Source organism: Danio rerio, chromosome 2 (genome assembly GCF_052040795.2).
Source record: "Danio rerio strain M-AB ecotype USA chromosome 2, GRCz13ab, whole genome shotgun sequence".
Taxonomy (NCBI): Eukaryota; Metazoa; Chordata; class Actinopteri; order Cypriniformes; family Danionidae; genus Danio; species Danio rerio.
The window spans coordinates 30,147,989-30,271,594 of NC_141022.1; the positions used below are offsets into that span (position 1 = coordinate 30,147,989).

Sequence of the window (123,606 nt, forward strand, 5' to 3'; positions counted from 1 at the left end):
ATGTGGGCCACGTAAGTTTGGCCTATCTTGACCCACATTTAAAATTCATTTTTATTATTTTCGGATACAAAGGTAATTTTCAATCAAATCAATTTGAGAAAAATGCACAATGCTTTATAGTTTTATCGGTGCAGTTGTGATGCACCAAGATATCTGGCCCAGTTCAGGCCCAGTTAGGTTGTCAACTTGGCTGCGACTTGGCCCAAATATGGTCCATGTGTAATCTGACATCCAAACTTGGTCCAGTCATGTACCGGTAATTCACTGCAACATGTGGGCCATGCAAAAGCTGATTGTGTGGGCCAGAGAAATGTTGTTATGGGTATATTCTGTGATTGCTCTCTGAACTTAGATTTTTCTCATTGTAAATTTATCATTATTTTATTGTGGGTTTTTTTTGGCTAAATTTATCTATTCATTCATTCATTCATTTTCTTGTCGGCTTAGTCCCTTTATTAATCTGAGATCGCCACAGCGTAATGAACCGCCAACTTATCCAGCACATGTTTACACAGCGGAGGCACTTCCAGCCGCAACCCATCTCTGGGAAACACACACACTCATACACTACAAACAATTTAGCCTACCCAATTCACCTGTACCGCATGTCTTCAGACTGTGGGGGAAACCTGAGCACTCGGAGGAAACCCACGCGAACGTAGGGAGAACATGCAAACTCCACACAGAAACGCCAACTGAGCCGAGGATCTTACTGTGAGGTGACAGCACCTACTGTGCCACTGCGTCGTCCTTTTTCTGGCTAAATTTTAATGCATAAATGTCAATTTTAAAAGAGACGCCCTTACTATTTATTTTCAGAAAGGATTTTGATTTATATGTAAACTCTATAGAAGACTCTAATAATTATATTTGATGTAAAACTCTTACCTGGTGTAAAACATTTCAATTTTATTTATGTAACCCTTTTTGTATTGTTCATATCGTATCTTTGTAAATTTTCTTGCATAATAAAACAAAACTTCAACTTTGAATCACGGGAATACATTTTAAAACACAGTCACGTAGAATGATAAATGAATAAAATTTCATAATTTATAACATTTTTATGGTAACTTTGACTTTCTCCCATTTAATTATTATTTTCCCCCAGTTGTACAAATGACAGGACGTGTTATAGAGCAATAAATAAAACGTGTCATTTTAAATCCACATTGATTCAGGTTAAGAGAAAGTGTAACAGGCAGTCTATCCAGCAGGGAAAATTATAAACACACAATATCGATGACATATTAAATTGATTAAAAGACCGTAAACTTTTTACATGTTAAAATGCTGTTTTCGAACTTTCCATTCATCAAATAAAAATGAAGAGGAAAAAAGTTTTAACATCATTAACAAGTATTAACACTAGTAATAATATATCACAACAGAGCAGAAAGTCAACATATTAAGATGATTTCTGATTTTTAAGAACATTTTAAATGCTAAAATGTCATCTTTGAATCACAGGAATACATTTTTAAATACCGTCACATCGAAACAAATAGATTGGAATGATAAATAGGAATAAAAATGTACAATTTATACTGTTTTTATTGAGATTTTGACTTTCACCTATTTATTAATTCCTGTTTTCTCTCAGTTGTTTAATCATAAGTACAAACGACAAGACGCGCTCGCTTTTGAGCAATAAATAAAACGTGTAATCTTAAAATCCACATTCATTCAGCTTTAAGGGAAGTGTAACAGGCAGTCTATCCAGCAGGGGGAACGAGTAAAGTAAACACACATGGGCGGATCGCCCTTTAGACCGGTGGTGGAGACACGTAGCTGTCTTGACAGATGCCAGTATCCGCGAGAAAGCTCTGGCGGGAGTAACAAAGCTTTACTGTCTCTAAACCTTTGTTACGCTGCTCTTTTTCTATCACGTCGGATTCTAGTAAAAGCGGACAAACAGGGAAAGCGGATGAGTGAGTGTAATGCTCGCTGACGCTCAGTGTTGTTGACACATCCTCGGCTAGCTCTCCGGCTAGCGCTCCCAAAACTTGAGGAGGAGAAATGTCTCCGGACGACAACCCTCACACCCTCCTGGGCAGGATACGCTTCTTAAACAGGTGTATAGAGTGTTTCCGAAAGAGCGAACCTCTGCCGGAGTCCCTGTGTTATGTGGCGAAGGAGGTTTGCTATAAGATATGTAAGGACTCGTCTTCGGGCTCCGCTTCCGCGTCCTCCTCTACAGCGGGCAACTCGGGTGGCAAGAGTGTGGTGTCGGTGTGGGACAGCCCGCACCAAGCGCCACACAAGAAATCGTGCAGATGTAACATCGAGCCCAAAAAAGGGACGTGCATACGGACGACAGGGGAGGAGTACTGCAACAGCCACGGCCTGTGGGTCAAAATAAACAAGGTAGAAACTTTATGTATAGGAAATGCAGTCGAGGATTGCTGTTAGGAGCCGTTCTGATTGATCTGCTGTATCATTATTGCCATCAATGTGGAGTGGACTTCCTGGTTGGTGACGTCACCCATGTTATCAACTTTGCAATTATTCAGCTTTTCAGACCACCCTAACAGCTTTTACATCTCCTCTGTAAAAACCTTTGACTTTAATATTGTTTAATAATATAATTTTAAACATGACTTCATTCAATATTCAGATGTCTTTGTGTGCATATTCAGATATGTTTGCAAATTAGCACATATTTAATGAAAAAACTAATATTTTGCATATTTTTTTAGTAAACTTCTTCAACTATTGCAAAATAAATGTTTGCATTTATGTAGCAATAAACTGAGGATCTATTGTGATACTTATTTTTAAAATCTTTTTACATTATTCGCCAGCAGTATCTTACCTTAAATTAAATATGGAGAAATGAATAGGTGTTCACCACACAGGTGTTTGTGTGGCTCTGGAAATTCTACACTGCTCTGCTCAATGGACATTCAAATGAGAGTCAGCGTGTTTTGCTTGTGTGCCGGTCTGATTTGTTTGAGTGCTCTGTCTATCCCAGGAGCAGCTGGAGGAGTATCGGGCAGGTGTGGACATTGAGGAGGGCTGGATCCTGGTCTGCAAACACACTGAAGGAGGCGACAGACTCGTCCCGGTCGAGTCTGCTGACACTATCAGCCGGCAACAGCAACTCTTTGGATATGACCACAAGCCTTGTAATAGGTTTGTGGCTTCGTAAAGGCCCACCATTCTTTATTTCGATGAGTGTAAATAAAAATTGGGGATGAAATTATTATATTCATATATAATTGTTATAGTTAAACATGTATACAAACCCTATAATATCTATACTCCATTTGTTTTCTTGATGGATGGATGGATGGATAGATGGGATGAACTGTCAGTGAATTGATGGTTTATGTAAAATTCAAATGTTGTCCTAAAAAGTAATGTATCTATATCTTAATGGTTCAATAGATCTAAAGTGCCAATGTTGTTTCCAAATATCTTGTAGGTGGGAGCAAGTGGTGGATGTGGAGAACTCCTTACACATGGGTGCCAAACCCAAGGTGGCAGAGGCGGATGAGGCTGCTGTTCGAAAGTTGAGGCAAGTGAAAACTTTGACCGAAACATTTCAATCTGTAATAGAATGTTTAAAAATGTGTCCCCTATAATATAATTAGCTGTTTTATACATTTCTGCATGTCGTCTAGTACTAATAGGCAATACAGTGAAAATACATACAGCTTTGGAAACAAAAAATTAAGAGACCAACTGAAAATTCTCTGTCTGTAGGTTTACTGGACTTGTTACATATTGAGTAAAATGGTAATCTTTGCATTATTATGTAAAGATATGATAACAATTATTTCAGACTTCAAATAAAAATAACATTGGTAGTGTGTTGTCCTAGAAAAAATAATACAAACGTGCATAGCTGTATAAATATGTTTTTGCAAGAATATTCCAAAATAAGGCTATCCTTCTGTTTATTAGCCAATAAATACTCTTCATATTGATATCAGAATATTAAAGTGTTAGTACACCCAAAAATGATTTTTCCTTATCACTTACTCTCCCTCTTGTGGTTTTAAACCTGTTTAAATGTCTCTGTTCGTTAAACACAAAAGAAGATATTTTGAGGAATGCTGGTTGCTGTCACCCATCAAATTCCTTAGTAGGAAAAAAAAATAAAAATATTTATTTTGTGTTCAACAGTAGAAAAAAACTCAAATAGATTTTGAAGAAGGGAAGTAAGAGTAAATGATGACAGAATTTTCATTCTTTGGGTGAAAAAGAGTTGCATTGAAGTCTTTGTATTTATACCCTGAATTTATTTTATTTTTTATTTTTTTAATTAATGCATCCAGAAAATAACATGGGCTGTGCCCAAAATCGCCTACTACTCAGTAGGTACTGCAATTGCATTTAAACATACTACTAGGCCATTAGAAAAGTGTGTTCTATGTGTACAGTATGAATGTCAGAAGTATGAATGGACGTACTGCATCCGCCATTTTGTCATCATCACTTGACCTACCTACGCCATTTGTGTCGCTGCACTCCCATTCATGATTTTTCTTGCAGTGGATCATGGGATAGCGTAGCATTCATCCAATGCTCATTTTATTAGAAACTTTATAAATTTATTATAAACTCTAATATTATAAAAGTCTGTTGTGCATTCATTCAGTTTAAAGAGATTTTTTAAGTTATGTTGAAAAAAATCTGTATGTACTGTTTACGACTAGGGTCTGCATGCTTTGACATTATTATTATGTTACATATGACATGTTTTAATTACATGTTATTAAAAATATGTGGCTTATAAATAACTAGTAAGAATTAATTTTTTTGATGGGACAAGTAGTTGTTGTTTTTTTATGCTGGACCCTTAAAAAAAACCTTACCCTTTAACCTTATATACATCTGAAATTTCATTCTAAATAGTCTTACAAAAAAGTCCTACATTTTACTTTGTGAAACCTGCAGAAACCCTGAAATAAATAAATAAATGTCATATCACTGATGTGCATATTTGGTCCTCAAGGTATGTGCCTCCGACATGGACGTTTGAATGTGACGAGGACCTCGTGCACTACTTCTATGACCACATTGGAAAGGAGGATGAAAATCTTGGCAGTGTGAAACAATGTGTGACCAGTATTGACGTGTCTTCTAGTTCGGTATGTGAGGGCATAGTATCATTCTGCATTACACTGAATAGCAGAGAGCTGCAAACATATCAGATGTTTTCGACTAGTAAGGGAGTTGCTATGCTTGAAGGAGGACCCTAGTGGTGGAGCAAGCTGTCTGACAGATGGAGACACGGAGACGTACTGGGAGAGCGATGGCATGCAGGGACAGCACTGGATCCGTCTGCACATGAGGAGAGGCACTGTGGTCAAGTAAGGACGACTGGTCTGCTAGCGACTGTAATTAAAAAGGACTTTTTCCACACTGTACTTAAATCCAGTTGGTTCTAGATAATTTCACAAGTTATGAAATCAGGTCAGTCTGTTCAAACTTTTGTTTTAATGATTTACAAGCTGACATTATCAAGTATGACACTTTTTTGCCAAAAACAAACAAGTCAGAAAAACTTTCATAGCAAAATGAAGCCATTCAGGATTGAGTTAGAATGTTGACAATTGAACCTTTAATTGAAGTTATTTTTTATTTTTTTATTTAACAACATTTGTTCATTCATGACAAGTTTAAAACAGCCAGTGGACTAGCTCAAAAACAAACTCTTGAGTGTTCTTGAATATAATACTTTTTACCTTTTAAATATTACACACTAGTAGGTAATCAATAAGTGTGTATGAAAAATGTACAAAAATAAATATCTGATTAGATTTTTTTCACTGAACATATTAAAACTAGCCTATTAAATTAGCTTATTGTCTTTTTCCACAAATAAATTAAGTGAAATTTATTACTTTTTTTCAGGTTTCAAACCTTGTCTTTTTGTTCACATCAGATTTGTTGTTTGCTTGCTTGCGTGCATGCATGCGTGCGTGCGTGCGTGCGTGTGTTTGTGTGTGCGTGCGTGCGTGTGTTTGTGTGTGTGTGTGTGTGTGTGTGTGCGTGCGTGCGTGCGTGTGTGTGTATGTGCGCGCGCATACATCTGTGTATCCATTATCCATTTATGTTTCGTTCTAAAAATGAATACGATTCAGTTTGACAACATAAAGACGTAAATGTTTTCTTCATTTAGCAAACTGATATTAACAGTGGACTCAACAGATGACAACTACATGCCCAAAAGAGTTACCGTGTACGGTGGAGAGGGGGATAATCTCAAGAAATACAGTGATGTAACCATTGACGAGTAAGTAATTTCATTGAATGATTATTTAAAGCCATTTGGATGATATATATTCATTTATATTCTTGTCGGCTTAGTCCCTTTATTAATCCGGGGTCGCCACAGCGGAATGAACCGCCAACTTATCCAGCACGTTTTTACGCAGCGCATGCCCTTTTAGCCGCAACCCATCTCTGGGAAACATCCACACACACTCATTCACACACACACACACACTACACTATGGACAATTTAGCCTAACCAATTAACCTGTACCGCATGTCTTTGGACTGTGGGGGAAACCGGAGCACCCGGAGGAAACTCACACGAACGCAGGGAGAACATGCAAACTCCACACAGAAATGCCAACTGAGCTGAGGCTCGAACCAGCGACCTTCTTGCTGTGAGGCGACAGCACTACCTAATGCGCCACTGCATCGCCCCAATATATATATGCTTAATATATTTATTTGCAGTACATTTTTAAGTGGTTTTTAAAGTCCATTTACTTTTTCATGCAAGTTACTATTTAAAATGAATAAGCTGTAGCAATACCTCTTTTTTCAAGTTATAAATATGTAGAAGTTATGTAAAATGCTAAATTTTTCAACACTATGGCTTCATTTCTCGCTCTCTCTCAGCACCTTGATAGGAGAGGTGTGTGTTCTGGAGGACATGACATCACATTTACCAGTTATAGAGGTCAGGATTGAGGAATGCAGAGGTAAGATTCTTCACACATTTCCATTAGAAACTAGCATGCATTCAAATGCATTTATAGTGTTCATTTACTTCACATCATTAATCATGGACACATAGACATCACCTACCTAAAAAGTAAGAAAAAAAAGAATACAAAGGAGAACATTAACATTTTGAAAACTGAACTGAAACTATATTATTAAAAATAAACTTGCGAGACTTAATTTACATCCTGCGGCAAATTAATTTTTAATGTAAGTTTAGTGATTTGCTTGAGGTAGGGCAATTTTTATTAGGTAGGTAATTATTTTTATGCTTTTGATGAAGTAGCATTCAACTTAAGAGCTCTTTATGCTGCGTTGGCACCAGACACGGAAGAAGCTGAAAGCTTCTATCATCCAGGTTCAGTTTCTGGAGAAGTTTATGAACTCACAGAGCTGGGTACACTTCTGAAAGGATCTAGTGGACTCAGACACAGCTCCAAACAAATCATCACTGTTTTTCAGCCTTCAAAAAGCACATAAACACAACTCTTCTCTCAATAAAATCCATGTTAGCCATTTAGCAACAAAGCTCAAGTCACTGGGCAAACAGAAGCTCTGACTATGACGTGAATCCGCGTCTATTGTTTAGTGAATTTGATGCGCGAATGAAGAGACTAAATTTAAAACGTTCAAACGCGAATTATCCACGCGTACCACATCTGGTGTGAGCATTAGACCATGTACTGGACCATTTCTCTGTGTGTTGCTGGTAATATCTTTAAATAAATGTTTATTTAGGCATATTTATTTATTCCTTTATTATTTATGTACAATAATTGAGACATAAAATAAGATGGCAAAATATAATGAATAACGAAAATGTAAATGAAAACATGAACGAAAAGGCTTATTCATTGACTGCCTAAGTCCTATTATTTTATAATAACAAACACTGTACATCACTCTATATTTTATTTATATATATCAGTGTATATGTATTATTTATTTATTTAAGTAATTTATTTAGGCCTACTTATTTGTATGTAGGTTTGTACTTTTCATTTTAGTTGTCTTTTATTTCTTTAATTTTACTTTACAAAATGAATCCTCATTTCACTTTACAAGTTTACAATTATAATAAAGCTTGTTAAGTTTTTAATGATTACTGAAGGAATTATAATGCTTTGTTTCATGATTTCATCTTCATTTACAAGTAGCAGGGTATTTACCGTCTCTCTCTGCCACCTGACTGCATAGTCGCAAACTGCGGTTATACCTAAAAACGCGTTCTCAATCCTTCAGTGTGGCGGAGGTACAAGGCGAGACGGTAATGCTCATTTTAAAGTGTCACCCACTGTATATGCTATATAACTGCAGAATAACTATGTTTATCTATACAAACTTTAACTGTTGAAAGCGATTTGCTGTCAGTTAAAGTTATCAATAACTTATAAAGTTATGGTAACTAATAACCTCAACTTTCTGAATTTGATTGTAATGAAATAATGTGCACCTTTTGAATAGCTGCTTTGAAACATTACTTATTGTGAAAATAGCTATTGAAATAAACCTGAAGTGAAAACTTAAATATAACAGCAATACAGTCAAAGCATTTTGTGCTACTACAGCAAGTCGATGGGCTCAAAATGTTTTAGTTTACACATGTATTTAGCATCATCCACTTTTAATTATATTAAAACTCTTAACATCAGACGTAATTGAGGCATTTGCCGTCATCTGAAAGAGAAAGCATGATTAGTAATCTTTATTCATAATATATATTTTTGTTGTAGATGAGGGAATTGACGTACGGATCAGGGGTCTAAAGATCAAATCGTCCTGCGAACGTGACTTGGGCCTGAATGCAGATGTGTTCCAATCTCCCAATCTAGTGCGCTATCCGAGATTGGAGGGCACACCACCTGATGTCCTCTACCGACGTGCACTGGTGATTCAAAGGTAACAACCGGCAACATGTCAATTTCTAAGGGCTTTATTTGAGCTTTTAGTGGCACTCAGTGTTTTTTTTTTTATGTGTGTGCATGTCTGTAGGTTCATCACACTTCTGGACAGTCTATTGCCTCATATGGTGCCTGCATGGGACTACAGTCTGGGAACATTCAACCAGATCAAAGTTAGTACTCTTGTCTTGAGCAAATTTGTCCTATGGCATTCTTTATACTTTCAGTAAGTAGTTTGTGTTCACTGTTCATGTCTATATGTAATCCTCCATCATTCATGTCAGTTTCTTTAATTATTATTATTATTATTATTATCACTGGTGAACCTTCATTTAATTTCCTAATAGAATATAATCAGGGTAGCTGCTGGTCTTTAAAAGGTCTTAAAATGCCTTAAAAAGCCTCAAATTCAGATTTGATAGGTGTTACCTAAAAAAAAGTCTTCAGTCTGATGGAACCAATAATTATTTTACGATCATTGAACAGATATATGAAGTTTTTTCCTGTGGTAGTAATTGTGTTATTGGGAACTAAGGTAGCAGATCAAAGCACATTTAAATAAAAAATGTATTCACACAACTATATTTGGCTTGTTTTGACACATTGTTAACTGCCTGCTCTACCAAATGGTTAACCATATTTTGACTGTTTTACATAATGACTGTTAATAATGATCGTTTAAATAATGGTTTACACTACACAGCATTGTTGGTTTACAAAATAATCAAACAAACATAGTTCTGTTGCACTACTAAACTTGATTTTGGTTTTATTGTAACAACAAAAAACAAGAAAACACAATAAATGAGAATCTAAAATATTTTATGGCATACTTCAAAAAAAGATGATTTAGTATTAAAATTTTTTTTATATTTGATTATGCTTTTAAATAAATTAGTTTTACACTTCATTTTTTTTTTATTTTATAGTATTTGCATTGATTACAGTAATTTTACCATAAACTGAGATATCAACCATTTGATAGAGGTTGTTATCTTAGAAATTATGAAATGTGTTGGAAAAAATGCAAGTGTGTTAATTAGTGACAATTTTTTTTCTTGGTGGAGAAGTTAAAGGCTTAAAAAGATGTAGCTAAGCAATAAGTATTTTACTTTTTTGGTGGGGACAAAATATAAAAATACCAACCAAGCCAGTGAATGATGTTGATGCCATGTTTGCAACATTTTAGGGTAACACTTTATTTTGATGGTCCATTTGAGTATTAGTATAAACTTTGCAAGTACATGTCGACTTACATTAACCCTAACCCCAACCCAACAGTCTACTTAGAATCTAATGAGAATTAGTTGGCATGTATATGCAATATCAATTAAATTCAACAAACAGACCATCAAAATAAAGTGATACCCATTTCAATGATTATTTACAATCTAGTATTGCAACATGATACTGTACATGTCAGGAATTGAGATTAATGTTTGATTTTGTTTCTTTGATCTCTGTGCTGGTTAGAGCATAAAGCAGTTCCTGCTGTTGTCCAAGCGTCGCTCTGCTCTCATCACCCAGTGCCTGAAGGACTCCGAGACCAGTAAGCCTAACTTCATGCCCCGCCTTTACATCAACCGTCGCCTTGCCATGGAGCACCGGGACAATCCCACTCTAGATGTCACATGCAAAAATGCTGTTTTAACTCAGGTAGTCCACAAAATATGTACAGTAGATTTGTGTTTTTTTAATATTTCCCTAATGATGTTTAACAGAGCAAGGAAATTTTCACAGTGTGTCTGATAATATTTTTTCTTCTGGAGAAAGTTTTATTTGTTTTATTAAGGTTAGAATAAAAGCAGTTTTTATTTTTTTTAAACCCATTTTAAGATCAAAATTATTAGCCGCTTATTTAATTATCAGCTATATTTTTTCGATAGTGTACAGAATAAACCATCATTATACAGTAACTTGCCTGATTACCCCATCCTGCCTAGTTAACCTAATTAACCTAGTTAAGCCTTTAAATGTCACTTTAAGCTGTATAAAAGCGTTTTGAAAAATATCTAGCCAAATATTATTTACTGTCGTCATGGCAAAGATAAAATAAATCAATTATTAGAGATGAGTTATTAAACTATTATGTTTAGAAATGTGTTGAAAAAAATCTTCTCTCCGTTAAACAGAAATTGGAGAAAAATAAACAGGAGGGTTAATTCAGGGGGGCTAATAATTCTGAATTCAACTGTATATTCAGATAAATTCACAATAATGCTTGGACTAATGTCTGAGAATAAATTTTACAGGAATAAATTTAATTTTAAAACACATTAAAATACAAAACATATTTTAGAAATGGAAACCTGTAATATAGTTAGATTAATGTTTTGCAAGCAAAATGGGGTCTTGGTTAGCATAAAGAACTTCTTTCTAAAAACTGACAAAAAGGTAATCTAACAGCCCCCTTACATTTAATATTTACTGTGTTTATTTTTCTCTTGTCTAGGTTTATGAGGGTCTGAAACCATCTGACAAATATGAAAAGACTCTGGACTACAGGTAGTTTTTCTCTCTGGTGAAATCACAAGAATTGTACTAAACTTTATTTAACTTCAAATAGTCTAAATCAGGGGTGTCCAAACTCGGTCCTGTAGGGCCAGCGTCCTGCAGATTTTAGCTCCAACTTGCCTCAACACACCTGCAAAGATGTTTCCAGAAAGCCTAGTTAGAGCTTGATTAGCTAATCTAGATGTGTCTGATTGGGGTTGGAACTAAACTTTGCAGGACACAGGGCCGAGTTTGGACATGTCTGGTCTAAATGCTCCATAACATATTAGACATGGCTGAGAAAATTAAATGTACACGCATATATTTTTTACTTTTGTACAGGTGGTCAGCGCGATATGACCAGTGGTGGGAGTGTAAATTCATTGCAGAAGGCATAATCGATCAAGGTCATAAGCTTCTTACACACCCACATTAATTCGCAAATTTGCAATCAAATTAAACACGGTACCCTTATGTGCGATTTCCATCTTGTAGGCGGAGGGTTTCGAGACAGCCTGGCAGACATGTCTGAAGAGCTCTGTCCCAGTTCGTCAGAGTGTCCTTTGCCTCTACCATTCTTCACTCGCACATCTAACCAGGTAACAACTACGCTTTTATATCGACTTTTCAATCCAGGATCCTGGGATATCCGAATGTTTATTCTGCCAAGACACTTTGACCTAAAATATTCACGTAAAGTATCCCTTGAGATTTTAAGTTTACAGGTTAACAACTTGATAACATGTTCACGGATCTCAGATATAAGTTAATGGTCACATGAAATGCAGGTCAACAAATGAATGCATTGTTGATTTTGCATTTTCTGGAAAAATAAGTCACATCTGACTATAAGCCACACCAGGGGCCTCATGTATCAACGCTGCATACGCACAAAAACTTTGCGTACACCAGGTTTCACGCTCAGAATCGCTCACATTTGGATTTACTAACGATGAACTGAACGTCGGAATGTACACAGCTCCATGCCAGCTTCATGGCTGGCGTACGCACATTTTTTGTGCGTGTCTGTTTTATTTCCATTGGCGACTCCTAGAGGCAGTTGTGTTAAATTGCACTCTACAAAGTGTCTTTGAGCCTTGCAATGGCAGCTGTATGAGACGGGTTCATCTAGCAGGTATATAAGGTTTCCATACCATGCAGTTGACCAGCCAAACATTAAAGCGCAAATTGCAGCGGTCGCCTGTTTTCCCAATGTAATGGGAGCGATCTACTGCACGCACAATGGTATAAAGACACTATCTGAAGATGAATTTGCATGCGTGAATTAGAAACTTTCCATTCAATAAATGTGCAAATAAAATATGATGCACAAACTTATTAATGATTCCTAATTGTCTTTCTCGTGATAAATAGTTGGCAAAATCTGATATGTAGCGGGGGGGAAAAAAGAATGACTTTATCAGACCCTGTATTCAAACCGAGTTCATGCTCAAACGTGTCAAAACATGATGACATGCGTTTTTCGAGCTTTTTATTCACTCAGTGCGATGTTCAGACCCAACTGTGTTAACCGCATCAGCTAAACTCTCTCACTCTATTTTTTTCTTTTGTTGCTTATTCCAGAGGACAAATTTGCAAATAACATCGCTTTTCTCCGGTCTACCTCTGAAAGCAGCACCTCCAATTCACATTCTGTTCAAAGTTTCTCTTTTTGCTTGCTTTTGCCTTTGCTTTTTCGTTGGGTTTTGTAGAGTCAGTAGAGTCATTTGCATATTCATACGGGGGAGGAGGCAGGGAGGGGGTTTGTGCTCGTGCATGTTGCGCTCAGTTTCATGTTCATTCGGATGTACAAAAGAATATGCGTGAGATTCGGCGTACGCACATTTACAGCTTTGTGCGTACGCGATGTTTTAGTATGATTTCCACGCAAGTCTTAGTACATGAGGCCCCAGATGTCTTGTTACGATGAAAAATAATCAGTTCATAGTTTCATTCTTAAAAAGCTCTAAATAATACAGAATCTTTATAAGCATTATAATTTATTTTAGTTATCCTCACTTTTCAAAACTGAAACTTGTTGCTTGTTTTTGTTTTGTTTTTTTGATGATAATAAAATATACAACTTGTATTTTGTAAATTATTTTAGTTTTTTATTTTATTATGTATATTTTTATTTTCTTTATTTTTTTAAAAACCCTCTTGTAGCCCATTCAGCTGGGGTTCACTCTGTATGAACGTGGATATGGATGTTTTGAATATATTACTAAATAATTATTCCACTGTTTTGGGACAGGGAGCTGGAGAAGCCAGAGACTTCTATGTCCCAAATCCTTCATGCCGAGAATTCAACAAGTTTGAGTGGATTGGGCAGCTAATGGGTGCAGCTCTTCGTGGAAAAGACTTTCTGGTCAGTGCCAGAATTTCCAGTTGTACCTTATCATTCATTTATATTTAGCTTTAAGCTAGCTGTAAATGAGATTTCATAATATTTTTTCTTTAGGTTCTGGCTTTACCAGGGCTGGTGTGGAAGCAGCTGATTGGAGAAGCGGTCAGCTGGACTAAAGACTTCCCTGCTGTAGATTCAGTTTTAGTAAGAAGCCCAAATATCTCTTCTTCTGTCTTTTCTTTTATGCAACTTTAAGCAACTGCTGGACTCTAATGTGATTCCTTAGGTGAAGCTGCTGGAGGCAATGGAGCACATGGACAAAGAGACGTTTGACTTTAAGTTTGGCCAGGAGCTGGTGTACACCACACCTCTGAGCGACGGGCGGCTGGTAGAGCTCATTCCTGGAGGAAGCGGAGTGGTGGTTCGATATGAGGATCGCGTAGAGTTCATTCGCCTCGTACAGAAAGCAAGACTAGAAGAGAACCGAGAACAGGTAATATAACACCGAAAAAGGCTTAGGGTTAGTTCACCCAAAAATGAAAATACTGTCATTAATGACTCACCCTTCAGAACACAAATTAGGGTATTTTAGATGAAGTCTGAGCGCTTCCTCGTCCTCCATAGGCAGCTACTTTCTAGAAACCAAAAGTATTCCATGTGACTTCAGTGGTTCAACTGTAATCATACTGTAATCAAGATCCAAGAAAAAACACTCACCAGGCACTTTATTAGGTACACCTTACTAGTACCGGGTTGGACCCCCCTTTACTTTCAGAGCTGCCTTAATCCTTTGTGGCATAGATTTAACAAGGTACTGGAAATATTCCTCAAAGATTTTGGTCCAGATTGACATGATGGTGAGTGTATTTGTGTTTAAAAAAAAAAAAAAAAACTTTTTTGCCTTGTGTCAGATCAGGCTACACATTTATGCTGCGGTCACACTGCATTTTTCTCCCTATAGACTTTCATTAATACGCACGTAAATGTGTCCGACAAGCCCATCTGACAAGTTTCGCAGTTTGCTGCATTGGAAAGTTAAAGCTTGGTGAACTCTGACCTGCGAAATTGCATAACATGATTGCGTGAGACTAATCGAAGATGAAACATGACCTTTCTGGACAGAAATTTAAAACATGGACCAATAGCTTGCTTTAATTGTTTAATCATCTTGTTTAATCATCTTGTTTAATGTTTTCACAGCGCCATAAAACAGAATTTTGCACGAAAAAACTGTAGTGTGATCGCAGCATTACTCCTTTGAAAAAGGGTTACTTTGCCCCAAAAACTAAATTTTACATTGACGATTACATTCCACCAACAAGGAACATTAAAAGTAAAAGTCTTTGAAAGTGATGGTACCACAAAGCAATGTTCATTAACAGAATGCAAACTCCTGCTAGGCACATTAGCCTGAAATAATGGCTTCAGGTAAGGGGGTGCGAAGCCAGTGATTGTTTTAGCAGTGCCTTGAATTTGATGCGAGCAGCAATTAGCAGCCAGTGTAGATTGATGAATAAAGGTGGACGTGTGCTCCTTTCAGTTCAATTAAGACCACTCTCGCTGCCGCATTCTTAAAAGTGTTGGGAGACTAGCCAAATGAACACTGCAATTGTCCAGCCTGGATAGAACAAGAGCCTACACAAGCAGTTGTTTTTATAGGAAGAGTCTGATCTTCCTGATGATATATATATAGCTGAAATCTGCAAGATCAGACAGTTCTAGTAATCTCATTGGTAAAGTTCAGAAAGTTGTTCTAAACTTTCTTCATTCTGCTGAACACAAAAGAAGACCTATTGATGAATGTTGGTAGCCACTGACCTCTTTTTGTAGGGAGGAATTGTATGCAAGATAATGGCTAGAGGTGGAGGGTAAGTAAACAATGACAATTTAGATCTTTGGGTGAGCTAGCATTGCAACACTTGTATTTTTTTTTCAAACTTCTTTTAGAGGACATTGTATATTTCTCAGATCTGTCTACAAACCCTGTTCTTAATCCATGCTGTGTTCCCTGCACTACAGATATCTGCCATGCAGGCAGGATTGGTGAAAGTGGTGCCACAAGCTGTGCTTGATCTCCTGACATGGCAGGAAGTAGAGAAGAAAGTGTGTGGAGACCCAGAGATCACAGTGGAGGCCCTTAAACGCCTCAGTGAGTCATACAGCAGCCGGCATGAGCATTAAATAATTCACATTCTCTGCCTCAGCATGAATTCTCGAAGGCACTGAACCAAATAGTGGATGAAACTAGGAGCATTACAGCCCTGAACAGCAGTGCTTCTCGGCTGCTTCTGTTTCATGACAAATATGTTGGGTTAGATTTAAAGTATCACATGGACAGAATTGATTGTTTTGCTAAAATGATTGCTAATGTAATGCAAATTCTCAAATATATTACAGGGTTCCCATGCTTTTTGAAAGTACTTGAATTCATATGTCTAATATTCAAGCACTTTCAAGGCCTGGAAAGTAAAAACAATTGTAGGTTGTTAAAAGTGCTTGAATTTATAGTTTATGGTGTTGTTTCAGTCGTTGTACTGTTCTGCTTTCAAATACTAAATGAAAAAAAAAAGAATTTCTTCATTTACAATCTTAAATTTAAATCTTGTACAAGAACTATGACAAATAACCCCCATTTGAACATTTCACAAAAACCATTTGAATACTACCAATATTGAATTCAATGAATTGAAATGAATGGTGCTTAAAGTTCTTGAATTTGCTGTCCATGTAAGTGTGGGAACCCTGGTATTAATATTAATGATTTTTTTGTTTTCTATCAGCACGATATGAAGACTTGGAGCAAACAGATGTCAGAGTGCAGTACTTATGGGAAGCGCTGATGAACTTCACCAATGGTTAGTGAGGTTACTTGTTATACACAAAACAACCGTTTCTAGTCATTTGCGAAAGGAAGTGCTTCAGTTTCCAATGTTGTTATCTTTTTATTTCCATCAGAGGATCGTAGCAGGTTTTTGAGGTTTGTGACTGGCAGAAGTCGACTTCCTGCACCGATCTACATCTTCCCAGACAAACAAGGGTAAGATTTGCATAAAATAACAACACATTCATTTAGGTTGTTATGAGCAAATTATTGAGCAAAAGCTCTCTTTATTTTTAGGTCTGAAACTGAAGATGCACTTCCTCAATCTTCCACATGTTCCAGCACCCTTTATCTGCCCAAATACCCAAGGTATGTTTATTGCTGATGTTTAGTTCCTCATATTAAGTTAATAAATGTACCACCTTTTTTTTGGCTGCATGTTAAACGGTGTGCTTCCTCCACAGTGCTAAAGTTTGTGAAGAGAAGCTTCGCTATGCTGCATATAACTGTGTGGCCATTGACACAGACATGAGCCCATGGGAGGAGTGATTGCAACTGATTTTGCCATGTTTACCAATTTTACACACAGAATTTTGGCATAAATAGACTGTAGCCTTCAGCATCGTGCACATGACCATGTCTACACTATTGCCAATTACATCTGTACAGTATAAATAAATATGTTATACACAATACCTGGTTTGCTGTTTTTCCATGGATATTTAATCAGTATTTTTAATTTAGTAAGAATGTTTTGTTCAATTTAAGGTAACAAATTAACTGGAATATTTTAATTTTTTACACCTTTAATTGATAGGACAGTGTAGAGTATAGAAAGGTAATCAAGTGGAAAGGGGAAGGAATGGCATAGGACCTCAGGGCGGGTATTGAACTTGCGTGCCGTGATCACCAAAATGCGATTTGTCAACACACTAACCACTACACCATTAGTGCTGACAACTGGAATTATTTTTAGAAACTCAAGCAATATAAACTTGAAGGGATAGTTTACACAAAATCAAAAATTTACTGATCCTCCAGTGGTTTCAAATCTCTATGAGTTTCTTTATTCTGTTGAGAAAAAAGACAATTTTTTGAAGAAAGCTGAAACCTGTAAATGTTGAGTTTCATAATAGGAAAAACAAAGCTTTCTTCAAAATGTCTTTTTGTGTATTTAACAGATGAAAGAAAGACAAACATGTTTGGACCATGTAAAGGGTGTGGTTGAACTATCCCTTCAAGAAACTTGATTGGTGAAAGTACACATAATTCCACATTTTTAGACATAAGATTTATTAACTACGGGCTTAATTTAGATAAAAGTCAGAATCAGAAATAATAAACATAAAAGTCCACAGTGTTTAGCAATGATTGTTCTCATGAGAATGTTTTTTTCTTTCTTATTTGACAGACTTATTTTGTGCAGTTGGTTTCTTTTTTTTTGCTTGTGTTAAAATGGCCAATAATAACATGACTTAAATGTCCTTCTTTTGAGAATGTTTTAGACTAGAGAATGAAATATAGATTTTGTGTATTTCATAGTTAGTTCTAATACAAAATCCTTTAGATGATGAAAAGTTGCATAATAGGAAAATATGAGTGAGAAGAAAATCCACAGCTTTTTAAATTCGGTTTCAATGCATTTCATTTTACTATCATCAGTTCAACATACACATTTTTGCCATTCTGTACAAATTGTACAATAAGTATATATATATATATATATATATATATATATATATATATATATATATATATATATATATATATATATATATATATATATATACATACACTTTTTCAATTTTTATTTATTCCTGTCATTTACTTCTGTTAGCTTGCTTAATTGTCAGCATTGTCCATTAACAATCAGCTTGCATTTTGACAAAATAAACTATACTTTTTTGATTCATATTTTTGTAGAAACCATTATACATTTTACTTTTCAGAAATCTGTGATCAGTAAAGTGTTTTACTGTGTGCATTTATTTTAAGCCAATTTTGTAACATTATATTATGTTATTCATTCATTTTCTTTTCGGCTAAGTCCCTTATATTACATTTTATTATATTATATTATATTTGTACAACTGTTTTTGAAATTGTTAATATTCAGAAAGGTTTCTTGAGCAGCAAATTAGCTTTTGAATGACAGGATCTTAACAATAAAGACTGTAATGATTCTGGAAACATAAAATATTGTTAACGAAATAATATTTAGTAATATGAGGCCAAGCCTGTAGCCAGCCTGGTGTGAGGGGTGTTTTTTTTTTTCAAAAATTTGACCTATTTGCAGTTATACGCCTCAGTTTCTATTTTAATTTTTAATTTTTTTTAAATATATATATATTTTTGCTGGATTAGCTAGTCAGATGTCATCATATTCACACTTTTTGATGTACTAAAACATTTCCTAAATAACTGCAATAAAAACAATTTAAACAAGACTAATTTTTAAAATACAAATGTATTACATCATATATCATTAGTAAAAAATTGGAATCTGGTAAAGTTTTAAAGTAAAAAAACTAGCTCACTATCATTTATTAGGCAGACAACAAACTGGCCAGCACATTCAAATGTCCTCAGTCACAATTAGGCAATTTCAATATATATATTATAAATTGAAACATAATAATAATAATAATAATAATAAAATCTTCAGAATTATTCTGGTAAAAAAAGTACATTTGAAAATTCCTGGATTTCAACAATAGCCAAAGTATATTCAAATTAATGTAATGGTTCGCTTCTGGTGCTTCTCACCTTTTTATTGCTCATTTTGCGGCTACGGGCATAGACCACTTTGAGGGATGTAAACTAAAACATTGGTCCCTCTGTCCTGTTGTATATGTGTAATTTTTTTTATAGTTTCTAAATGATTCCAAGCTGTTTTAACATTAAGTTATGATTGATTTGCTTCTTGCTACAGTTATGAAATAGTTTGATAACAATTTGTCAAACCTCAATTTTTAACTGAATACAAGAAAAATAACTTCACTGCATTGAAGAAAAAATACAATAACACCAAAGAAAGAAGACAGAGAGAAAAAAAAATAAAAAATACACAGCCTCAAACATTAACAAAAAAAGATTGTCATGAGCTTTAAGAAACTTATTATTCTTATTATTATTAATAAGCTTAAGAGATTCAATGTTGAAATGTCAACAAGGAAAGTATTAAAAATAGGTATTGTTTTTAGAAACTTATTTTTGTGTATAAAAAATTTACAGTGTAACACAAAAAAAATTACAATAAGATCAAGAGCATGATCATCATCCGAGAAATACAGAAATATATCTTTTATAGACAAATTTAAATCATGTTTAAATAGGGATGATAAATAAAAAATAATGTAATTCCAAAGATGTTTAATGTGAGAGCAACTATAGAATAAGTGAAATAAAGTCTCTTCATGTATATTGCAGAAAGTACACAAATTAGATATATCAAAATAATTAGCAATTTGGGAATTTGTAGGATAAACATTATGCAAGATCCTAAAATGTATTTCTCTTATTTTGTTGGATATGCTGAATTTTTCAGGTAATAACCACGCTCTCTTCCATTGAATGCAGTCAGAGAAGTTGGTCCAAAAAAATTTACATCCTGGGGTGGTATATACAGAGTAATGTAACAATCGTCTGACATGTCTGTTGTTACATTTTTTATCAAAAAAAGACACTCCATCCAAAAAAGTTTAGGCATAATTGTTTCCCTCTCATTAAAGTAAAGAAAAGTCTTAAATAAATGCACATAACTTTGTGACAAACTCTTTATAACACAGTTGAAGGATTTAGCTGGCAAAGGGAAGTTATACAATGTCATAAATTCTTCATATTTCAAAATATTGCCATCATTTTTAAATAAGTCCAAAACAAAAACTATTCCTCTTTCAAACCACTTATCAATAAAAAGAGATTTCCCACGAGTTAAGACAATAGTTTGATAACAAGCAGGAAATGTTCATGGGCCAATGACATCACCACATTGAAGTGGTTTACTGTTTTATATATATATTTACATATATATATATATATATATATATATATATATATATATATATATATATATATATATATATATATATATATATATATATATATATATATATATACACACACACACACACACACACACACACACTATAGTAACTATAAATGAATGACTGTTTCTGCAAAACACTGGAAGGGCTCGTTGTGGCAGTCCCATGTACTCCCACTGACTGAACTGCTCTCGCGAGTCGCGACTTCAGCAGGTATTCTCGCGATATGTGTTTGCTTGAAACCCGCCCATGAGCCTCTGCGAGCCCTCTTTCTAGCCGGCGCCTGAGAATGGGTATGTGTCTTCCGATTCTGATCGCTGGAACAATCCGTCTTCATCTTCTCTATCCGACGAGGTTTATAGTTAATCTGACTTTATTTTGTATTACAGAAGTAATATTTAAAAGATTTAGGTGAAAATTGCATGATTCAGTGTATTTTAAAACAGTTTGCGTAAATAAACTGTAAAGTGGCTGGATACGTTGCTCAAGATGGCTGCGCGCATGCGAGAGTACACTTTCACAGCGTGTAGAGAACAGACGAAGCTGTAGTTACAGGGACGAGTACAAGGCAAGCTGTAAATATAAAAGTACTGTGTATGTAAGTAACATTGCTGTAACAAAATATTGTGTTTTAGAGGTGTAGTGTATGGGAAGTAGTTAGCACAGCTAACTAAGCTAAACGAGTGAGATGCATGTGTCAACTTACGACGCTGCATGGCCAGCTAACGTGACCCGAGAACTGGATTTATGTAGTTTGTAAACGTTAAATTAACATTCACTTTATATTTCTTGTCATAAATGCGATTGCAACACTATCTTCGCTATTGGTGGAAGCGTGTAATGGCAAGAGCTCACGTCGTGTTAGCTTGTTGCTAACGTTAAATGAATCAGTTTGCTGATTTGTAAGTCTTTGCTTTTAAAGTAACGATTCGTCCAAACTCAATCTTAAGTTTAAAATGCATTTTTTTGTCTCTATGAAGTTCGAAAATAGTATTTTTTTTTAATGGTTTTTTCTTTTAGAGTCATCGGCTTGACACGATGAGTGGAGTTATTTTTGTGGGTTGATAATAAAGCTTGAGTGTACATGATGAATCCAAATTGCGGAATCCGATTTTCCATGCGGATAAACACCTTGGAGAACTGAACGCTCAAGCATTTATTGAGTTTACGTTCTACTCGCATTCATATTTGTTTACTAAGTCTAACGCATTTCAATCTCTACACCACAGGTATCTCAAGGGATAACTGGCACAAACGCCGCAGGACCGGTGGCAAACGCAAGCCCGTCCACAAGAAAAGGAAGTATGAGCTCGGGCGTCCTGCAGCAAACACCAAGGTGAAACACTCTTCAGTGTACTTTTCCATCAGTATGGGAAATGATAATGTGGGTGATGTAAACATGTCCTTAGGTTGGTCTTATTTGGCCGTTTTGGTCAAAGTCTTTGACCTTCCAATGTTAGGATTCGTCATAGTTACACTGACACATGGCTGAACTCGCATGGTCTCTTCATATGTCTTTGTTGTATTGTCTAAAGGTATGTTTTGGCTCCTCTCTTTAGATTGGACCTCGCCGCATCCACACAATAAGAGTCCGTGGTGGAAACAAGAAATACCGTGCCTTGAGGCTCGATGTGGGAAACTTCTCATGGGGGTCAGAATGTAAGTTTGTATTTTTTAGTGCTGGCCATTTAGGTGTACTGGGTTTCTGCAGGTTTTAACCATTACTCAACTCAAAGTTAAGTTAGGATTTTTTTACATTTGCATTTTTTACATTACTTTGGATTCATACTTTAAGTATTTGGTCTTTGAAAGTGACATTTATAGAAACTGTAAAAGCATCAGAGAGCACACTTAAATTGAGGAAATGTGTGTAAATTCAACATTAGGTTGTATTTACTAGATGTCTGATTTATTTATTTAGACAAATGTTTGTAAAACATTTTCAGTAAGTCGTAAATTAAGTTACTCATACTTAAGTTACCAATACTATATAGAATTATGTATTTGGACATTTTGGAAAAGTTTTTTCCCAGATATTAATACAAAATATCATGAATATGTAGTGTTTACTTTGTGTTTAAAAAAAAACAGGCTAATGGTTTAAGGTAATATTGGGACTATGCAGATGTTCTACAATCTGTGTTAAATCTAAATGTAAAAATCCTTTACAATTGTGCAAAAAGTGTTTAGCAATATATATTTTTAATCAAATTAAGTTTTGTCATTTACAAATAAACCTTTAAGTTGTCTTAATCCTTAATATTCTTTTGGTATAAAATAAATCAATTTTGACTTATGCAATCTGATAAATGATACACCAGTGACAATTGGTTTGGTTTCCTTCTAATAATTTTTTTCTGTACTTTTATAAAGTCTAAAATGTGCTTTCAAAAACCTGCAGAAGCCTTGTCTGTAGTTCTTTCGGTGAAGATAATCTGACCAGTTCTGCTACTGAATGTTCATGATGGATATCTATGTTCCAACTCTGAGAAAGAATTTTAAAAATTGACATTTTTCTAACTTTGATTACCTTCAGGGTGTTTTAAATATATTGTTACACTTTCAGGCTGTACCCGCAAGACCAGGATCATTGATGTGGTCTACAATGCTTCAAACAACGAGCTGGTGAGAACCAAGACCCTGGTGAAGAACTGTGTTGTTCTGGTGGACAGCACTCCTTACAGACAGTGGTATGAGTCTCACTATGCCCTCCCACTTGGCAGGAAGAAGGGAGCTAAACTGGTGAGTGCAAACGAGTGTATTGGTTTGTTTTATAGTCTTTCTGTGACGATAACTTTGTCCAGTTCTGCTACTGAAATATAAGTGATGCAGTTTAAGACTCTGAGGAAGGCTTGTAAATCATGTTAGTCCTAAAATATACACTGTCAGTTTCTAATTGTTGCATTTTAATTTGTCAATCCAGACCCCTGAGGAAGAGGAAATCCTGAACAAGAAGAGGTCCAAAAAGGTCCAAAAGAAGTTTACTTTGCGCAGAAAAACAGCCAAGATCAGTCCTCTGCTGGAGGAGCAGTTCCTGCAGGGCAAGCTTCTGGGTAAGGCTAGTTATGAGGTCTGAACGTGGCTTTTTAATGTGTTCATGATGAAACCTTTAACCAGTTCTGCTACTGATAATATGGTGCTGAGCTTTTAACCTTTCTGACATGCACTGAAAAGCTGCCTGCAGTCTTGCTTGGCTTCAGTGCAAATTTTAAAAGTCTGTGTTTGTTTTTTCCCCCAGCCTGCATTTCATCCAGACCAGGACAGTGCGGCAGGGCTGATGGCTACGTCCTTGAGGGCAAAGAACTGGAGTTCTACCTGAGGAAGATTAAAGCCAAGAAAGGCAAATAGATGTACAGCGCTCTTTGATACGACCATTAAAGAAAACACCCCAACTCATGTCATTGTCTTCATTTTATACAGTGGAAAGTTTATTTTATTAGAAAGTTGGTTTGGCCAAGAGAAAGCTGTGTTTTACACTATGTAAAACAACTAGTTAAGCTACATTGTTATAAAAGGAGGATTGAGAAAGTTAGGCAGCTGTTTTAGTACTGCATTAACTGGTTATAACCTCCTAGAAAAAAACACAAGTGCTCAAAGTGCTCTTTCATTCTGTGTAAAAGTAGTCGAGTTCTTGTGGACATGTTCTGAAAATGGTAAGAGATTCATAATTGTATCAGGGCTTGGAAAAGAATTTTAATTCAAATATATTTTCTAGCTCTTTTACTTAGTTTTATGAATTTACGTAAACTGCAATTGAGTCAAATATTTCACAGAATTTTTCTTTGCATTGCAAGTCTTAAATGTCAATGAACTAAGTGCTGTTCATTGTTGGATGAATAAGTGGATAAAGTCAATCAAGTACACTTCTAGTGACAGCAAAGGTGTTCCCAGAAGCCTTTACTCCATTGTGAAGTAAATTTACAAATTTTATTTCTCATCAATGAACGTTCTGTTTGATAATATTTTATACATGTAACATTTTTAATTTATCGTTATTGATAATTGGAAAGTTACTGTAAAAACTGAAATCCTTCATTTAAAATGTTTTTACTGATCCCAAACATTTAAAATCTTGTTTCTGGAGATCTTTCTGCTTGTGTAGTTAAGCTGCATCCTTGATTAAACTCTTCTGTCCTTAATTGCCATATGCCCTAGATCTTACTTTGTTGATTTAGTTATGTTTAATCGGGATTGGAGCTGAACTCTTCAGGAACATAGGCACCCCTAATTTAAGCAATAGCAGACTGCACAAGTTTGAAAGGATGTATCCTAACATCAGGTAAAATCAAACAGGGGTTGCACATTTGCCTTTTAGGTCTCAGTTTGCTGGTCCTGTAGTTTCCTGTGACCCAAAGAGTTTTTCTTGGCAGCTGTGTTGAACAGTCTTGTGTTGTGGTGAATGTACGCTGCTATTGGAAGGTTCAAGTTTAGAGCACTCATCCTCACCTTCAGCTCTGCAGCAAATACATAATTGTTGCAAACTCCTTTTTGACTTATTCACTTATTCACTTTGTGTGTAGTCGGCCACACATTAATGGCAAGCATCTGAGTCTTGGGGGTTGACACGCATTCCTCAAGATCATCCTCAAGTATCCTAATAAATACAGAATCACAGATATACCACAAAATATTAATGCCACATTTGAACATAAAGATAAATGTTGGAAACGTAATTATTGACATTTATAGTCAGAAAAACAAATACTATGGTGTTCCAACACTCTTTAAACATGTTTAACTGGTTTTTGTTACGGGTCAAACGTGAGTAAATGATGGTAAAGTTTTCATTTTAGTTTGATATGCCATTAAATCTGCAGCAGCTGTATTTATTTGATTTAATTTGACCAAAAATACACGTAGAAACAAATATTCAAATGAGAATTCCATCAAAATCTCTACATGATTTTAACCTGGCCAAAAGGTATCCCACCCTGTTAGGTCCAATTCAACATGATTTTGATAATCACTCATATATATTATATCTCCCCCATCCCCCGCAAATATTTTCCTTACCATTTGTATGTTTATTTAAATGAAGGCAAATCCAATCTTTACATTGTACTGCGAACAGCAACTAAACTGAATGTTCCAATTTCAGTTAGCCTATATATCATCCGCATATAACATTAATAATAATCCCAATTCAACTTTTTCAATTGTTTACTATCTGGACACTGTTACTATCTGTTCCAGACTATTCCATAATTTCACCCCACTATAAGCCAATAGCACCTGGATTCAGCCTTTATGTTGCAAGCAGAGATTGCATCACTCAGCGATGCAATGTCAGACACATTGCACTCAACGGAGTGTGACGTCCCTGTGACGGGTTAGGGTTGGGGTTAGGTGAGCGCATTAAAAAGCATTGGATGCAGCTCAGATCCAGGTCTGCGTAGTGCTCCAATTTCCCTCAAAAGTTCAAAGACGTGGTATAGGTAAATTGGCCATAGTGTATGTGATTGTATATGGGTATTTCCCAGTGATGGGAAGCTAAAAAGAAAATGAATGGATGAACATTTATTGTCCAAGATATGTCTTGGTTTACACAGTATTGCTGCAGTTTTTATATAGCCTACATGTTTTTCTTTATGGTTAAATGTTGTTTATACAACACTATCAATAAAACTTGGTAAATGCAAGGTAAAGAGGCAGTGGCGCCCCCAGAAATGTTTTTAGGGGTGGCCAGAAGAGGCCACACCAAATCTTGGGATGGCACACAAAAAATGACTTCAATGTAATGTTAAATTTTTGTTACTGTTAAATGAAATAATGTGGTTGTAATTCATTTAATCAATTATACTCTAGAAATATTGCAATTTATTCCTTGAAATTAATCAGCAAGTACATATGCAAACCAAATAATGATCAATATTTAGTTTAAAAACACTTTTCAAATATATAAATGTCTTTTCAGCTATTTTCACATGCTTTTATTGTACAGCTTACAGTATATGCCATGTCTAAAATTAATAAAGATTAATACACACGCACTATACAGACCCTAATAATATTTATCCATATTTCTTTATGAGCTACAATATTATTAATACAGCCTCTGTCATTGATGTACCTTAAGGTACATATTAGGGCTGTGCAATTAATCGAAAATCCGATTTCGATTTTGGCTTTTAACGATTATGAAAAACCATCGAGATAAACGATTATTCCATTATGTACCAGCCCCTTTCCAGTTGTACACGTGTGAAAACTCGTTGCCTCTGCAAAGCTCAGTTCCACGTGAAAATGACTAAAAGCGTGTGCTATAATGTAACTTTTGCAGCACAGGATGCGCATCATTCATATTTTTAAAAGCGCAAAAAAGCACATGCTGTTGTGTGTTTAGCCGCGGACAGCAGAGCACACACACATCTAACGTGATCTTAATTTGAGCGCTTTAATGGTCAAATACATGCACATTTGTGTCAGAGCGCGGTGCTTAGTGATTATTCATATTAACCCTTATTTGTGTAAAAAACTAACAAGTTGAGAATCAAAAGACACGTGAAAGAGAAACCAAATCATAGCCGCACTATTATTAAAGTGACAGCGTGCGGTATTCCTGCTGCTGCCGACTGTTTTTATTATTAATCAATAATAAAATCAAAAATGCAGTGAAGATGCTTAAAGCACAGTTTAAACATAACAGATTTAATAACTCATTTCTAATAACTGATTTTTTAAATCATTGCTATGATGACAGTACATATTTTACTAGATGTTTTTCAAGATGCTATATTCAGCTTAAAGTGACATTCAAAGGCTTAATTGAGGTAAATAGACAAGTCATTGTATAACAGTAGTTTCTTCTGCAGACAATCAAACATATAGCCTATTGCTTAAAGGGGCTAATAATATTGAGCTATTAAAATAGGTTTCAAAATATTCAAAACTGCTTTTATCATAGCTGAAATAAAACAAATAAGCCTTTCTCCAGAAGAAAAAAATATTATAGGAAATACTGTAAAAAACCTTCTGTTAAACATAATTTGGGAAATATTTATATATAAAAATAAATTCACAGGAGGACGAATACTTTGGACTTCAACTGATAATCGTTTTGATTAATCATGATTACAATTATGACCAAAATAATCGTGATTATGATTTTTCCCATAATCGAGCAGCCCTAGTACATATTAAATTGCCATTGCTTTCTATTGAAGATGTGTGCGTGCTGTCAGCAACGATCGGGGAGGGGGAGAGGGAATGAATCAGCTACATCAGTGGCACCAATCAATCCACAATAATTTAGTGGCTGCATTTTATTCATTTATTTGATTAAATATTGTGAACTTACATAAGTACTTTTAAATTAATAACAGCTAAATCATATTGGGGCGGCCAGAGTTTACATGCGCCCCTGAAAGAGGCATGTGAGTGTCTAGAAATAATAACTAATTGTTAAAGTTGAGGATCTCACCTCATGTCATGTGTAGAACCCATGAAAACAGGCTTCATAGAAGCCGAAGGATATGAAGGACCTTTATCCACCCAGTATTTGTCCTTCTCAAGAGGAGGAAGATTCTGGTGCATGTCATCTACGGCTAGCATAGAAACCTGGATAAATAGGAACCCACTGTCATGAAACATTTGCATTCCTTGAAATGATGATGCTATTTTTCAATCTGCAAACCTGAATGTTTCGATCTATGAGTTGGTTGGTTTCAAAATCATCATCATCTTCTCCAAACGGGTTGATGATAAGTTCCCCTACCTTTAAGAATCAATGCACCGTCAGTTTCTGAAATCAGCAGTCCAAAGATTGCTCTTTAAATGCTACCCGTCATACCTTTAACCATCCAGCATAAAAGAAGAACTCCAGTAAAGTGAAAATGGGGATGTACAGGTCAAGGTGTTCTTCGGAAGATGCAGGCTTCACAAACTGCCTCCCAATAAGACTAAATGTAAAGAAGGAGTACACGGCCACAGTCACCACCTGCATCACAGAGAATTGGAGATGCATTCAGTCAATTATTACTCTCATGCGAGAGATAATCGGATGAGCCTTACCTGTGTGTACACCAAGGGAATGCTGATCCAGTCATAGTGGAAGAGCATGCTGCATTTTGATCTATAGTTATTCAGCTCCTGACAAAGAGGAAGAAAGAAATGAATTTAGTGTGCTTTTATAACAGAGATGTATCATCTTGACATGTTTATACGCACATACATCCATTAGCAGACGCAATGCTATATCATCTTTCACACGCCCTTCTTTTCTGGCCTGAGACGCCAGGTTGGCAAACCATGCAAGCGGCATCCAGTATTTGTTGAAGTCTGAGTACAGATGGTTTAGTTTCCTGAGCTCATCTGTGGTCATGAATCCTGCAAAACAACATGCATCAATATAAATGCATTCCAGATTTAATCTTCAGCTATTATCATTTGACAAATTCACGCAGATGTTTGCATGCTGATTCACATTCTCTTTTTTTTAAATAAAATGTGAATCACAGGAAATATTACAAATTTCTTGCTATAGTGCCTTTTCTCAAAATTTGCAGCTATATATACACGACAAATAATCAGATTATTAAAGATTTAGAGCAATACATTACATTTATATGAATTCTAGTCTGTACACTGTAAAACCCAACAGTCAACTTTATCAAATAAAATGAGTGTAGTTAAATCAAAATTGACTGAAAGTTAATTTTATTTATTTGAAAAGAGTTTTGAACTCAGTGTTGAAGGTAATGAGTTGATTAAATACTTCATTACCTAAACTTAAATGGAGCGAGTTCACAGTACTCATATAGATTTGTTTTTTTTTTAACTCAAATGGTAGCAATCGTTTTCCTCAAATGGTTTGAGGAACTTATTGGGTTTTACAGTACTCAGTTGGTTTGAGTTCTCTTCATTTATTAGGTTTTACTGTGCTCAAATTGCTTCGTTTACTCAAATAGATTAAGTTCACAGTACTCATTAGGATTAGTTTTTGAACAATCGGTTTCCTCAAATGGTTTGAGTTACCTTAACTTTTTGAATATTACTCCTTTGCATTCATTCTCTAAGTTTCTATGTAAGTAAAGCCAGTCTTCGTTTAATTCTGTATTCTCACTATGGGCCATAGAAAGTGCCATGTATCAAGTAGCCTAAAATAATAAAATAGCAGAGTAAATTTTCTGTCATGTTTAGTCCAGATAAAAATTAAAATGTTTGAAAATAAATATTAACTCTCTGTGTCCTTAGACAGCTATTTGAACACGTTTATAGGAATGGTGCGACATGTTTATGGGACAGATGTGCATCTGTAGCATCTGTTAGAATTTAACATTTGATATGACGCACATAGCCTATAGTTCAAACAGACTTTGGCTGAATGCGCTTTTCGATAGTGTCACATTACACACACCACATACTGGACATGAAGCTCAGCACCATGCCTAAAATAAGGATATATTTACTGAATCTGGCCGAGGCAATATATTCTTGACACATGTTCTATCATCACTGGCGCTATAGAGAGAAGAAGTCACCATACAGAGACAGAAACCACCATTATGTAATTAAAATAAATTTATTCTGAAGGAAAGGAATCTAATATAATTTCTGTTGAGATCTGCCACCATATCGAAAATAAAAAAAACAAATAACTTGATTTTCAAGTGGTTGCCCACCAAAATAACGGGAAACACTGAATGATGCCGATAAGGAAACTGTATTTTTAACTGTAATAATTAACTAGTGAATCAAAAGCACACCCTGCATTACCAGAGAACATCTTGTTGACAAACGAATGAATTTTATAGGCTGGTTCTTTCAATAAATATAACTGAATTTATCTAACGAATCCATCACTAAACTGAATCCTTTATTTAGTTTGATTCTCATTCAGTCATGATAAGTAGTAGTAAACAAACTTGGCTTTATGTCCTTGAAGGAGTAAGGGAATCCAGTGCTCCAATATCAAAGTGCCTCCCAAAGATTTTTAGATGTATTTGAAAGTTTCTATCTTACCTGCCTCCACAATGTCCTCCAGAGTTGTAAACCTCTTGCGCACTCGTGTGCTGATGGAGCGCAGTATGAGGACAGATGACAGGTTAGCATATCTCATCAGAGTTCTCCTCAACAGACGACCTCTTTCATCTGTTCCATGGACGTTTCCAGAGACCACCATCATCAGGTTATCAGGCAGGGGAAAGCTGGTGTACTGACCCCACCAGCGCTGAAATGCTTGAGTGACGTAGAACCCTAACAAGACCAGTTTAGCTTAGTACAAGAAATCTTAGGGGTTGGAAATGTCGTGTTGCATCGATAAGACTCTCACCAAGAACAAATGACATGGGGATGAGTTTGGCAAACTTGTTACAATGACGTGCTAGTCTCGCGAATATCTCCTGTTGATTGTTATTGAGGACACACCTGTGAGAGGCGAGAAGGGTTGAATCATTGTTGAAGGACAACAGATCTTCCCTGTACACTTGAATAAGTGAATAGAAGCTGAAAAACCCAAATTTGTTACAAATAATTTTCCTAAATGTGTATTCCTTGGTATCATCACCCTACTTTTGTGTCAGATGAAGCACATTCATTGCATTTCTGATGCATTGAGATGGTCAAACTGTGAACCCTGACACAATAAAGTTGCATGTTTTGTTTAAAGACTTCCCAGCAGACACAGGATGTCAACATAACGTCAGATTGACATCTTGGGACGTTGCATTTTTATTGGAACTGAAAATTAAGTTGACATCAGAACCCAAAGTCAGGCCGATATCAGTGTCCAATGTTGGACAAAGATTGCATTTTGGTTACTTTCCATCGCAACCTACAAACAAACAAATATCAACTAACGGTGTTACAGCTTGATGTTGTGTGGATGTTACCACTATGACGTTTATCAGACGTTAGATTTTGGTCACTTTCCAACACAACTTAAAATCAACAAAATATCAATATCATTTTACGTTGTAATTGGATGTTAAAATAACGTTGTCCTAAGACACTGGCGACCTAAATTTAACTTAATATTAACGTATTATGGCATAGCATCTTATGGTCTGCTCGGTTGTCACAGATTGCCTTTCATTTTTAATCACATTTAGAATAATTTTTTCAGTTTAAAAGTGATAAAAACAACATACAATGAAAATCCATCTAGCTTGAAAGAACAAGCATATAAACTGGCAGACAACTTCACCTTGTGTAGACACTAATCAATTTTGTTAGTTACAGGTCTTAGACTTTTACTTTCTATTGGGTTTTTTCTTCAGCTAAACATGAACATTTTGACTTTGCAGAAATATTATTGATCAAATACAGTTAAAAAACTATGAATACCTGCCAAATGAATCTATAATTATCAAAAAAAGGGATAATTGGGTGTTTAGAAACATCACAGTACCTGTACAGAATACTGATAAAGGTGTACAGTAAGCAGAAAACCAGAAATTCTCTGTAGAGAAGCTTGTAAATGCTTCCTTTCCATCTGAAGAGCAGCTTCGAGAAACCTCCAAACTTAGCATTGGCAACCTTGAGCGTGTAGGAGACCGTCATGGTGGAATCCTAAGAAAAGCCCAAGTAAGTTTTTACAATTCCATCACACATTTACCACTTGAACATTTGTTCTTACCTTAAGATTTCCAAGTCTGACTCCTTTTAGAGGGAAAAGCACACCTCTTGATTTGCCTTTTATATCTCTGACTGTAATGTGGACCTGTCGATCCTTCTTGTGATTTATGTTTGGGAACTCAGTAGAAATATTCATGGCCAGTGTCAGTTTCACACAGGTCTCAACATTATGAATGATTACTCTGGAAAACATGCAGTAAAAGTCCAGTGTATGACAAGGTAGCTATAAATTGATTATGTACTCGCCAAATTATCTTTTGATTAGGATTTTTATATTATTATTATTTTCTGAAAGGGTAGAGTAAGTAAAGTGTTTAAAGCATGTTATATAAAGTGGAGCTCAAAATTTAAAATGTTAAAGGTCAAAGGGATACCATTGCTAGAGAATGCGGTATCTTAGAATATACCAAATCTGAGATTTTTCTGCAATATTAAATTTTTTTTCTTTTACAATCTTATTAACTCATTTAAATCCACCTAAAATGTTATCATCCATGACAGACAAATGCATACGAGGACAGAATAAATCAGCTAATCTCAATCAGCTATCTGTTCAACACTCCAGTCATTCAGCACTTGACGTGTCAGTTCAGCTGTGTCTCAGTGTTTGAGAATTCAGACTAAAACTTCTGCAGTGACAAAATCTTGAATAAACACACAAGGCTACCTTTGCTGAGAAGCATATTGTGTGAACTGATCTAAATTTTGCTTTAGCAATGAAAGCTTTAAAAAAGTTTCATTTTATTCCAATGGGAAACATTGAGCTTGTGGTCAGACTGGGGAATGACTGAACAAAAATTTGTAATGAAGTCCGTAAAAAGATGGAGCAGGAAGTGTCATGGTTGGATGATGTTTTATGCAGCAGGAATCTCCTACGTCTGTATATATTCATCAAAATAGGTTATTCATTGCCCTGTCAACCAGCAATTTTCATGTAGGACAATGAGCCTCATTCCACAGTATACGGGGAAAGCAGCTCTTTGAAGCTGAAAAGTTGTTATAATGAAATGGCCAGCAAGAGCCCTGAAATAAAACTGATTGAAAATGAGACAAAACATGGCTAAGAAACTCAGTAAACTGTGAAAAAGACTGAAAAAAATCTGATAAAGATTACATGTAAAGTGTGAGACTAATGTCTGTGTTAGACTAATGATATTTTGTGAGAAACTAGTGATGTCTTGCTGCAGATGTGAGTCACTCAAACAAAGGCTTGATCATTTTTGACTGCTGTAACCTTCCATGTTTTTTATAGTTCCCTGGATTGATGAAGATTAGATTGTTCAATTTAATTAACTGTTCACTGATAAAGGTTACTATATAACTATGTTTTAACATGTTAAAGAAATGTGTTGATACAGCAGACGTTAGTAGATGATAGTATGTGATGTCATATTTACATAACTGGTAAATAACTGAGTTATAAATTCTCTTTCATGTCAGTGTTGTAAAGGCATTCTCGTGTGAACTGCTCAGCGAGACAAACACGCCCAAAAGAGCAGGAGTTTGAAAACCAACAGGGTTAATAGAGATCATTTGCTAACTGTGATTGCTGTTGTGTTAATTTAGCTTAGCATACAGGCTAGGATCCTAATTCAGTAGTTTATACACCGAATTAATGAAATGGGATATAGCCTAAGGATTGAGACGTTTCCGGTCTGATAATAAAGAAGTTCAAAATGTTCTTACACGGATTAAATAAATACGAGAGAAAAAAACTATTCGCCTGCTGTGTGCTCCTCAGAAATATAATCATTAATTTGTAACTTTGTAATATTTTCATCCAGCTTCTTAGATGTAAACATCAGTTTAAAATAACATGTTAGTTTAATAAAATTCGTCATTAAACGCTTTAACACTACTGACACTAAATGCAGCTTCTGAATACATGCAAACTAGAGAAAGATTGATTGCATTTTTTGATAAGCTAATGTGCTGAATGTGAGGAGAGAAACACTAGGGGGCGGTATACAATAACGGAAATAATTCTGTTGGGTTACTAAAGAACAACATGCTGCATTTGCGATAGTAGAAGCATATACATTCAATTACTTGTTAAAACAGCAGAAGCTTAATGGCACAATTTTCCCGCTCAGACTTCTAGAACCTGTTTTGTTGTTGTTGTTTCAGCTGAATTCAATAAGGTAAGTGGTGAAAAGAATCATTACACAGGTCCATGTAGACAAACATGCAGCACCTTTTAAAATAGAGACTGTTTGAACTGTTTTTATTCTTATTAGGAGATTTCGCATTATTATTATTCCTGTCATTCAAAACTCGTCTAAATTCGAGGCTGTATTTAAGAAATACAATTTTTTGATAAATTAAATTTTGTTTATTAAAACATGATCACAGAATCTGAACACCGAATCAATGAAAACTAAACGTTTTTGCTAAGTACTGTAACTTATTGTTTAACGATAAAAAGGAATTTTAAGTCAAATTATATTTATTTTTTCAGTTGAATTACTCCCTACACAGTAAGTATCCTGTTTAATTACATATTTTCTAAATCATAGATAATGACTGTCAAGCAATTTTACAGCCATGATTAAGAAAAAAACACCTGCTAGGATGTTATTAAGTGTAAGAATAGTTTGCATTCCAAAGACACCTTGTCAGGTATATCTAAAGTAAGAATAATTTTTTTTAATTCTCAGTTTAAATATTACAGTATAGCCCAGGAAGATTTATAATTTCTAAATCTTTTTAGGCTACTTTGCCACTTCTTAAAGGCACTAGATTGTAACCTTTTGTCAGTTTTTAATCATTTAAAATATATCAACATGATAAACTATTATTTTACAAATAGTTTAGATCATAAACTCATTTGTTTAGCATCATTTAATAGTTTAGAATAATATGTTTATCTGTTATGATCAATGATGACAGAACAACATTTTACCAATATTTTCACATTTTATAACCTCAAAAGTTGAAACAGCAAAGTTGCCATTTTTCTTGTTTTTGACATCCATTTTGTGTAAATGAAATGAAAAATATAAATCTGAAAATGTGTTTTGTATTTTCAATGAGGGAATATATATATATATATATATATATATATATATATATATATATATATATATATATATATATATATATATATATATATATATATATATATGCGTTATATAAAAGTTTTTAGAACAAAAAAACAGTTGCAGCTCATCCAGAATGCTGCTGCCAGGATTCTGACCAGAAGCAGAAAATCAGAGTACATCCAGCCTCACACCTGTCCTCAGATCTTTACACTGGCTCACAGTTATATTCAGAATAGTTTATTATTACTAGTCAATAAATCACTAAATGGCCTAGGACCCAAATACATTACAGATGCTCACTGAATACAAACTTAACAGATCACTCAGATCTTTAGGATCAGATAGAAATTCCAAGAGTTCAGTCAAGGCAGGGTGAATCCGCCCTCAGCTACTAACAGCGCCCCTCACTGCTGGAACCAGCTTTCAGAAATGATCAGATGTGCTCCAACATTAGGCATGTTCAAATCAAGACTGAAAACACCTGTTTTACTGTGCCTTTACTGAATGAGCACTGTGCTACGTCAGACAGATCACACTATTATGACTTCTTTTCTTTTTTTATTCTTTTATAACCTGTTTAACACTATTTATTCAGTTTTTATCTGTTTTTAATAATTTTTATTGTTTGTTTTTTTATTTTCTTGTATACTTGTCTCTTTTATTCCTGTTCATGTAAAGCACTTTGAATTGCCACTGTGTATGAAATGTGCTATATAAATAAACTTGCCTTGCCTTAGGATACAAAATGCTTTGAAATTCTGCAAAACAATCCACAAGCCTACAGAGATAATCTTTTTATTTTGTATTTTTGTAAAGAAAAAAAAAATGTTACAGATGTGACAGGTCCTTACTTGAATGACGTGGTAAAAGTAAAAAAAAAAACATTTAAAAAAAGTTAGCAGCACCCGACACAACACTCCAGCGGGGCAGGTATAGATGCCTCCGAGGCCATTATAGCACTGCAGGTTTTGCTAGGCCCCAGTAACCCAATGCTATAATTACAAACTCCCACACAGGAGGAAATCAGAGCTAGCTTTTTATTACTGCTGAGTGATTTCAGCCACTAATGAATGGAGTGGCTCATTATGGGGACACAGAAGCAGATAAATGGTGTGTTGTGAAGGTCAGTGTGAGACTCTGGATCTGCTAGATTCACTTCAAACCTGCTCCCAGAGGAGGACTGAGTATAATTAACAAATCTGAAATGTTTTCTTCTTAACTTAGAAAGTCTACACTCCAATTAATTAACTCTGGAAAAGCTTGAATCGGTCTTAAAATATACAATAAAACAAACATTATGTGAAAAAGCTTTTATTTAAAGCCAAGAATGAAATGCATTTATTTTTGCAATCAAGCTCTCAATAAATTCATACAAAAAATTCATTTCCAGTGTAACTCAGATGCATCCAGGATTATAAAAACTGTGCGTTTTGTCAATCTCTGTTTTATTATCATCATCTTCATCATCGTGTTTCTAATAAATCACTTTTATATTTGTCATTTTATTTTAACATAATATATTATACATTTTAATTAAAATTTATTGAAAGTTTAATGTCATTTGATCATTTTCCCTTAATATTTCTATTTTATTTATTTCATTTTTGCTATTTTATAATTAATTTATTTGAGTTAACCGTGAAGGCTGCATCTCTAATTTTGTACATTAATATTTAGTTTTCTGTTAAAATTTAATTTCAGTCTTATATCATTAAAGACAGTAGTCATGTTTATCAGTAAACTCCGAGTGTTATTTGTTCTGTGTGGTGTATGTACATGACCTCTCTTCCTTTATTTAGTCTTTCCACTGAAATCTGCTTATCTTAAATTTTACTTGCTAAGTCAGCCTGATCTTATCTGAGAGTCCGTTCATTTGACTACAGCTGTTCTGTTGATTTGATTATACAAGTTTTTAAACTAAATTAATTATTAACAAAGCCAAAATAATGATTACATCAGCTGTGGCCAATTGCAGATACAGACTAGATCCTATTGACAAAACAGTTGCTGCTTGCAACACAGTTATTAAAACAGTAATCCTCCATATTTTTGTGTCAGTCAGCCAAACTCTAGCAAATCACTGCTTTAAAATGTAATTACAACTGCAAGTTTAACAGGCTGTACTGTGGTTCTCTTTAGTTTTTTTCTTTCTTTCTATATTTCTTTCTATGTTCGACACCAAATACACAATACATCGGCACTAAACACTGTAAATGAATGTGAAGCACAAAGTAATCCTACAATAGTAAAAACATCCTGTCTGTCTATAAATCAGTAGATGGAGAAGATATAAAAATCGTAACATCATGAAAATATCCAGGCGACAGCTATATGATAGCTTATCTTGGCAACAGTCTGTTTGAGTCTGCAAACAGTTCTGTTTGACACTTTATCAGTACAATATTTCATTCATGTTGTATGCAAAGGTAATGGCTTCGCACTGGCGCATTGACTTCCTTTATTACCAGCATCATGGAAAACATCATGGCCAGTGGTCCAGTTCAACATAGACAAAACTCCAGTGTACTTATTAGCATCTTTGGGTACACTCTTAAAAATAAAGGTTCTTTACCAGCATCTGGGGTTTCAAGCAGAACTTGAAGTTCTTTTGCTCCCAAAGATATTTAAGTGTGTAGTTCATATAAGAACAAATCCGTTAGGGGTTCTCATCAAACTATTGATGAGAGACGCTTTCGGTGTGTTCAAAACCGAGATTGATTGGTTATAGGAACAACTTTTGGGGAAACTTAAATACCTCCATCTCCAAAGTAGGGTATAATCCAGATCAATAGGAACTACAGTGATGTAAGCTCACACTGATTTGGCACTAAACACTAACACAGTATTTTAAAGTGTTACAGGATATATACATATTCAAGAAAACAAATGTTTTGCTGCATTTAAATGTTTCCTTTTTCTGTGGTGTTTTGTGTGCAGTTTTTTTAAACCACTATAAGGTCTTAAGTTGCCAGAGGTGATTTAGGTTTCCTTTTTGCTCTCTCAGATGCATAATTTATAGATCTACATTTCATTTCTGAATACACAGCTGTGATTACTGCATCCTCCATCCTGCAGTAGTTTATTCTGTTGAACACAGGGCTTGATGTCACTGTTTGGGAACTTTTGTTACTTTACAGTTCCTATTGATGACGTGAATGCAACCAGGAAATTAGCCAGAGGGAAAAAAAAGTAGTTCTCTCTATATCGTAGTTTCTAGGAGGCCCTCACCCACATTGCATTTTTACCAACCGAGCGAATAGTATCTGGATGCAGACTTGGATTTGCAAACTGAGACTGCATATCTCAGATAGGCAATGTCAGACTCAATGGAGTTAGTGATGTCACCGTGAGGGGTGGGGTTAGGTGTGCTTATTAAAAGCAATGGATAAAGCTCACCTTGCAACAAGTCTGCATCCAGACCCTTCTCAACCGAGCCAGAGCGTGCTGTGTTATTTTGAGTTGTTTGGGACGCAGTGACAAACAGAATATTTTGCTGAACAGATCCAACGCTTTTGACGCTCATAGATTTTCATAAATGTCATCTGCTGCACATAGTAGGCTTGCTGAAGGTGGCAGCTGAAATGCAGCGAATGGTTTGCATCTTTAATAACCTATGTTAGTTCATGTCACTTAAAAGTAAGAATAAGTAATAAATTCATATGCAGCAGTTCTCTAAAAGTGTTGTCATGTCTTCAGTTTTGCACTCGTGCACACTTTGCAACACACTACGTGTGCCATGCCCAAACCCACTCTGGCCCACCTCTTCCAACTAGGATAGGGCCAGCCAACTGATCCACGCTTGGGTGTGGTACAGAGCATTCACACTAGTCACGAACTGGAAAATGGGGGTCAGATGTGCTCAGGCATGGTTCGGATAGCCTAGTGTGAGTACACCCTTACTCACCAGGGTAGGGCTGCACCAGTTGTTCATAAGTTCTTTCTTAAACTGAAACGTAAAGTCCACATGAGAGGCTTATTTACTAATAGCTAGTTTGAAAATAAATTTGTTCTCACTTCGGTTGCACCACATTTTCTTAAGGCAGACCGTAGATTCTTTATATAGTCCAGCGTAGTCACACTGAATGACGTAATATCCAATAAAAAGGATTTAAATAATTAAATGCTTTAAAATTCTGCAATTATATATCTGATGTATGAAAATAAATTATATTACAGTCAGTCACTAATAACAGACGCACATATCTCCAACTCGAGCCGTAGAGCACACAAAATACACATGACGTTATCAAAGAATTAAACTTGATTTTTTTTATATCCTACACGTGAAAGAGAAAAGAGCAGAGAGAAGTTCTCGTTTTAATTGATCGATACAATATTCCTTGAAAAAATATTAAACTCTTCTTTTTATAAACTAAAAAAAAGCGAGATTTGGGAGGAAAATAAGTCTGTGAGGGAGATCATTCTTCATTGTCATCTTGAGCTCCTCAATGTAAACTAATCTGGCTGTCGTCTCTTTTTTTTTTGTTTAAACTAAATTCAGTGTTGCAACTAAAAATATTTAGTAATGCTTTAATTGTAACTTAGTATTGCTTTAAGTCACAACTAGGCTACGTTTTAACGTACGCACTACTGGTGCAACCAGCCCTAGGTCATTTATCAGAACCAGCCATTAAGCCAGTGACCTGAGAACTAATATCACCCATAGGCCATATTCCTGGTTGCCTTGCAACTCTGAAGCGACATATACTGACCATAATCATGGCACACATGGTAACATCGACAACTGGAGGATGGAGGACATCATTGTGTTGTGGTTTTCATTAAAATGGGGATGAAATGTAGACTACAAGATAAAAAAGGTCAATCTGTTTACACTTTCTTCACTGTTAGTTCCAGTGATTAATTTGTGACTTGCAAGGTCCCGGAACAGATCAAGGTAATGGATCAAGGTAAGGATGGAGATGTGTTACGCACAAAAGAGGAGAGTCATTGGTCGGGGGTCATTGGATGACGGAGGATGTCGCGGATGAAGGACAAAAGTGAAGAGTGAGGGTTTGTTGCAAATGAAAGCAAAGAGGGTTGGGGAGTCGCGGAAGAAAGTGAAAGTGAACAGCAGACGGGGAAGAGGGGGATCGGTAAAATGAGGTGCAGGATTAGATTTCAGAGGTTCCGGATCTTGCGTGTTCTGGCACAAATTAAGCCTTGGTTAGTTCCTATTATATTGGATTAGACCCTAATCTAAATTTCTGTAACTAAACTTATTGCCAGTCACTGCCATGCAAGCGCATCAAACACATACATCTGCAAATTTTTCTAGAAAGAATGAAAACATTTGTCCAGTTTGAGAACCCCTCAAGTCACTGCTGTGAAACCACCCAATGGAACCTTTATTTTAAGAGTGTATATTCACGCACCATTTTCTGCAGTGTCACGAAAGGTCCACGCTTTCATATTCTCCATGATCTGAGTCCTCAATTTCAATCCCGGGAACTAGGCTGTAATATTCAGTGGACTGGGTCAGGTACACCTTCTCCCGATCGGCAGAGTCCTTCATCACCTCGCTTACACTCACTGTGTCTAGGTCCTGCTTTCCTGGAGTTCCTTCAGTGGAACAAGTGGATGGCGGAGGAGCCAGCGAGTCCACAGAGCCCAGTTTGATCTCTACCTCCTCATAAATGTCCCGAGTGCTGCCTAACAAGTTGGACGAGGGCTGAAGCATCAGCTGGTTCCTCAGTATAACCTCCTTTCCACTGTTTACTGACACTGCCGAGTCCCCGGTGGGCAGTTTGGCATGTGGCCACCGTCCGTTGCAGTGGGAGGAATTGTGTCTTTTTCGAGTCGGACTAAAAGATGAGGTCTCTTTCTTCTTCTTCTTCCTGCCACAGCACCAGCAGAGCACTAAACTGAAGAGGAGGAACAGGGGAAGCAGGATGAAGAGAGCGGTCAGGTTGGCCAGGTGGCACACATCACTGGTTGTCAAAGACCAAAGAGTCCGTCCTGCCAGAATGTGAGGAGAGGCACAGGTCAGATTACCTACGAGGTCCTGAAAGCTGCTGGAGTTGTCATGAAGATGACTTCGAAGACCTTCCCACAGCGAACACGTGCAGGCCAAGGGGTTTCCAACGAGCTCTAGATGTTGTAGTGAAGGCTTTAGTGATGACTGAGGAAGAGCGCTCAGCTGGTTCCAGCCCAAGATCAGCTCTCGTAGTTTATGCGAACTTTGGAGAAATCGCTTGGGCAAGTCCTTCAGATTATTTACTCCCAAATCCAGCACTTCCAAACTATAGGCTTTTGTGAGGAAGCCATTTGGGAGAGATGTGAGTCTGTTCTGGCTGAGGTACAGCTCTCTCAATGAACTGACAGCATCACCGTCTTCAATCTGACTGATATTACAGTTAGACAAGTCCAAAACTTGCAGATTTGTCTGCGATGAAAAAGCTGCCCAGGGCACTAGGCTGAACGTAGATCCTGAGTAGTTCAAGCAGCAAGTGTCGTTGGGTATCAGAGGTGGAAACTTAGACAAAATGCTGGCAGCTGGACACTTGCATCCTCCGGTGTTTCCTTCAGTCACATGTAGCATTTGGAGAAACCCAAACCCACATAAAAAGACAAGTCCTACAACAAAGAAGCAGAAGGATTAGGCAAAACTTCAGTAATCATATTTAACCAGTTAAAGGGGTGGTCCGCTACGATATCATGTTTTAAACTTTAGTTGATGTGTAATGTAGCTGTGTGAACATAACATCTCTGAATGTAATACAATCAAAGTTTAATTCAAAGAGAGACATTGGCTTTTACAGAGTACAAAAAAAAATACATCTGGGCTAATAGAATAATAAACTCCTTGGGGCCAGTGGTGTAGTGGTCAGTGTGTCAACACTTGGACTCCGGTGCTCATGGCAACCTGAGTTTGATTCCGCCTCGCGGTCATATGCCAATCCTTCCCCTCTCTCTGCTCCCAATTCTTTCCTGTCAATTCTCTCAACTTTCCTATCCAAATGAAGGTAAAAATTAAATAAATAAAATCATAAACCCTTCAGGTTACGTGCATACACCCCGCAAAGGATATGGCCAGAGGCTCTGTAATGTTATAGCAGACAGCTAATATGCGGTCTAAATGCTTGTCAGATTTGATTTTAGAGAGCAGGCATGAGGTTCATCCTTTTCATTTTCTGTCCGATTATGGATCAAACTTATGCAGCTAACATCTACTCTGACTGACACTATTTACACAGCAGAGACAAAGCGCATGCTTGTGGAGGCGTGACACTTTACTGGTGACATGGAGGCGATCTGCAAATCACAGCACATTATGTAAGCTGACCAATCAGAGCCTCTTAAGGCCTTTTGGGGAACTAGGAAATATGATAGTCGTTTTCAATTTAGCTGAGTAGCTGTCTATAATCAAAGTAATATATATGAAAAATGATGTGATTTTCTACAAATGAAGCATGAGCACACACTGTTTTGCATCTTATAAACACTACAAAGCCTTAGAAATACACTCTGGACCAGCCCGTTAGAGTTAACCAAGTTAAACCGTCAAGAGTGCCGCTCTTTCTTTATTTTAATTCTCTTCTCTGTGTTATCTAAAACTTTTTATAAAAGTCTAGAAAAATGGCACCTTTTTGTTATTTTGTTTAAAACAAAAATGGTCATTTCTTTTTTCACAGAAATGTCAGAAGTAAACAGAAAAACACAAAAACATTATGTAAATTTACGCGCAAAAATTATTTTGTTCACTGTCTTATTGTTTACAATATAAAATATTATAAACTTTTAATGTGAATCCCAAATTAAAAAAAATAATTTTGTACTGCAAAAACTGTAATGCACTTATATGATCAGCATAAATGAGTACATCCCTTTTAAAATATTTTATTTTTTTATACATTTACTAAGTGAATATAGCCAATAATCATTGGAGCATTTAAACAACTGTTTTATTAAACAGTTATTAAAAATAAGAGTTTGGCCACCTAACATTTTTAGAAATAAAAAGATAATACATTTAATTTAGAATGTGTTTTTGCAAACTAAATTACAAACTACTTAATTTCATCTAGGCAACGCGGTGGAGAAGTAGGTAGTGCTGTTGCCTCACAGCAGTAAGGTTGCTGGTTCTGTGTGGAGTTTGCATGTTCTTCCTGTGTTCGCGTGGGTTTCCTCCGGTGCTCCGTATTCCCCCACAGTCCAAAGACATGCAGTACAGATGAATTGGGTAAGCTAAATTGTCCGTAGTGTATGAGTGTGTATGGATGTTTCCCAGAGATGGGTTGCGGCTGGAAGGGGATCAGCTGCGTAAAACAGATGCTGGATAAGTTGGCGGTTCATTCCACTGTGGTGACCCCAGATTAATAAAGGGACTAAGCCGAAAAGAAAATGACTGAATAACTTCAACTAAAATTGATAAAAATTTGTTTCTTTTTCTAAAAAAAATTCCCCAATATATTAATTTGGATGTGCTCATTTTTGGACTGTGATCTTAACTTTTTTTTGTTAGATTAGTTACAGTTTTGGCTTTGGTACTGAATCTAATATATATGCACAAATATATCACTGTAAAGCATTCTTTAAAAATATTTAGATATATATTATCTATTTATTATACATTTATTAATATACACACAGTACACAATTATATTTGTATGTATACATCCACAAAACACAAACGACTTCAACACATTCATCATCTTAGAGTGAACTAATGCACATACACCTATTATATTCTGTCTCTTTCTGTTGTGTTGTAAGCTTGGCCCTTCAGAGATCAGCTTGTTCAGGTTGAGCAGAGGTAGAGATCCCGTGTGCACAGCAACACTGCACTGTTGTCAGTGGTGTGGAAGTTGGCATGGAGATGAGGTGAGTCTGGGATCAGGAGTCCACACTTCACAAAGAAACATCTAATCTGGCAACCATGCAGCTCACGGTTGGTTGGAAACTGAACAAATATATCTCACACACACACTTCCTTTGATGGCTGAAGTGCAAGACAACAAGGTCTTTTCTGTTCACGTACATCAATCAGACGTAATATAACCCGGGTCCGGAAAAAAGTTGGAACATTTTGTAAAATGCAATTAAATCAAGAATATGTTTTGTTCTCTTCACATTTTAATTCATTCATTTTCTTTTCGGCTTAGCCCCTTTATTAATCTGGGGTTGTCACAGCAGAATGAACCACAAACTTGTCCAGCACATGTTTTGCGCAGCGGATGCCTTTCCATCTGCAACCCATCACTGGGAAACACCCATACATACCCATTCACACACATAAACTACAGAGAAGTTAGCTTACCCAATTCACCTATTGCTCTTGTGTTTGGACTGTGGGGGAAACCAGAGCACCTGGATGAAACCCACGTGAACACAGGAAGAGCATGCAAACTCCACACAGAAATGCCAACTGACCCAGCCGAGGCTCGAACCTGTGATCTTCTTGCTATGAGGCGAATGTGCTACCTACTGCGCCACCATCTTTAAATTTTATTTATGACAATACTACAAATTCAAAATTTCTCCAGATTCACTTTGAATTTAAAGCAAATTAATAGTAAAAGATCAATGAATATCTTAATTGAACTGTAATGCATGAGGGAGTCAAGTTTGGGCATAAAAAGAGCATCTCAGTCGTTGCAATCAAATACTGAGCTAAAAGTTCTAAGAGAATCGTGAAAAAAATCAAAAATCCCATTTCTAAATGGAAAAATGACAAAGAGTTTAAGTCTTTTTATGTCTCAAGGACTAACGTGACCATGCAGGCTTTCATGAGCAGTGGATGAACAAGCAAACATCTGTCCTGAGATGTTGAGCAGCAGAGCAAATGGCATGGTTGAATGCTAGGTACCATTAACATTTTTGAGATGTATAAGCCATACTACCATCAAAATAATGTTTTTCATGGAACGTCTATGGTCATTAAATTATTCAAGTTCATTGGTATGCACTGAAAGTTTTTGTCTGGTGTTCAGTCCAGATCTCCAGATCTATATAACCTACATGTATCAAGAAAGGGAGAATCAAACAACAACCACAGACTGCTAAGCAGCTAAATTGTACTTGTAAAACTTTAAAGTCTGTAAGAAATCAAAATGTACTAGGTTTATTTTCCTAGTGCATGATGTTAGTCTTAATGTAAACAATAAATCTGTGCAAACTAATCCACTGAAAAAAAAATATTCAATCAAAATCTTTTCTCTGGAATGTAGTCCGCCTCTGATGATGCAAGTTTGATGGCTCCGGCAAAAAAAAAGTGCTTACATTTTATATTTAGACACTTAGTCATTTACCAGACAATTTTGTCCAAAGCAGCAAACAATTGAGGAAGCATTCAGCAATTCTACAAGAAGAGGCAATACACAAAGAATGGCTAATTATACAAAGGAAAAGTTTGTGCTCAGAGAATTACTAAACTAAACTATCTGTTAGTTTGCTGCAAGAAAAAGATGAAAGGAGAGCACAAAATTTGTCCCTAATCAATATTTAAATTCAGTTGGAAATGCATCATCATGGTGAAAATAAAAAACTGCAGCAACCTCCGGTTCACAGACCTTAACAAACTTCTTTTAAACATGGTAAAAAACAGTTAATGCAACACCATGTGTGATGTAGTCATCCAAAAATTGCTGATATTTATTACATATTTTTTTTTTGGTCAATGAAAACATTGGAAACAATTTTATTGTATTTTTGTCAATTAAATATAGGAATTAAATCACATATTCTTGATTTAACTGAAGTTTACAAGAGGTTTCTTTTGCTATAAACCAAAAAAAATGTTTGAGATAGCGATCACTGACTGTATAATATTCATCAGAAACAATGCACCCATTTTATTTAATTAGAAAATGTATTACTTTTAAAGGTAGAGTTCTCCCGAAATGAAAATATCCTCACGTTTAATATTACTAAAGTGGTTCCTAGACTTTTATAAATTTCTTTCTTGTGTTGAACACAAAGTATTCTAAGGAATGTTAGGAAAAAAATATGCATAGTTGGTACAAAAATGTGGAAGTCAATGGATGTTTTTCAATATATCTTCTGTTGTGTTGAACAAAAAGAAAGAAACTCAAAAAGGTCTGGAACCAGTGGAGGATGAGTAAATGATGACAGAATTTAATTTCTTGGGTGAATAATCCCATTAAGTTAAATATGACTTGTTTGCTGATATGTTTCTTTAATTAGTTTCTTGACAGAAAAGCATATTCTTTGTTATCTTTAAAAGAACTTTGCTCTGATATCTTTCCCCTGCTGTGTTGAGGGCATGTTTTGGTTCCCCCCACAAGTACAGGCCTGGCATCAGACTTTCCTGATGTAAACAATGGGAGAGGAATGTGCAACCCCCCTTGACAACACAGACGATCCACATCAGGAACGAGAGCTGAGAAACTGCATTCAGTACAGTTAAAGCGCTCACTTTACAGCAGATATCATCGGCTGTGTTTACCCAACACTAGTTTGAAGATTTTCTGTCACCAAAATTATAAGGCTGTCATGTGAACAAATGACCAGCATCATAAATCTTGATGTAACTAATACAGAAACTCAGCTAGTAAATCTTTTAATTATATATGTAATAGAGTAGCACCATTTAGAGATTAGCAGATTTAATATGAGATGTCCAAACCCACATTAAGTCCTTCGTAATGTGCTCTAATGGCTATTAAGCACAATTTAAAAGAAAAAAGGAAAGAAAAAACTTGGCTCATGTTGAGCAATCAAGCTCTGAAAAAAATCACCTACATTTTAAACTAAACACCCATGTTTCTCTTACAGGTTTTGTTGTTTCTATAACGGTGGGGACTTTCCGTTGACTACTATTGTTTTATACTGAGCTGATGGATTTTAAATCCTGTAAGTCGAAACCGAACCATAATAGAAACTTTTTAGTGATGTGCTCATTCACACAATGAAGGAAAACTTGATCTGAATGTACACACACAAGCAACAAGATCCTTTCAGCTATGCCTGTTAAACGTGACTTAAACAAATCCAACTATTGAGTTTGCTTTCATGTTCTAGAGACAGAATATGAGTTCAGATAATAAAAAAACTCTTAATTTAAAATACAATTCTTCTAAAATGAGTGTTTTAATCAGGCTCCAGTGTTTAGATTTAGTAATTACACTTTTATGGCAAAGAATAAGTTATTTTAATTGTTTTCAAAATGAAATAACTCATCAAAAACAAAGAAAGCTGAAAAATATGCTCATTTTTGATAGTAACTTTTTGCAGTTTGAAGGTTTTTGCATCTGAACTCTTCATATGTATTCTAACATTGAAGTTTTCGCTTAATTTTATCCAGAGTTGTATACTGTACAATAGATTAGACATCAGTAACAAGTTAAGAAAAAGTGCTCCTCTCCAGAGTTTTTTCCTTCTTTGCTAATAAATAGAGTTTTGGACACTGAATGTTTGGTTGCCTGAGGTAAATCCAACATTATTGTTTACAAGCTGTTTTACTAAAGTGCTGATTGAGTGGATGGTTACATGAAATGAAAGTAAATTCACTGTTTCTGCTGTTTGTGTTTTTTGTGCTATAACTAATGGTAAAGAGGCTCCATGTTTGACTCACTTAAAGGGCACCTCTTTGACCCCTTTTACAAGATGCAAGATGAGCCTTTGGTGTCTCTAGAATGTGTTTGTAAAGTTTCAGCTCAAAATACCCATCAGATCATTTATTATAGCCTCCAGAATTTGCCCTCTTTAGTGTCTTGAGTACAGTGTAGTTTATTGTGTAGTCTGTGGCTTTAAATGCAAATTAGCTGCTTTGTGCGTCCCACATGCATATCTGCTTCTCATCCAGCCTGATCTCACGAGGAAACTTAAGTATTTTACGTTTTGTCAGTTTAGTGGCTAATTCTTACAAATTCTTGCAAGCTCAGTCGTATGAAAATGTATGATTTTAAAAAGGAGGCGTGGCACATAACCCCACCCCCAACTACAACCGTCATTGGGTGATGAGCAAATCGTACTGAATTGTACAAATTAGAGCGTACAAATTCATACGAATTAGCCACTAAATCAAAAAGTTATGAATTGCTGTGAGATTGCGTCGTCTCATCATATGTTAAATCAGATAAACAGCAGTCAGTGACAGAGACAGACTCGGATGAAGCTAAAATCCAGCTCATTAGTTAAAAATACCAAGTAAGTTTAGTTAATGTATTGGTGGTGGAGCTCATACAAGCCTTTCTGAAATGATGAGTCTCACACAAATGCATTTTGCAGTACACACACACACACACACACACACACACACACACACACATTACTACACGTTTACTGAATCCGTTACGTTATAGCGAACGTTATAATCCGCTATAATCACCATCAACTTATAAAACTTATTTTATAAGTTTTCAACTTATAAAACTTATAAAAAAAATCACAGAGATTTGTAACAAATGTTTTAATCCCAGTTTATTTGCAAAAACATGTTCTGTGGACATGTGTATGTTATTAAGGAGACATGGCACCTGTCAATCAATTGGGTAGGTGGGGAACACCGCGAGACCTCGCAGCAGCCCACAACTTGATGATGTAGTTGACCAGGTCAAACGTCACAGTAGCAAGGGCGCTACCTTAGTGGGCATACAAGGTCGACTACATAGTTGACGATCGCCTACATTATGCCTACAGTATGGGTGTTACCTTAGTCGGCGGTACGTGATGACGATCGCCTACACCTCCCCCTACCCTAAACCCAACCATCACAGTAGCATGAGTATTACCTTAGTGGGCAGTACAAGTCGACGATCGCTTACACCTCCCCCCACTCTAAACCCATTTGTCACAGTAGCATGGGCGTTACCTTGATACAAGGTCCGCTACGTAGTTGATGATCACCTACATAATCAAGCTGCGGGCTGCGGAAAGGACATCTTGAAAACCGCACTCTTACATCATGTTGTGTCGGGTTTATATCATTCCAATACGACAGTGGACACACTATATATATACAGACAGACTGTCCAAACAGCTTCCAGAAGTTAATTTTCATCATAGGTGCCCTTTAAGTGATTCCTGACTTAAGTTATCTGGATTGATTGGATGTGATTAGTTACCTTTGATTGAACTATTCTTGTGTGACAGAAGACTAGCTTTAAAGAGATTTTAGGATGGATGATACAGGACAAACCATGTGTTTGTTTTTAATAATAAGTTAGAAAACTAAAAGTAGAGATTAAATGTTGGACGTCTGTTCACCCTTGTATTAGTCTAAAGGGGTTTTAGGAGTTAGCATTAACGATTGCTAGTTGACTGAAACTTGCAATAGTTAACAAAATCGTTAAAATAAAACATCAAAACATCCAGCAAAAATAAGACAACCAATGGTATTCTGAGGACTACTTTTCTTTTAAATCATTATAGTCATGGGAACTGATTAAATTGTCAATATATTGTGCAAGAGGGATCAGGACTGTGAGATTAAAGAGACCAGCATACGTATGGCAAGGTTTAAACGGTAATAAAGGGCATGTGACCTAATAGATGCATACTTAAAGTTTTGATCCCAATCTGTGAATTCAATAAAGCGATGGGTATATTCAAACCAATCCTCCATGATCTCACTGCTGAACAATGTGCGCTGTTACACCCAGTCCAGCAGTTTCCTCTCAGATAGCGGATCTTTTATTTCACTCGAGCGCAGCTTTACAGTGAGTCTGCACGGGGCAACGACGATAAAATAACAATGAAGCAATGCAAAACTAAACCCAATTTTAAATGCAAAGCCACTTAATACGTTTCGATTAAATACAGTAACTTTGTTTGTTGATCAAAACAACCATATTTGTGTGCATGGAACTTTTTTCTCTCCGTAAAATTCACTCGCGTGAAGTCAAGTGTAATAGCGACAGAATAGTGCAATAGCGACAGAATAGTGCTCAAGTGACGCTTACCTTCACGTGTCATTGTTGTGAGCTGTTGGTAGAGCTGTCATTCATTCAGATGACCGCAACCCAGAGCACTCAGAGCAGCAGCAGCTCCATCTGCCTCTCTCTCTCTCTACTGTAGTGTGTGCGCGCGCGCGTGCTATGGGTGTGTTCTGACTCCTCATCAACACAACACCGGCGGGAATGTGGAAATTCTGCTTCCTGTGCTGTGTGTGTGTGATGCAGAGGGAAATTGTGTCAACACAACTAGAGGAAAAGTTACCTGGGAGAGCAGACTTGCATCATAATTTGTCTGACTAACGTTACCTTATTAAATGTTGCTTTGACGGTGGAGGGTCTATTAAACCTGTATATTAGTTTCAGATATAATTTTAGACGCTATTCATGTCAAGCATTAAAAAAAAACTCTACCCCCCCAACCAGATAAAATAGAAAAGTTCGATAAATGCTCGCTAACAAAAGCTAGCGATTAATCGCGTTCGTCTGAGGTAACCATAGCAACACCACGCTCCTCGTGCTCCTTTTCAATATAAATCTGTGACGCATATTGACCAAACATAAGAGTCATGTATTACTTTTTAAATATTTTAAATTATCAAACAGTTTGAATGTTCTTTCTTATTTGTGTTACAGTCATGTTTTACATGTAGCTATATGGTTTGGTTTTGAGAATTCCAGGTATTAACTTGAGGCTAAAAAACAAAACACTTGCTTAGTTTAAAGCCCCCGTTCAGAAGAAAGAAAAAAAAAATCGTTTGAAAAGTTAACCAACTACTGAAGTAAAAGAACAAACCTTTCGGGCGTTATGTTTGAGTTGACCACAAGATGGGAGCATTCGACAGGTAGTTCCTTCTTTAGTCTGTAGACTGGCAAATGCAATTGATACAAGAACATGTTGGTGCAGGCAGGCGTCTGGATGAATGAATGGAAGGACGGACGGACAGAGACAGACAGACAGATAGATAGCAATGGTGTCATTTTTGGTTTCTTTTATTTGAGAAAGAAAGAAGGCACATTGGTAAACCACATGATGATACAATGGCATCTCATATATGAGACAAAGCACAATATTTAAAAGTACAGCAAAACGCTACATCAAGAACTGTGTCATGTTATCAACTCAATGTCAACTGCGTCAACATTCCCTGTGCCTACACAAATTACAGTGCAGCAAAACGTAAGGCTCCATCATCCTCATCATCATCAGTGCCCAGGCAGATGAGTTTCTCAGACAGGCCTGCAGCCAGCCTGGTGAAAGGGGTGGTTCTTTTTTCTCAAAAGGTGGACCTTTTTAAAGTTATTTGCTTCATTTTCTATGTAAATTTGTATAATTATAATATATTTTACTTTAATTTTTCTATTAAATACTGCATTTTAGTGACGTTTAAGCATTATTTTTTGCTGGATTAGCCTGTCAGAAAGTCATCATAACCATAGTTTTTGATGTAACAAAAAACAGCAGTCTGTAAAGTTTCAAATTAAAAACTGTTAACAAACTGGCCACATTCAACCTTCCACAGTCTGAATTTGGCCACTTGAATAATAAATTAAATAAGTCAATTTGTTAAGCCATGATTGACAACAATAGTCTAATTGGTAATTAAATAAAAAAAAAACTTTAATGTGGGACGCTTTTGGTGCTTCAAACATTTTTATTGGTCTTAAAGTCTTCTTTGATGGGTTATTATTATAAATTTATGATGGCATAGCAGTCAAAATAGGATAAATGTACTTATGTTTGGGACAAATTCTGGAGCTTTGTCAGTGGGAGGTGGGTCTTTTGAATCACCCGAACCCCCCTTGGCTACAGGTCTGTCAGACCCAGACTTTGCTTGAGGAATCTCTCCGAGGATGTTGATCCACACAGTCCTGCATTCAGACTTGAGTTCCTCAAATTCAACGCTTTCGTGTACTTCTTTTTCTGCTGCTCTCAAGTGCCAAGCTGCATCTGAAGTCTATAGAGAGCAGATCTGACTGAGGCAGTGCTCATTGATCCCGACAGGAAGAGGACAGTTAGCGGGACGGTTCCCTTTCCTCATCTGCATATTTTGGGTTTGGCTGAAGCCTGCCGATAAAGAGAGAGATGCTGCAGAACTGAAGCAAAGATGGAGGTGAGGAGACACTGACATACACGAACACTTACCAGAGGATCTCACACACGCCAAAGGAAACCCATTTTGCTCAAAGCTTTGCATATCATCTCGTCCATCATTGGAAATCTGCTCAACGTGATTAAAAGTGGCCTGAAAAACTAGACAAAGACACCAAATCAGCTAAACACATTTTATTTGCCTTGTTTTCTTCATAATGGTTGATATAGCCTCAATAATAAAAAAAGAACAAGCATGTTTTTACAATGAAATCACCTCAATATTTAATTAAGGGATTTATGGAGCATCCTAAAATATTCACATTTCGTTTACAAAAGGGTCTAATCATCTTCTTTCCTGCCTCGTCCTGCTGTTAACGCACACATGGATCTGATAAAAGGATCTAATTTAGTGGTTTTCGAGCTGTCGCTGAACACTGATTTAACAGAGCCAGATTTAAATCATTACCACTTGTTATTACAAACTAACCACGCAGACAATGGGAAACAAGCAAATGCAACTATAAATCTTTAACAGCAACAAAAAAAAAAACGCACTTTATGAAATGCTCTGTGTTCCCGTAAATGAAGGCCTTCCTGAAACAGGCTGTAAAATCAGATGAAGGCGGTATTTGTCCCAGAATTACTTTGCTGACTAACGCTGCTGCGTTCGGTAAAGTTAATGCATATTCCAGCATTAGTGCCAACAATTTGTCAGTTTGCGGAAATATTGGGAGTGTAAAACCAGCAGATTGACGAATATCAGTTACCATATTTTACAGTAATGAACGTGAAACAGAACAAGCTTTCTTACCGTTGTGATTTATTGGCACTTCATTAAACTGGTTGAGATTTTGATGTGAGTTCAGGAAGGAGCTGTGTATTTCTGAGACAGACTGGACTTCATTGGTACCACTGGCCAGGTTGATTCCACAAACAAGTCTGAAAAACCCAAAAATAATAATTAAGTTCATTCATTCATTCATTTTCTTTTCAGTTTAGTCCCTTTATTACTCAGGGTTCGCCACAGTGGAATGAACCACCAACTTATCCAGCATATGTTTTATGCAGCGGATGCCCTTCCAGCCACAATCCAACACTGGGAAACACCCATACACTCTTGCATTCACAAACATACACTACGGCTAATTTAGCTTACCCAATTCACCTGTACCCCATATCTTCAGACTCTGGGGGAAACTGGAGCACCCAGAGGAAGCCCAAGCCAATATGGGGAGAACATACAAACTCCACACAGGAATGCCAACTGACCCAGCCGGGGCTCAAACCAGCGATCTTCTTGCTGTGAGGCAATTGTGCTACATACTGCGCCACCGTGACGCCCTAATTATCAAATTACTTAAAAATAAATAAATAAATAAATACTTAAGGGTGTAGTTCACCCTCCCCAAAAATTCTGTCATTAATTAATTACGTTAATGTGTTCCAAAACACTAAGACCTTTGTTCATCTTCATAACACAAATTCCAATATTTTGGATGAAATTCGAGAGACTAAGGGTCTCAGACCCTAAAGGTCCTGAAACATTAAAATCCCACAAAGATAAAGATTAAAACACTCCATTTGTCTTCGGTGGTCTTCAATCATTCATTCATTCATTTTCCTTATGGTTAGTCCATAATATATCAGGGATCGCCACAGCGGAATGAACCTCCAACTATTCTATTAAAAAATATATTATAAGAATATATTTGTGCACAAAACAGAAGAAAAATAAGAACTTGATTAAGCAGTTTCTTCTCTTCAGCTTCAGTTCAGGGTGTGCATCTACGAGAGAACTGATGGTAAAGGCAAGGCAAGGCAAACTTTATTTATAGAGCACAATTTTACACAACCGTAGTTGATCCAAAGTGCTTTACAATAAAATAAAACAAAACCCTGGTATTAAAAATACAAGAAAAGGAAATATATATAATATTAAAATACAGATAAAAAACATGCATGTCTCATTCAAAGGCAAGAGACTAAAAAAATAAGTCTTTAAGTTAGATTTAAAGCCTCCAATGAAGAAGAAATCCTGATATTAAGAGGGGGACTGTTCCAGAGCCTTGGAGCTGCAACACAGAAAGCTCGATCACCTTTTGATTTGCAGCAAGACCAAGGGACAGACAAAAGAAACTGGTCATGGGATTTTAACGGTCTACAAGCTTAATATGGCCTAATATATGGCCAGGGCAGGTTTGTGCAATGCTTTATATGTGAAAAGAAGGATTTTAAAATCAACTCAAGGACAAGGACAGGGGAGATATGATCTCTTTTCTTAGTTTCTGTTATTAATCTGGCGGCTGCATTCTGGTCCAACTGTAACCGATAGAGTGTTGACTGGGATAGACCAATGTACAAAGAGTTGCAGTAGTCTAACTGACAGGAGATTAAAGCATGTGTCACAATTTATAAAATTTTTTTAGAAAAAAAAAAAAGGTTTAACTTTTGCCACCAATCTAAGCTGAAAAAAAACTGCTCTTCTCAAGTGCATTTACATGTTTACCCAACTGTAATAGCGGATCAAAGATAACTCTGAGATTCCGGGCGTGATTGTGCAGATTGTCATTTAGGAATCCTAGCTGAGTTTTAATTGAATCGCTGGTAGCAGCAGGACCTAATAATAACACTTCTGTTTTATTTTAATTTAGTTGCAGAGAGTTATTGATCATCCAGGTCTTAATGTCGGTTAGGCATAAGAAAAGGTGTTTTATTGAAAAATCTTTTCCTAGTTTGATAGGAAAATATAGTTGGAGATCATCAGTAAAGAGAAGAAGACAAGTAGTTTCTACAGTTTTATTTTGTGCACAAAGGCATTAATGTGGTTAGTTAAAATGACAATTAAACTAGAAACACTAAAGACACATGTACTGTTTACTTTTCTGCGCTTTGAAAGTTTTAGAACCCTCGCCATCTATTCAGGAGAGCTATTCTGAGAGCTAATCGAAAATGTGTTAATTTGAGTTCCAATGATGAACGAAGGTCTTATGGATTTGAAAGGACGTGAGTTTGATTCTTTCTAAAGAACTTTAAAATGTTCATTTATGTTCAAAGAGTCACACAAGATAAGAAATTTGAACTGAAGTTGAGAATGTTTGAAGTGGAAAACTTCTCAATAAGCTGCAAATTGGTCATGCTATATAAAAATAAAATTTGGTGTATTTTAAGACACATTCTATGGACACCAGAGTGTTACATTACATGTTGGTAAAAGTGGCATAATGGTCTCCTGTAAATCATCACTAGTTGGTTTGGTATTGCCTTATAACGCTTCAACAAGAAAATTTTATCGAAACATTTCTTACAGAACCAGCACTGTTTAAAAAACGTGGACGTGACTAATGGTCTTTCTAAAAACATTAGAAAATATGGTCTCACAAAAAACAAATAGTTTACATGCAGTACTTAAGCGTTATAGACAAGTGCAATTTCAGAGATTAAAACTGATACACAAATGTTTTTGACTCAAAGTAGGAGTAAAAGTGAGCCCTTTTAAAAGTACTCAAGAGTAGTGAGTAGTAAATATTACACTGTGAAGAGTTGATGCGTTTACATTCTGTAGTGCATTTAGTTATCTTCCTTCCCTCCTTTCTTCCTTCCATTGTTTTTTCGTTCTGTCCTTCTTTTATTCATTTGTTTGTTAGTTTTTTCCTTCATTCATTTGTTTCTTTCTTCATTCATTCGCTCGTTTATTCTTTTGTTCCTTCCTTCATAAGGTCCTTCGTTCATTCATTCATTTGTTCGTTCATTCGATCCTTGCTTCGTTTGTTCATATCTTCCTTGAATCCTTCCTTCATTCATTTGGTCCTTCCTTCCTTCATTCGGTCCTTTCCTCCATTTCTTGTTTGGCCCTTCCTTCTATTCTTCTTTGGTTCCATTTAGTGATTGTTAACGGCTGTTTGGTGATTTCAGTCATCATACAGTCGACATCCTTCATTTTCTCATCAGTTTCTCATCAGGTTTTGGACATCTTCTTGGACATTTATAATGCTTCCAAAAAGTTTGGTGCATTTATAAAGCGCCCATGTCTTGAGGTTGTTCATGATGCGATTTACTTTCTATGTGCGATTTCGACATGAATCAAAGGACTGATTTTTCTACTTTAGCCAATCACCATAGACAAGAAAGTGATGAAGTAATGAATGCAGGTTGAAGGAAAATAGTGGAGTAAAAGTACCGATACGGCACAAAAAAATATACTCAAGGGGAAGTAAAAGTACACATTTTTAAAACTACTTATCAAACTACAAGTTCTGTGAAAAATTACTCACAGTATTTGGAGTATTTGTAATTTGTTACTTCACACCACTGTGTCCCACAACGTAGTTTAGTGTGTGTGTGTGTGTATGTGTGTGTGTGTGTGCGTATGTGTTTGAAAGCCCTGCAGTGCTGCCATGTATGTGTTGAGCAAAGGGCCGAGTCCCAGCAGATCTGCTGTCAGCACAAAACTCTGAAAACAGCTCCACTCTTCATATTTTTCCAGCAAGTCTCTCTATACGCTGTAATGGCAGCCAGCTGCTGAACGCACCCTTAGGCTGGAATGAGAGGAATCTTTCATGCAGCGTTTCAAAATCCCAATTTGCCCATCACACTGATCTTGCGCTTAGTTGACAGTGTGTTATTTTTCAGTCAGTACACTTTAGTGAAAGACTTACTGAAAGACGTTTTGGTAAGACGTCCTGAAATGTTTGAGGAGGTGATTAAATTAGTGAATGAAATGACTTAACTTCACAGCGCAGGAACTTTCATGTCAGAAAATATTTAATGGAGGCAACAGTCCCTTTTTTAAAGATGCATGTAGAGCAGAGGTTCTTACTGCTACTGAAGGAGCTCTAAAAGCAAATCAATGTCTTGTTAAGAGAATGTTATTTAATAAACCAGCAGGTGTAAGCAATGAGAGTGTAAGTCAATTGGGTTAATGGGTTGGTACAAGAAATATCATGCATAACTTGTCCATCAAGAGTTTAGACTAATGTTAAGTTTATATACACTACCAACCAAAAGTGTTAGGTCAGTGGGTAGCACAATCAGCTGGGTCAATTGGTGTTTCTGTACGGAGTTTGCATGTTCTCCCTGTGTTTGTGTGGGTTTCCTCCGGGTGCTCCGGTTTCCCCCTCAAGTCCAAAGACATGCGCTATAGGTGAATTGAATAAGCTAAATTGTCCATAGTGTATGTGTGTAAATAATGGTGTGTGGATGTTTTCCAGTGATGGGTTGTAGCTTGAAGGGCATCCACTGCGTAAAATATATGCTGGATAAGTTAGTGGTTCATTCTGCTGTGGTGAACCAGATTAATAAAAGGACTAAGCCGTAAGAATGAAAAACATGAATGAACATTAGAAGGTATTAAAAGAAACAGTATCTTCTGCCTTTCATATTTTCTGCATCTGTGTTTTAACTGTAAAACAGCAGAAATAAAAAGCCAACCTGTTACATTTACAGAGAGGGGCGTTTTGCAGAATATATCCACTACGAATAATATTCGTCCCATAATCCACTATGAGAAATCTGGTCAACCAAATCCACAAGCAAATTCACACAAAAATGAACCACAAGTCACTTAAAAGCTCACATTTCACAACAGGGTTTTGAATCGACAACAATGCTCAGTAAGCAAAGTCTCCTAAATGCTTATTTTCAGCCAAACAAAATATTTAGCAATGGCCTCAAATTCTGATGAAATGAGTTAGGAAAGATAATTCAGTTTAGAATGTATAATATCATTTAAAACCCATTTGGGGTTAAAAAAGAAGGGAGAGAGAGTTTTCTGTTTTGGGACCACAAACCTACTTCATTATTTCTCTCTCGCAATCAGTCTGGTGGAATATCTGGCATTCGCTAGTGTGTGTGAAGTGTTAAGTAGGTTCTGCTGATATGCTTTGTTATTTGATAAAAACACACTTCCTGTTTACGGCCGACAGAGTTTGTTGCAGTTTTTTTTTCTCGCATCACCTCAAGAATGATTGTTGTTTATGCAAAGTGCGTCATGGCATGTGTTCCTTTTCCGGACATGTCTGAATAAACGTTCAGAAACAAACACCGCCTGTTTGTGGCAAGCGACAGTATAACAAAATGCTTCTTTAACAACAACAATAAATTAAAATGAAATAATGAGCCATTGCTAAAGTTGCGCAACACCTAGTAGTGACCACAACTTCAATCCCTATGATCTCCAAATTGTCCATATGGCAATACGATTGGATAAACATCATAATGCAAGACATCCAGATCTGATCAAATCCCTTTTTGCATATTTGTTACAGAGCAACAGTAATCCAGAGAGAACTGGTCATGGTTTTTCTTTTCATTTTAATTTTACTGAAGAAACACGTATCGCCACACTTCATAATGTCTTGCTTCTCAGGCTAGAGAAGATTTGCTGCCATCTCGTCATTTGTTGCTTTTTTAATGTTTTACATCATAAGCACATGTTGCTAACTGCTGTAGTCGACGCACATACAGTATATGTGCCGCAGATGGAGTCCTCTAGTTAGTGACAAATAGCCAATTAGACTTCAGTAAAATCTTATGGACCATACACAGTAAAATCCTTTGAGTAAAATTTACTGAGTTCAGAGTGTATATAGTCCCTCTCTAAACTGAGTAAAGGTTACTCAGAAGCAAAGATAGTTAATGGAACAGTGAAGGAATTAATTAAGCAATGATTGAGTACAGATAATGAACACCTGCTGTTAATAAGCAGAAATCGAAAAGAAACACAAAACTGCATCTACCTTCAGTCACAGCCTCAGATGAAATAAACTGAAATAAAACACAGAAGAAACTCCACAAACAGCAGCTTTACTTATTACCAACCTGTTTGGCCTTATTTCTGCCAGACTCTACAAAATTCCATATAGTGATATTAAGGAGAAATAACTGATTAAGTTATTTTTACACCAACATTAAAAAAACACTTTTTGTTTTAATATGTCACCATTGAGAAGAAGAGTAGTTGCTTTAATTGGGCACTTTGATTTGTTTTCTAATGTTTGTCTTTTTGCTTGACAAATAGTGTGTTATGGCAAGAACTACACAAAGAGACCAAATGTGACTAGGATAATTGATTCTGTTATGATTTAATTACTGGTCAAACCAGTAGGGTTGGTCTATTATGTTCGAAAGTAACTCTGTGTGTCAAGAAAATGGAACTCCGCAATACTTGTATCAAGTTATAAAACGAACTAAATATCAGTGCTCAGCAATCACTTAATTAATCCTTTCATTGTCTCATTAACTTTAACTCTGATGCTGAGTAACTTTTACTCAATTTAGAGAGGGACCAAATACTCTCTGAACTGAGTAAATTTCCCTCAGAGGACTTTGCTTTGACCTGTCCATGCTTTGTTAGCTAAAAATTAAAGTTATGCTACATTTTGAAGCAGTGGCATTAATACAATTCTATCCTGGGGAAGATAAATGATACATTTTTTTTTACACTTTTTTTTTTTATTCGTGAAAAAGTAGTAATTGAATGTTGACTTTTTTCCTGTACTTGAGAGTTCTTATGTCAGAATTGAAACAGTGACATTTGGGAATTTATAGGTGACTTTATTTATCAAAATTCAGAGTTTATATCTTGTAATTCTGACTTTTTTATCAGAATTGTTACGTTATTTCTTACAATGGAAGTTTTAAATGCAAACACGCAATTCTGAATTCACATTTTGTCGTTCTGAGTTTATATCTTATATCATTATATATTTTTATTTAAAGAAAATCTCAGAACTTTTTTTGTGCAACTAAATGCACATCTTAAATTTTTTATGTAGATCTTGTAATTCTGAATCTAAATTATTCTGTTATTTTTTTGAGTTTTTACTGTATTCTCAAATTATAAGTTTATGACTTGAAATTCTGTTTATCTCTTCTTTTCAGATCAGTTCATTATATTTATTTTTTGCATTTTCTAGCTAACAGGTGATCTCACAATCCTGCATTTGTTTTTGTGTTTTTGCTTTTTTAATTATAACTGCAAGTTTATGACACAATTCTGCCTTCCCCCCTTAAAACTCTGAAATATAAATCCAGCTGAAGGAAACATAAAAAGATAAAACATTGCAAATGCCTTTTTAATTAATTTATTCTCTGGTGGAAACAAGCTTACATAGCAACTCATGTCAAAAACTATTCTTCTAAGAACTCATTTCTGAAAGGAAAGCTAAAACTGAATGTTTCCTCTATGGCTTTGTTTTGCTGTGACCTTTCCCAGCAAGTATACTTTGTTTTTAAAATATCTAATAGATGTTTTATAGACGTCTAAACAGAGTCATCTTGGCTAAAACAAGGCTAAACTTACGCTGTCAGTGAAAATCTAATAGGCGTCTAAGAATAGACCAAAACATCAAATTAACAGAAATGCACGACTACACATATAAAGTCCATCTATTTGGTGACTACTCTAGGTTTGGCCTATTCTTAGATGTCTATTAGATTTTCACTGACAGCCCAAGTTTAGCCTTGTTTTAGCCAAGCTGTCTACGTTTATGTCTATTAGACGTCTATTAAACACCAAATTGTTTGCTGGGTTGTTTTTTTATTTATTCTTTATTTAGTACAGTAAAAAATGACTGTTATAAATAAATAGTCAGCACAGATGTCTGCTTGTAAAACATATACAGTATTTCTGTAAAGTATGGTCAGACTGCTGACCCTCACCTCGGCTGGCTGTTGATGGTGTTATTGTGCAGGTGGTTGTGAAGACTGATGCTGCTGTGTCTGCTGAGCCGCTCCAGAGACACACTGGAGGATCCTGATAAAGCTCTGCTGCAGGATTCATCCTCCTCTGAGTATACTGTAAAAACAAAAACAGATAGATTACATCCTCTCCCAGACAACAATGCAATTAGAGAGCAAATTGAGACTTTAGGTCTCTTATCATGTAAGATTTATTTAAAATACATAATGATGAATTCAATTATTGTGATGAATTTTTTAACAGAATTTTTACTCAGTCAGTCACTCACTCTCCTAGTTCTTTTTTAAAGTTTTTTTTTCATCTTTATTGAATAGGACAGAAGGGTTGAGACAGGAAAGTGTGAGGAGCAGAGAAAGGGAAATAAGATCAGCGAGGGACCTGAAGCCAGAAGTCAAACTCAGGTTGTTGTGAGCACCTTACCGCTATATGTCAACACACTTAACCACTAGGCTATTGATGCCGACTTATTCTCTTCTTTTATCAGTGGTCACCGCAGCAGAATGAACCACCAATTACTCTGGCACGTTTTATCACCATATACAAAATTTTTTATGAAATAATATTTTAAATAATAAAAACTTGACCTGGGAAAGATTAAATATCCACCCTGAAAGATTAAACATGTACTGTAAGCAATATACAGTTGAAGTCAGAATTATTAGCCCCCGTTTATTTTTGTCCTTAATTTCTGTTTAACAAAGAGAAGATTTTTTCAACATATTAGTTTTAGAAACTCATCTCTAATAACTGATTTATTTTATCTTTGCCATGATGACAGTAAATAATATTTTACTAGATATTTTTCAAGACACTTCAATTCAGCTTAAAGTAACATTTAAAGGCTTAAACAGGTTAATTAGGTCAACTAGGCAGGATAGTGTAATTAAGCAAGTTATTGTATAACAATGGTTTGTTCTGTAGACTGTTAAAAAATATATAGCTTAAAGGGGCTAATCATTTTGATCTTAAAATGATGATAAAATAAAAGCCGAAATAAAACAAATAAGACTTTCTCTAGAAGAAAAAATATTATCATACACACTGTGAAAATTTCCTTGCTCTGTTAAACATAATTTGGGAAATATTTAAAAAAGAAAAACCTATTCAAAGAGGGGCTAATAATTCTGACTTCAACTGTATTTGACCCTGGACCTGTACCACGAGGTTAAGTAAATAAATAAGCTTCCCATTGATTGGGTTTATTAGAATGAGATTGTGATTTTTTGCCTAAAAACAAAACAAAAAACTATCAAAGAAAATCTTATTATTTAGAAAATCACCTTTAATGTTTATAACAAATCACATTACCAATGAAAAATGTTTTAATATTTAAAGAAGGAATTGCAAGGCGATTATTTCAACCATGTTTTTTTTTTATTATTCCCACAAAAATTGGCATTGGCATTGGAAAAATTGTTGCAGAAAAATAAAATCACTGGGTTCAAAAGGAGAATTTCAACTAGTTAATTTGCTTTAAAATTTAAGGAAAATGACAAACCCAAAAGCAGGATGGTGACTCGGTGGTTAGCACCATGACCTCACAGCAAGAAGGTTGCTAGTTCGGTTTACCCCAAAGTCCAAAGCTATACGTAGGGCCAGACGGAATCTATGGGCGTTTTTTGCTATTTCTGCAGAGAATTTTGATAAAAGTCTGCATATTTCTGCAGAATTATTTTGGAAGTATCGTAACTAAAACCTTAATATATGAAATAAAAAATTATATCTTTTTAACTGTTATTTAATGTTTAAAATGCAAATCCAATTACATTCACTTTATTTGGTAAATAAAGCAAGTTTGTCATATTATATATCTAGTAAAAGACAGAAAATAATACTGCACAAACTGCATTGTACGTAAATCAGATGAACATTTTCATATTAGTCAATAATATTTCTGTAATGAATTAAACAACTGAATATAGATTTACACACATTTACTCAAGTAAATAAGCACAATTAATGATGGGATAAAAATCTGCGGAAATCTGCAGAATTCTGCGCATGCAGAATCCAGGTGGGCCTAGCTATACGCTATAAGTGAATTGAATGAACTAAATTGGCCATAGTGTATGAGTGTGTGTGTGAATGTGAGAGTATATGGGTGTTTCCAAGTACTGGATTGCAGTTGGAAGGGCATCTGCTGCGTAAAACATATGCTGGAATAGTTGGTGGTTCATTTCACTGTGGCAACCTCGGTAATAGAGACTAAGCTGAAGGAAACCGAATAAATGAACCCATAGATTTCTCCCCTGCTAAGGATACCAATGGCTACTGATTACTGAAAAAACTTCTTTTGCGTTCAACTGGAACTTGCATCCACTTGAAGGCTAGTAAATTTTCTTTTTGGTGTGAACTATCCCTATAATGCAAGGCAGTGGCGCAATAGGTAGTGCTGTTGCCTCACAGCAAGAAGGTGGCTGGGTCGCTGATTCGAACCTCGGCTCAGTTGGCGTTTCTGTGTGGAGTTTGCATGCTCTCCCTGCCTTCGCGTGGGTTTCCTCCAGGTGCTCCGGTTTCTCCAACAGTCTAAAGACATGCTGTACAGGTGAATTGGGTAGGGTAAATTGTCTGTAGCGTGTGTGTGTGTGTGTGTGTGTGTGTGTGAATGTGTGTGGATGTTTCCCAGAGATGGGTTGCGGCTATAAGGGCATCCTCTGCGTAGAAACTTGCTGGATAAGTTGGCAATTCATTCCGTTGTGGCGACCCCGGATTAATAAAGGGACTTAGCCGACAAGAAAATGAATGAATGTATCCTATAATTTCAAATGTTTCTGATCAAAGTCAGATTAATTCTGCATGTAGTCTGATGTTGATGTTAAACATCTCTTAAAGTCAACCTTCACTCAAAACACAGACGTATTTCTTTCATGCTCATCAGAACGAGATGACAGAAATCTCTGCGGCTTCTGTGTGCCTACCACTACTCTTAGTGAGCAGTCTCGGTCAATTAGTGCAGACTGGCCTTGTGGATTTTCACTTCAGGTGTTGACTAAAGCAGCTGTGTGCTCTCTGACAGCTTCTTGACTCCGTCTCAAGCATCTGAAGGAAAGGCAGCTGGAATGGAAAAGGCTGAGGAGTGTGAGAGACATGCGTGAGGTGGCCGTTTGCCCAGTGACTGGGCAAACACTGCTCTTTTGAGGCCGTCGGAGCAGCTGATGTCAGAAATAGTGCGTAGTGTAAATGATGGGTATAGGGACATGAGGAAGGGAGTGGACTGGACTGAACACTTTCTGCCCTGGACACATCTGTAATGCTAAATGGCATGTTCATATAAACATTTTTTTCTTTCTTCTGTGCACTGGTTAAAATAGACAGTGGATGAAATTATGTCTGTGTGTGGGGAGTTACATAGCTTTATCCAACATTTGCATTGGGTTGGTTTATATACTGCTGTTAAGAAATATTGGGACAGTACAATATTTGTATTCAGCGAGGATGAATTAAATTAATAAGGTGTTTATATGCTACAATAAGTTTCTATTTTTAATAAATGCTGTCTTTAAAAAAAAGTATCAAAGTGTACACAAAAATAATATAAAGTTCTTCTTAAATTAATGATACTAAGAAGTAATTAAACAGCACCCAAGATACAGAAAATTCAGCTTTGACATCACAGAACATCACATGCTAAAATATATTAGGATGTAAAACATATATAAACACAACAGTTCTGTCTGGTTCTTGAATCTGACTGGCTGATAGCCATGCAATATTCTGCAAATAACAGCACTCGTACAGCCTCTTCACCCTTGTGAATTACTCCACCCACATACAGCGAAAATACAGTTTCACAAATACTGCAGCTGTTGGACAACATAATGTACTTTTGAGGCTTTTTTTAAGTCTATGATGTAGTTGTTTAGATTGCAACTATGGTGTTTATTTATCAGGATCATGCCTATTTTTTTTTTTTTAATTAATTTCTGAGAGGTCATTAGCCTGTCATTGAGCAGAGCAAAGATGGTTTATGTTGTCCATCCATAAAATGGGGACAGAGACTGTATAATAAACCCTTAGAAGAAAACAACAGCAGAATTTCTAACTACAGCTGATCAAATCATTATTAAACTGGTAAATGACTTTCTAAGTTGATCTCTCTCTTTTTTATGTTTCAGTGCTGTATTTATAACATTGTAATTTTAGTTTATTGAGTGTGAGATGGGACTCCCATATCAGGAATGTGTCTATTTTGTGTTGGCCACTCTTTGTATAACCCTGAGTTACTTTTTGGTCGGCCATCTGTTTGTTTCTAATGAGTCTCCTGTTTATGTTACTGCAGACTAGTTCAGTAAACAAAAAGAAAGAAGAAATGCCTGCATGTGTTTAACATTTTTCCTTATCACAAACACAACAGCAATCTGGTAGTGTTTGTGCTGCTTTGGCTTTTTTGAGGTTAATTATTGTAATATCCTGATTGCAACAGAGAAATACTGGGAAATCTCTGTAGACTTAAGGCATTTCATGCCATTCAGCCTTATAATCTTAAAATGTGAGCAAAATCACCTGTTTTATCATCACTTTAGACATTATGCTAAAGAATCATTCAAATATTAGGTTTAAAGTGGCGTTGGTGAAGTAGCAATGGTTTCTGCTGTTCTGATGTCAGTGAATAATTAGCGGAAGAAAGTAGTTCCTCAAAAAAAAACTAACATTTTTGAGACTCGCTGTGTTTGATTTCCTTTTTATACACACACGATTATGCTGTCGAACTGTTGTATAAATGCAATATCACGCTTGTAGCAGTGCGATATGGCTGTATATCATCCCTGGTGGGACACAAATGCATGCCTCCCACCAGTGCCGATATGTATAGCTACAGTGCACTGCTACTCTTGTGATATTGCTCATATTTTTCCATATTGGGATTGGCTGCTGCTATTGTTAATCCGGTGTGCGTGCGTATTAGCCTCAATGTACATACTTGGAACTTTAACTAGTGCACAGTTGGCAGCTTGTCATAACTTTTCCGTGCAACAGAAATGCGGCTTAGAGAAGCCTTTACGATTTATTCACTGTGACAAATTAAAGCGCAGTTAATAGTGAAATCAGCTAATCGTTGCATCCCTATTAATTATTACAGTGCATTGTACAAAAAGCATTTTCTACAAAACATATCAAAATGTTTTCGGCTGTCCGCACCACTCGCTTATGGTAACTCACGCTCTGCGCAGCCTCTGCAGCTCATACTGAATTGAACAGACGACCGTCACTTCATAGCTATAGCTGCCCTTTTCAACTGAACTAAATTTATTTTTATGTCTTGGTCACACTATTTTAAGGGGCCAGAACAAATTGCCTCGGGGGCCGGGTTCGGTCTGCGGGCCGCCAATTGAATAGCCCCGGACCACAGTCTTGCATTTTTTCAGCACCGAGATAGTTAAGATGGTTTATTTATGTTTACTTAAGTACAAATATGTTTATTTGAAATTTCCAATTTATCTTTAGTAACTTCACATGTATGTTTATTTTCAAGATTTTATGTGTTCCCCAGTTTGAGATTTCACTGTTAATTTTTTATACAATACACTAGGAACTAGTGTACTTTACTTGGCTTTTAAGTAAAACAAAATGAGTATTGTAATAAATCGCTTTTATTATTTTCTCCTTAACCTCTTGCTGTTGTTTAGAGAATTTTAAACAATGCAATTAGTAAAGTAATATTTTCTGTATTTTCAGATGTATTATATGAGAGACTTACTATAGCTTTGTTTAGCAAACAAGTGATTCAAATTGAAATAAAAGTTGAGAAGTTATTTTATTTTTATTTTATGTGTAAGGTTTTCAGCTTCAAAATCATTTCACATTAATCTGTGATTTCTATTTACAAAATTCTGCATAAAAAAGAAATAAAAAAGCTGTCAGATTCTGTCTGGCCCTAAAAATGGCATTTAGATTTAAATGGCAGTGATTATATATTATATATATTATGCTGTACATTTTAGCTTATTTTGCCTGATATGATTCATTTTATACTAAATTGGAAAATGTAGTTCAATGTTATTTTGTATTGTATTTTTTGTTGCATTTTTAGATTTGTATTCTTTTTTTTATCGTTTTTGAGGTGAAACTAGCTATTAAATTTAGAGAATTACAGCAAGTTTTCTAAACAACAAAAAAAAATCATTGAAATTATCATTTCAAACTGAACAAAAACTAGACAATAATTATATAGTTTTTTTAAACAGCAAGGCTCAAAATCGGTCAAATAATCGTGTTAGAAGAAAAACATGGAATCTTCATGAAAATATTTCTATGCATAAAAGAGCTGCTAAAATGTGTGTGAATTTCTAACCAGATGCTGTCCTCTTTCTGATGAAGCTGGTTAGTTATAATGCCAAGATGCAGCATCAAAAACACAACATGCTGGTTATTTCCATCTGGCCCACATTCCTTCCTCCAATTTTACAGCAGAAACTGGCAAAATGTCTCTCATTCCTTTCATAGTCAATAACTCAGTTCAGGATAGACACCAAAATGTCAGTAATACACATACCACTGAAGCCGTCCTGATGGATCTCAGTGAGAGAGACGGGACACCTGTGCTCAGGGCTGCACACTGAAGGACTTGAGCCTTGAAGATGCTGCAAGTCCACAACATCCTGCTCCACTGGACTGTGCAGCTGGACCTAGCAAGTTGCAGAAAACAAGCTGATTTCTCACTGTTAATAACTAAACACTGTAGAATATTTTTATTGATCAATAAAAATGAGTTATCCTCAATTTAAGAAACAAAACATTCTCCAAGATCTTTTGATTGTGTATTGACTGGGTTTAACAACTGGGTGCTTAGAATATTTACAAAGCTAAAACAGATGTACATGCCAAATTTATAAAAAAAAAAAAACAAGTTAACAGCTAGAAATAAGCCAGCAAGTAGTGTTCAGAACTTTATAGGGTAAACACCACAAGACAAATGACATGGAAACTGGCAGCCTACATGGTTGCTTCAGCGAGAACATCTTGGCTTTGTTGTGCACAATAAAATCAACACCTTTTCTGAGCAAGTTATTTTAATCAAGAATTATCTACAACAACAACAACAACAACAGAAGGTTATTGACCAAATTTAGCCTTTCATCTATAAGACTATAATCTATCCTGTGACAGCATTTGGAACTAAAGTCAAAAATGTGCATTAGGCAACATAAACACCGATGATATTCACTGCATCTATGTTTATTACAAAATTAAAGATACAATGCACCCGGAAAGTATTCATGGCGCTTCACTTTTTCCACATTTTTTTATGTTACAGCCTTAATCTAAAATTGATTAAGTTCTTTTATTTCCTCAAAATTCGACACACAGTACCCCTTAAGGACAAAGTGAAAAAACGCTTTTTTGAAATTGTTGCTAATTTATTAAAAATAAAAAAGCTGAAAAATCACATGTAGAGAAGTATTCACAGCCTTTGCTCTCTAAATTGATTTCAGGTACATTCTGTTTTCACTGATCATTCTTGAGATGTTTCAGCAGCTTAGTTGGAGTTCACCTGTGGTAAATTCAGTTGATTGGACATGATTTGAAAAGGCATACACCTGTCTATATAAGGTCCCAGGCTTGACAGTGCATGTCTAAGCACAAACCAAGTATGAAGACAAAGGAATTGTCTGTAGACCTCCAAGACTGTAGACCTCTGAGGATTGTCACAAAGCACAAGGCTGGGGAAGGTTACAGAACAATTTCTGCTGCTCTGAAAGTTCCACTGAGCACAGTGGCCTCCATCATCCGTAAGTGGAAGATGTTTGGAACCACCAGGACTCTTACTAGAGATGGCTCCCTTAGTCAGGGAGGTGGTCAATAACCCAATTGTCACTCTATCTGAGCTCCAGGGTTCTTCTGTGGAGAGAGAAGAACCTTACAGAAAGACAACAGCAATCCACCAATCAGGTCTGTATGGTAGAGTGGCCAGACGGAAGCCACTCCCCTCCTGGAATTTGCCAAAAGACATCTGAAGGACTCTTAGACCATAAGAAACAAAATTCTGTGGTCTGATGAGACTGAAATTGAACATTTTGGAGGCGTCACATTTGAAAAAAAAAACAGGCACCGCTCATTACCAGGCTAATACAACCCATGCAGTGAAACATGGTGGCAGCATCATGCTGTGAGGATGTTTTTCAGAAGCAGAAACTAGAAGACTAGTCAGGATAGAGGGAAAGATGAATGCAGCAATGTACAGAGACATCCTAAATGAAAACTTGCTTCAGAGTGTTCTTGACCTCAGACTGGGGCGACAGTTCATCTTCCAGCAGGACAATGACCCAAAGCACACCACAAAAATATCAATGGAGTGGCTTCACAACAACTCAGTGAATGTCCTTAGTGGCCTAGCCAGAGCCCAGACCAAAATCCTATTGAACATCTCTAAAGAGATCCGAAAATGGCTGTACACCATCGCTTCCCATCCAACCTGATAGAGCTGAAGAGGTACTGCAATGAGGAATGGCCAAATATTCCCAAAGACAGGTGTGCCAAGCTTGTGGTATCATATTCAAAAAGACTTGAGGCTGTAGTTGCTGCCAAAGGTGCATCAACTAAGTATTGAGCAAAGGCTGTGAATACTTCTGTACATATGATTTTTAAGCTTTTTTATTTTTTCAATAAATTTGCAACAATTAAAAAAAACTTTTTCATATTGTCATTATAGGCTTTTGTGTGTAGAATTCTGAGGAAATAAATGAATTTAATCCATTTTGGGATAAGGCTGTAACATAAAAAAGGTGGAAAAAGTAAAGCGCTATAAAAACTTTCCGAATGCACTGCATGTGGACACATTTTCTGATGATTTTAACTCTATGTTTATTAAAGAAAATGAATTATGACAGAAAGTATAAATCTATACAAGTTAACTCAAAGTTTTTTAGAGTTTTTAGAAATAAATAAATGCTGCTTTTCCACTATTAAGCCAAACGGTTCTCTTTACTAACTGTTTCTTTCTGTGCGGATCTACACCAGTCACTGGATACGGTTTTATTTTACACTGTGCTGCTGATAACTGGGCTCTCTGTTATAAAAATGCACCTGCCATTGCTTTAGTTATGCAAATGAAATGTAAACATAAACAGTGATACTTCAGTTTTTGGGAGTCTGTTATTTATACTTTCTTATTTACTGTTGAATAACAGGAAAAAAAAGAAATGGTTTCTGCTTAGCCAGCTATAGAAAACCTGGCAGCCAGGAAACAGAGTGGCTATGTCATATTCACATGCACTCTACCAGCACAGCTCAGTTATCTAACAGTGACTAGAAGTCAGAGCAGAGAACGAGTTGTAATTATGGCTTGCAATTTAACTGGTAATGTACCTGTTCTTAGTGGCTACAAAGCAAACAATTAGGTCAAACGTGCAAAAATCAATAGTAAATTTTATTCAGTTAAAGCAGAAAAATTAAAAACTAACTGGTTGGGTTAAGGTGCATTATGGCATACCTGGCCATTTCAAGTCACAAATTTTAATCATTATTTTGAACAAAATTTTGAAAAAAAAAAACAAAACAAACACAAAGCAATGTTTTAACAATAATTGTGTCGCCACCTACTGGCGTAATGTTGTAATTGATCAAACATCTCTATCCCTTGAGGAAAAGTGTGTTCCTGTACAACTGGAGAGGCTGCAGTTTTAGGACCACATTTCTATGACCTTTTAAATTATGGCCCTACCCCATCCCTGCCCTAAACACAACCACTCTCTACTGGACAGATAAGGATGACACACATGATTCAGTGGCGATCCAAACACCAAATTTAAAAGATTTATTCACCCAAAAATAAAACAATTCTGTTTTCAATTACTCATTTTCATGTCATTTTAACCCCCTGAGACATTTGTTCATCTTTTAGAAACAAATTCAGATATTTTAGATGAAGACTGAGAGCTTCTATGAGAGCTTGTAATCATACAGCTCTTCAAGAACCTTTTGTGCACCAAAAATTAGGTAAATTTGATTTTCATAACCTATATCTTCTGCGACAAGTCAGAGTTGACCACGTATTGCCACTAGAGTAAGCATAATGCAGGAGACATAGGAATATTGTAAGTCATATTTACAGTTATTGGAGTATGAAAGTGTTCTTGGAGATTCATATGATTACAGTTGAGTCACAGAAGTCAAGTAGGAAGTTTTGACAAGGTTTTAGTTAATTTTGTCCACTTTGAACGTCTTGTGTTCATTGCTGTCTATGGAGGGTCAGAGAGCTCCCGGATTTCATCTAAAATCTCTTAATTTGTGATCTGGAAATGAACGAAGATCTCAGGGGATTGAAACACCATGTAGATGAGGCTGCTTTAGTCATCTTTTAATGTTAAGCTGATCATCGAGATTACGGTTATAGTAATAGGTGCAGCCCAGATTAACTTTTCTTCATTGAGGCTGACTCAACCTTCTGCCGTTGACTCATCTGAGCGTCAGCAGAGCTGGTGAGCATGTTTGTTATTTGCATGTCACATCTGGCCTCTTGAGGAATAGCACTGCTCTGCTTATTAACTGTATTACTGGAACACATGTGTTCCTGCTTAGAAAGCCAAAACCATGGGAATACACAAAGATCTCCTTTATTCTCCTTTGTTTGGAAAGCACAAACAGCCCATAAAACAATAGGCCTTTTCATCAAAGATCTTCGAGATGAAGATTACCGATGGAGTTACTGCACTAAATGATATGGCTTTATTTATTAGGTCATTAAGATCATTTAATTAGTTGCATGTTGTGTGTGGGTTAGTTTAGGTTATTATGTTATAGAGTGATGCTGAGCTTGTTATAAGAGTCTCAAAACTAACTAACAGTTGAAAGTGTTACCTTGTCTTGTGCCTGCAGTGCTTTGCTGGAGTGGACTTTGACGTGTTTGCGCAGTGAGCTGGGATCAGTGTAACGTTTGGTGCATCCTGGAAGCTGACAGGCATACGGTTTCTATAAAGAGTGTTGAATAAAATAATAAAGCAAGAGACAAAGAAAAAGCCACGAGGGTAATTAGTTTTTGAAATGAATAACTTAATGATTTAGAAACAATAGACTGAAGATGAATGACAATGTAAATATACAAGAAATGCTATTAAAATATTATTTTGTATAAAAATATATATTTTAAAAAATTGGAGTGGTCAAACATGACATTTTACAACCTGAACTAACCTTTGCCATTTCATAAAGTAAAAGCACCAATTATTAAAACCTTGGAAGACCAAAAAAATCTAAGCTGAACTAATAATGTAGGACTTAATTAAGGATACATATTAAATTAAGTAATTTAAAATGTTAAATCAAATCTTATTTGTAAAACCTATATTCAGTGTTCGCTGGCTAATAATAAACACAAATCAGCCAACATTATATCTTTTTAAAATTAGTGTAAAGATTTTCTATGTAAAAATTTATAATTTGAACTGGTGACCAAATACACTTTTTTTATTGAGCATATTGAGTTCAACTGTTTTATATCAATTTGTTTTTTAAACTGCGTCACATTTAATTTGATGAAAACATTTCAAACATATATGTTTTTCAACAACAAACACTTCAGATCTGGTTTTACAATCAGGGCTGAGACTGAAGCTGCGGTCACACTGGACCTTTCTCCCCATAGTCTTTCGTTCATATGCAAGTGAGTGTAGCAGACCGGAAATGCAAGCTCGTGCGACAAGTTTCACAGTTCACTGCGTTGCAAAGTTCAAGCTTGGTGAACTTTGACCTGCAAAATCGCATCACTTGACTTTGTGAGTACTCTTCAAATGATTCTTCATCATCAAATCAGCATAAGAGTTATTTCTGAATGATAACAATGATACTGAAAGTAAATACAGGATATTCAGCTTTGCTATCACAGGAGCACATTTTACTTTAAAATATATTAAAAATAGAAGAAAACAACTGTTTTCAATTATAATCTTAAAATATTGTAAAACCTCAAAATAATTAAGGTTTACTCGTTAAGATTTGTTTTAAATTTGTTTTTTTTTGTTCATTATAATAACAGTTCAACAACATGTTCTTCTTGTTTTTAGCTTTATATGCCAAACAACATCTAAATTCAATTTAATTCCAACATGAAAAACATCCTCGAAACACGTTACGAAGATGAAGAAATATTTAACCTTTTAAACTGAAAGTCTTTAACTTTTCAAAGGTTTCACATGGCAGCATTACACAAACCCTTCAGCGGATGTTCTGCAGGTGCAGAGTAATACACACACAAAGAGGCTTGGTAAATATTATGACACCGTCGCATCTGTCCATTCTAATATTAATCACATGTGTCACCCTCTCAGCTACACAACTTTGAAAACAGCACGGACTAATCAATAATGTCATCTCTCCAGCTATGCGCTCCTTACATCACACGTTTCAGCTGCGCGTTTAAAAAGGGCGAGGAGGAAAAGTCACTGCTTTATTGGATAACTTTCCCAGGGACTGCATTAAAAACACAGAGGGACACAATGATATCACTTACACAGATGTGCTCCAAACATCTACATGATGAATTGTGATATTTGCATGGTTAACAATTAGAAGTGCAAAAAAAACTTGAGTACTGATTGGGTAAAACACTTATGGTCGCTAGTTCGAGCCTCGGCTGGGTCAGTTGGCATTTTTGTGTGGAGTTTGCATATTCTTCCTGTGTTGGTGTGGGTTTCCTCCGGGTTCTCCGGTTTCCCCCATAAATCCAACGACATGTGGTACAGGAGAATTGGGGTAGCGAAATTGTCCGTAGTGTGTGTAAATAAGTGTTTATGGGTGTTTCCCAGTGATGGGTTGCAGCTGGAAGGGAATCTGCTGTGTAAAACATGTGCTGGATAAGTTGGCGGTTCATTCCGCTGTGGCGACTCCAGAATAATAAAGGAACTGATCTGTAAAGAAAATGAATGAATAAATTATGCTACTTTAAAGGGGACCTACTATGCCCATTTTCACAAGATAAAAAGTAAAATGTAAATTAAGTTTTTAGTCAGTGAAATTCAGAGAATTTAATAGTTCTTGCTTGAAGCCTGCGCATCTCTTTCTCCATTCGCCATGCTGGAGAGGAACATACTGCGCAACAGGAGCGCAGAGTGGGTTTCATTGAATACAGCTCTCATCTGATTGGCTGAAAGGTACGAGTTGCCTGCTTCTGCCAGGACAGTCAAAAATACACACACACATATCCAGGGGGAGTCGTACGTGAAAGAGGATTTGCACATTCTCATTCAGGATGAACGCGAAAGTTTTAAACATTCAAAACTGTTTGTACACTCTTAAACATTTGCAAATGGTGTTTTGCATTTGTGAAACGTATTTTATGAAAATGTATTTTTATTTTGTGCACGTAAATTTGTTTTTGTGAATATAAATAAATATTTTATGTACATGAATTTGGCTATGCATGTGTACATCCAGTCTTTCGCGTGAATTTCTTTTGAATCTTAACTGACTCCATATTTCAGAATCACTTAGCGACAAATTTTCAAAAAAGTGACTAGCGACAAATCTAGGTACTTTTTGGGTGTTACTGGAGATTTCTTTAGACTCTCATGTGTCCATACTGTACCGTTCCTAGTCTTCTCAATGACCTGCGGGTAATGCCGTTGGCCCCTCCCCCACCTCAGAGCACTCACAGGCTACCCAGTCCCTGTACAGCAGTCTCTCCCACCTGCAGCCTGAGAGCAGATCACTCCTCTGCGTACCGATGGCAAATGATTTAGCACTGCGAGCGGGAGATATTTCCCTTGTATGGTCAAACCGATCTGCTTCTCCTTTAATTTAAATTTAACAATTTAGTTTGACCATTTATTCATTTCTTGTTCACAATCACAGATATTTTAGTGACAGTTTCGGATCTTGTTTATTATGTCTGGGAGATTACTGCAAATTCACTACACATCTATTTTTAAAATACATTTTCGCTGCTCAATGTGTGCAAAACAACAATCACCAACCAATGAGAGTGATTGTAAACATAAGAAAGCTTATTGGCTGAAAATATTGTTGAGAGCTAATAGTTTTGCTTTAACTTGCGAATGGTGAATACTATCCTGTGTGCACACAAAATCCACACAGCTTTTGCTTGCATTCAAATTCTCTCTCTCGCTCTCTCTCTCTCTCTCTCTCTCTCTCTCTCAATTCAAATAAAAAATTGCTTTATTGGCATGGCACGTTACAAATGTATTGCCAAAGCGGTAATAAAGTTACATAAAAATAAAAAATATACATATTTAATAAAAAAAACTGTAAACAGTAATAGCAGTAAAAAAAGAAAAAATATATAAACATATTATAATTAAATAAAAATATAAATAATATATAATATTATTCAATATATCATATTATTATATCCGCGCACAAGTTAATGCCGAATCCATTAAAATAAATACCAGAACAAAATGCGAATATCGGACATTTTTGAGAACAGGATCTAGCAAGATCCGGCTCAAATTAAGCACTGGATTAACTGTATTCAAACAGCAATAAATGTAGTTAAATTGGCATGCATACAGAAAGCATAGTGCAAATATACATACCCCTTTATTAACCATAGGCTGTTGAACAAACAGAAACGGTTGGACGAGATGATGTCAGTAATATGCAAATTGACGTATGACGTTTAGTGACTTTTTGAGCAGAGCGTAGCGCCTTTTCATTGAAAATAGTTGGGAACACTGCTCCCAGCCCTCATTTAAAAAGGTGGGGCTACAAACGCCTGTGTGTCAGCATAGCAGCAGATTTAAAACAAGACTAATGTTATCTCTGTGAAAAACTGAAAATGTCAAAGAAAGTCGTCTATTGAGAATAAAGTGTTCATTTGTGGATCCTAATACTCAATTATGCTGCCTCTTATTTGCTGACATTACCTTCAGCAGGTATGATGTGAAAACTCTAATGGCGGACGGCTGCCTCTCACTCAGGACTGTCTATGCTAATGAGGAAGAGATGGGCAGGGCTTTTCCCCTCTGATGACATGTACAAAGGGAGAATGTCAGTGTGTTTCTGTTTTGATCAAGTGAAAAAAAAATGATTACTAAAATGTTTACCTTTAGAGGCTGGCTATGTTTACACACTGTTGCCACACAACTGTGTTTAAACCCCTTAAAAGTGATTTTTGCATAATAGGTCCCTTTTAATACCATATTCTCATGATCTCTTACAATCTTTAATGCTATTTGCTTATTTACTTTCCTCCCCTTCACTTTCAGAATTCCTATGCTTAATTGTTTTGTTATGTTTATAAAATAGTCTGTGTAACATGTGTCTGTAAGTGAAAGTAGAAATGTTTGCAATAAAAATCTAAATGAAAAAGACAATTATAAATGTTATGTCTGTCATCAGTAAATGAAACTGCTTTAAAGAATACATATTATGAAAATCTGAATTTATTTTACAAGTTTAAATGCTATAATCGGGTCCTTGTGCATTTGTTAACCAAGAAAATATGTAAAAGGACAATTTAGTAACTTTGCTTTCCAAGGGTTTCTTTGCATGCATGTGGAAAGATGAGCTGTCTAAATTTTGCTCTCCTAGTAACATGGGCAGGAGATTTTGTTATATACCAGCCTTTAATCTGATGGTTGTTGCTTCACAGGCTGGCATGAGCAAGAGCCACTGCGGGCAGAGCTTGTAAGTGCTGAACTGCTTCTCTTTTTTTTCTGAAGTCATTAAAGTGAAAGAAGATCTTCAGACAGATCCAGACTATAATTCCTTACTCTCAATTTAGTGTAAATAAAACCGTGTTATTGTACAGGACCACAATGTCTGGGAAAAAGTGACAAGTAAGCTTCCCCTGCCTTGTTTGTTTTCATTAGTGGTGCACCAGTAAAAAATCTGTGAGTGTATTTAAAGGGATAGTTCACCCAAAAATGAAAATTCTGTCATCATGTATTCACTCTTCACGCGTTTCTAACCTTTATGAGTTTCTTTTTTTTTTTTAACACAAAATAAGCTCTTTTGAAAAAATCTGAAAACCTGTGACCATTGACTTTTATCACTGTAAAAAAGTTGGGTTCCACACAATCGATTTGGGACAATTTTATACTGTTTATACTGTAATTGTTATTTTGTTATATTTTAATATTACATCTACAGTGCATCCGGAAAGTATTCATAGCGCTTCACTTTTTCCACATTTTTTATGTTACAGTCTTATTTCAAAAGGGATTCAATTTGTGAAAATTCTATTAAAATTTTACACACAATACCCCATAATGACAATCTGACAAAAGTTTTTGAAATTGTTGCAAATTTATTAAAAATAAAACACCTGAAAAATCAAATGAACATCAGTATTCACAGCCTTTGCTCAATACTTTGCTGATGCACCTTTGGCAGCAATTACAGACTTAAGTCTTTTTGAATATGATGCCACATGTTTGGCACACCTGTCTTTGGGAATTTTTGCCCATTCCTCTTTGCAGTACCCCTCAAGCTCTATCAGGTTGGATGTGAAGTGACGGGGTACAGACATTTTTAGATCTCTCCAGAGATGTTCAATAGGATTTAGGTCTGGGCTCTGGCTGGACCACTCAACGACATTCACAGAGTTGTTGTGAAGCCACTCCATTGATAGTTTGGCATTGATATTTTGGCCATCGTTCAAGAACCGTCGCCCTAGTCTGAGGTCAAGAACACTCTGAAGCAAGTTTTCATTAAGGATGTCTCTGTACATTATGGCATTCATCTTTCCCTTTATCCTGATTAGTCTTCTAGTTCCTTCTGCTGAAAAACATCCCCACAGCATGATGCTGCCACCACCATGCTTCATTGTAGGGATGGTATTAGCCTGGTGATGAGCGGTGCCTGTTTTTTTCTAAATGTAACTTCTGGCATTCAGTCCAAAGAGTTCAATTTTAGTCTCATCAGACCGGAGAGTTTAGTTTCTTATGGTCTGAGAGTCCTTTAGATGCCTTTTGGCAAATTCCAGGTGGGGAGTGGCTTCCGTTTGGCCACTCTACCATACAGGCCTGATTGGTGGGTTGCTGCACAGATGGTTGTCCTTTAGTAAGGTTCTCCTTTCTCCACAGAAGAATGCTGGAGCTCAGAAAGAGTAACCATCGGATTATTGATCACCTCCCTGACTAAGGCCTCCCCTCCCCCCACTCCCCATCAATAAGCTTAGATGGCCGGCCAGCTCTAGGAACAGCTCGAGTGGTTCCAAACATCTTCCACTTATGGATGATGGAGGCCACTGTGCTTCCCCAGCCTTGCGCATCGAAACCATCCGACCTCGGAGGTCTACAGACAGTTCCTTTGTCTTCATGCTTGGTTTGTGCTTTGACATGCAGTCTCAACCCTGGACCTTATATAGATAGGTGTATGCCCTTTTAAATCATGTCCAACCAGCTGAATTTACCACAGGTGAACTCCAATTAAGCTGCTGGAACATCTCAAGAATGATCAGTGGAAACAGAATTTACCTGAGCTCAATTTAGAGCTTCACGGCAAAGGCTGTGAATCCTTCTGTACATGTGATTTTTCAGCTTTTTTATTTATAATAAATTTGAAATAAATTAATTTAATCCATTTTGGAATAAGGCTTTAAGATAAAAAATGTGGAAAAAGTAAAGCGGTATGAATACTTTCCGAATGCATTGTAGCGATATGTGTACACATGTATACACCTTTATTCTCTATTATATATATAATTAATTAACCAGATTATTTTTTAAATATTAAATTACTAAATGAATAAATTTTATTACAATTCTAAATATATATATATATGTAATAAAGTTTACGGCCCTTTGGCCGCCGGGAAGAAGGAGGCGGAGAACCGACGCAGTTTTTAAAATATTTATTAATAACAGTGACGGCAGCTCCGTCTAAACCAAATCAAACGGACGGCAGCTCCTCACTGCGCTACAGCACCCGCGAGACCTATATGAGACGGGCCGAGAGAAAAGGAGATGGAAAAAAAGGAGGAAAGACAGAGTTGGGGTTCGGTTCTCCAGACACGCTGCCACTCGGTCCTCCACCAGCTGAGAGATGCGACGATGTGCTGGGAGCCCTGTGGAGGAATCTATCCACCCGTCCATCTTCTGGCGTCCGGCGGCGGTTTTCCTGGCTGGCTGGCGGCATTTCTGGTCTCCTGCTCCGCTCCCGCTTCGGTGGACGGATGCAGGCTCTGGCATCATGGCGGATCGCGGCAACTCCCCCGGGTTCTGTGGGATGGCTCCCTTCAGCACTTTCCCTTCCGGTGGTGAGCCTTGCGTCCCCTGCTCCTCCCCATGCTGGGAGACGGCAGCAGGCAGATCCTTTCCTCGTCAGCCTCAGGCCGCCTCACGGAGACTACCGTCTAAACCAAAACAAACGGACGGCAGCTCCTCACGGAGACTTCCGTCAAATTGAAAGCAAAAGTAAAATACAGTATGTCCGGGCCCGGTCCTCTCTCGGCTTCCTCTGCCATCGGTCCTCCTTTTATGGTCCAGAGCTCCTTCCGTGGGAACCGAGGCAGGTGCACACCGCAGGTGTATCCACTTACGCGGTGACCTCACCCCGTTCCACCGGCTCTCGGCCACGCCCCCTCGCCACAATATATTTTTATTTAAAAAATATTAAATATATATAAATTATTATATAATTGTTTTATTTTTTACTTTTTTTTACTATTTACTATTTTTTACTCTAAAATACTATTTATTTAAATTTTATTATAGAGAAATAATACAAATGATTGTTTTTCAGTTTTTTTGTATGTTTTTTTGAGAATGGTCGTACATACCGTGTCCAGATGTGTGCGCTGATGTTTAGCTCGATCGCTAGAATTGCTGAAGGCCTTCAGACAGCCAGGATGCTGACAAATGTAGGGCTTCTCTCCAGTATGGCTGCGCAGGTGGATCTTCAGGTTCTCCAGACGTGAAAATGCCTTATTGCAGCCTTCAAACTACAAGACATCATCAAAACACATTGGAATATTAAAACAAGTAATCACAAAATTTGAGTAAGTATACATATGCATGCAAATAATCTCTTCTGCTGTTGTAGTGTAAGCAGGGATTAATACATGCCATTCCAGTTAATATGGAGATTTTAAAGAGAAAGCACAAGGTTTTGCTTAAACTGTTTGGTCAAACTATTACTTACTGTTACTTGATCTCTGAAGTCAGTTTTTGTAGAGGATGTAAAAAATAGTAGCATGGAAATTGAATTGAATGCACAAAAATGACACTATGAAACAGGATGTTTTTACAGCAACAGCTTTAAAGGGTTAGCTTAAGCAAAAATGAAAATTCTGTTAATTAGTTATTTATGCTTATACCATTTGATACCTCTAAAATCTTTGTTCATATCCGGCACACAAATCAAATATTTTACCGGATTTCACCTAAAAAGGATTTTAGATGAAATCCAAGGGCTCTCTGACTCTCCGCAGACAACAACAGTCCCAATATGTTCTAAAAGTAGAGAAAAGGAACCAAAAGCATTGTCAAAACATTCCATGTGACTTCTGTGGTTCAAATGTAATCATACAAATCTCCAAGGAGCCTCTAAAATGCCATGTAAAATTATTTTATTTATGTTATATAATATTATGTGCTTGTGTCTTCCACATCAAATTGGGGTGCACGTTTATACAGACAATTCTAGCATGCCCACAGTAAACACGCACCCTAACCTGACACAGGAAACATGGATGAATTTTTTTTCTGTTTTGGTGTACAAAACAGTTCTTGGAGCTTCATGTTATTATAGTTGAACCACAAAGTCTGACGGAATGTTTTGACAATGTTTTTAATTCTTTTTCTGGACTTTTTAGGATCGTTGCCGTCTATGGAAGGCCAAAGAACTCTTGGATTTTGTCTAAAATATCTCAATTTGTGTTGTGAACATGAACAACGGTTTTAGGGGAAGGGGTAAGTAATTAATAACTGTACTTTGATCTATAGGTGAACTAACCCCTTAAGCCCTTAAAAAAAAAAATCTTAGAAAATTATAGATATCAAACCACGTAAAAACTGTTCAAGCTCCTTTAGCTGTAAACTGCAAGTGCTGTTTGTGTTGTCAGTTCATGCACATTTATATGAGGCCAGTTGTGAAGATCTGCGCAGACACACATGCCACCCGGCGGAGTTTATTAAACAGACATGTTCAAAGCTGGTTCCTGTTAGAAAAAGGCTCTGCTAAGATGTTTGAGTTGGAGAAAGGCCAGCGAGGGAGTCAGTAACAAGCCCAGCTGATTCAAGGTGGCAGCCGCGGTCATGCAGACTTTTGGTTGGAGCAATTCTGCAAAATTATAAAACACATTTTGGCCGTCACAGGTGTGATGTCATGATGAGGTTATATGAAAAATAAATAGGGTTTCAGTAATCATCCTCACAAATATGAATTTATGACTGTAAGCTTTAAACTAAGTATGATGATGTTTACTTTTGTTCATTTAGCAGACATATTCATCCAAATTAAATATAATGTCAAAATACTACAAATTAGTTATGAATGTGAATGAATAACATCCATATTAGTCTTATATATAATATAATATAATAATCTTAAATAAATAAATTATAGCATAATTTTTATAAGAACTTCAACAGTTAAAAACTTTTTACAAAGTGTATGTATGCATTAAAGATGTACAATACCAAAAATGATACTAATACAGATATTTGAGGGTACATTAAAGGATCAAACCAACAATATCTCCCAAATAATAGTCCACCACACTATAAAGTAAAAATAATAAAGAAAACAAGCAAATACACTCACCGGCCACTTTAATAGGTACACCTGTCCAATTGCTTGTTAACTCAAATTTCTAATTAGCCAATATCACATGACAGCAACTCAATGCATTTAGGTATGTAGACTGGTGTTGGAGATCAAACCGAGCATCAGAATGAGGAAAAACGGTGATTTAAGTGACTTGGAGCGTGGCATGGTAGTTGGTGCCAGACAGGCTGGTCTGAATATTTTAGAGACTGCTACTGGGATTTTCACGCACAACCATCTCCAGGGCTAACAGAAAATGGTCAGAAAAAAGAGAAACTATCCAGTGAGCGGCTGTTCTGTGGGCACAAATGCCTTCCTGATGCCAAAGGTCAGAGGAGAATGGCCAGACTGGTTTGACCTTATAGAAAGGCAACAGTAACTCAAATAACCTCTCTTTAAAACTAAGGTATGTTGAAGAGCATCTCTGAACGCACAACACATCAAACCTTGAGGCGGATGAGCTACAGCAGCAGAAGACCACATCGGGTCCCACTCCTGTCAGCTAAGAACAGGAGACTGAGGCTACAATTTACACAGGCTCACCAAAATTGGACAATAGAAGATTGGAAAAATGTTCCCTGGTCTGATGAGTCTTAATTTCTGTTGCAACATTCCGATGGTAGGGTCAGAATTTGGCGTCAACAACATTAAATCATGGATCTACCCTGCCTTGTATCAATGGTTCAGGCTGGTGATGGTGGTGGAATGGTGTAGGGTATATTATCTTGGCACACTTTGGGTCCATTAGTACCAATCGAGCATTGTGACAATGCCACAGCCTACCTGAGCATTGTTGCTGACCATGTCCATCCCTTTATGACCACAGTGTGCGCATCTTCTGATGGCTGATTCCAGCAGGATAACACGCCATGTCATAAAGCGTGAATCATCTCAGACTGGTTTCTTGAACATGACAATAAGTTCACTGTACTCAAATGGCCTCCACAGCCACCAGATTTCAATCAAATAGAGCACCTTTGTGCAGCAACTGTGTGATACAATCATGTCAATATGGACCAAAATTTCTGAGGAATATTTCCAGTACCTTGTTGAATCTATGCCACAAAGGATAAAGGCAGTTCCGAAGACAAAAGGGGGTCCAACCTGGTACTACTAAGGTGTACCTAATAAAGTGGCCAGTGAGTGTAGATCAAATAATATATTGCATCACTAAAAAGAAACACATTTCTTATTTTTATTTGGCTTGTTGTGAAGGAAATGAAACACAACTCCATTAACGTATTAAATGATTATAGTTGCAAAACACGATTATCTCTGCCTACAGTAATATCTTTGAGCATGTTTTAGTAATAAGTGCTGACAGATTTTCTATTCTGCATCATATTATTATTATTAAATAAATAATTTTTGCCTTTCCCTCACATTGCACAAGGATACTTAAAATCATGGTTGTTGAATACCTAAAGAACAAAAAATTAAAGTTGCCTTGGAAAGAGGTGATCAAATTTATCTTTGCATAATATTTATATCCGAGCAACTCTCACGGAGGCAATTTGTAACGGAACTATAAACAACTAAAATGTCTAAATCTCTCAAATCTGCAATTCATCCATCTCTGGAGGTGAAGAGAGATTGAGTCCACATGTCAGTCTTTCTCTACTTTCCCATGTCTTACTTCAAAGAATTGGCATGGCTTAAAAGAAAACTCTTGTGTTTTTACTGATTAATACTTACTACATGTATTAGCTAAATAACAGCTCAGGGTCAGGTTGTTGTGCAGCTCAGGAAAAAATTCTGGCATACCAACTGAATCTAAAACTGTGTTTGACACTTTGATGTTCATTAACTATATTTCCACCCAAACATGCCAATTAAACGTGTGTGCAAAACTGGAATGTAAGATTTTTTTTTCAAATAAAGCACCTTTTCCATGCTTCGAATCAAAGAGAACTAAATCAACACTTCCAGATGAATTGGCGGCAAATATCGGCAGGTAATATGAAATTTCCTGCAATATGAGAAGCCACTGTGAATCTTTCTTCTTAAATAATAAATTACTTGCGCCTCAGTGAGACAGTGAACACATAGTGGCTGTGTTTCGAAGTTTCAGACCGTTCTTTGGACATACATTTACACAACAGTGAAATTTTAAAACTGCTTAATTTTATGAAAACCAATTTAATATTGTTTTCATGTAAACTACAAAAATGTGATATTTTGAAAACTGTGACATCAGATTCATGAGTATTATGTGTTCAGTCTATTGACACATGTACTTGAACACCAAAACAACAATTGTAATCTACAGGATCTTATGTGCACAGACGTGAACCGTTTCTCTATAAGAGCAATTCCAGCGTTATGGATGTGCAGTAAAATCTCCTAACATAAATTCACATAGAAAGTATAGGTTAGCATTATATTGAAACATGGTTTATATTTTCCAAAACAATTAACCACTGAATTATGAGATCAGAAAAAATATCAATCATTTTTATATTTTAAATGAGAAAAATAAACATGCATTATGGATGTGACACCCATAAGAAGATAATAAAGTCAGCTGAAAGGTCCGTTGGTGTCAAAATGACATCTATTGAGGAACTGTATCAACAATGTTGTCTGTCTAGGGTAAATAGCATTTTAGGGTTCCAAACCACCCTGGCCATAGTCTGCTCACGCTCATGATGTCAGGCAGGCGTTACAGAAGCCTGAGGAGCAAATCAGTGCGGTTTCATGATAGTTTTTATCCTGTCAGTATAAAACTTTTGAATAACACTGTATCTTAAATAATATTGAAAAGCAAGTATGTAATAATAAATCAATAAATAGTTAAATTAGCACAAAATGTTAATATTTTAACTATTATAGCAAACTCTGCAATAGTAACTTACGTATTAATTTATTCCCTTCTGTGTTTTTTTTTAATTGGGTTACATTTTATATAGCACTATTTTGAATATTTATGAAATTATAAAAGCTTATTTATTATGTTAGGTTTTATAGTGTTGGATGTTTTTATGTTCTTGTTGGGTCTGATGCAACGTAATTTCGATCTGCATTACAATTTATTGTGATGTTTTGAATGACAAACGTAAAGAAAACAAAAAATTTGCGAGTTTACGGTATACAACATACTTTGTTAAAAATGTGAATTAAACTGCACGACCCAAAAGAAATAATGCTAATCAAAAGGATAAAAGTTGGCTCTCTATAGACTAAAAAATATTTTTTAATTTTTTTTTTTTTTTTTCCATTGTTATGGATGTGACAGATGTGTAAATGCAACTTTTGTGACTTTGGTAAATCTAACATAACTGTTTGAAAACACTGATAGAGACATTTTGGACTATTGTAACAGTACTGGAAAATACAATCCTACACAAGTTTCACTATCTTGGTGAAAATTACCTTTTTTTGTTATGGCATGGTTGACATTTGCATGGAATTGCTCATAAGTGACACCACTTACTGGCCTGGCATGCAAATAACAGCATTTTTAGTCATTTATGTGGATTTTTGTTATGTGGTTTTTATAATGCCCATATCTATACTTAAAATGTTGTTGTTTATTAAAACTTTGCTGTACATGTTGAGGTGTAAACATTACATTAATTTGTAGTTGATCATAACCTCAAATGTTCCATGTTCATTCTTTGTTTTTGTTTCTTTACAATAACAAACTGTAGTTTTTACTGCATTTTTCAATCTAGAATGTTCAACCCTCTTATATAGAAAAGTGTTAAACATTCTAAATAGACAACATTTACATTTAGTCATTTAGCTAGCAGACGCTTTTGTCCAAAGCGACTTACAATTGAGCATGCAGACAAGTGTGGTTAAAAATAATTTGTGCAAATACTGAAAAATGAAATTAGTTTATTTACTCATAATTCTCTTCTATTCTCTTCTAAATTGTTGTTTTTAAAAGATGACTCATAGATGTATAAACATAGAGGTCTTGACTAAAACAAGGCTACATTTGGGGTGTGAGTGGAAATCTAATGCCCATCTAACAATAGTCCAAAACAACAAGATTAAACAGAGTTTACATGTGTAGTTAATGATTCTTGACTAGTCTAGTTTTTGACTATTTTTAGACGTCTAATAAACGACAGCCCAAATTTAGCCTGTTTTTAGCAAAGAAAAATGTTTGGACGTCTATAAGACGTGTTTTAAACACCAAAAAATTGTATGCTGAAATGTGTGTCAAATGATAACACAAGTGTGAGGAACTTTGTTTGACCCGTTTTTGCAATAACACCACATATAAAACTTCCTAAAGATGACATCAGGACAGCGTTATGTTAACAATACACACCCATACACACACACAAACACAAAACCTGAACTTACCATGCATTTGTTGGGCTTCTCACCAGAATGCACTCTCATGTGAATGAGCAGTTTGTACCGAGCGTTAAAGGGCTTGTGTCGACGAACACATCCTGCCCAAAAGCAGGTAAATTCCTCCCCTTTCCGCTGATCTATGTGGATCTTCTCGATGTGCCTCACCAGTTCTTCTCTCTGTCCATAGGTAGCCCTACAATCCATCCATTTGCAAGGCTGCTGTTCACTTAGATGCCCGTTCATTCCCTCAACTCCACTCAATGCCAAACTATTCTTGAACTGCTCTTTTGTCTGAAAATGGTGAAAGTTAAGATGCTCCTTGCAGTCACTGCTGCGATACTGGAAAAGTTCTTCCTTGTCTAGAAGCTTCTTGCTACAAAGATGAAACTCAGCAGTTGGTTCTTGCTTAGGTGATTTTGGATACAGGTGTTGCTCTGGAGGCTGTGCTGTGCAACTGTAGAAAAGCTCCTGGTTCTCAGGTGGACCACAGAGGGCTGAAAGCGATGGAGAAGTCAAGCACAGCTCTGACATGGAGCCTGAAGAGTGACTGGAGGAAGGGGATGAGAAGGACGGAGAAAAGGCACTGAAAGATGAGGGGGACGGGGAAAGGGAGAATAAGCTAGGGGATAGTGTATCGCCAGTGTGCGAAAAGTTACAGGATGAGTCAGTCTTTATGCCACTGATGTACGATAAAATGGCTCTTTCTGTGGAACAGACCAAATCCAGATCATCTGTTGCTATTGATGCAGGAGATTCAGACAAGCTGCACATCTTCAGGCCTTCCCTATGAATAGTTTGGTTCAAGGAGGACAGGTATTTTTCATCGTTGCCAGACTGTTCAGGCTGTGCAACCGCTGGGCTGAGAACTGCAGACCTCATCACATTGCTGCAGCTGCTTCTCTCCCTCTGAATGTGGATCATCAGACAGCCAAAAATTTATTTAGGGGTATCGCAGACACTTTCAGTAGTGATACAGCTCTGATTATTCCCAAAGTACCTCGAAAAAATGTTTTAAAAGGGTTGAAGAATTTGGACAGTAAATTCAAATGAAAGCTATCAGATGACGTGTGTTTGCGGGTGACCTTTTGAGGAACTGATTGACTGCATTCATCATCTAAATTGTTCCAGAATGCAAATTTCTGTTCTTTCTCCCATCGCTGCTTACTGCAAAAGGAAAGAAAATAATAAAATAAATAGGCTAATATTTACAACTATAAATAGTTTCATAATAAAAAGTAGAACAAAAAAATGAAGTAGCCTCTTACACTACTATTCAAATTTTTTACATTATATTATTCATTTTATTCATCAAGCATGCATGGAATTGCTAAACATGTTACATGTGACAGTAAAAGACAAATTTCACAACCAAAAATATATTTTAAATAAAGGCTGTTAGCTCAAACTTTCTATTCATCAAATGGTCATAAAATCACATCAGGATTGAAAAAAATTCTCCAAAGATAGACTACTAAGATTACTACACTACAAATGCATACGAAAATAAATAAATAATGTATTAAATAAATATAAAAATAAACAAACACACAAATAAATAAATAATTTAATAAATAAATTATATATTAAATAAATATAAAAATAAAAACACATAAATAAATAAATCAATAAATCAATAAATAAATAAATAAATGATGTATTAAATAAGACGCCGTGGCGCAGTGGGTAGCACGTTCGCCTCACAGCAAGAAGGTCGCGGAGTTTGCATGTTCTCCCTGCGTTCGCGTGGGTTTCCTCCGGGTGCTCCGGTTTCCCCCACAGTCCAAAGACAGGTACAGGTGAATTGGGTAGGCTAAAATTGTCTGTAGTGTGTGTGGATGTTACCCAGAGATGGGTTGCAGCTGGAAGGGCATCCGCTGCGTAAAAACTTGCTGGATAAGTTGGTGGTTCATTCCGCTGTGGCGACCCCAGATAAATAAAGGGACTAAGAAAATGAATGTATTAAATAAATATAAAATAAATAAATGGACAAACAAATAAAATATAAAGCAAAAATACATGCAGAAAATAATAAAGGAAAAATATAAACCAATTAATTTGGGCTTAAACTTAAATAAAATACAAATAAAAACTTTTTTAAAATAATTTATTACTTTATTTTTCTATTTTTGTTGTACATTAATTTATATATTTATGCATTTATTTATTATTATAATTTATTTATTTATTTTTTGCAGGTTTGGTCCTCCATAGACTGAGTTCAAAAGAACAACAAAATTGAGAAACCCATATGATTCCATTTAGGGATTTTTTTTTTTTTTCGTTTTAATATCACCACAGACTGCCAAACACAGCTCTGTAATCTGACTGGGAAATGAGTACTTATTTAGTAATAAATATACTTGTCTTCATTTCCAGGGCACTTCTATTCATTATAAACACATTATGGTCATATTATGAAATCTGCCATGGCGAGACTCTATTTAGAAAAAAAAGATGTCTTCATATGTTTGTGTGTGTATTAAGCTGCGTAATGCTGTGGGCCAGACTTGTGGCTGGCATATTTATTGTCTCCAGAACGGGTATGAAAAGGTGACATAAACAAATCTGCTTTGTAACTGAGCTGATTTATTAGCTCGTAGCAGGTGTCTGGCAGCTGTTAACCGAGCAAAGGGAAAAGATGTAATTAACTGTGATGTTTAGGTTGACAAAGTCTTGTGTCATTTTCAACTCTGCCACTTTCAACAAGCCAGACATCTTTGAAGTGCGTTCAAGCTAAACTAGCAGGACTATCCATCTCTCCTTACTGCTCATAAAATAATGAATGATGAGACACGTGGCCTTGAAAAGGGAGAAATAGTATCGCTAACAAAATGTACTTGTGGTCATACAGCAGATGCTTTTATTCAGAGAGACTTACAAATGATGAATGGGAGTACTAGTTTAAGATACAAGAGCCAACAACGATGACAAGAGCCAATTAAATATGACAAATAAGATTATGCTACAGCTTTTTACAACTTTTTACTCTAAAATATTTTGTACTCAGGGGGTGTTCTTAAGACTGTCATAAAACTTTATAATTATGACACATGAATGTAATGTTATGCATGCTTAACACAACTGTTATTAAGTGTCATTTGCTCAGTTATATCATTTTAGATTATATTGTTTGATATGACAACTTGACAAACATACATCACAACCTGTTTTTCTCTGTAATGACGACTTGATGTTACCAAGAATACATAAAAACTTGTCATAAATCTGTCATAAACATGATTGTCATGAAGCCATTATATCAAGCTTAAATATATATATATATATATATATATATATATATATATATATATATATATATATATATATATACATACATATACACACACACACACACATTTACATTTACATTTAGTCATTTAGCAGACGCTTTTATCCAAAGCAACTTACAAATGAGGACAAGGAAGCAATTTACACAACTACAAGAGCAACAATGAATAAGTGCTATAGGCAAGTTTCAGGTCTGTAAAGTCTAAGAAGGAAAGTATTAGCAGTATTAGTTTTTTTTTTTTTTTTTTGGGTACAGTTAGTGTGATATTCAGAGAGGCAATTGCAGATTAGGAAGTGAAGTGGAGACTAAATAGTTGAGTTTTTAGTCGTTCCTTGAAAATAGCGAGTGACTCTGCTGTTCTGATGCAGTTAGGGAGTTATTCCACCAACTGGGCAGATTGAGCGTGAGCTTTCGCGAAAGTGATTTCTTCCCTCTTTGGGATGGAACCACGAGGCGACGTTCATTCACAGAACGCAAGTTTCTGGAGGGCACATAGATCTGCAGAAGTGAGAGCAGATAAGAAGAAGCAAGGCCAGAAGTCACTTTGTAGGCAAACATCAAAGTTTTGAATTTGATGCGAGCAGCAACTGGCAGCCAGTGCAAACGGACTAGCAGCGGAGTGACATGTGCTCGTTTAGGTTCATTGAAGACCACTCGTGCTGCTGCGTTCTGGAGCAGTTGAAGAGGCTTGATAGAGTTAGCTGGAAGCCCAGCTAGTAGAGAGTTGCAGTAATCCAGTTTGGAGAGAACAAGAGCTTGAACAAGGAGTTGAGCTGCATGTTCAGATAAGAAGGGTCGGATCTTTCTGATGTTATAGAGTGCGAATCTGCACGATCGAGCAGTTCTAGAAATGTTGAAACACACATATACTCACACACATACAGTAGAAGTCAGAAATATTAGCCCCTTGAATTATTAGCCCCCCGTTTAATTTTTCCCCATTTTCTGTTTAATGGAGAGAAGATAGTTTCAACACATTTCTACACAAAATAGTTTTAATAACTAATTTCTAATAAATTATTTATTTTATCTTTGCCATAATGACAGTGAATAATTTTTAAAAATATTTTTCAAGAAACTTCTATACAGCTTAAAGTGACATATAAAGGCTAAACTAGGTTAATTAGGTTAAAGAGCCCATATTATACATGAAATAGGGTCATATCTTGGTTGTAAGGGTCTCCAACAACAGTCTAATATGCATGCAAGGTCAAAAAACACTTTCATGGTCTTATAATCTGCATTTATTTTTACCTAATTATCCCAGCGACTCCTGTATGAATCGTTCAGTGATTCATTTGTTCCCAAACCCCTCCTTAGCGCGAAGCTAATCTGCGCTGATTGGACCGATGACAGTCTGTCGCGATTGGTCGACTGCCTTCAGTCAGAGAGTGAAATGGCCAATAGCTAATCAGCAATTTAAAAAGTAATCACAGTTCATACACGCTAGATAGAGTAGGCGTGGATTTTAGCTGCCACACACACACAAACACACACACACACCTCCGGACGAGAACGCTCCCGCTTCCGCCCGCACCCGCCAGGTTTTAGCCTTAGAACCCGCCCCGTATTCTGCCCGCCGCGCCCGATCCCGCTAAAGAGCGGGGGAGAACAAAACCGAAAATCTGTATAAACACACACACAGCACCAAGCATAAAGCTCTCGCTCGCTCGCTCGCTCGCTCGCTCGCTCGCTCTCTCTCTCTCTCTCTCTCTCTCTCTCTCTCTCTCTCTCTCATACGCTTGCACTAACACACAAGCACCAAGCAGACACATCTTTCTCTTCCTCAGGCAGCCCGCTCCCGTCCCAAATCAAACCCGTTACCGACCGCTCCGGCGATTTATTCGGAAATTTATTCCCGCGCCGCAGAAATCTGGCGCGGGGACAGCCGCGGGTATGCACACCTCTAACGTTACCACGGAGCTCCATAAACAAAGCAGCACGCGTCGCGTTTTTAACGTGACTTTGCACGCGATAAGAGAATATAGCCAGTTAACCTGATACAGTACACTCGGTTACAAGTAACAAATCACAACTAAATACATTTGCAAGCTAGAGTCAACGAGGCAACAACTTTAATCGCACGTACTTACACTTGAGAAATGGAAGAAACCCATCCTGATGTCCATCAGTAAGTTACTGATCCTTCCTTTAACAAACGCAGATGAAGTATTCTTTGTAGCATGTAGCTTCCAGAAGTTTCCAGTAGTTTCCAACTGCTTGGCTATAATGCTGAGGTTTCATCTTTGGGTAGAGACTCAATATATCCATCTGCAATGTGACTTCAATCGACCGGCATGTTTGTGTGTGCGTGTGTTTGTGGGTGTGTGTGTGTGTGTGTGTGTGTCTGGGTTACTGCGTCAGAGGGCGGGGCCTCAGGTTTGAAATCTCCCGGGTTTGCGCGTGCACGTGAAAAACTTTGTTTCGTTCGTACGTCATGGCGAAACACCTAATGAGTCGGTATCAAGGCGACTCGTTTGAAGCACTATGAATCGACTCTTTTATAGATGAATCAACAGTTTTAAACACTGTATTCTTACAGATTTAAGCCTTAGCTGGATACTTCACTTCACTTAGAGCTGTGTTACACACTACATGGAGGGGAATTTTCAAAAACCCATAATATGGGCTCTTTAACTTCGCAAGTCAGGGTAATTAGGCAAGTTATTATAAGGATGGTTTGTTCTGTAGACTATCAAAAAAAGAATTAGCTTTAAGGGGCTAATAATTTTGTCCATAAAATGGCCTTTAAAAAATTGAAAACTGCTTTATTCTAGCCGAAATAAAACAAATAAGACTTTTTCCAGAAGACAAAATATTATCAGACATGCTGTAAAAATTGCCGTGCTCTGTCAAGTGATGTTTACTTATAAACAAATTTCGAGAGGATCACGTGCTTATGATTTATCATGGCTGATCTCACATTAACTAATTACGATCATATGATTCCCCATTTACTTAAATAACCACAATTTCAGCCCAGAGTTATCTTCGTATGGAAGAAACCCTCCTTTCCATAGATCGGACGGCACAGGGGCCCAGTGATTAGCACTGTTGCCCCACAGCAAGAACACTGCTAGCTCTGGTCCTTGCCCGGCTGGTGGAAGTTTCTGTGCAGAGTTTGTGTGTTCTCCCTGTGTCCGCGTGAGTTTCCCCGGGGTCCTCCGATTTCCTCCCACCATCCAAAGATTTACATAATTCACAACAGATTAAGCAATTCAGGCTATCGTCTACTCCCTTCCTCCTGAAGTGTTTCCTTATAGCTACCGCAGCCGAGAGTTAGCAATCTACCTAAGCTCAAGCTTCCCTCTCGCTCTACGATCAGGAGGGAGCCTGGGCTCAAGGACACCTTAAGCTCAGAGCTCTCTTCTAGGACAGCATGCCAAACAAGCTTATATTAAATAACCAGCTAAGTGTGAACTCATAAAACATTATTTGGGAAATATTTAAAAAAAAAAAAGAAATTTCAAAGGAGGTCTAATAATTCTGACTTATTACCACAACTACAGTGGTACAAGCTAAATTTGTCATTAAAATGTAATTAAATATGACACTAAAAAATTGTTTGACAGAGTAATGACAAATTTAAGATTACATTTTAATGACAAATACAGTTTGTTCCACTGAAAAAGTTATCAGAATAGTTAAGACAAAAAAGCAATGGCCTAATGACAATTATGTTTATGACAGATTTATGACAAGTTTGTTGTCTTGGTAATGTCAGTTTGTCACAACCTTGACAAAAACAGGTTGTAGTGTATTAGTTGTCATAAAGTCATCTTTGCACCAAATGCATAACATCTTATTCACATTTATAACAAGTGTCAGTCTTATGAACACCTCCTTTAAGAAAAGTGTTACCAAATATATATATTTTTTACTCAAACAACAATGGGGTTAAGTTTATACTCCTCACTAATCCTCACATTTTTTTTAATCCAGCACTGCAAAAGATAACATTGAGTAAAAAATAAATAAATACTGAATCTGCACATTTACACTGCAGGGTGTTTTGGCACTAAAAGTAATCCTGGCAATGTGAAATTAATGGTTAATAACATACAAATAAGTATTGATCAAATGTTGTTATAAATAAAGTTCTTGTCAGTCCTGTTCCTTTAATTCAGTATTTACTTAGTATTATGTTCTCTCTTCTGTAAAAATACAACTAAAATGGAAAAGCCATTTTATAACAACATGCAAGTATTCATTATTTTAAATTACCTACACTGTATGTTTAAACTGATCAAATCCAGACAGTTATTTTTTTCAATATAAACTATCAGTTACACTCTCACCCCTGGAATCAGTCATGATACTCTTGCAAAGCATTAGTTACACCAAATAGCACTGCCATAAAACGGGATGCACAAAATGAATGCCTACATCGCCAAGTGAGAATGGAAATCACAACTTTGAAATGTTAAAAACAAATTATGTAGAAACTGATGTTCATAACATTGGTTTATAACTGATTTAATTGGCATTGGTTATCAAACAGCCCCAAATCAGAAAAAGTTGGGACAGTATGGAAAATGCAAATAGAAAAACTAAATTAGTGATTTCTAAATTGACTTTGACTTGTAATCTTTAAAGACAATACAACAAACACTATGCGTTTCTCATTATTTTTATTGTTTTGTTTTTTCAAAATAAACACATATTCCAATATTGGTTCTTCAACAAACACCACTGGAAACTATTTTAACAGTGTCCAGAAGTGTCATTGACTTCACTGGGCTCTGCAACATCTGGGATAGACCCTCACACAGTGGAAACGTGTACTGTTCTCAGATGAATCAGTATTTCAGGTATTTTTTGAGAGAAATGGACACTGTGTGGTATGGACCAAAGAACAAAAGGATCATCTAGACCAGGGGTGCTCAATCCTGTTCCTGGAGATCTACCCTCCTGGAGATTTCAGTTGCTACCCATATCAAACACACCTGAACCAATTAATTAGGACCTGAACACCACTTAATAATTACAGGCAGGTGTGTTTGATATGGGTAGCAACTGAAATCTGCAGGAAGGTAGATGCCCAGGAACAGGATTGACCACCCCTGATCTAGACTGTTTCAAGCAATAAGTGTAAAAGTCAGGGTCTGTCATGGTCAAGTGCCTTTATGCACTTCTGTGATGGCACCATTAATGATAAAAAGTACATATACATTTTGTATAAGCTGCCTTTTACAATGCAGCCCGACTACAATATTAAACCTTAAAGATCTCTTTTGCACAATATTCACCTTTAATACCTCTCTTGCACAATATCCACCATTGTTCAGTCTCATGTGAAAGTACTTGAATAGCCTGTCTTATGTGTATATTTGAGTATCTTATAGTATATGTTAGTTATTCATAGGCTTTTAAAATAGCTCTTAAGTGCAGTGTTGTTTTTATTTATGATTCGTTTATGCAGCACCGTTGTCCTGCGAGACACAACATTTCATTACTCTGTATGTCAACACATGTAGCAGAATGACAATACAGCTCTACTTTTCCAGGGACACCCATGCATATTTCAACAAGACATTACATTCTGACGTGCAAAATAGCACAATGAAGATCCCATACAGTTGCCGGCTTTAAGACTTGTTTGCAGGAAGAATGGGACAAAAAGGGTATGTTCACTCCCTAAACATCGTTTAGGTTTTGTGAAAAGAAATGGCAACATTACAAAGTAGTACATGCTGTACTGTTGCCACTTTTTTAAATGTGTTGCAAGTACCAAAATTAGAATGTGTTTTTATTTTGAAAATAAAAACAACAACAATAAAAATCATGAGGAACACATTAAATAATGCTTGTTGTAAATAATGTTTTTTTTTTATTTGCGTTTTCCATACTGTCCCAACGTTTTTAGATTTTGGGTTGTATTAGAGATAATAAAATAACATAATTTATGTACTGAAAACCTATTGACATGTGTTGCTCGTTTTCTACGTGTAATTTTGGTGTCTACATCATAAATGTAAAAAGTTCATTTAAAGCAAGTGTCTCAAATATGGGTCACTCCATTACCATAAATTAAATGTCAATATAGACATATTGTTGTTGTTTTTTCATACCGATTAAAGATGCCTGGATATGTGGACTATACTGTCTCATTGAGAATATAAACGAACAATAAAAAAGGATCCTGGTGCCTCAGAGTTAGCGGCTGTTAGTAAAGCGCTGACAGAAGGATGCACCATTGGAGAACTGAAGCGACCGCACCGGCACCCTGTCAGTCCAAACATTTACAAGCAAGTGCAAATCTGTGAGAAAACTCAGCTGAACTCTGAAGCCAGGAAATTCCACTAAAATGACAGTGGTTGAATCCAAACCACCAGACATGGACATCCAGCTTGTCTGCTGACGATGGAGGACGGACGGTACACGGAGCCAGTACTTCCACACTGCTAACATCTGCCAACAGACCAGACCAGACCCCTTTAAATTACATGCAGTTAATTGGCTTTGACTGGCATTCCTTATTCCAATAAAACTATTCTAGTTCTGGTCTAGTAAATGTCTGTGATTATGGATTTACAAAAGGAAACGATTTCAGTGAAAAGGAACTTGAGATCTGATGAGAAACAATGTAATCAAACTGATTTAATAAAATGCAATACACCAGGTGAAATGTGAGTTAAACTGTAAAACATATTGTATGGGGGGATTTGCGGAGGAACTCATCTGTGCCTTGTTTTAAAATAGGGTTTGTACGCTCAGATTTGTGTACACTTAAATAAGCAGGTCAGGTGAACAGTTTTTCATCTGGCAAAATCGTAGTACTGCAATATCTAATAAAAGTACTGTACATGCACCAAATCCACAAACTAAAAAGATGGAGTGTAAAAAATAAATTTTGCATTGTATTCAGATTTTTTTAATGAGTGTATTTGCAAGTTAAACTGACCTTTTAATAGTCTAATCTTGATAGAATGATACAGTCCACTGATATTATAAACTGACACTACACTAACTGACAAAAATCTTGTTGATCCCAGCTGTAACTTCTAGTTGATCATTTGGAAAAGTGGCAGGAGGAATCTATTGAACTGCATTCCAATCATCACTAATACTTCAGAGGACCTATTGAAACCCACAATGACCCAAGATTCTCACAAAAATCTGTCAAGTTTAGTGAAGGAAAAATCATGGTTTGGGGTTACATTCAGTATAGGGACATGCGAGAGATCTGCAAAGTGGATGGCAACCTCAACAGCCTGAGGTATCAAGACATTGATGCTGCCCATTCCATTATAAACCAGAGGAAAGGGAACATTCTTCAGCAGGATAGCACTCCTCATACTTTAGCCTCCACATCAAAGTTCATAAAAGCAAAGAAGTTAAAGATTCTCCAGTATTGGCATGCCCAATAACCAGACATGAACATTATTGAGCATGTCTGGGGTAAGATGAAGGAGGCATTAAAGAAGAATCCAAAGAATTTTGCAAAAAAGTCCTGCAAGGAAGGTTTCTTTGCCATTCCAGATGACTTTATTAATAAGTTATTTGAGTCATTGGGGAGATGGATCCAGTCCTCCAAGCTCATGGAAGTCATACACTAGATTAATTATTTTTCTACTGCACCATGACTTTATATTCTATACTGTACATTTGATCTGTTAAGTGACAAGACTTTTGCCTGAGCAAAGTCAGACCTTACTGTCCTAATTAAATCATTAAAAATCAAGGCATGATCATATTTTGTTTTGGTAGAATAAGCGTAATCTAGAGGCCTTTGCCTTTCATTTAAGCCACTTCTGTTACCAAACGATCAACTAGAAGTCAAGCTATTATTTGCTGTTCCTAAATCTTGGATAGGAGACAAGACTTTTGCCAGGTAGTTTATAAATCCAAGATACATAATCATCTGCTGCTGCTGTGAAAATGAAAAAAGGCATCACCCTTAAACCCATTTACATCAGTTTTTATGCACATCGCATCATATTCACACACGTTTGCTAAATTACCTGAGACCAAATTTGTAATGGTCTCTATGCAACATTTTTATAAAAAGACCCCTGGCAACTGGCCTACCATATACCCTGTCCTCAAGCCAACACTTGATGCTCATGCTTATGTTATGCTTTTGGTTTTTGTTAAGTGATACTTATCTTTTTTTGATGTTAATGTAATGTACGTATCAAGTATCCACAGAGAATAATGCTTTATCTCCAAATCAAAGACTAGTCTATACTATACTAAGGAATTATGCATGAATCAATGTATTAAGAACACTTTTATAGAGAATTCTACGTCTTCTATGATGCAGCATAAATAATAATAACAATTATAATAATAATAATAATACAAACTCACAAACATTAGTGCCCTATAATCTCTGGGAGTAGATAATGTAATGCAAACAACTTTCAAAATGTTTCCAACAAACTGCTGTTTGTTCTTAATCTGATCGAATGTCAAAGCATCTACACTTACTGTAGTTGTTTTTCTAGTTAATTACTTATATTATGAATATTTGCATATCGTTTTGGATAAAAGTGTCTGCTAAACAATAAATATGAATGTGGCAATACACACAACAAAAATCTACACATTACCTTAATGTGTACTGAACATCAAAAACAAAACACTATGTGGTTAACACACCACACTAACATAACGCAGTAAGAGGATGCAGCCCAAATACCATATAGCTGCTACAGCCAATAGCCTAGTGGTTAAATGCGTTGACATATAGCTTTGTTCGATTCCCAGCTCTAGGTCATTTGCCGATCCTTCCCCTGTCTAAGCTCCCCATAATTTAAGTTAATCATTCAAGTTTTTTTGACTTCCTGTAAATTGTAAAAATTCAGCAATTTTATTTTGTTTTTCTCCTCTTATGTAGTCTTGCCTCTCCATTTAAGCCCCACAGCCATATAAAACCCCCTCCTGTGTTTCCAAGCCTCAGTTCCTTTAACTTTGCCTAATGTAAATAATTCTTTGAAATTTGATATGCTTTTCCCACTGAAGTGAAGGAAGAAAAGTGAATAAAAAGACAAAACTGTGTAAAATACACACTCAAATAAAACAGTGTTCCGAAGACAGGCATTTTTGGGCTTGTTGCTGTGAAAAGATCCAATGGTCCCCCACAGTGCTCTTGTTGGTCTCAGACCATATTTCCCAACATTCCATAAAAGTTTATGGAATCTTGGTTTTTATGCACGATGGCCCAATATGTGAGGTCGGCTCTTTTTAAACGGTTTAAGCTGCAGTCAGCAGGAACGCTAAAGTCCTGTTTTACGGTCCCTGTCAACACGGTCGTGATCACATTCAATTAAGTTTGAGAGCGAACCCAAACCACAGCAATACAAATAGCCTGAGTGGAATAAAGCGTTCAAGACATTTACAGGGACATGAAAATGGATTTGACAGTCACTGCAGTACTTGTTTAAAAAGACAACTTTTTGGAGTATTAAATGGCAAAAAAATAAGACATGTCACTGTAGTGATTTACAACACTGTAACAATAATTTACCACAAAATCACCACAGAAAATATAGATTATAAGACCTGTGAAAAAGCTGCTAGACTGCGATAGATGAAGCTGGATCAGTTACGTACAAGGCACAAAATATTTTAGTCAGATAAACTTATCACCCAATACAAGTCTCTAAAATTGTGTTGCTAAGAAAATAGTTTTCTTTAAGAGATAAGGTGTAGTACTCTGTGTTCTGTGTATGAGGAAAATACAAAACCTCTGTTAAATGACAGGTTATTATACCAATGCAGTGCTCATGAATACGAGCTCTATGGACACTGATTTCGTTTTGTTTTACGAACTAACAAAAGTATATTTTCATTGCTTGATACGATTGAACCACCCAAGGCATTTAGTCTTAGATTTTACCTATAATATCTTAAAAAAGATGAACAAAGGTCTTAGGGGTTAGAAATGACATGAGGTTGAGTAATTCATAAAGAAATTTTAATTTTTGGGTGAACTAACCCTTTAATTAATTCCCTGGTAATCATTGTGTTGCAAGCATCTCTTCAGCCAAAAATTTTTTAGAAACTCTGTATCATCTTGATACGGGAAAAAGACATGCTTTTCTTTTCTTTTGTAGACATTGTTTTGACTCACTTTACTGTCAAAATGAAGAATCATTTTATAATTCATTTTTTTGTTACATAACTAAAACCAACAGTGTAACAATCAATCTGTTTGTCCATTTTATATCATGACGTGTCAGTTTAAAGCTCAGTAGATATCCAATAAAAAAATCCTGTAATAAATAAATGTACAGTGAAAGAAAAATCCAAGAGGGAAAACTTAATTGCAAAAAAATGGCAATTGCATCTCCATTTAGTTCTGCATAAACTGCAACCCAAACAAAGGTGGAAAAGAAACCAAATCCATTCACAAACTCAACGATATTAGGACTTTTAAAGTAAAAGTTTACAGATTATAACCAGGAATAACACGTATCTTCACGTGGAAACCTTAGTTTTTCACTTTTCTCAAACATCTTGTCAAATATACGATAAAGTGCACTGTTCTTCACTGACCACCTCACTTTAATATTGTATAATACAGATTTTTAAGTGTCCTAAACTTTTATTTGAAGTAACAGCTAAAGATCAACACAAAAACATGAACAAGGAGGAAGTTAACGTTATAACTAAAGAAATTCAAAGTGTAGGTTAACACCAATGAACGAACATGAATGTTAAAAAAATGACTTGGACTAAAAAATATCACACTGCTAACGTTAGCGATATCTCTGTCCGAAAGCACAGCCACATTTAATCACAATGTTGGATCAAACATAATTTATCAAAATAAATAATAAAAATTAAACAATAAAACGAACACTATTTTTGTACGGTATGATACGAAGGAAAAAAGTCGTAAGTTCACGTTAGCATCTGCAGCAAACAGTTTAGTTTAGGCTATGCTATATACATTTTTGACGAAATAGCATTAAAATGTTTTATCTAACATTCATACAACAAATATGATGGCTAATTATGGATGTCTGATAATGAGGGATCACAACAAATAAATTACAACTTCAGAGATATAATAATCCTGCAACTTAAGGTTAACTTATCCGTTACTGTAGTAAACTGTCATTATAAACTCACCCGTTGTTTGGAGCACCGTTAGTCCACTGATGGGACTTGGAAACAACACTGGAGTAACTCATCCATCCTTCAGTCCTCCTCAGCGTACTGAAGACCAAACCGATAATCCAACAGCTGCTCCATCTCTTTCTCTTAAAAACCGACACAGTAAAACATAACCGCCTTCTCTTGTAAACCGGTAACGTCAATGTACTAACGTTAGTAGAAAACAGTGACACGCGCTCGTCATCCGTCGAATGATATTAGCGTACTCGATACATAAAGTGTAACGTCACGCATTAAATGAGCCATGAAGACTACTGTTGACTTTATGCACAACACTTTACGAACTGCAGGACGAAGCTACAAGTCTCTAAAATACTTCATGCTTTCCCAATAAGATAAAAAAAATAAGTACATTCAATTTATAATAAACGTTCAAACATCTCTTTAGTGCAGAGCCATGTGAGAAAGCAAACAGCGACATCTGTCGGAAATAATAGGTATTGTACACTTCGCACCTCATTTTTTGCAAACGTTTGCTTGACATTTACACAAGTTTATTAAAAGTGTGTTCAGGTATCTGATCATTTAAAATTTAATATTGACAAAATAACCAAATTGATGCTCATGGCAAAAAAAAAACACATTCATATTTGCATTTTGCAGCCAGATTAAATCAAAATGAACAGTCCAACCAGAACTAATACAAACATCACTTATACAAAACAACGACGAACAAATAATAATGGAAGATGAAAACTGCAAAAAGGTAAGTGTTCTCCCTTGTTTTTTTTTAAGAGATCATAAAATTTAAATATGCTGAAAAAGGTGACACTATTTTCATATCATCTCACTCCCCATCATGCCTTTGAAGCCCACCAGACTTACAGACAAACAAAAATCCCCAAACTGTGGAATTGTGTACAAAAGATGTAAAAGTTAAACAATGTGAATGGACGAGAATGTGAAGTTCAACACGTTTGTAAGGCTTAAAGTGATGTACAGTGCCGAAATTCCATTAATCAATCCTTTGAGTAAAGCATATTGTCTTTTGCGTCCTCACACACACGTCTGAAATAAAGATGCTGTCTGCTCTATTCCTTGAATTCCAAGAACTGCTGAAGCCGTTTTCTATGTTCAGTTGAAATATTCACAGCACTGTAAACAAAAAATAAACAGCAAGATTGAGCATACGCTGTTGAGTTGTGAAATAGGATGTTCAGGACTTTATTTAAATATATTTTTAAAAATTCCTAAATGTTTTTACTACAAAAGACAGACTTACTTCAAGTGTTCCCCAAAAGTGGTAGTAATCTTGTAGATGGCTGTCTTCAGTGCAGCTCTCAAAGCAAACCTTAGAGTTTTGTAAGTGGAGTCACCCATACTGCAGACGGTCCTCGCTGGTTTGCTGGAGGCATGAGGCAGCTTAAAATGTCTGTCAACAGCCTACGATTAACAACACAGAATAAACAAACTCAATCAGTGTGTCCCCATTTAAACTCAGTCTGTTTTAACACCTTAAATAAATAAGTTTCAACTAATTTTTGGAAAATTACAAAAAACAAAAAGTCCATACATATTGATATTATTAATTAAATAAAATGAAAAATAAATTGACTAAATAAATATTTTGTTGTTGGAAAATTAATATTAAAAAACTGGATTACAGTGTTTTAATACTTACAAATTAAACTGCAAAATGATTTAAGGAAAATAAATCAAATGAATAAACACTGTATAAGACTTTTATCAATTTCAGCATGGTGGTCTTATGTACAACAATGACCATATTTGGGAGTTTGTAGCAGCTTAAAGATTGTAGCCACCAGCTTTAACATTCTATAAATTACCCCTATTTTACCTCAAGCAAGACTACCAAGCTGCTGAGAATGCTGGGTAAGGTTGTTTGCACCACTCCAAACTGATCCTCTGAGAAAGAGGCTGCCACCAGATGAGATAGTCCTATACAAAGAAAACATATAACAAATAAATAAAAACAATATTAAATATTAAAGGTAAGAATGCAAGATGGCATCTGATAAATTGTATCACTACTTTCTAACCTTGAAGAGCCCAGATATGAGCCTGGCTGTCAGCAAACAGAGCTTGGCTTGAGGCTTCTGGAAGCTGTTCAATAAAAACGATTGATTATGAAAAGCAGCTTGATTGAGACATTTTATAAACTTCAGGGATCTAAAATAAATATTCAAATAAATGTGCGCAGACTCTAAACACTTAACTTGATAGACAGACAGACAGACAGATACAGTATTTCTGGAATATAAATCCCTATTCAGACAGAAATAATTTATTATGGGGTAAAACCTACACTGTTCCTCAGTGATGAAATGATTCATGATGATTTAATAGGTTTAAAATCTTTGGTATTAACACGGCTAATAGAAACGATCATATACAGGGCTAAGTTTTGGGAGTGAAGTCTGCATATAAACGCAATAATTATTAAAAATCATAATAGACAAAACCAAAAATATTGTATCAAAGTAAACAGAATTGGATTAATGCTAGAGCACCCTCAATTTCAGATTACCCAGTGAGAGTGATCCATGTGCGCTGTCCTTCATTATACTTCTCTTTACACACACCCTAATAATAAACAATCACGGTCTAAACAGGGGTCCATTCTTCGTACGTGAATTACTCAATTAGCTGGATTTAGTTATTGACGATTTGACATGATTCAGGATCGTTTCGATCTTAAAAACTCATCCGAGAGTTGTTGTCATAGCAACAGTTCCAGTAGCTCAAACCTGGGAGCAGGTTTATTTCATATAAACAGGATCAGATCGGCTCATTTCAAATAAGATGATACTGAAAGGATGTACCGAATGCTGATATTTTCTTACAGTAGTAACCTATTAATTATACACACTTGGGAAAATAGTAAAATAGTTTTTTTTAAAAAGTTATAAACAGACATTTATCATTTATAATAAATAGTCATTATTTAATAATTAATAATATTTATGTCTATATATATATATATATATATATATATATATATATATATATATATATATATATATATATATATATATCTTATGCAATCTGCACTAAAAAAAAAAAAGATACAAAATGGGTGGTTCTCCCCATGCGGTTCAAACTGGACATTTATTAATATGGACTTTTTGTAGGATTAAATGCATCCTATTTTAAAGTACCCACCAAGTTTTACAATTTGTGTATGACAATAAACAAGCACAATATTCAACTGTTTTTTGTTTGTTTTTTAAAGGAATAGTAATTTATGCAGTCATGCACATGTTTTGGTAGCTAATATGACAGTGACTTAATGCTTTGCAGAAACTGCAGACACCTTTAACAATAGTAAAAAGGCTTTTTTGACGCAAAATTTATTTAAATTTGTTGATTAAGAAACTTAAAATCGGCCTAGGCTGCTATAATAAAGAAAACCCGCTCTAAAACTCAATAAAATTGCTAAATATCAAAACAAATGTGTAAAGTTATTGCAAATCATATTTAACAAACCATTTACTATGAATTTTATGTATTATATAAATGAATATTATTCAGATGATGTCATTAAGCTGCATTGCTGATAATGATTTCGAGAATAGATCTTTGCTTCACAAAAACACACGCAGCGATCTCAGATCAGTTCATCCTAACATTTTAATCTGATTCACATATTAGAAGAACCAAATTAGCCAGAGACAAGTTAGCAAGATTTATCTTAGAATCATTTAAGCGAGGTACGAAGAACAGACCCCAGGACTCTGACAGGTCATGTGACTTATTCTTTAAAGCCACTTTTAATAATAATAATGAAATTAATGAGCTTTTGCTTTATCTCGCTTCATTTCAAAACAGTTAAATTCATTTGTTACTTTAAGTGTATATGATAAGCAAACATTGTTAATTTAGATAAAATGTACTTTTGAAGAATTGTTTTAAGTGTATAATATTCTGTTGAAAATAAATAAATCAAAACAAATGTACACAAAACAAAACAAAAATACATATTTATAATGCATTTAAAACCTGCTGATATATTTCAAGTACATTAAGGTAGAAAAACAACTATTTTGCAATTTACCGTAAACACAGTTTTGATGCAATGTGATTTATTTTCCAGAAACTCGGTACAGAGACAAACTAAAAGGTTCAAAATGAAGACCTTCACCTGACAGCTCAGGGACAGAAGATGTTATAGAACTACAACCCACAATAAATTAGGGATGCACCGAAAAAAACAACAACAGAAAACAAAAACATGCATGTATATTTTTTCTTTAAAATGATTAAATAAGATTAACTATACTTGCCAAGTTAAATAATTACTTGAGAATTGTGTACTTGAGATTTTTTTTACATTTGATTCTGTTAAAAAAATAATTAGGGGCACATGTGTTGCGATTTGAATGTCACTATATGAATCTGTGAGATTAATTAGCAATTTATAATGATAAGCTTAATTATGAATACAAGACCATAAACTAACATGTAAAAAGAAATAGCAAATTTATAGTTTAACTGTTTTATATTAATTTATAGATTAATATTCATCATTAGGCTTGTTAATATAAATTGCTAAACAATGTCACAAATTTTCTTTGTATTAAAATTACATAATGAAATGCAATATTAGAATTGTTACATATGCATTTTCTGTTTTTGACCAAGTCCATATTGAGCTTTTTGGATTTGGTCCAGAATTTACAATTCAGTGCATCCCTAATACAGACCCAGTTTATCCACAGTTTTTATATATCATAACACACCAACAAAAATGGACAAAGGCGGATTTTTTTTTTTATTAAGCAAGTAAAAAGTAATTTTGTAAAGCAATTTATAAAACGTCATTCTTTTATTAACTTAATACTGTGTGTAAACGGAGTCGTAATTACGTAACACTACCATCTAAACACAACTAGCAGTGCAGGAGAGATTAGTGGTTGTTGGTGCTAATTTAATCATGCAGACACATGCATTAATGATTTGCGTAACTAAAAATCTGTCATTGAAGCAACATGTGGCCGCAGAACAGATCCTTCGTTCAGATAATGCATGCTTAACCTTACCTTGTTAAATAAATACACTATCAGCACCCGCTTTGCCAAAAAGCTTTTAACCTGAGCAGAACAATGGAGAGTATGACAGGAACATGAGTTAACAGGTGTCTTCAAGTCATGTAATGCTATCACACTGAAATGTGAACTGTCTTTCTTCCCCAGCAACCGAACTGGACACTCAAAAACCTTGTCTGTTTCGGTTCCTATGGATACACATGCTTGGAAACCAAGAAAAGCCTATGAAATAATAAAGGCTTCATGTTTAGATGGAGATTTTACCTGCTCTTTCCTGTTCTGCAGCCACTGGGCAAGAAAGCTGGGCTTCTTATTGGCTGCTGGAGGACTGGGAGCAATGGCAGGAGAAGCAGGAGGACTGCCATTGCTTTGAGATTCTGAATAACATTAAAAAACATGCTAGATTACACTATGGCACAAGGGAGAGGTATTGCTTAAAGGCGTGTACATTTGTTTGGGCTTATGACAGTAATTTGAACAAAAACATTACTTTAAAGCATAATACTAATAAATATTGCATTTGATTATGATAAATAGTAATTAGCAATAATTGATAAAAAAATAAATGCATAAAACATTTTCCTGCTTGATTGTAGTTCCATATAAATACAACTACAATTTTTCAAACATTAAATGTTACTAGAATGTCAAAAATGCAGGTTTCCACATAATTCACTCATGTTATGCCAAAACAAATTGATTAAGTCAACTTAAATTTAGGTGGACGGAACATAAAATAATTAAGTTGTTTAAAAAAAAAAATCCAAGAATAGTGCTGTTTTACTTCATTTTAATGTAGTTTTAACAAGCAGCAAACTAATTTGAGTACTTCACTTATACTATTTTTTTTTACAAAACAGCTCATCAACAAATCAAAGGGTGCATTAAGAATTACTTTCTATTTTTAATTTATATTTTTATATATTATAACAAGAATTACATAATTATTTCACAGATTTTAATACTCAATTAACCCACAATTATAATACTTAATTAACATGCATTATTTTATAGTACTTACCATACAAAGAAATGCATTTCAGTAAGATTCACAGACAAAAAATGAACAATGCACGTCTAACATAAACATCAACGCATCCTATTATTCCTTTACCTATGAATAATTGTGATTGTGACAAAATTAAAATATCTTTTCAAGCTCAACTTAGTGAAATTGATGCTTTTTTCATTGATTTCAAAACAAAAACTAGCACATATTACTTTTTCTTTCTTTCTTATATATTGTCATCTTTTTGTTTTGCAAATGAGGAAGGCTTGCTTCAGTTCGGCTTGGGTTGCATTTCCACCGCAGTCTGGATATCCTCTACCATAATGCTGCCATTTCTGGTTTCTTTTCTTATGTTATAAAAGTGTTTTAGTTATGCGAACCTACAATAAAGCAGTGGCTACTGCTGACCATTTAAATAAAGTGGGTTTAGAGTATCATGTCGTAAAAATCCAGTGATGCTGGTAGTGATGAAACTACCAGACCCATCAGTGATTTATTTCTTTTTTATTTACTGCCACATCATGGCAATATGGATATACATAAAAATATCACATGATAAAAACAATTTGTAAATTACAAAAATTTGTATTACAATAAAAAGTTACTTGGACAAATATGTAGGATAAAAATGAATAGAATTCACAGAAAAATAAATTCAAAGTTATAAGATTTTTCAGCTCATTTTTTAATAAATAATTAAAGATTCTTCCTGATGGTAATTTTTAAAAATTGTTCATCAAAGTACTCTCCTTAAAAATATTTTGTCTTATGGTATCCAAAAAAATATGTTTCATGGGAAGAGCAGCTTGACAGTAATTACATTTAGGTGGTGCTTGGGTTGTTATTCAGTAATTACAAATGAGTCAACCTATAATGGCCAATTCAACATCTAGTATAGACTGTTCATGCCCGGTCTCAAATTTACAATTTGCAAAGTGTCTTTCACTTATTTTCAGGCAAATTTTATGTAATCTGACCAATCAGTGATGAGCAGTGTGTATACATGATATTTTGGTAATGTTATGGCTCATCTGGAAACCCACTCATGGTGGTGGCAGTAAAAAAAAAAAAGTTTCACACATGTTTGTAGTATTAGGTATTAGGTAAAGAGTGTAGTGGAATAGCATCCTAATGTGTGCCTTTCCAAAGCAAGCTACACCATACCATGTGCTGGAATAGTGCCTTAAACTTTTACAGAAAGCATCTGGCTCACCTGTAGAGGCACTCCATAGTTTGGGGCCTCTTCTCATGATGTGTGGACTTTGCACAGTCCCAAACCAAGGTGACTGAGGATCCTGTTGGCCAACCAGACGTCGAATAGCAGGGGAGCAGAAAGGGCTGTCAACATCCGGAGTGAAAGGAGCAGTCAGTGAGCTGTGCATGCCCCCAACTGAAGACTTAAACACTGAACCAGGGGTCCTTAGAGGAACCGTGGGTCGAGGAGTCTCAGGAACATCCTCCATTCCTGACAACACTACAGAAGAAAGAGCGAATAAATAAATCAAATCAGCCTTTAGTTGGTCACTGAGGGAGGTACAGGATAATGAGCAGATTGTGAGAGGTTATATAAGATTTCTTGCCTGAGCTGCTGGAAGAGGCTGATCTGGTGTCACTGCTGGCAGACTGAGACTTGACTCTGCCATTAGAGGCCACTGCATCCTGATGAGCCACCAGTCTCTGGGTCAAATCTCTCAGTAAACACAGACATTCCCCACTGATGGCGTTCCAGTTATGAGGGTGACCACCTACACAGATAGGTTGCATGGGTTTACCAGTGACATAAAAGGAATTTACAGTTTAGACTTTTGTTTTTAGAAAGGTTTTAGTTTGCACCTGGCTGACTCAGACTGAAAACCTCCTGTCTTCGTGAGGGAGAATGCTGTGACAATAAAGCCAGGTCTTGCAGAGCCAAAAACTGAAACAAAAAGCCATAAACAAGAATATAAATCATCTGTCAATAAGCCTTAGTTATTAACAAACACATTTACAAGACATTACCATTTCAGAAAATAAATTATGTCTGTAAATCATATCATAAGTTAAAACTGCATTTTTTGAATTAACTGATAACTACATGACACTAAATATTTACAAATCTTTACAAATTATTTAAAAAATGTATTATAGTGACTTCAAATAAAATTGTATAAATTTATTGGTATACTAAACATTGTGTTTTTAATACAATATTAAATGTTATCACTCAATTTATTATACTGAATATAACAAAATATATTTCACAGAGATGGGTTGCGGCTGTAAGGGCATCCGCTGCGTAAAAAAACTTGCTGGATAAGTTGGCGGTTCATTCCGCTGTGGCGACCCCGGATTAATAAAGGGAAAAAGCCGACAAGAAAATGAATGAATGAATAACAAAATGTATAAATCCAACTAAAACAGTTGTCATAGCAAACAACAATAATTATAAACTTCAAGGCTGTATAAACTTTTAAAGGGGTTACAAACTAGTAGCAACATATGGAAAAAGCAGTACATAAATAATACTGTCTTTTTCATTTAGGCCACTTTTCCACTGCATGATAAGATATGGTTTGGCATGACACAGCTGGGCTTACTTTCTATTTCCACTGCTGTTTTGTACCAGTTAAACTAGGTGGTCATTAAAGCTATAGCTGCACCACCTTTAATGTTATGACTTCCATTCCATACATTTCCATTCAGCTCTGATTGGTTCCAATGCTTGACTCCCATAAAATAATGTCTGAACGTCTTTTCCTGACCAAGATGCTGCCATATCAGGTGTCTTTTTTTGTAGTGGTATAAAAACGATTTAGTCATACAAATCAACAATACAGCAGTGGCTGATCGGTCTACTTAAATATAGAAGTTTTAGTGTTTCATGTCGCAAATCTAATGATGTATGAAGCAACGATACACTCAGACCAATGATCAGCTGTGTGCATTCTTGGCATGGGCTAGTTTCTGACGATATGATAAACTTGGATCAAAATATCTAAATATATAACTAAAATAAGTTCTTTTTAAATGTCTTGGTAAAAAAAAATTCTTCTCCCCATTGAACATGATAGTTTATTTTAGGAAACATTTATAATATTTTAAAACAGCAAACAAGTAAGGCTAAATAAAAAAAAAATATCATTGACCTCTGCTATCTTCATTAGTTTCAAAGTCAGAGATTTCTTTACAAAACATTAAAAATACTACATATACATGAGGAACGGTATAGCAGAAAATTTTACCTGTTTTAAAACCTTGACTTTTTCAAACCACGGTAAACCTTGAAACCGGTTTTCATATCATGCCTAATGTATTCGTCACCTTTTCGGTAAAGCTACAGCTGAGAGTAACGAAATTTCGATTTTCTGTATGTCCAGTACATGTGGTTGAATTGACAATAAAGCTGACTTTGACTAGTTTGGAACTTCACCTGAGGTAGTACTAACAGCACCAGGTTACAGAATGCAGTGGAAAACTTATACCCAACAGAACTGTGCTGTACCATGCAGAGAAAAAGTGCATTTAGCAGGAATGCAACAGTGTACACTCTAGAAGCAAGTTTTTTTTTTGCATTATATAGAATGCAATGGAAACTAAACTGCAGCATCAGTACTGTAAATAAATTGTTTACTTTATTAAAAAAAAAAAAAAAAACTAACCTTCATGACTAGAGTGCTCTTTTCACCTACAACTTTAGGCAGGCACCGTTCTGCATCCTCAGAAAACGTGGATTGCACTGGAAAACTGTAGGCCTGAAAATGTACAAGTAAAAAATAAGCAAAATTTTCAAAATGAACTTGAGTAAGGTAAAATGCTCTGAAAAGTACAAAAATAAACCTCCACACACTCCCGTACCTCTGTGGCATAAATCCTGAAGATAAGCACGGTGAGGTACCAGGTGAAGTACAGGAACGTGCCACTGATAGACAGGTGGTAGAGGAGGGAGAAGTCTAGAAGTCCAGTCAGTGAATCCAGCGGTTGGAGAGAACTGTAAAAAAAAAAAAAAAAAAAAAAAAAAAAAACGGTTATATGAGAGTATGTTAATCGCCACTTGTTTATTAATATAGCAAATATCCCAGTTATTATTACTATTAATAATATATTGAGGCTCTACATCTGACCTGTCTATTGGTAGATTAAGTGTGCTGGAGATCCAGGCCCTGGGAACATACCCTAAGAAAGTTAAAGCGACATTAAAGAAAATCAACCATAGAGATTAATTTACTTCAAATGGGGAAGAACTTTTTATGTAACTTACCGAAAAAGAAATAAAGAGCAGCAAAATTCCTGGTTGAATATAAAGACTGAATAACACTGCACTTCAGCAGCATTGGCAGACAGCCCTTGAACTGCGGGTATTTGTATTGCTTCACAAACAATGTGAGGTGGAGAAAGAAGATTTACATTGTTAACTCATTAACGGAAGAATAAATGTAGATCTTTATATTTTAGTACTACTAAAAGACTAAATCAAATATTAGATATAATATCTAATAGAATGAATTATATCTATAATAGAATTGTCAAACACACTATACAGTATAACTAGTAGATGATTAATACATTGCAAGCACAGAAAGCATTTAAATTTGAACAATTGTTTAAACTAGAGCTGGGCCGATAAACAATATTATATCGAATCGTAATAAAATTTATGTCATTAATGTAAGCTCTGGACTTTGATCCAAGAGTCAATCACACAGCAGAATTGTGCAACAATAGAAATCTAAAAGTGTGTTAATATTAGAGATGTACCAAATTTTTCGCCACTGAAAATTTAGACCGAAAATGTTACGAAGGGACCCTGTCGTTTTTGTGACTTCAGCCATTGTTGGGGTGCTCTTTTAAATGTGGAAGCATAAACAACTTATATAGAATCATATATCGTTATCGTTTAATATAGAAAATAATTATCGAGATTTAATTTTTGCCATATCGCCCAGCCTTAGTTTAAACTACAATATTTTAAGTGATAATGTTTAAAATTGCAAATACTGACATTTGCTATAGGTTTTGCTGCTAAGTCAATAAATAATTCCGTTTTTTATACAAACAATTGGTACAAATTTGTACGTAAATAGTCATTGCTTACACACTTTTAACAAAATAGTATGACAACATGCATTTTAAACATAAAAAATATATCATAATTTTAATAAATATATATTAGCCAATCACCAATTATGACAAATGAGCAGTCAAATACTTACTTGTATGGGTTGAAAGGAAACATAGTACATGTTTTTAACCACTCCCAAAAAACTATGGCTGTATCCCATGAAAGCCCCAGCCAGAAGAAGAAACAGATGATACTCGTTCAGACAGGTCAGCACGTCACCGCTACAGAAAATAAACAGCATTCATTATTAACTTTGTTATAAAAAAAAAGTCACAATGTGCAACAAATTAAAAACCAAACTGCAGACAGAGAACCCATTTCATTTGCATTGTAGAAGTGCACTTGGCCTATTTAAGACTGACCTCCTGGCAATTTTGAGATAGGATTACAGACTCAATTAAAACAATTTAAGATAACTACAGGCATTTCAATCTCTTCGGTTTGCCGACAAATTATTTAACGAACGCAATTATTGAAAGACAATCTACTAGACATGTTGTATGTGGGACAAGCAGAATCGGGTCAAAACCCACCTCTCGTTTTGCATGCAGGGAGTTCCAAGAGTGCTGTAACGTCCGCTGATGATGACAGAAGCACACCACATTACCAGCATGCCCATGGAGGAGTAAACCAAAGAATGGACACATTGAAGTGGGTGAAGCACCGTCCCCAGAAGAGCCACACGCGAGCATGGAATTGAGGGAACCACTTGAGGGAGAAGAGAAAAAAGTTAATTAAATTATCAATATTAAAATTAAATACTTGTTGAAAATCCAAAAGTGAAGACAAATCAAGTTTGTTTACTCACGTGTGTAAAACTCCAGGTTGAAAAAGCCAGTGATCAGAACCACGGCACACAGCACCATCAGGGAAAAGATGGTGCTGGAGGCCGTAAGCAGATTTGTGCAATCTGAAAACAAGTTTTGAGATGCTGAATAGAGTCATTCAGAGCTTAACTAAATACAGCCTACAGATCCATATGCATGTGAATTTCTTTAATTATCGGCCTAATAATATAACTTTCATGAAAATAGGCCCATCACAATAATCAATATATCAATTAGTCGCAAAACACATGGACAAGACCTTAATAATTTTCAGTGATGCAATACACATTGCCCATACTAGCAACATTTTAGCTCATTGCACAGCCTCTGTCATCTCATGTGATCTCTATTAAAGGTCTCAGCGTCAGTATGGTTAAAAAAAACTATAGTATTTACTATAGAATTATTTACTACAAATAATATAATATATTTGTGTGCTAAATAGCTGAAAATAGATCTGGTAGAGGATGTGGCCTGTTCGGTGTCCTATGCCTCTGTGCAAGTCTAAATTGACTGTTAAACAGGTTACTTTGTACCTTGCACTTTTTGTTGAATGTTTTATTTGTTTAGGAAATAGAAGTTTTCAAATTCTCATTCCAATGCCTAATTATTAAAGTTTCTATAATTGTAATAATTATTCTTAAGAATTAAATATTATCTGTTCTTTGTAAGAGTGTACTTCCATTATGATGCTATTATTCGCTTGTTAAGTTGTGACGTACAGGTGACGAAAGGAATACTGTTTCCGGGTCCAAGCCGAGGCTCAGTTGAATAGAGAAAATACTTGATTATGGTCAATTTTTAGTCATATCAAACAATAAAGTGTATTTTATATAAACTCATGGTGTACACAACAGTATCTGGACTTGCTGCATCACAAATACCAAAATTTTAATACTTTATAAAATAAAAAAAATGTTTGCTTTGTAAACGTTTATTATGACCATTTGATGAATCTCCCTATACAGTTTGATATAGCGGTTGGACCAGGAAGCTGCTTCGCGTGACATCAAACTTAACAAGCGGATCTTCATACTTGCATTATATAATGAGTGGCATCAATTGATTTTAAAAGAACAATAATATTGTTTATCACAATAAATTTGACATCGTGACAGGCCTATCTGAAAACCTGTTACACATAATCTGTCACAATTTTTACAAATCTTTTAGATAATGAAATTTTTTGCATAATAATGTCCAAATTATGGTGTAACTTTAAATGTTTAAGAGAACCATAAAATACATGATCATTTCACTTGATTATTAAAACAATTAGGAAATAAAATTGTATACTTTATCCAAATTGTCCGGAAATAATAAATACATTTCATTGATATAAATTACAAGAAGGTTATAAAACAATTTAATGTTTGCTACTGTGAATATATATTTTTTAAACTCACTGAGCTTTAAACTTGTTTAAAGTCACTTGATATTCTCCTATATTAGTATATCAAATGTTTATTTCATACACACAGCGCTTTTGAAATGATGCCATAGAGAAGTATATTGGGTTCCTCCAAGAATCTTCCAGTAATCAGTTTTTAGTTTATAGGATGAAAAACAAAACCTTTTAATGGATCTTTCGATATTGCAAGTTCTTCATTGAACCATCAATGCCATTACACAACCGTTATTTTCGAGAGTGCATGTCAGAGCACAACGCATTTTGTGTAACGTGCTTTGCGGTCAGATCTTCTGCTTTTATAAATAATGAATTCACATATCAAATCCCAGTATCAGTGACCACATGTAATCATGCGTTTTGTTAGACACTCTTGATCTTTTCCTCACCTGAAATCCATTGTATGGGGTGAAACAGACTGAATCTACTCAAGAGCACAAAGACTGCAGTTGTGATGGGCAGGAGAAGAACTGACCATGCAATACTCGCCACCGCTCTCCAGATCACAACCTGAAAACAAATAAATAAATAAAATAAGATGAGACTTTGTTCTGGTAACGTACATTAGTGTTTTGATAAAGCTTTGTTTGTCAGCTGCTTTCAAACACAATTTGCGTCTGTTGTTATGGCTTTAAAAATGTAACTCTAATTTTCAACAAATTACTAATATTCAATACACTATCAATTTACCAGAAACAAACTATAAGGTACTATAACAGTACACGGTGATGTGATGGTGTCCAAAAGTCTGCGACTAAACTTGTAAAGTTCCTAACGCTAGTTGGCTACCGTTCAGTTCTTTCATTACGGTTTATACTTAGCCAGTTCTTACCTTTCTTATAAACCAGCAATTCTGTTTCATGGAAAACATTTTGACATGCTCGTTTCAATTCTGTATCACCAGAGTAAAATCCATAATCAACATGGCAAAAGTGAGAGCAGTGCCCGCGCCACACATTCGAAGGACCTCATAAGGACCACGGCGAGGGCGTCCGACTAATTGCCTGAGTAAAACCACACAAGTATAATCCGTACAGAGATTGAATTGTCATGTGCTCACCCTAAATAACCATTCTTTCAGAACGTTGAAAATATTGTAAAAAATACAAAGAATTTTAACTTGCGTGTTTTGTTCATAAAATGGAAGTCAATACTAATATTAACCAAAACAACGTTTGTGTTCTGAATAATAATAAAATAAATCACACAAGTTTAAAAGACAAAATGAATAACCATTTCTGAATCTACAAATTTGTATGAATTATGTCTTTGAAGCAGTGGTTCTCAACTTTTTTTTTCACTTCAAGGGGCCTTTATTGTTTACAAAAATATTTGCCCTTTACTCAATCCGATAACAAATTTAGAGCTTCGCACAAGTAGAGATACACATTTAGCATCCAATTAACCAAATAAAATAACGTTGTGTGTCTATTTTAATGCTTTGTATTTTAAATAATTTTAAAGGGACAGCTCATCCCATAATGAAAATTTACTCATGATCAAGCAGTTAAACGTGTTTAACTCTCATTTTGTTGAACCAATAAGATAGGATTTTGTAGTAAACAACGAATCGTTGGAAAGCAGTCGATGCTGCTTTCCAACATTCTTCAGAATATCTTTTGTTTTCAACAGAAGAAAGAAGCTTAAGCAGGTTTAAAATGAAGGCTGAGCAAATGAAGACGGAGTTTCCATTCTATTTGTTAATTATCCCTTTAAGTCATCTTAACACCCCTTGGATGTTTATTGAGAACCACTGCTTTGGAAAAGATCCACACAGAAAAACACAATTTTGGTGTCATTTTTCTTGAACTGGCTAATACCATTAAGCAGTTTACATTAAGAAAAATACATTTAAAAACTGTTTGCATTATACAGGTAAATGTTGTAATTAAAAAGAGAAGAGCTAGATAAAAAAAATGGCATTTGCCCTTAATGTTTATCAGTAATTCAATGTACACAGTTTACATCATGCAGTTTTAAAAAAACTGTCATAAGAAGCAAATAACGGAGTCAGACAGTAAAAGTCTTAACATAGCTGAGTCTGTTTTTGTCATTTAAACATATTAATGGAATAGTTCGACCAAAAATGAAAATTTACTCACTATTGAGCCACCCTCAATCGGTTCTAAACCTTTTTGAGTTCCTTATATTAAAAAAAGAAGATATTTTGAAGAAAGCTAAAAAACCACAACCTAAATCCATTTGAAAAACAAATATAGAAGTCAATTACAGGTTTCCAGCTTTCAGGAATAACATTTTTTTTGGCAGAAGAAAGAAAATTAATAATATACACACAATAAAATAAATTAGATTTATTTACAAAATAAAGGTTTGATTGATAAAGGTTTGGTGATTAGAAAAAAAGGTTCTAGAGAAGGGTGAGTAAATTATGACACATTCTTTCATTTTTGGATGAATCCTTTTAATTTAAAAGTCTAAAAAATAAAATAAAATAACAATATAATAGGCTGAATTCAAAGTATGCTCAGTCATTCAGCAGCCAAAAGATGTGCAGCGGCAAAAAAAGTTTGGGTATTCAGCAGGCTAATTAATAACGGTCACTTGTGTATTCCTTTGCTTCATCGGTGTGTGCCGTTTGCTAAAGTGATGTTGCGTCTCTCCAGGCTGGTTCTGCTTTTATCGAGGTCTCGGCGGTTCTTGGTCTCGAAGGCGTTCGTGGGTAAAATCTGAGCTGAGCTTATGGACATCTCTGTCTGGACACCTTTGTGCACCACGGGCTTCTGTCCGGGTCTCTGTGGGATGGCGGGCAGTGAGAGTTGCTCCCGCTGAGCCTTCTTGTCCTCCCAAAGCTTGAGGAGCCGCCGCTGGTTGTTGGTCATGTCCTTTAGGTTCTGCTGCAGGGACTGGACCTGGTCCTCCAGGAGGGTTTTAGAGGTGACGGTGTTCGCTAGCTCAGAAGTGAGCTCGTCAATGGTCAAACTTAATTTCCCCGCTTTCTCGACCAGCGAATTGCACTCGATCTCCTTGTCGTGCAGGTCGTTGATGATGTCCTTCGTGGTTTTCCCGTTAAATTTGGGATTGGCCTCTAAGCCGATTTCAGCCCGCAGGACCTTCACATGTTTCCGCAGCTCCTTGTTGTCCAAAGTCAGCTGCTTGAGTTTTTGTTTGAGCGCTTCTGTGGATCTCATCCGAGTCTCGTATTGTCTCATCTTCTCCCTCATGGCGTTCTCGCGGTGCAGAGCATCGTCTCTCTCCTTTCTGCACTTTTCTAGAAGCTTTAAAGTTTCGTATTTGGATACCTTTTCCGCTTTAGCAGCCATCATTCATGTGCTGTCTTAAATGCAATATTGAAAAGCCATAATAACAGGTCGTCAGGTCAGAGCCTCTTTAAATAGCTTTTCCATTTGCAGGTCATTAACGCGACAACGTCAGCAGGTCCAGCGCTTGCTTTTTAATCCAGCGTGTAAAGGGAAACAGTGAAGCTGACATTCCTCCACAAAGGTTACAGGTTTGGGAGGCTGCTTCAGTGTAACTCTAAGCTAAGGCTAGAATGACCCTTAATTAGGACACACCACACATTGGCACAGTTTCAAGTGACACAATTTTTCTATTTTGTTAATTGGAAAATGTAGCTCAGGCCATTTCATAATGCCAATGCCAACTTTAAGAAAATCATTTATCTAATGAGTGTGAGGAATAAAGGTGAAAAGTGCACTGTCGATGGTAAGAGGAGATGATCGAAACGTTGCACTGCATCAGATCCTGACATCAAGACAAGATAGATTTTATCTACGACAATAAACCTTTGTTCGTTAATCTTGAAGATGCTGAGGATGAAATCTGCACCCAAACCCACTGGATATCAAATTCATCATTAATCACTGAGACTTAATAAATGGAAAATCATTCTACGCCTGGCACATGCTCAGCTCTTTGGTTTGTATTTGTGTGCGTGTGGGTTTAAATGGAAAAAAAACAGCTGAATATTTATTACATGACTATGGGATACAGATAATTCATTAATTAATTTTCCTTCAGCTTAGCCTCTTATTTATTAGGGGTCACCACAGTGGAATGAACCGCCAACTATTCCGCCATATGTTTTATGCAGCGGATGCCCTTCCAGCCGCAACCCAGTACTGGGAAATACCCATACACACACACACACATACATACGGACAATATATATATATATATATATATATATATATATATATATATATACATACATACATACATACATACATACATACATACATACATACATACATACATACATACATACATACAAACACACACACACACACATATATACATATATATATATATATATATATATATATATATATATATATATATATATATATATATATATATATATATATATATATATATAGCGCATGTGTTTAGATTGTGGGGGGAACCGGAGCACATGGAGGAAACCCATGCCAACACGGGAAGAACATGCAAACTCCACACAGAAATGGTAACTGGCCCAGCCGTTTTTTTTTTCTAACTTGCTTTATTTAAACTAGAATAAAAGCAGTTTTTTAATAAAAAAAAAAAAAGGTCAAAATTATTAGCCCCTTTAAGCTATATTATTTGATAGTCTACAGAACACGATAACGGTCCAAAATCTAGTACACTCAAATTTATGTTATAGAAAAATACTAAACATAAACTAAAAAGGAAAAATTAAGAGAAACAAAAGTTAAAAAATTTAGTTGAAATTTTGTAGGTTGTAATTTTTTATTTTCCCTGAATGTATTTGTATTATCTTTCAATTTCTAAATATGTTTGGTGACTAAAATCTTTTGGTCTACTAAAATTTTTATAAATATATCTGTTTAATAAATCTGTTTTGTTTAAATGCACCAAAATACATTGTTTATATTCACTAAGAAATAAATAGGATAAGATGAGGATAAAAATAATCATTTTCAAAATGGGGTGACATTCTTAAAATGTAAATAAATATTGACAATACTTTGAATATTTTAAGAATTTGTTTGTTAATCCATTTGCAGATCAAATAAATTTTTTGAGCAAAGATAAATTATTAATAATTGTATAAAAATAGTGTATACAAATAGCATGTGCTCAGTATTTTGTTTTTTATTTGTGTGTGTGTGTGATTTTAAATAGAAAGAAAAACTACTGAATCATAATAACAACATGATGTCTTGGAATACAGTTAAATTTTCAATTCATCTAAAAGTATCATGTTGAAAGAAAATGCATAATTAAAAATCCCAATTCATACAGTACATAATTATAAAATAAGAAGAACAAGAAAAAACTGCCGCCATAGAGAACTGGGGTTTCTACTTAAACTATCTTTAGTGCATTATTACTGCATAACATATTGTCATTTCTTTTTTTATATGAACTCATCCCTTTTTCCCTCCACCACTGTATAGTACTTCAAAGCATTAAACATTTTAAGCACATGTACAAGTTCCAAAGTGCTAAAAAACAGTAGAGTGACCTTTTGAAACCATCTCAAGTTCACAATTATCGCATAAATATTTAAGCCACAGCTATATAGTATATACATGTCCTCGATTTGTAACAGTAACATGTGTCTGCATCTCAAATCAGAAAACATCAAACCTGCTGTAGATGCCCATCTCTCACCGTCCCTGCTCACCTACATACATTAACCAAACCATTAAAAACAGGCATTACCTTCACCGACTGTAAACTGAAGAATCCAGACGGCTCATCTCATTATCAAGATACCTGATTCTCTCTAATAACGCAAGAGGAGACGCTGCAATTACAGGAGAATAACAGTCTCTGGAGGAGCACTGATTATGCACAGGAAGTTTTGTCTCAAGTTAACAAAATGTCTTCTTTTACCAATCAGCGTCTGCAATATAATGACACTGAAATGCCATTTTATTGCGATTAAAACTCAAAAAGTATATGCCCCCTCATTGAAGTCCTGTGTCTACCCACGGCTGTGGTTCAGTTCGCCTTTGTGAATGATAAAGTGCTGCCGGCTTTCAGAGGCTCATTGTTGTCCGCTGATGGATCTGTCTCGTATGTGCTGAAGAAACAAGCCTGCAAAAAAGAGAGAGGGAACAAATCTTTCATACTTTGACAGTCCTTTTGTTCCTTAATCTCAGCTAACATTGCATTCCCTAATTAAATGAATGTAATTGAAGGCACACGATAGCGATGAGGATATGGTTGTGTTCACAGTCTGGCATATGTCCAAGACAGTGGAATGACTGTGTTTCCAGGAACACACCACTCCAGTGGGAAAACTGACACCAACCTGTTTGATCCTTTGAAGAGATCAAGAGTTTACCAAAAAAAAAAAAAAAAAAGAAAATTTACTCACCATTTATTTATCCGCAAGTGGGTAAAAACCTTATGCTGTTAAACACTAGAGAAGATATTTTGAAGAATGCTGAAAAACTGTAACCACTGAGTTTTATAGTAGAGAAAAAACAAATGCTATAAAAGTCTAAATATTTTCTTTTGTGTTCAACAGATGAAAGAAACTCTTAAAGGTTTGCAAAAGTGAGTAAATAATGAAAGAATTTTCAGTTTTGGGTATACAGTATAAGTAAATGAAATTACCAATATTTATTTTTTTTATAATTTGAACATTCTTTAAAACATTTGCGATAATTTAATTGCATAAACCAGTAAACACCATTCTAATGATTTTATGCAGGATATTTTAATAAAAAAAATCCTACATATTGTACCTTTTAAATATACAGTCTGAAAAATGTGCATGAATTATAAGATTAGCAAAAATCTGTTAAAAATACAACATTTAGATCTGTTTGTAAATTATTTGTTTTTCTTTATTTCCCAAATGATCTTTAACAGAGCAAGGAAATTCACAGTATGTCTGATAATATTTTTTTTTCTGGAGAAAGTCTTATTTGCTTTATTTTGGCAAGAATAAAAGCGGTTTTAATTTTTTTAAAACCGTATTAAGGTCAAAATTATTAGCCTCTTTAGGCTGTATATTTTTCGATAGTCTACAGTATATATTCACTATTCGCAATAATATTTTTCAAATTAACAAAAAGCTTCTTAAGTTCTAACAATAAAAAAATTTAGTTTTCCACCACATTTCCCCTTTCCACCAAAAATATCCTACAAAACTGAGTAGTCTATTCAAACCTTTAATAATATTAGTCACTTAAAAAGGGAGATCACTAAGTTTGAAAAATGTAACTATAGGTTTTCAAATCTTACGAAAAACAAAATTGAATAGAGTACTAGATCATAAACATACATATGAACACAAAGGTATCAATTAATTTATTTATTTGCCAGTATTCAAATCTATATTGTCTAAACATTTTCTAAAATAGGGTGGCTCAGTGCTTAGCACTGTCACTAGTTCAAGTCCCGGCTGGGCCAGTTAACATTTCTTTGTGGAGTTTGCATGTTCTTCCCATGTTGGTGAGGGTTTCCTCCACAGTCCATGTACAAGACATGCGCTATAAGTGAATTTGGGCAAACAAAATTAGCCTTAGTGTATAAGTGCGTGTATGAATGTGAGAGAGTATGTTTGTTTCCCAGTACTGGGTTGCAGCTGAAAGGGCATACACTGCATAGAACATATGTCGGAATAGTTGGTGGTTCATTCCACTGTGGGTCATTCCCCTGATAAATAAGGAACTAAGCCAAAGAAAAATGAATGAATATTGTGTAAAATAAACTAAACTTAGCTAGATGAGCTTGCACAATATATATTCAATAGTTCCTGATATCCAGTATAGACTGACACGGATTGATCAAATAATTAACACAACCAACATACCTTGCAACCAACTGCCAGAAGGACATGAAGAATGACGATGGTGGATAAAATGGCGATGATGATCCTTGGTTTGTCCTCTCTGATGGCTGGCCAGAAGGTCATCACCAGCACAGATCCTGACAGACACATAGCTACAGCGATGGAGCACCACCTCAACCCTTCACTCGGTATTATCCACACGATCTGGGTTTTATTCAACACACAAGATTTATTTCATTTAATTATTCACTTTTTAAAATAATAAAATGGTGATCTCAGAATAAATAACCAAAGATTTACAATAAAAAAATATACATAATAAAAATTATAAATTGTATTAAAGACATTTCTGAATAAAATTGTTGTCTATTTACAGCAAAACATTGCAGTGCGGTAAAAAATACTTAAAAGACAACACAAAAGACTGTTAATAAACTCTATTAAATAAGAATGAGCATGCGTGAAAACAGAAATCACGTGCCAATTATGCACGGATTATATGGATGCATATATTATGACTATTCTCACCACAGCAGGGATGTAGATGGAGAGCGAGTAACCGTACACACAGACTATCTGCATGAAGGAGTAGGACACCAGGCTTGCGATCGTTCGGTTTCGCCAGGTGAGAAAACCCCATAGAGCCAAAGGTACTAATAATGCGTAGCTGTAAATTGCTGTTGCTGCCATGGTAACTAAACAAAAATTGAAATAGGAGTCATTTTTGACAATAGTGACAATAAAGAGTTGAAATAAATGCTGGTTTTTATTTATATTTATCAAAGTATCCTGAAAAAAGAAGTCTAAGTTTCCCTTACAATATTAGCACAACTGGATACATCATTGATAATGATAAAGTTTTTTTTAACAAAACATGTGACACTGAAACCTGTAGAAGGGGCTGCAGGAAGTTAATAACATTGGCAAAATTATCAAATTTAATAATAATTAAATATAAAATATTATTTTTAAAATATAATAAACCAGAAAAGGTTTGCTTTAAATAGTGGTCATTTTTAAAGTATGTTAAAAAAGATCCCTAAACATCTGAACTGTGTTTTTTTTTATCGAATGTGAAGTCTTTGTGTTATAAATGTAAAATGTAGAAGTACGCAATATTTTGTACTATTTAAAAAAACATAGAAATTGCTTCTCACTTTACATAACATACAGTACAACGTAAAATAATAACAATATAATATGATCAATTAATAAATAAATGAATTAAATCAATTTTGGAATAAGGCTGTAACATAAAACATGTGAAAAAAGTGAAGAGCTATGAATACTTTCCAGATGCACCGCATTTCAAACAAAATGTCACAAACCTTTCCCAAAGTCGGGCACATATTTGTACTTTGGCTGACCGTGGTGCCTGAGAAAACTGGAGATGTTTCCACTAATAGCAATGGCGAATACAAGAGTGGCACAGATCCAGAAAGGTCCTGTAATAACAACATGTACAAACATTCAGAAAAGTCTTTCTTTCTGCTTTAGCCAGTTTTAGTTTCATTTAACATACCATACAGGTCTGGATTACTCCGCAAATAAACCTCAACAAAGTTTCTTCGAGGCCACGGCACAACCGAACCAAGTATTCTGCTTTTTACCTAAAAATAAACAAACACAAGGAATTTTTATATTGTTTATGCTTCAGTAACTTTACTATAATACTAAAATATTACTTGTATTTAACAACACAATGAAAGCCCTTTTACATTAAAATGCCAATTATTATAAATATATTGAAATGGCAAATTCTGCAGTAAAGATTCAGATCACTCACCTGATGAGTGTCCACATCAAATAATGTTTGGTAGTACTCAAATGTCCAGAAGGGTGCACTTTTTCTTTCACCCGACAGAAGCTGTTTGACACAGAAAGTCTATGATGATGTGTTTGAACAAAGGACATTTTTCACAGTGGTTTTCCACCGACCTTGGTTTTGTCGCTGTTTTCCAATGGATCATCCTCTTCCCCCTCAAACTCTGTTCCAGCAGCATTTCTTTGTTTTCGTGATTTTATGGGGTCATCGATGGTCACTGTTGTGCTTTCTTGGGTATTTTGGGTAAAGTCTTGATTATCCTCAAATTCTAGCACAATAAAAAAAACAAGTTGGGCAAAATTCAAGATTAATAAACAGATTTCACACTTCCATGTGGATTTTAAAAGGAATACAATATAATACAGTGATTCAATAAATATATTATTATATTTAAGGTACTCACCTTGAAATTGCAGAAGAAAATCTGAATTCGCCATTACAGATTTAAGTGCTCTGTGAATGCA

General features: G+C 35.7%; 8 protein-coding genes, 1 long non-coding RNA gene and 3 other non-coding genes across 24 annotated transcripts in view; 6 read left to right on the forward strand and 6 right to left on the reverse strand.

Annotated features, from left to right (window-relative positions):
- Window positions 1–1,753: 1,753 nt before the first annotated feature.
- On the forward strand, window positions 1,754–17,224 carry hectd3 (HECT domain containing 3). 2 transcript variants are annotated; one of them, NM_001077159.2, is given in 21 exon segments: window positions 1,754–2,367; window positions 2,975–3,135; window positions 3,428–3,520; window positions 4,964–5,099; window positions 5,200–5,321; window positions 6,134–6,247; window positions 6,865–6,947; window positions 8,703–8,868; window positions 8,962–9,043; window positions 10,344–10,526; window positions 11,323–11,375; window positions 11,706–11,770; window positions 11,859–11,962; window positions 13,618–13,731; window positions 13,825–13,914; window positions 13,997–14,203; window positions 15,730–15,859; window positions 16,491–16,565; window positions 16,666–16,747; window positions 16,829–16,900; window positions 16,996–17,222. In NM_001077159.2, coding segments are annotated over 21 exon segments (2,565 nt in total). In that variant the 5' UTR covers window positions 1,754–2,019; the 3' UTR covers window positions 17,081–17,222.
- Window positions 17,225–20,843: 3,619 nt separating this feature from the next.
- rps8a (ribosomal protein S8a) lies at window positions 20,844–23,969 on the forward strand. Its single transcript, NM_214793.1, is given in 6 exon segments — window positions 20,844–20,870; window positions 21,807–21,913; window positions 22,137–22,236; window positions 23,144–23,319; window positions 23,501–23,630; window positions 23,816–23,969. Coding segments are annotated over 6 exon segments (627 nt in total). The 5' UTR covers window positions 20,844–20,866; the 3' UTR covers window positions 23,926–23,969.
- Window positions 21,959–22,064, forward strand: LOC137488411 (small nucleolar RNA SNORD46). Its single transcript, XR_015479319.1, has one exon. It is a non-coding gene; the product is annotated as a small nucleolar RNA SNORD46 (small nucleolar RNA).
- On the forward strand, window positions 23,357–23,427 carry LOC137488410 (small nucleolar RNA SNORD38). Its single transcript, XR_015479318.1, has one exon. It is a non-coding gene; the product is annotated as a small nucleolar RNA SNORD38 (small nucleolar RNA).
- A 121-nt stretch (window positions 23,970–24,090) lies between the features above and the next one.
- Window positions 24,091–24,221, forward strand: LOC137488417 (small nucleolar RNA SNORA47). The gene has a single exon (XR_015479311.1). It is a non-coding gene; the product is annotated as a small nucleolar RNA SNORA47 (small nucleolar RNA).
- A 131-nt stretch (window positions 24,222–24,352) lies between these two features.
- Window positions 24,353–34,409, reverse strand: best4 (bestrophin 4). Its single transcript, XM_087240895.1, has 10 exons — window positions 32,153–34,409; window positions 31,925–32,085; window positions 30,848–30,942; window positions 30,538–30,771; window positions 28,748–28,902; window positions 28,588–28,665; window positions 28,367–28,513; window positions 28,211–28,291; window positions 27,998–28,134; window positions 24,353–25,171 (listed from the first exon to the last, which is right to left on the reverse strand). Exons 1-10 carry the CDS (start codon window positions 32,342–32,344, stop codon window positions 25,075–25,077), a joined length of 1,377 nt encoding a protein of 458 aa, XP_087097021.1. The 5' UTR covers window positions 32,345–34,409; the 3' UTR covers window positions 24,353–25,074.
- On the forward strand, window positions 25,134–29,040 carry LOC147846368 (uncharacterized). The gene is made up of 2 exons (XR_015478516.1): window positions 25,134–26,653; window positions 27,708–29,040. It is a non-coding gene; the product is annotated as an uncharacterized LOC147846368 (long non-coding RNA).
- A 2,829-nt stretch (window positions 34,410–37,238) lies between the features above and the next one.
- Window positions 37,239–50,164, reverse strand: si:ch211-106k21.5. 2 transcript variants are annotated; one of them, XM_087240902.1, is made up of 2 exons: window positions 50,057–50,164; window positions 37,239–41,768 (listed from the first exon to the last, which is right to left on the reverse strand). In XM_087240902.1, the coding sequence occupies exons 1-2, from the start codon at window positions 50,067–50,069 to the stop codon at window positions 40,582–40,584; spliced, it is 1,200 nt and encodes a 399-aa protein (XP_087097028.1). In that variant the 5' UTR covers window positions 50,070–50,164; the 3' UTR covers window positions 37,239–40,581. The 2 variants fall into 2 exon arrangements, with proteins under 2 accessions (XP_087097028.1, XP_087097029.1); XM_087240903.1 differs by lacking the exon at window positions 50,057–50,164 and adding an exon at window positions 44,616–46,828 and having other exon boundaries at window positions 37,239–43,215.
- Window positions 50,165–51,024: 860 nt separating this feature from the next.
- On the reverse strand, window positions 51,025–100,813 carry glis1a (GLIS family zinc finger 1a). Of its 7 annotated transcripts, XM_087240900.1 has the most exons (12): window positions 100,190–100,433; window positions 95,385–95,518; window positions 86,901–86,982; window positions 85,825–86,815; window positions 80,813–81,021; window positions 79,520–79,681; window positions 71,638–71,748; window positions 67,334–67,466; window positions 60,801–60,936; window positions 52,954–53,081; window positions 52,194–52,301; window positions 51,025–52,115 (listed from the first exon to the last, which is right to left on the reverse strand). In XM_087240900.1, the coding sequence occupies exons 5-12, from the start codon at window positions 80,852–80,854 to the stop codon at window positions 52,006–52,008; spliced, it is 930 nt and encodes a 309-aa protein (XP_087097026.1). In that variant the 5' UTR covers window positions 80,855–81,021; window positions 85,825–86,815; window positions 86,901–86,982; window positions 95,385–95,518; window positions 100,190–100,433; the 3' UTR covers window positions 51,025–52,005. The 7 variants fall into 7 exon arrangements, 6 of the variants coding, with proteins under 6 accessions (XP_087097026.1, XP_087097025.1, XP_087097024.1 ...); XR_015478517.1 differs by lacking the exon at window positions 95,385–95,518 and having other exon boundaries at window positions 80,744–81,021; window positions 100,190–100,813; XM_087240899.1 differs by lacking the exon at window positions 95,385–95,518 and having other exon boundaries at window positions 100,190–100,657.
- On the reverse strand, window positions 99,186–114,525 carry ndc1 (NDC1 transmembrane nucleoporin). Of its 2 annotated transcripts, NM_199943.1 has the most exon segments (18): window positions 100,712–101,329; window positions 101,457–101,617; window positions 102,033–102,133; window positions 102,235–102,298; window positions 105,235–105,285; window positions 105,505–105,617; window positions 107,463–107,723; window positions 107,830–107,994; window positions 108,083–108,164; window positions 109,888–109,980; window positions 110,084–110,216; window positions 110,350–110,401; window positions 110,487–110,595; window positions 111,439–111,568; window positions 111,881–112,055; window positions 112,156–112,257; window positions 113,972–114,092; window positions 114,415–114,525. In NM_199943.1, coding segments are annotated over 18 exon segments (2,016 nt in total). In that variant the 5' UTR covers window positions 114,454–114,525; the 3' UTR covers window positions 100,712–101,265.
- A 1,461-nt stretch (window positions 114,526–115,986) lies between these two features.
- zgc:113691 lies at window positions 115,987–116,905 on the reverse strand. Its single transcript, NM_001012493.2, is given in 1 exon segment — window positions 115,987–116,905. A coding segment is annotated over 1 exon segment (702 nt). The 5' UTR covers window positions 116,864–116,905; the 3' UTR covers window positions 115,987–116,161.
- Window positions 116,906–118,638: 1,733 nt separating this feature from the next.
- yipf1 (Yip1 domain family, member 1) overlaps window positions 118,639–123,606 on the reverse strand; it is a 5,508-nt gene continuing 540 nt past the window's right edge. For 2 of the 4 annotated variants that reach the window (XR_015477692.1, XR_015477691.1), the window contains 9 exons: window positions 123,546–123,595; window positions 123,256–123,410; window positions 123,104–123,184; window positions 122,840–122,927; window positions 122,646–122,762; window positions 121,846–122,012; window positions 121,339–121,521; window positions 119,406–119,609; window positions 118,639–119,316 (listed from right to left, as the gene is read on the reverse strand). Coding sequence is in view for 2 of the 4 variants with exons in the window: in XM_087239262.1 (XP_087095388.1) it covers window positions 119,514–119,609; window positions 121,339–121,521; window positions 121,846–122,012; window positions 122,646–122,762; window positions 122,840–122,927; window positions 123,104–123,184; window positions 123,256–123,410; window positions 123,546–123,595 (937 nt within the window). In the remaining 2 variants the exon portion in view is untranslated. 4 annotated transcript variants of the gene reach the window in all.

What these genes read in the sequence shown, in the direction of transcription:
- hectd3 (XM_087239750.1), top strand. Translation starts at nt 2,020, where the DNA reads ATGTCTCCGGACGACAACCCTCACACCCTCCTGGGCAGGATACGCTTC. An exon ending in AGAAGGCATAATCGATCAAG is followed by an intron (nt 11,771 to 11,858) that starts GTCATAAGCTTC and finishes TCCATCTTGTAG; the next exon opens with GCGGAGGGTTTCGAGACAGC. An exon ending in CTGCTGTAGATTCAGTTTTA is followed by an intron (nt 13,915 to 13,996) that starts GTAAGAAGCCCA and finishes GTGATTCCTTAG; the next exon opens with GTGAAGCTGCTGGAGGCAAT.
- best4 (XM_087240895.1), bottom strand. Translation starts at nt 32,344, where the DNA reads ATGTTTTCCAGAGTAATCATTCATAATGTTGAGACCTGTGTGAAACTG. An exon ending in CATTGCGTCTGCTAATGGAT is followed by an intron (nt 28,666 to 28,747) that starts GTATGTGCGTAT and finishes CCTCTTTGTCAG; the next exon opens with GAGCTGAATAACTATAGATC. An exon ending in TTTATGCTGGATGGTTAAAG is followed by an intron (nt 28,292 to 28,366) that starts GTATGACGGGTA and finishes TGATTCTTAAAG; the next exon opens with GTAGGGGAACTTATCATCAA.
- glis1a (XM_087240896.1), bottom strand. Translation starts at nt 86,739, where the DNA reads ATGATCCACATTCAGAGGGAGAGAAGCAGCTGCAGCAATGTGATGAGG. An exon ending in CACTGCAGGCACAAGACAAG is followed by an intron (nt 67,467 to 71,637) that starts GTAACACTTTCA and finishes GCAACTTGCTAG; the next exon opens with GTCCAGCTGCACAGTCCAGT. An exon ending in AGTGCCAATAAATCACAACG is followed by an intron (nt 52,302 to 52,953) that starts GTAAGAAAGCTT and finishes GTCTTTGTCTAG; the next exon opens with TTTTTCAGGCCACTTTTAAT.
- ndc1 (XM_087238864.1), bottom strand. Translation starts at nt 114,453, where the DNA reads ATGTTTTCCATGAAACAGAATTGCTGGTTTATAAGAAAG. An exon ending in ATTGCTGGTTTATAAGAAAG is followed by an intron (nt 114,093 to 114,414) that starts GTAAGAACTGGC and finishes ATTTGTTTTCAG; the next exon opens with GTTGTGATCTGGAGAGCGGT. An exon ending in CCCCATACAATGGATTTCAG is followed by an intron (nt 112,258 to 113,971) that starts GTGAGGAAAAGA and finishes ACTTGTTTTCAG; the next exon opens with ATTGCACAAATCTGCTTACG.